Source organism: Ptychodera flava, chromosome 5 (genome assembly GCF_041260155.1).
Source record: "Ptychodera flava strain L36383 chromosome 5, AS_Pfla_20210202, whole genome shotgun sequence".
Taxonomy (NCBI): Eukaryota; Metazoa; Hemichordata; class Enteropneusta; family Ptychoderidae; genus Ptychodera; species Ptychodera flava.
This window is the reverse complement of record NC_091932.1, coordinates 14,519,437-14,663,615: the sequence shown is the minus strand read 5'-3', so window position 1 is coordinate 14,663,615 and position 144,179 is coordinate 14,519,437. Positions and strand designations below refer to the sequence as shown.

Here is a 144,179-nt window from a genome sequence, read left to right as displayed (position 1 = left end):
GGGCATAGGAACCTGTACCAGCGGTTGTTTAAAGACAGCTTCATATACAGTGTTGGTATTACTTACCAACTTATTTATATTTTAACTCCGAGAAACTGTTTCCTTCTCGGGCATTATACCATCTTACCATAGCTAATTTTGGACACTGGGGCTCTCATGTACTTGATTGGTGGAAAAGACGACACGAGCATAACGTGCTGTACGTGAAATACGAGGACATGAGGAAGGTGAGCTGGCAAATGTACATAATCGTGGATTCTATGTTCAGAATGCTAGATATTTTGATCCTGTAATGCACCACTAGTACTGACATACAGGCGCATTTGCATCTCTTTTCGTCAACCGAATCGTATTGCTTTAACTCCTTGGTTGACTGACGTGATCATAAAGTTTGGTCAAGCACACCGCCATATGCTGAAGCTATCTTGTCTTATATCAGTTGGGAAAACCTCATATTATACATGCTAAAAGTTGACTGAACCGCCGATGTCTTTCCGATAAGGTAGTGATGGATGAGCGCTAGGTTGACTTTTGATTGCTGTCATTGCAAATCAAAATTACGAAACAAAACATGTAGAATAAATAATATATGAATAGCGTGAGACATAACAATATACGATATCGATGAGAAGGACGATACATGTGCATTTGACACAAAAGACGATTCATCGTTTATTTTTCCTTCGAATTGAATATTTTCTTAAAGCACATCACAGCAACCTAATCAACAGATGGAGTGGACTACAGAGAGGTTGTATCTGCTCCATCCTCACCCCCCCCCCAAAGTTTAAATTTGAAAATTAATAATCCGCATTGTGACATGATGTGATGTGCCCTCGTAAATACCGTAGGGAACAGTCCTTACTTAAGATTTAACTTGCTCAATTCAGTATAATTGCCGATTTTAATGGTGTTGATACGGCGAAAATGCATTTCCCGTGATGCATTTACAGTCATGTGTCTTCAGTTTGTCGTTATAAGTTGCAACATTGCATTCTAGATGGTAAGTGGGGCCGACTTGTAGCAAATAAATATATGTATTCACCTGACTGCTTTCCATTATTCATTTTCATTGCATTTACAAACCGTTTCTGGTAACTGACAATCAACAACTTTACCATTTCATCTTTATGGAAGCTACCGTACCTTTTCGTTATTGTTACTAATAAAACCTCCTTGAATACAGGACATGTTATTAATACAGTCATACGAATTGACCAAAGTCATCAGTTTTCAATAACAAAAATAGTTACATCACTTCTCAGGACCTGAAAGCGGGAATTAAGAATATTGCTGAGTTCATCGGGAAAGGCTTGACACCCGAAGACGTCGACAAGATAGCACATCACTGTTCCTTCGAATACATGAAAAACGCTCCCCAAGGTGACACGTTTATGAAGGCAATGGGATGGAAAGAAAACCCTTTTGTCCGTCGAGGTTTGTCATCTTCTAAATTTCAAGTGATTGTGCCGTCATCTTTACACATTTAGAAATTTAGCATAATATCCTATTATCAGCCGAGATCTTCCGACCTAGTCGAGAAATCGCCCTGTAAGAGGAGAGTGCAGGCATACGATGTTGACTCACTAAGGCAGCTAGACCTACGGAAAATATCTGCATCTGATGTCACCCAACTTGTCGCCATCATAGGGGAAAGAAATCAGTCCCCCTGGGGTGGGAGGGAGGCTTTTTGTGCAACGGTTTACCTTATTTTATTTTATTAATTTTGACTGTGATATTTCAAATAAAGTTCAAGTCCGAACCGTCTGACTGCTTTCTTTATTAATACAAGTAATTTTTGTTAATTTTGACTGTGGTATTTCAAATACAGATTTCGACTCCACACCGTCTGACTGCTTTATATATTACCGACAAGTCCTTATCTCCTCTCCAACTTGTGTATACGCCACTGTAATTGCTCCGTAAACATTGCCAACTTGCTAATCCGCTGTCGGTATCAGCGGATTAAGTGATTGAGTCAACACCACAGCCGTCCCACACGCATATTATTTCACTACGTGTGGGACGGCTGTGGTGTTGACTTAATAAGCTAATCCGCTGATACGCTCAGTCATTAACAAGTTGGCAATGTTTGTGCAGCAATTAGAGTGGTATGTGTACTGGTTGAAGAGGAGATAAGGAATTGGAAACACAGTCAGACAGTTTGGAGTCGAAAGCTTTATTTGAAATATCACAGTCAAAATTAATAAAATCAAATATTAAAGGTAAACAGTTGCACAAAGAAAACCTCCTCTCCACAAGTTGGAGAGGAGATAAGGACTTGTCGGTAATATATAAAGCAGTCAGACAGTGTGGAGTCGAAATCTGTATTTGAAATACCACAGTCAAAATTAACAAAAATTACTTGTATTAATAAAGAAAGCAGTCAGACGGTTTGGACTTGAACTTTATTTGAAATATCTCAGTCAAAATTAATAAAATAAAATAAGGTAAACCGTTGCACAAAAAACCTCCCTCCGACCCAAGGGGACTGATTTCTTTCCCCTATGGTCGCCATTGATAAAAGAGTCCTACTTTAACTATTGAGTGTAAATGATACATAGAACTACCGCATGAATGGCTATTGAATGTTCATTTGCTACCAAAACGATGCAATCTTGTGGAGATCTTGTAGCGGTGACACAGACCTATGCACATACATATGTTGTAATCAGCCTTATATCGCCAGTTGTGCATTCCCCCATTTCTATTCACAAACATTGCACACTCCCGACTCACATCGTCACCGATCTTAATCAGTGGATTGCCCTCGCAACCAAGTGGGAGCAGGTTTTGACATAAGTCCTATCTTTCAATTTTGTACATGCGTCCAACGATCTAGCTCTTGCGAACGTGTTTGTGTCCAATAACCGAGTCAACAAAGCCCTGTTTACGTGTATTGACTCCAAAATTTGAACTATCAAATGAAGATGTAACCTATTTACGCTGCCTAACGAGACATCTTAGCCGAAGCATACAAACGGCTGTTTTGGACCCACAGCTTGCACATACTATAGTGCCCTGGCCCAACGGAATACATGACTTTGCCAGTTTAATGGTCGGCATCGTTCACGATCGGATAAAGGCGAAAAATACGAAGAACTAAACAGCAACTTTTTTCCACGGACACTTATCAAACTTCAAATACGTTGTGCTGCTTAAATTTTTTGAAAAAGAAGGCAACAATAAAATAAAAGTAATTTTATTCTGCGTTTCATTTCAGGAAAAGTTGGAGAGTGGAAAGAAACCTTCATTGTTGCACAAAACGAGATGATGGACAAGTACTGCGAACAGTGGTTGAAGGGAACGGGATTGGAGTTTGAAATGGGCCGGAGTAAATAACCTTGAGACAAGAGACCTTTTTGGGTTTACATTATGTTATTCATGAGAAAGTTTTATCTTTGATGGGAGTTTTGATCAGAATCTATTAACGGAGACTACAGAGTATATTTCTGTAACAGTACCAACGAATAGAGAAGGTACAGCTTCTCATTTTAAGATTTTTCGTGTATTAGTACTTAATCATGGTTTTTTATTCTCTTACAAAATGTTATTCATGTAATACAAAGAGTGCCTTCAGGTGGGACCTTCATCTATTGTCAAAAATTTTACTTTTATTTGTGAAATACCTTACTGTTTGTAATTCCCTTCCAAAACCACCTTTTCGAGAATGGCAAGTATTCAACTTTGCAACGAAAGTTTTATGTGTGGTGATGTAATTGCTGCGAATCGAAGTTTAGTCGGACTTGGATTTATTTGTCAACAATATCATCATACATTGTACACGGTGAACTTTGTTGGCAATGTTCATATAATTTGGATTCTTTTTATTTAGTAGGAAGACAAATAAGAAAATATGTTTGTTTTCAAGACAAATGTAACAACAATACTATTTTATCAAAAGCTTACGGATGTTGCTCCTTTCCAGGGAGACAAGTTCAATGAAATATTTACTGTTATCGTATTTAATACTCCGATTAAATGAATCTACAATCATCTACATTTGTGTGCTTAATTATTTTGAAATTTTTGATTTCAGAGATCGCAGAGAGTGGCTCGAGATCAACGCTCAAATTTAAAATTGCTTTTACATGTCTAAACAATGTCAAAAAGTCTATTTTTGTCATTAGGCCAGAGAAAAAATATAGAATGTACATGTATTTGACGTTGATGAACGTATATCGACGTCCAAACACAAGTAACTGCTATTTACGTGCAAATCAAATGCATATCTATAAGGCACTTGCTCAAGAGGAGACGGTATTCATAGTCTACGCATAAAATGTAAATACTTATGAAATGGATGTTACTAGTATAATCTAATTAGCCTTTTATAAACGTTGTCAGAGCTTCCTTTTTGGTTTGCAATGCTTGAAAAATCGCTAAACAGGTTCAACAGGGTTAAGTTTCCATTCCACTCTGCATTACATGGAAAATCACCAAACGGGTAGGAATTTCACTTGACACAGCTGTTAATCATGTTTTTGGCGAGTCCAATAATATATAATAGAATGGACACGCCATCAAATAGCTGTGTTAAGTGTTATCCACAGGCGTCCAGTGACTCTTCCATGTACTGCAGAGCAGAAAGGAAACTTTAACCTTTTTGACGTCGTCTAGTGGTTTCTCTACACCGATCAAACCTAACATCGATCAGAAACCAATCTATTTTTATGAAGAACATTTATATTTCATAACTTTTATATATTTAGCATAGATGACAAATGCATTCACCGCCCGTGAGTAGTATATTACTTCATTGCGTATCATTGCTGGTTTTAAAACTTCGGAAATGTTACAACAACTAACAATATGGGAACGTTTCAAAGAAAACAAAATTAATAGAAAAAGAACTTAGCTTACATGTTAAAATCTCTTTGGTATAGTACTTTTGTGAGAAAAAATGCACTGCAAAAGGCTTTTTTGCTAAGGAACCCTGTAAAACAAAGTCAGATAATTAAAAGGAAAAAACATGATGTCGACCTACCTACCTGTGTTTGAAGCAATGTCTCTCGTTGATCACTTTTTGGAAAGTGTTTTTTGATCAACAATTTCACAAAGGCTTAGTGTGAGGAAGCTTTACTTCTGAACTGACTGCTAGTACAAAACCAAAACCTTGTAACGGTAACTTCAAGATGTCCATTGGAAACAGGGTTGATAAAATTTTCGATGTCGATTCGGGTTTTAGAATGTTAGACAAGGGGAGGGTCACACTGAAGGGCACGAGGAGTGGAGGAGGGTCAATTTTCACAGTGCATGTGTGCACTGAATTCCCCTGCCCATCCTTAGTAATTACTGAAGGTTCCCTAATTACTTCTATATCTTCATAATAGTTTGTTTTTTACCTGTTCACCTAACATCTTACATCTGTGCAGACGGCTGGTGAATAATTCAAGGACATTAGGTGAAAATGTAGTGATGTCATTTTAGGCTGGTATCAGTCTTGACTCAAGCTTCCGACTACAATCACGATAACAGCCGTGCAAACTCGAGCAACATATAAATTTAGAATACACCCTTAGCTTTAAGCATACGAGTGACGTTAATTAACCCTACTCTGATATCAAATCCACCGACGGATCTGGCGGTCAGACCGAGTTGCACAGGAGTACACTGTTAGTGACCTTTACAATTGTGTCAAAGGTCAGACCACTGTTTCAAACACAGGGCATATTACTTTAACCTGTTCTTCTAGAGAAGAACATAATCGACCGCAGATCTGCACATTCGTGTTTGAAAGCACTGACATGGAACACTCTACGAAGCCAGGAAATCCGAGACTTGTCCGGTTTCCATACGGCAAGGTGAAGACGATGGAAATCCGACACGACGACCTCTTTCTGATTTCCTATCCCAAATCAGGTGAGAATCGAGTGTCAGGCGTCAACCTCGTAAGGGGGTCAGTTAAGGACGCGGCCCGCTGTGCAAGGACGCGAATCGCATCCTTCAAACAGCTACAATGGGGACTCCGAGATGCAATCATGCACGTGATCATGCTATTATACCCACCAGCTGAGACGAAGATTCCAATGTGATGATCATAGAGCAAAGATCGCGTGGTGGTCATAGTAATCATGCACGTGATCATGCTATTATACCCACCAGCTGAGACGAAGATTCCAATGTGATGATCATAGAGCAAAGATCGCGTGGTGGTCATAGAACATGATCTCGTATACATTTGTATGTACTGACCAAACCGAGTATCGTATGGAGCATTCAGAAATGATGATCAGTTCAGTTTTGCTGTAATGAAAGGAGCATTCATGATTGCTGTACCGGGTGGCATGTGATCGGCTTCGATTATCCTGCAATCTCTGAACTGCTTCACTCAGATTGTAAGTCCTAATCCAGCTCCGAATCATACAAAACCTATATTGCTCGGCGCATTTCTTGCAAGAATGCTATTCGTCGATTTTACATTGGAATTGCATTGCATTGCATTTACGGCAAATGCACAGTGGTGATGCAAATTATCTGAAAAAATAAAAATATTTGGATATGCCCTTGTCAGGTTTTTATAAATGAGACCTTTTTCGAGTACGACGAAGAGAGCAGAACTGAGCGAACATCTTTTCCTTGGGAGTCCCTATCAATATTTTTTTAGCTCATAAACAAAAAGGAGCCTATCTAAAACAAGTAAAGAAGTATGAGAGAAGGGACGAGTGACTGGTAAGCACATGTAGATATAAATTAACACAGGGGATGAATATCTTGTTTAAGGTGATAATACAATGTAACGTTTCAATACGAATTAAGCATGAAAGTATCGATCATTGTAAGGCATTTTATCAGTATGATAATCTTTGCAGCAGTTACAGAACGTCTGAATGCTTTGTACACGCATGGCGAATCAAAAGTTACACAATTATGACCACTAGTTATGTAGTGTATTACAAATCTTTTTACTTTTACACTAAGGGAGCATTAATAACTCTTATTCGATTGAATATATCGTCGACACGAAAAATTTCACAAAAATAGTCATTTCAGGTATTTACATTGAATTTCTACAGTCGTATTGATAGGTTGACAGTGTCATCACTTTTAATATGAATTTAATTTTGTACTGTGACAGCAACGAACACAAACCTAGTATACATTTATTTTTTGTTTTGCTCATTTTAGAAAATCCATGAAATTCGGATCGTGAAAATCGATTGTTACTCCATTTTACTGAAAAAATACATTTTTGGGGCACGTACAAAATTGTCATTCTCGGTCATGTAGGTATATTCCACTGCTAAGAGTTATCAATTCACAAAAAAAAGGTTTCACGGTAAGGTAAGCGATAACGTACGCATGGAACAAACAACGGCAGTGATGTGTCTTGAACGTAATTAAGATTACTTAATACACAAGTTACATACAGGGTAACATCCACTGCGTTTAATAGACAGTTGTTTGGCGTGTGAGATCGAAAGAAAATATACAGACTTATGTGAATGTTTTCTTTGGGTTATCTGAGTCTCAATTATGACTGAACGAACCTTTATGATTTATTTATTACCCCAACTAATGTTTGCATAGTCAGTGAGTATTTACTCTGCATTTGACCTAATTTTAGACATTTTTCAGTGTCTGTGTTTGTCTTTTTTGATCTGTAGCGTGTCGATTCTGATCTTTGCCCTGTGTTATCGCTGAGCGTGCATGAAGTACAGATAAATCATGTTGTTGGTTTGACTCAACCATAGTTGAAAACCTAATAGAGTACAACATGGCCCACCATCTTGGTACTCTTCGTGCCACATGGTGTGGACATGGGTACTAATATGAGTCTGAAGGTTTACGCGTATGATGACATTCATCGTCAAATTAAACCGGTATACACACATTTCACAGCTTGACAATTATCCACGATACACTATAAGATTTATGTGGGTACCCCACCAATTTGAACTCAAACCACGGTCAGAGATGGCGGAACACCCATATATAACCGAATGTTTCAATTCAAGTCCACAGCCATCTTTAATCACAGCTTCGCCATAGACAAGACACGTCTGAAAACCTAACATAATTTATATTTATTTTGTCGTTCAATTTTGGTCCTTTTCCTCAGGGACTCATTGGCTGATAAGAATCATTACGTCAATCTTGAAAGGCTCTGACATTGATGCCACTGGCAGGCGTGCGTCAGCCGCCCCTTTCGTGGAGATGCTGCTTACTCAAGAAGAAGATGATCCGAGGCTGCTAATGGCCAAGAAAAATCACGGACTTCCAGTGGATTTTAACCCGAGTAGCATGGAATCACCTCGTTTTCTGAACACTCATACGCCTTACGATCTTCTACCCGCTCAGTTTCATGAAAAAAGACCAAAGGTGTGTATTCTGAGTGTATTTCATTAAAACAGACATCTGCTGCTTGCATTCTAATGTCCACGCTCAATTTAAACATTGGTCTTGTTTATGAATCGATCACAACCTTAAGCGTCAAAAAGGCTATCCATCAAATCCAGTTTCTGAAGATCATATGTTCGTGTTTGTCACATATACTGATATACCATGTGAAGCTAGTTGGGAGGGACGGGCGACTTCAAGTTCGGTGTTTAAGTCAATATCACCCGCCCAACTTCCCAAGTGGCAGGCGACAAATGTAAGAACTTATATGTCACTTTGGAAATATTGAGCTGTTAGGTATGGTATGGACACCCGGTACCAAGGCTTTATATGAATATGAAATCTGACACCAACTTACGACGTCCAGACCACAGGTACCGGTAGAGTTGTTTTATCATGGCGTGGGACTTCACATAATTCGTGCTGTCATTTTATCAAAGATATCCTATTTGTAAATTTACAAGCAATGTCGGAGCTTAATTCACAACACAGTAACTGACAATTTCGCCTTCCAATGCAATTGAGCGTCCCGTGTTTAAGCACTACGGAATCTCACTCACGTTTGTCTCGAGACAGTGCTACCGTCTCAGCCGATTTTGCCATGTACTCAAAAAGTTATTGAACGTTAAAATATACCAGATGTTCAGAAGAAACAAATGTAAACTCTTTTGGATTTCATATAAGGTTCCAGGGCTGTATGAGTGCACCGATGATTCTTTTACCGGAAAATCAACCAAAATATTTACACAGTGCCAAAAGCAATTAATGACACTATTTCACTATTCTAAGAGCGCGGAAAAGTCAGTGTTCATATTATATTCTTTGGCGAACAGATGAGTCTGCAATTTACGCTGGTAGCTATTCACATTAGATACTTGGCGAATGTCACATGGTAAGGAATTCTAAAGCTGTGGCGCCACACATGAGAGAGTCCTACGTATGTTTTCAGTCCATGCTGAAATGTATGCACAACTGATTTTTACTATTTTAGTTTAGGGCGCATACACGACCAGGTTTCTCCGGCTCAAATATCTTGAACGCAGACCGGGCTTAACCATTGCGAACTTTCCAAGTTAACAACAAACTTTAAAGGCTTCCTGATTGTCAATTTACAACTTGCTTTAGTTCTTAAGTAAACTCACAAACTCCCGATGCCTTAGCTGCTTTGATCTCTATTTGAAGCGCTTTGGCACTGGAACAGCTCTCTGTAACTTAGTCAAAGAAGGGCTACCGTTTCTACCATAATATAGTAGTTTAACCAAATGTACAAAGTATGAGCATTGTTTACTGGGCTGAACTGCGTAGGCCACAGAAAATGTTACATCAGCATTGTGTACAAGCTTAAATATAAAAAGACAAAACTAACCTCGAAAATGAAGATATCGTTTTAACAGGATGCAGATTATTCTTTACGGACAATGTGCTTGATACATGTATGTTGGCACAAAAAAGTGATATGAATAAAGGTACGATTGTAAGACGTCCAATTCCAAAATTATGCTCAGATAAAGCCATGGACCTTGTGGCAATTTCACAAGGTCAGCACACAATTGCTTGCTTTAAATAAAAATGTACTGAAAACTTTAAGTAGGACTGGTATTTTTCTCTAGGACAGAGACATTTGAAATTTGTGTATTCAAAGTTAACAACTTCCTAAACCCCATCCCAGAAAAACAACGACAAAAAGCATAAAATTTTGTCATTTATTGTGCTTTCAGTAATTAAGGTAATGATGACATTGATTGTGATAAACAGAAATGATCAGTAACATACCATTGACTCACAGCGGTGCATTTTCGTGATGGTAGTGATGATGATGATGATGATGATGATGATGATGATGATGATAATGATGATGATGGTTGTGATGATGATGATGATTATAGTTATGACGATGACGGCGACGACGATGATGGTGATAATAATGGTGTTAATAATGAGGACGATGACAATGACGATGAGGACAGTGATGATGATGATGATGATGATAATGATGGTGATGATGATGGTGATGATGGTGGTGGTGACGATGACGATGTAAAGCAGATAATGAGATCAATTCGTATTTGTGTGAAAGTGTGTGAAGCCTGGTGTTAAAATATCGTTCTGCAAAAGTTAGACTGTTATCCCTGTGAAAGCTCCCCTACCTTTGTTAAGCCATTCTTGTTCACAACTTGTCGCTGTCATGACAAACATCTTCCATATTCCATAACGGTTAAATAACCAAAATCAAAATCATTAATTCAGCCTCCTATTATCTCACTGCAGCTTATTTACTTAGCCCGTAATCCAAAAGACCTTGTGGTGTCTGCTTTCATACATCACTCGATGCCGCCATGCCACATATATGACGAATTTTCTGAACTTTTAGAGGAATTCCTTGCCGGCCAGGCAATTGGTAAGTCTTTTGATTATGTAAACTTTCCTTAATTGAACAAAAAATAGAATAAATACTACGTCTTTGTTGTAATTTAGAAACTGTAAAGACCAATTACATGTACAACGGAATTTGATATACAATGCAAGAATAGTGAAACACCTGTATGTTTGCCATTTCCCTCACCCACGTGGCATGGTCAATAAATTTTACCACAAAAGGTTTGACTTTTAGGCAACTGCACAATGCGGCCTAAATCAAAATATTTAACGGTTAGGAGCTTACATTGTCAACCTTCACTAAAGAAATAGCGGTTTCCATCACGGCAGAGAAACAAAAGTTTGTTTGCCTTATAATAACGAAAATATCTCTCAAAGAGACAATTCTGTAAATAATCAGCAAGGCTTGCTTGATATTCTTAAACAGTGTAGTTGAGATGCTAACATGTTTTCCGTGCATAGGAACCTGTGCCAGCGGTTGTAAAAGACAGCTTTATATTCATTATTTGTATTAATTACCAAATGGTTTATAATTTCCTTCTCGGGCGTACGCCACTTTGCCGTAGCTAATTTCGGACACTGGGGCTCTCATGTACTTGACTGGTGGAAAAGACGACACGAGAATAATGTGCTGTACGTGAAATACGAAGATATGAGGAAGGTAAGCTGACAAATGTTCATGATCGGTGATTCTATGTTCATAATGTTTGGTATTTTTCCTGTAATGCACCACTCGTATTGACTGACTCAGGGAGTTTGAGTCACAGCATCTCTCTTTACGTGACCGAATCATATTACATCAAATCCTTGGTTGATTGACGTGATCACAAAGCTCCGTCGAGCACACCGCCATACGATGACATTGTTTCAGTCTTGATACAGTCTTACAAAGTGATCAAAGTCACCTGTTTTCAATTGAAAAATGTTCTTCACCACATTTCTCAGGACCTGAAAGCGGGAATTATGAATATTGCTGAGTTCATTGGAAAAGACTTGACAACCGAAGACATCGACAAGATAGCACATCACTGTTCCTTCGATTACATGAAAAAAGCTTTCCAAGATGACGCGTTTATGAAGGCAATGGGATGGAAAGAAAACCCCTTCGTCCGTCGAGGTTTGACATCTTCTAAATTTCAAGTGATCGTACCGTCATCTTTTTTCACATTCTTTAGAAATTTAGTATGATATCCTATTACCAGCAGATATCTCCGCACCTATAGTCAAGATATCGTCGTGTTGGAGGATAATGCAGACAGAACCAGGAATATGTACCGGGTAAACCTGTATATAAGTAAACCCACAAACAATTTCTGCATCTGATGTTACCTAACTTGTCACCATGGAAAAAAAGAGTCCAACTTAAAGTATCAAAGGGCCATTAAGCTTGATGCTAACTTTTGATGATTTTGTTATCAGTTTTATTATTGTATATCAATTGCAACTTCTTTTTCTATTCATACTTACATCTGCGTAACAGTAACAGTGCGGCTTTCACGCGTAGGCGCTTAGTCGAATAGCTGAACACTATGTATATCAACATGCCTTGGGGAGTAGAACAAGGAAGTATGGTTGGCATTCAATAAAAATGATGAAAAAATTATCAAAGGCTAGCATTACTTGCTTTTTTAAGCGCAAATGATACATAGAAGAAACGCATGAATGGCTATTGGATATCCATTCGCTACCAAAAAACGACCTTTCTTGTAGCGTTGATACAGACCTATGCGCACATAATTGGCATTAAATCGGCAGTTGCGCATGCCCTTTATACTATTCACAAACATCGAACTTCATGATTCACATCGCCATCGTGATCAGTGGATTTCCCCCAGAGCCAGGGTGGCAAATTTTGACCTGAGTTCTATCTTTTAATTTTGGTATAATGCGTCGAACGATCTAGTTCTTGCGACCGTGTTTGTGTCCAATAACTGAGACAAGTAAGCTTGTTTGTGTGTATGAACACAAAAATTTGAGCTGTTAAATGGAGAAGTAACTTACATTGCCTACCGAGACATCCTACCCGAAGCAATCAAACGGTTGTTTTTAGACTCACATCTTGCACATAGTAGTCATAGTAGTCCAAAGATAGATTTGCCAATTTACTAATCGACATCCCTAACGATCGAACAAAGGCGAAAAATACAAAGAACTATGCAACGTTTTTACGGACAGTTTTGCAAATTCGATATATGTTGTGCTGCTTAACTTTTGAAACTTAAGGTGAAAAATCAAAATAAAACTTAACTATTTGTTCTCTGTTTCATTTAAGGAAAAGTTGGAGGTTGGAAAGAAACGTTCACTGTTGCACAAAACGAGATGATGGACAAATACTGCGAACAGTGGTTGAAGGGAACGGGATTGGAGTTTAAAATGGAGTAAATCACCTTGTGAAACGATACCTTTTAATACTAAAATAATCTTGTTTAATTGATGAAAAACTTTTTTTCTTCGACGGAAGCTTTCATCAGAATCTATTACAGTACCAACGAATACAGAAAGTAAAGTTTTCTCATGATTGTTCTATTCTTTTACAAAATGTTAGTCATGTACAAAAAACCCGCCGCCAGCTGTGACCTTCATGTCTTGTCGGGAATTTTAGTTTTATTTGTGAAATAGCGTACGGTTTTAAATTCCCTCCCAAGAACACCCGTTCGAGAAATGACAGGTATTCAGCTTGTCAACGAAGGTCGTGTATGTGTGACATCAAATACGATTGCTGCAAACCGAAGTTTAGTCGGACTAGAATTCATTTGTCAACAATATCATTGCACATTGCACAAGTTGAATTGTATTGGCAAGATTCATAATTTGTTTTGTTTTTGTTTTTATTTTAAGACAACTACTTAGAGAATCTGTTTGTTTTCAAGAACAATGTAACAGCAATGTTATTATCAAAACGTTACAGCTATGTCCCTTTCTGTGCAAGTGTGACATGTTCGATGAAATATTTATGGAACTTTGACCTACTACTGCTGCTAAATAAATCTACGTGTACATTAGAGTTCCTTATTATTTTATAATTTGTGATGGGAGAGATCACGGAGAATGATTTGAGATCAGATCTGCAGAGCAAAAAAGGAAAATTTAATCTTGTTGAATTCGTAAACAGATTTTTCAACGCCATCAAATACAATGTGATTTACTAATAATATTCATATTCCATGACTATCATATGTTTTGCTTTGCAGATAAACGCATTCTGCGTCCGTGACACCGTAGTGAAATAATAGTCACTTAAAATGTGTACACTTGCAACATTCGAAATTTGTCCTTTGGACATGGAGGATAAAATATCCGAAGTCAAGTGTGATAAGGGGAAACATCCAATTTTATGACGACATTAGATGATAATTTAAGTCAAAGAGGAGGAGAAAAGTGCAAATGTCTTTGATACGGCACCCCTGAAATAAGTTTGTGCTAATAAATCAACATCCTAACGTAGAGGCGTACAATTTTCTCTTTGCAATAGTGACTGCGCGCATTGAGCTCAATTCATCAGTCTGCACGCTTGCTAATATGATATTTCAAGAAGTTAGCAAATCACGCAACAAACTTGCATTGGCATCCCGCTTCGTTGTTTCACTTGTTCGTATTTCTTCTTATCAAAGTCCCGAGTCCTATTTTCTGAAACCTAGTTCGTGTTGACGCTTGTCTACATACATCACACAGACACCTTAATCAGGCAAACTTGTCTAAACTTACAAAATATTAAATTGTCACATTTAGTCTATTGCATGGCAATCTGTCGATTTTACATCTCATCCTGCTACACCGACCCCGATAACTGAGTACGGTAGTCAAGTGAAAGTAGCGAATATGACAATTGCATTGTTTTAAGATTAATCTTAAAGTTTTAAGATCAATGAAGCTTCTATGACAGTTAGCAATATTGAACTTGTATTTCACAAATTAGGTCTTGGATGTCTGCAAATTTCCTTTGTTTGAATGATGATAAAACTGAATTTGTAACTTTCTCTGCATCTTCCAGTAATGCTTCGGATGATAGAATACAGGGGATACGGATCGGTACCACCTTGATTCCTGTTCAAAGTCAGGCAGAGAGTCTTGGGGTTATCCTGGATTCTGGTCTTACGATGTACCCTCATGTCAACAATATCTGCCGCTCAGCTATTTTCCACTTACGACGCATTACAAATATTCGCAATATCTTTCTAAGTCAGACACGGAACACTTGATTCACGCTTTTGTGACAGCTCGCATCGATTCATGTAATTCGCTTCTTTATGGTCTTCCGAAATACTCAGTTAATCGCATTCAACGTATCCAGAATATAGCTGCTAGAATTATAACTCGCTCAAGAGTTACGAGCATACCACTCCATTTTGTTTCAGTTGCATTGGCTTCCTGTTTCTCAACGTATTGTTTTTAAGATTCTTATATTCACCTATAAATGTATCCATTCACTCGGTCCAAGTTATCTTTCTAGCATGGTTAATTTTTACGTCCCATCCCGTAATCTGAGGCCAGCTGACCAATTTAAACTGTGTCAAAGCAGGTCGCGTACAAAGAAAATGTGGGGACCTTGCCTTCAGTATTGCCGGTCACTTGTTTATGGAACAACCTTCCGATTCAGGTTCGTCGCTCCCTAAGCCTGTCAAGTTTTAAATCAAGTCTTAAAACACTTCTTTTTAATTATGCTTTAAACTGAACTCATCCGTTGTATCGATGTTTTTGTTTTGTTTTTAATTCCTGTTACCTTTTTTAATGTTGATTGTATTTTACCCATCGTCTCTGATCACACTTTTTGTGTGGATTTAGTCGCTTTATAAATCAATAAATTATTATTAGTAGTATTAGTATTAGTATTAGTATTATTTTCAATTTCAAGCAAGTTGCAATGATAGGATAAGTCACTTCCGTTTTAACGCATTTTCTGATTATTTTCTTCGAATGAGAAATATCGCTTGGTAGAGCCTGGCCACCATACTGCATTTATTTTGAAGACATTTTTCAGGGAACCAATTAAGAAACGTTCTCATATGTCGAGAACGCCTCTTACAAACATTATGAAACTCCAACGCCCCGTCCGCACGGCTTTGTTAGGTCGGGGGGATGCTTTTAGGATGAGTCGCTGCTCGAATAAAACACTATTTGTCAGCGAAGTTGGATGAAACTCGTGACATTAAAGGCTTAACGTCAATGGTAAGCATGGTTATCTGAACTAAATCACTGACCGCAATTTTGCATATGATATGATTAGTTTTTGAAAAGGGCGGGAAGTCTAAAATGATGTTAAAATGTTTGAATTTACATACTACTTTCGACACATATGACAGTGTTATACACTTTTTCATTTTCAGTCTTTAATGGGTCTTATTCAAAGAAAACTCTTGGAAAAATGAGGATAATTTGAGATTGGTTTATTACACACTCGCAGCTATTTGGGCTTTAATTTTACACAGTGAATATGTAGCCCCATTCATGTTCTTCATTCATGTTCATGTTTACTCGTCGGCAGTGAGACGGTTATTTATTTGCAGTAGGAAAAATATATCATTGACCATGGTATGGTATGGACGTCCATGAAGTCACATCCCTTTTGGGAGTATATAGAGGAAGGTGATACTGACGTCACATTTTGAATATGTTGCATGTGTTATTCGGTCCATTATTTCGATTCTTATTCTATTTACTTTGCTCATATATCTATCTATTTATTTAACTATTTATTTATATATTTTGGATTTTTTGTTTATTTATTTGTTTTTATATATCTTTTTTGATTGTTTGTTTTGTTTTGGTTGGTGTTTTCTTTGTAATATTTGTTTGTTTTGTTTATTTATTTGTTTGCTTGCTTGATAGTTATTTTATGTTTGATTGTTTGTCAGTGGGTTCGCTTGATAGTTTGTTTGTTTATCCTGACTTACCTGTATTCTATCTACAGGCAAAGACATGACAGCGTTGGAACCATGCACCACCCCGTGCAAATACCATAAAATTTTGTATGGTGTACGACCTATGCCCCTCGGCAACCAGACAATGAAATGTAGACATAACCTAGTTTCGCAAAGACGTGGCCTATTATTACCTTACTTGGAATTCGGAATATATAATCTACCAAACTTAATAATTCAAAATGAATTCATAAAGATTATCTTCTTATTCTTATTCATATCCTCGGGACGTATCCTCTCACTAATACCACCGATTGACTTACCCTGTGATCTGTCCTAATATGCGAATAAGCTGGCTGTAAAAACGATCAACCTACCCCTACAACATATCGTTGAGTCCTCACCACATAACTGCTTGCCCTATCGACTTCATATTGTCGCATTCGACCAACCTCTCGTCCTAACAACTTAAATTTGTATCCTTAAAGCTAGAATTCGCTGGACCCATCCTCTCATTCCAGGAGTCTACATTTTTATTTCGGAGACGGATTGCACTCGATACCAATTCCGCTTAAGGTAAGACAGCGTCGTATTTCCCGGAGGCATGTTCTAGTTAGTAAATTTGTTTATATCCACATTTCAAGCAATAACATTTACCCCTGTCATAACCTGTCAAAATGTAGTTATTACCATATTTAAAGGCTGACTACGTACGATATTTGTAACACAAAATGATGTCGATAAATATGTTTCTGCATGGTCGATATAGTTATATTGTGTCGACAAAAATTCTGGACTAAAGATTTCGTGTGAACTATTCAAACATTGGCTTTTTATTATGCATTCGGAAAAGGTGGTTCTATGAAACGTATTTCTCCAACGCTGCGATATGCTTCACCCTTCTTGAGCGAAACTTACAGGTTACACAAAGCTCACAAGTACCTCACATAAGTACAGGCTACTGCTAACCGATGAAGTAGACCGAAAGAACGATGAACTATTGAACTTATCTGACATGATCTGACCAACATTGTATTAATACTTCAAGGTAGTATACTCCTCGAAAATGAAAGACGTAAACTTTTGCTCAAAGTTTCCTCGAGGAATCTTTCAACTATTCTCTTTCAAAATGAAAATAAAAATCGAGGGTCGCAGTGCAAGTTTTGTAACTGGCGAAACGAATTCCCCAAGGTTTACCAATGTTTGAAATTCAAAATGGCCGCCATCCCTGTGCTAACTCAGTGAAGAAAAGTGAAATTTTCGATTATTAGAAAACAAAGGAGGTTAAATTTTTTCTCACACCAAGAGCCTTAAAATAAACCCCTACAAGTGGTATAACAGATAAACATTGTTGAAGTTTGAAAGTCCAAAAATCTGTCCCCGGAACTGTGCCGAAACGTATTCTACCTTAACTCAGTTGCAACTAATGTGACCTTTCTACAGCAATTCATGTGTAGTAGTTGAGATTAAGTAGATTGAGCGTAGCCAGTGCCTTGGGTGACATTTTACCAAGATTAAAAGCTACTATGTATTTGTTAAAGGTAGCTGTAAATACCAGACATTATAGTTGACCCGTCTACCTCGTAAAACCATAAATTGTGGGGTAGAAACGACGCTAACTATTTTTAGGTGTTTTGAATTTCTAAGCATACTGATAATTTGTGTTTTCTGTTTTGGGAAATCTTAAACCTTTGGTATATGTGATCATATCATATCGTGCTACCATGCGCCATTCTTATCGGACAAGAGCTCATGACGCCGATGCTCAAATACTGTTTTAGCGGTGCTAAAGTGGGCCCCTTAACCGGAGGGTTGATGCGGAAACCAATCAAGTGGAGGGCATTTAGCTTGCAGGGAAATTTTGGGGGTGATAAACAAATAAAATAAGTAAATAAATGGTTGATTTAATAATATTAGTAGTTTGAAAACAGTGGTATAGCCTTTTTCATCCTCTTTTTAGAAATGCCTCACGGTACTTTAAGCACTTTGCTATACTTGCACTGTCATTTTTAGCTCACGTGTGTAAACACGTGGGCTAATGTCATAGCGATGTCTGTCTGTCTGTCCGTGTGTGTGTGTGTGTGTGTTAGTGTGTGTGTGTGTGTCTGTCTGTCTGTCTGTTTACACGATAACTCAAAAACGCCTGAACGGATTCAAGTCAGATTTAGTATACAGGTACCATATGCTACTAGCAAGAACTGATTAGATTTTGGTTAGTCTGGCTTGCATATTAATGAAGTTATGCGATATCGTTTTTTTCCGTACAATGGTTTCCCTATGGAGACGGCAATGACAGTATAGACATACATCAAGAAATACTGCACAAAATTTCATGAAATTTTTCACAGATGACAATCTAAGAACATTAAAACGATACTGTGAGTGTCATGTCAATTATCTTCTCATTTGCATATTTAATGAACTTTTGTTATTAGTGAGATAACTCTGAAATTCCTGCACCAAACTTGATGATACTTGCAACAAATATTGATCTGATATATATCTAATTATACTTAGAAGCATCGCCAGTGTCAATTTAATAAATAGCTCATTTGCATATTTTATGAAAGTTTGTAATTAGTCATATAACTCCGATATAACTTCACCAAATGTGATGAAATTTGCTGCAGATACTGATACGACAGATATCTAACTGTAGTGTAAAGCATTTAGTAGTGTGAAATTAATTTAGGGTTCATTTGCATATTTAATGAACTTTGTAATTAGGTATATAACTCTGATAAATATCTAATTGTACTGAGAAGCATTTGGCAGTGTCAAGTTAACAAATAGGTCATTTGCATATTTTATAAAGTTTTGTAATCAGTAATATAACTCCAAAATAACTGCACCAAATGTGATGAAATCTGCTGAAGATACTGATCCGACAGATATCTAATTGGGGTGTAGAGCATTTAGTTGTGTGAAGTTAATTAAGGGTTCATTTGCATATTTAACGAACTTTGTAATCAGTGATATTACTCCAAAATTACAGCGTTAAATTAGATGAAACTTGCTACATATGTTGATCTGATAAATATCCAATTGTACTGAGAAGCATTGAGCAGTGTCAAGTTAATAATAAGCTCATTTGCATATTTCATGAAGTCTTATAATTAGTCATATAACTCCAAAATAACTGCATCAAATGTGATGAAAACTGCTGCACATACTTATACGACAGATATCTAACTGTATTGTAAAGCATTTAGCAGTGTAAAGTTAATCAAGGGTTCATTTGCATATTTAATAAACTTTGTAATTAGATATATAACTCTGACATTTCGGCACCAAAATTTTGTGAAACGTGCTACAGATATTGATTTGATAAATATTTAATTGTGCTATGAATCATTGAACAGTGTCAAGTTAATTTAGGGTTTATTTGCATATTTAATGAACTTTGTAATTAGTGACATTACTCTAAAATTACAGCATTAAATTAAGTAAAATGTGCTACAAATGTTTATCTGATGGATATCTAATTGTCCCATAAAGCGTTAAGCAGTGTCGAGTTAATGAACAGCTCATTTGCATATTAAATAAAGTTTTGTAATTAGTGATTAAACTCTGAGAGTACTGTGCGAAGTTGAAAAAAAACCTGCTACATATAGTGATAACATATATCTCATTGTTCTGTGAAGCGCACTACTATTAATGAACCTGTTGTAAAACACGTGAGCATATTCAGTTCATATCTGGTTATCATCTGTTTCACTGGAAATCAACCATGGCCGAATGCACTTCTGAGCTTGCAGAGAAAGATGTATATTTCCGAAATGAAATGCAGCCTATTTGCCACTTTTGCCGAGGAAGACCTGGACAAAATTGAACTTTTAAAGGACGAGACAGTGGCTATAGGTTAATATTAAAACTGTGTCAGAATGTCTAATTTGAATACGGCAAGTGTTCGGGAGTTGAGACGAATATATCTTCAGGCACATTGTCAAAGACAAGCTTAGTATGCGTAACGGAAGCTAATAGTATGACAAGCGTGTTCAGGAGAAACGGCCGTTGTACATGGGTTCAGAAACCCACAATGTCCCGAACTTTGTCTATAGAAATGTGAGCACCCATGTCTAGACTGGATCGGCTGATTAACATTAGATCAGCTGAGAAATATTAGTGTCAATTTTACATGACAGCTTTTTGTGTTGCCAGCTATTATCTTTGTAAATACCCACTTCCTTTTTGTAACGTATGAACCCCTGTGACATTGGTGTGGATTTCTTTTAGAGCTCTGTCGATAGCTGTCATTTAATAACATTTTCCGTTAACTTTATTTTCGTTAAACAAATGCTTTCCTTATGCTTTAAATTACGATGGCTTTGCTCATATCGTTTACATGCGAAATGTTATTTCCTAGGAATAGATTCTCGTCCTGACCAAAATTCCAATGACCTTCCAAAGACAACATTGCGTTTGCACAAGTGTTCCACATGGGGCATTTCAAATGATTTTAAGAGTAGAATGAGACGCTGTGCTCTAGACAGAATGATCAAGATTCTGGAAGGTGCATACGTAGTTATTGATGATGGGGCTCTTCTTATACTAGGTATGAAACGGGCTGCTGTGGATTAACATATTTCTATTTGAATATCCTCAGTCATAGACATGGAAAAGGTAAAGCCAGGTGGTCATCAGGGAAAGAAGACACCTATGAACTTTCCGGTTGAGAAGGTGAAATCAATTGAAGTGCGTACTGACGATGTGTTTCTGATTTCCTTCCATAAATCGGGTGAGATGTTTTAGGTAAACAATGTTTATCAGGGCGTCCACGATTTCAACCTATGAATCTTCTCCTGCGATCATTTTATGTTCCTTAAAATAAGGAGAAACGGTGCATTTCATCTTCTGAATAAAAGCGACTCTAGCGAATACATGCCGATGATTGATATTTGATTTAGGTGTGCACCCTTATTCTTTGATAATTGAGACCGAAAATCTCAGTGGAACATCAAGATCAATTTATAACTTCACTTTATTTAAATAGACTGTTCTTCAGCAAATATCAGTAGACAACCTGAAAGGAATAGTTTTTACTATTTCTTTTACGACAAGAAAGGACAACATCAGTCAGGTGTTTTGTGGACACGTGTTGGCTTATAAACTGTTACTTGTGACGCATGGGGCCGCCAGGCGTTGAGTTTTTAATGGCTCGAGTCCTCACTCGGACAGAGACATGAAGTGTAGGTAAGAGTGCAGCACGACTGAACCAGATATATGACTGTGTTCTTTTGCGGAGGGAAAACCCGTCCTGGCCGCATTTTCTCTTGGTGCACTCTCTTGCATGAGATAGGATATAATACATCGGCATAAATCATGACACTTACTTTGTTAATACATTGGCCAAACCCATTAAAATCGTATCAAGGTCCGGTAAATTCCTTAAAGATCTCTGTAACAAATGTGTTTCACGTCATTATAAAAAGGGTTGCGCAAAATCCGCCAAATGTCTACAGTATTTACTGATATACGTACAAATTGCTGACAAAATAATATCATTAAGTTTCATGCAAGCCCTCACTGTAGTACAATTTTTATTAAAAAAATTTGCCTGTAATTCTTGAAGATCGACAAAATGATATTCAAATCATAGCCTGTACTAATAAGCTTTGATAAATTATTTTGAAAATATAATGACAATGACCCAATATCGATAGTGGATATTCAGAAACATATCGAGTTTGTGTACTCTATGCGACGTTGCAGTTTAGCATTGTAGTAAGAAAGAAATTGCCTACCTAAAATTATCACCCTCCAATAGCGTACAATAAGCAAGATGTACTTTGACAACCAAGTAAATGTCTACAAGTTCTGCTGTACAACGATTTTGACTGGACATCGGGGTCAGGACCTCACTATCAATCGAATAACTTATACTTGCCTTTCTCTTTTCCAAGGAACTCACTGGCTTAAGAAAGTTGTACAACTTATCTTCAACGGCGGTGACAACGATATCAGGGGCACACCGGCTTCTGAATCCCCATTCCTGGAAATGCTCCTGGCGGGAGAGGGCGATGACCCGAGAGTTCAACAAATGAAGATGGGTTACGGGGTTCCTTTGGATTTTGACGTCAAAGACATGGAGTCTCCTCGCTTGTTGTGCACACACGTAAATTACGATCTTTTACCCCCACAGCTACACGAAAAGAAAGCAAAGGTATTTATATATTATGAAGTTAAAAAAGAAGTGGGATAAAAGGCACCAACTCAAAGCCATGATGCTCTCCGACAACGGAATATCATTGGTGCAGTTAATTGATTTGAAGAAATAGCTAAGTTTGGATCCCCTGTGAATAACACGGTCGGGTTGTTCATTGATCTTCGCGTATACTATGAACGAAGCTGTCGATGATGAATGACATTCGATTGTTAAACAACGAAATACTTATCCTATCAGAAGGATAACGGCACATATGTTGGACAATATGGTGTCGCTTTTTGCGAGATCTCTTCCTCTCTTTCCGTATTCAAAACTTAGCGATAGCGCACTTTCTCCAACGTGCATGTGAGCTTGTATCATTTAAGAACCATTTGTTCTTACTCGAGCTGTATATTTAACGATGGCACCACTAATCTTTGTCGTGACGAACTTGAACCTTAGGATATTACAGCAATCTATTAAAGAAATTGTATTATTTTCCTGCGTTCTGTTGTCTGATTATAGGTGATATATTTAGCCCGCAATCCAAAGGACGTCGCGGCATCGGCATTCAACCACTTTTCAAGGCCACCAATTAGCTTATTCGAAGACTTCCAATCATATTTGGAGATATTTCTCGACGAAAAAGGAAAAGGTGGGTCTTGACTTGCTTTGTTATCAGAGTTTGTATTACAAAAATTATTGAAAATTAAAAAAAAAAAATATTTTAGCGAGTAATAGAATTACGTACAGTGGGGGTTATGTGTACGGCCTTATAGCGCAAAGTGTAATTTTGTGAAAAGTCCGCAGAATTACCGTAAACTAATTATTTCATAATTCTCCAGAGCGCTTTGCGCAATTGAAATATGTGGCGATGACCTCGTAAAGTCTCTCTACATATGAATTTTCCTTTGCAAGGCAGCATGCAGCTGTAAACATCAAAATTCTTGATTTTGAAAGAGAATGGTTGAAAGATTCCTAAAGGCAAGCGTGAGCAAAAACTTAAGTCTTTCACTTTCGAGGCGCTTACTACCTTGAAGTCCTAATACAATGTAGGTCAGGTCATGTCAGATAAGTTCGATGATTTCAATAATAGTTCTGTTCGTCGTTCTTTCCGTCTACTTCATCGGTTACCAGTCTGCTGTGCTTGTGTGGGGTACTTGCGAGCTTTGTGTAACCTGTTAAGTTTGGCTCAAGAATAGTGAAACATATCTCGTAACGTTGGTGAAAGGCGTTCAACAAAACCACTTTTACCGAATGCATAATGAAGAGCCAACGTGTCTCGAACTCTTAAGTCCAACATTTTGCCAACACAATATACTATCAATCAGAAACATATTTCCCGGCATCAATTTGTGTCAGAAATATCGAACGTAGTCACGGACAGTCTTTAAATGTGGTAATAACTGTATTTTGACAGGTTATGGATGGGATGAATGTTATTTATTGAAATGCTTATGTAAACACATCTAGTAAACATGCAATCTAATAAATGCGACGTTTTAGCCGACAGTATTCAGATGTCTTACCTTTAGCTCAATAGATATCGAGTGCAGTCTGTCTCTTATAGGCTCTTGGAATTATGGGATGGGTCAGTAGTAGGGACAATAGCTGTAACATTTGATGATACACAGTATTCAGCTTGTCAGTTTAGCCTATATATAAATACTTAATTGGCATCGCTGACACTCGTGGTCCCGACTAAAATTCGAATAAATATCAAGAACATGAAACTGTAGTTGGCATTAGAAACAAAATAGTGTAAAATCGTGAATTGAACAGCTGCTGGGTACGTATAGGCATGTTTTCTAACTTTAACTATGATGATAATCAACCACACATCTTTTGCCGAGCGGGTTTGACATCTTCGCTAGGTGACTGGGTGCCGTAAGTTGTGGGTTCGAACGCAATTGAAAACTTATTGTATTTCCTGTTGCCTGGTATACTGTTCAAGTTGAATGGTAAATGTAGTTCAAACATACATCTCCATGATTCAGTGTGTCTGCTTATGATTACAATTCGCAATTTCGGATACATTTATAAGCGAAGTTACTTTTGTCGATGAACGCTTGTAAGAAATACACGTAATGTGTAGCTCTCTTTAGTGTGTGCAGTATTGTGACAAAGGCTGCGACTTACGGTAGAATGCGCCTCGTGGACATATATATTTGGACTCTCAAACTTTCAAATTCTTTTTTGTTTTACTACTTGTTGAGGTCTATTTTAACGCTCTTGGTGTACGAAAATATTTGCAGTCTTGGTTTTTCCATAGACATTATAGTTTTCCGAAATTGAAAATTTTGTTCTTTTCCATAGAGTCAACATAGGGAATATCGGTAAATCTTGGGTAATTTGTTTCTCAAGTAACAAAATTTGCACGGTGACCCCCGATTTTTTTATTTTGGAAGAGAATTGTTGAAAAATTCCTGGAGGAAAGTTTGAGCAAAGTTTAAATCCTTCACTTTCTAGAAGCATACTACCTTATAACCTACTTTAAAAATACGGATGATAATGCGGCACTTTTGACATATGGGCATACGATCAGGACCAACGACATCAGCTTCCCTTGATACCCAACGTATGATTTTAGTTCGACACCTTGTCTTGTCCCACGTCTCCTGGCTTTTCTCTGCAGCTGAGTTCCTGGCTGGCCGAGGCGTTCACCCAATGACCTACGAAACAGCCTGCAACTTAGCTCGACGGTCTGCTGATGTTTAGTCCTCGAATTTATAATATATTTTGATACCTATATACACACAGACTTTGAGAAAGTCTATTCCACTCCTTACAAAATACGGTTTTACTACAGGTATTTTCTCTCAATGGGGACCTCATGTACTTGAATGGTGGCACAGGCGACACGAGAATAACGTGCTGTACGTGAAATACGAAGATATGAAGAAGGTAAGCAGACAATATTACTTTTGAATTCCAACATGCTTATTTCAAAAACAACGATGATAAATATAATGTAAAGTAACATCTACTGTCCCTTTACATTGTCCCTCAACATTACTAATGTCTTATTCATATATAAAAAGGTGGCATTATATGAATGTCCTTACAGCTAGAGTTGGGTTTGTTTCATTCTGCACCAGGATCCAACGGTGGGTGTTAGAACTATTGCAGAGTTCATCGGAAAAGACCTTAGTCCTGAAATAATTGACAAAATTGCCAATTACTGCTCGATAGAGAAGATGAAAGTGGACGCCATGGATGATCCGACGGTCAAGGTCTTTGGGTGGAAGGACAACCCTTTCATCAGAAAAGGTTAGAAGTCCGATGGATGACAATTCTTGTACTCTAAAGTTGTGCATTATAATGCGATAGTTGTGTCCTTCCTGCCCTGCGTCAACTTTACCACGCGACATTATGCAGAACCGAAACAGGCAGGATCCTGTTAGATTCGAGACAATATCGACGAGTATAACACGCACATTTAGTGTTTTAGTATCTCGGGATTTGACATAAGTCATTCATCTGTTATCTGCATGCACAGCATTTCAAGCAGAGTGAATCTAAGCATTTTATTTTTTACTCTACACAATTGACATTTCGTAGTCCAACATATAGAGCAACCTCTACAATATATATATCACTGAGTTGCACATTTCGCTATTTAGGTGACACCGTTTTAAAAATATCTACACACCAGCGTTAGATGTAAGGTTTTATGTTTTAGATTCAGATATCTATATCTACGGACAACTTCAAAGGTCTTGCGTGTTATTCACAATAGACATATAGGGTCTAAACAGTTTCCATATGCATGATTGTTTACTCTACTCGCATGGCCTTTAGAGGGTTCGTAGAATTAAGTATATGCCAAAAATGTTAGACATGTTAGACAATACATTAAGAAATCGCTCCAGTAACTCGATGAAAGGGAAACATGGCGCGTATAAAGTGGCATGTATGAAAATAGAAAACGCCTGTGATGGCTTTGTAATAATACATTTTCACGCTTATCAACAAAATAGGACTAAGATACGGAATATGAGAGACTAAATCATCGTATGGTTCATTCGTTTAGTTTTTTATCGTGTCTGGGGACGGTTGGGCTCGCGCATGCGTACGTTCATCAATTTAAATTACTACAGTTGTTAATGCGTATCAAAAGTTTAAAATTCCAAATTTCACACTAAAGACCTGGACAATAGCGCAATGTCCTAAGTGGGACTACATGTGCAGAAAATCTGACATACAAGACTGCTCAGTGAATATGAACAGAACTTTGATCCTAATTGTATTGATTCCGATTTCCCTTATTAAAAACATACTTAAACATTCTTATGGGCGTGACGATTGTATCCACTGTATTCATGACCTGCATTTTATTTTATCTTTAACGAAAAATATATTTATGCGCCTTTTGAGCTTGATCGTCCAATTTTGATCACAAACGTGAGGCGAACCTAGATTTACTTCGTCTATATGTGCAGGGAAAACATTCAATTTGCTGTTTACGATTTCCCTCACACGTTGAATATTTGTCCTGCGTTACTGTAGAGAAATCTAAACTGTTACCTCGTAAAATATTAAATATTAGCAAACAAAATTGTTTGTTTGTCATTTTTTATCATATTTGCTATATTAAACTTTTATTGCAAGCATTCCTGTTCCATACAGTAGTTTTTTATTCTTGTTTCGTCAGGACAAGTTGGCGGATGGAAGGAAACTTTCACTGTTGCACAGAGTGAATTACTGGACAAACGCTACAAAGAATGGTTGAAGGGATCAGGACTGGAGTTCCAGTTTGAGTAACTTGTGGTGCTGCAAGGTCAGATCTAGATGTGCATGAAGTCGGATATCGTCAAAACTCGTTATTCATAACTGGATATGTTTTCATTGACTTGATCTGTGACCTGTGAACTCCATTTCAACTCATTAACTTTGCGGAATTTCTCACCTCTTTGTACTTTGATTTCAAACATTTAAAAAAGGTAAACGGAAAACACTCAAAATTTTCAGAGAGAAATATAATGAAGGTCAGTTCGGGAGAAGTAATGGGAAAGCCAGGCAAAGATACTGACCAATGAGTAAACATTGTAAAATTTGTGGCGAGAACGTTTAAGTAAGTTTCAATTGTACAATTTCCCCAAGTTATATATAAGTTTATTTTACGCTATATTCTGTCTTCCTTTCCAAACGAGAGAAATGATATACTTCGCTGTCTGGTTAATTTAATACATTTATTTCAGTTTATTATGCAATGGTATTAAAAGAGAGGCAAACGTACATTATATTAACATGCCTTGTCCGTCGCATTCTAATTGGTCGAGCTGAATCAAGTGATCACAAATACACAGCAATGGTTGGTTTACTTGCCCATGAATATGAAAAATGATATTGAAAACTCACAGTATCGTAAACATCGTAACTTTACAGCTACAAAGAAATTGTGAGTTGTATACAAAGATCATAATGAATCAAAAAATAAAATGGAGCATCTGCGGGCCGAGTTTAGACACTTTTTCCAAAGAACCTCCGGATTTGCAAAAAATACAGCGCGGGTGACAGTGCGTCGCGTATTACACAAGTTCTGACTCACCGTTGTCTTTCGCGTGTTAAATTGTCGTACATTTGACTGTTTTCTTGGGTTTGTTGATAATATAATTGAAATAAGAGACTCTGCCCTTGTTTCTATAATAATTTCCCAAAATAATGTATAATCGTGAATCAAATTAATTACATTAGATATGATTCTTTACAACCGCTAACCAGATTTATTCCACAACGCAAATACTCGGATGAGCCTCGTAAATGAAATGAAATTTTGTCTTCTTTTCTTTAGCATACATAGTAAATTAATTGTAAGATCGTTCGGCTTATTGTGACCGTGAAGTTCTTGTCATACTAGTGTATGAAAATTTTGTGTTAAAAGTTCTCACTGCAGCGACCTTATTTGCCGGTGTAAAATACTAGTAATAATCACTTTTATCCGCATTGTCTGCCCTAACCTCAAAATGACCTAACCGTACCCTTGCATTCAGATGACCATGTTGTTGTGCATTATTGACATATAAAGAATAGTGCAGATGATTTTTTTTCATTTCTACTAAAGAAATAGTATGCATTGCCCTCTTTGGAACATTTCATTCTCTTGGCTATGAGTTTACCGGAAAAGCTTCGCATGGTTTTTGGTATCTTGCCACCACAGATATATTGACAACCTAATTAGAATTATTAAAAGTTGAGTAGAAAAACCTCTACGTATTTCTCAAATTGTTGTGCCCAAAGGTATAATGTTACAATTACTATCATACACAACGTTTACTTTACACAAACATTTGAAAAATTCGTTGAAATGGAATTTACCTTTAAAAATATATGTGATCATTTAAAGTAAAATATCTATAAATTGTCTTTATCTAATCGTGTACCACGCTGACAAAATATCTGTGTGGAAAGTAACTTATTACAGCGTCGATGATTAAAATTATACTCCATGATATGGTGACATGATCTTTACCTAAACTCTAAACATGTTACACAAATTTTAAGACATCATTCACAATTTAGTTTGGTTGAAATTTTCTCATTTTGTGATATAAAGCATTATGTTTGTCAAAATAATTTAAATCACTTCTCTCTTTGTGCCACCAGAAATATAGATAGCAAGCATTAGATACAAAACCATATTGTATTGCTTAGATCTTAGAAGACCCTTAGATAAGAGAGCTATCATATTTTGAGAGAGAGAGAGAGAGAGAGAGAGAGACAGAGAGACATAGACAGAGAGACAGAGACAGAGAGAGAGAGAGAGAGAGAGAGAGAGAGAGAGAGAGAGAGAGAGAGAGAGAGAGGTGGAAATGAGAAAGTGACTTACAACTGGTATGTCCAAAGCTTTCTGGTATCTCGACTATTGACTATGCCCTATGAGGGTTTCATGTACACCAATGCCAATTGTGTTATTTAACAAACGTAAGGCACATTATGATATTTTTACCTCACATTATGTCAGGTTGACATGGTCTACCTTTGAAAAATTCGACCCACAATGCTTTTCAAAACCAATACAATAGATCAATATAAAAGCCTTTTTTTTGCTTTCCCCCTCATGCCCTATTCACTAATTTTGATACAAGTAAAGCCATTTTGCAGATTGAATAACAGCGCCACCCAAGGTCTGCTACGTTATGTTAAATGCATGAAATCATGTTTTGGCAGACAGTGTTTAGGTAAACTTTCTTATAGCGCCGCCACAGGAACCGTTTGGTGTGTGATAGCACTTGTGCAGACCGTCAGAACACAGCGCCGCCTCTGCTTGGATGTGCCTTTTATCCTGTTATGGAAATTGATAAGGTAAGGCAAAATTGCACTACTGACGATGACACTGCGTTTTCTAAATTATCGTTGTCCAATGGATAATCAATCTATCGTGAAAAGTGTGCGGTGTGTAACACTTCGGCTTAGGATAACGGTGGACTCATAGAGTGGCTGCCGGCACGAGACTGTTAGATACCCTACATCTGATTGCGGGCTTGGGACTGGTATTCACATTACGTGTAATGTTCGGAGAAAGACTGCATATTTCTAAGCGCTTCTATGTCAGTATAAAAAGCATACGAGGCAAAATATAGAAGAAAGCATGATTTAGCGTCGTCATTTCTAACAAATCCAATTCAGTTAATGTCCAGGGAAGTATACTCTCATAGAAAGAGACACCGTACTGATGACGTAATCAGTCGCCTTGAACATATGTAACAGGTGCTTTTGTTAAACGATAAAGCCGTCGTGCAAACTTTAGTTACATTTAGCATTACAAACACTCAAACGGCGGATAGCGAAAACAATCGACGTGAACCTTATGACAAAAGTATGACAGAGGGTGACTCTTAGATTTTACTTTATTGTCATAAAACGTGCAAAATACATTTACACTACATATCGCAATAGTTGCAATATTTTCCATTTTCCTATTTCTATCAGCATATCACACGACGTTACGTAGATGGCACAAAGGTGAAACCCAATTGGAAACTAACTTCCCATCCTTCTCCTCACTTCTTCAGGATACTTACATTACTTTCTTAGCAAAGTCACGATATATTGTTTCTCGTAGAATATTACTTTTAGTCAGAACAGTGTTAAATATTGTTGGTTTTGTAACGATAGGAGCCCCTCCCCCGGGGGAATAGGAGCGTACAAGTACTTACATGCTTGTGTGGACTTTGCTAAGCGGGACTCGTTTAGTGTTTGTTTTCCCAGGTAATCGTATTCCGCTAACACGTTATACAGACTGTGGTCAAATCAAATACAGTAATTGACTTTCTCTTCCGCTATAGGATGCGATAATAGTGTGTTGTTACAGGTAGTTTATAAAGCTACTGCCCAATCTCTCACCCGCCTTTTCAATTTTTTGAGTTATATCGATCCCGAAATATGGGTGATATAAGGTGTCCATCACCAAATCTTAATACGATCTTATATCTAGGGTGTGGTTGTATTGACAGACTTATCTTCTGAACGTGAACTTTATATCGTTTCTCTGTTGTCTCGCAGTGAGAGATCCCGCTGGCCGGGTCTGGCTGTTTAAATTGGGTGTTTGACTGTTATACATCACCACGTATATTTGTGCTTGTACCTAGTACCGTCATAAATATGGATAATTCCAAGGCAGGAGACCAAAAGGGAAGGCCATCCCAGCCGAAATTTCCATTGGAGAAGATGAAAGCGACTGAGGTCCGTAGTGATGATATATTTCTAATAACATACCCGAAATCAGGTGAGTGACTTGGGTTGAACAGCTTGTTTCGCCAATTTCACAATTTTTGTAGATTTCCAATAGATGAGGCGTTTCTCACAAACACGAGAGCCAGCTGTTAACTTTTCTATAGCACGCCCGTGTTGGTAACCTACGCTTACTCTGATAATAACTTTGTTGATTTCTTGCTTCGTTTCAAATCGAACCTTTTAAACAAACTCTTAAACTGTATGATTGATCCCCGTTTTACAGTAGCAAAATTACATTGACTGCTCGTGTTGACGGCCAAGAAATTTACACTTCTTTTCAAAGCTAAAGTCCATGAATGCTGGTGGTGTCTCATTCCGTCCTTTGGTAAACAAGTCATTGTCAATGACATAGTCCCCACTTGGTTATTGAATTTTGGAAACCATTGAGGGAAAATATGGTAAAGTGATATCGGTCAACAGATATCTGGAACATTGTGGAGTAGGCGTTGTTTTGATGTGTATGTGGAGTTGATGTCTAATGTGTGAATGGAATTACTCAGTTAAATTTGAGATATAGTTGGATGTGTGATCAATGGTTGCAATGTGGTTAAATGAGATCTGAGAGTTGGTTTGTGATGAAGATGGACATGGGCGGAAAGATGTAGAAGTCCCTGAGACGGAATATGTCTGTAGTTATTGTAATTTTTTTCTAAATTGTCGACCAGGCAATGTATGAAGCGCAGTTTTACAAACACAAGTCTGTAAAACGTGACCTGACTTGAAAGTGCTGGGCACAAAGAGAAATACACGGCAGAGAAATTTCATTAAAACCTTCCAGAGCTGACATTCGTTCTTGCGGTCGATTTTTATTCGATACAACAATAACAACAAACATACATAAATACATACATTGACAGACCATGTTTTGCCTGGAACAGGCCTGACATATTATTGTAGCTCATTTATGTTCAGGGCTGTCTGGCAGCCATAGGGATCATAATGCTAAAATAATTTACGTCCAAATGTAAGTTACAGTGCATTGTCAGTTTGAAAGACATATTTCAAAACCTGTCTGAGTATTGGCTGTCGACACCAAATACAGGAAACAAAATGACCGTCACGTATAGCCATGTTGGATCGTATTACAATACAAATCGACCTGCACATGTGTAACATAAGGATTAATCCTTGTACCAAGTTTTAAAGAAATCGTTCCAGTCGTCTCTGAGAAACGGAGGTACTGAAGTACTCACGAACACACTCACTGACGATAGGGCACGACCAAATCTGCATCAAGCCCCCCCCCCCCCCCGCCGTGTATTTAAACCAACTTTTAAGAAAACGTAAGAAAGTACTCGTACAGCTTTATTGATGCAAATAAGTCTCAAATGGTAGGCTCACCTTTATAATAAAGTCACTGGGATCTTAATACTACTGTCGGCTTGAAGTTATGCATTAAATAAGTCAAAGCGGGGAGGCAAAGCATCCTGGGTAATCTCTCAAATAGGTGATATGCAGTCCACGAAGAATTTTTAAATTATAAAACATGCCATCGGGATTACTGAGCTCCGTTTTAGCTAATTAAACAGAGTTACTGTTGTGGTGTGGAGGATAATTTATATTTGCTTATAGCCTCAGCAGCATTAGCCAGGTTTGTGACTTTATGTTTTTATGATGATGTATTCCCTTGTCGTAACAAATCACTGATTATGCAAATTGGAAACTAACCTTCCATTTATTCGGGACCCATTCCTTACAAGTTAAAGGATACAGTCACCAGTAATCTAAATATGCCCATATATGGTCAAAGAGGTAATCCTTGGTATTCAAAATGCCCATATGAGGGCGCTGTTTTTAAAAAGCGGCCACCCGCTTAAAATCTGTGATTGGTTCGATTTTTTCTTTCTATGGTAACTGTGGCAGAATTGGAACAGCTGACATTATACCTTTAACCTCAATGCGACTTATCTGTGTACCTGCAACGATGATGATGATCGGTAACCATACTGACATATGTAAATCAGAGTTCATACACCCTAGGCAGACATTACGAAAACCCGAAAACACCAGATATGAACTGTAAATGCTCACGTGTTTCATTATATATTGCAGTTACATGTATGTGTAAATTTTAACCTTTGCCACATGCTTGCAACTTCATTGAAAGTATTATGATCAACATAATGAACATAATTCACCACAGATTAACTCTATAGGTCGTTAAGTATTGAAATATGTAATTAGCTGAAAAAAATATTAATTTCTTTGACTGCTGTCATTGTATCACCAATTTATTACTTTATATAGCAAGTGTAATTGCCTTTGGTCAAGTCCTTCACACTATATATTTCAAACTTTGAAAGCTCATTAGATATGCAAACTATAAATTAGCTGACATGAAAACTTAAATGCGAAATGACTTCCAATATTGATATAACCTGGTATAATCATCAATGTACATAGCATATTATGCCAGTTTTGATCAAATAAATCCAACTATATATCCCTAATTAGGAAAGTTCATTAAATACACAAATTAGGAATTGGCTGAAGCAAAAATGCTTAATGCCTTTCGATAAAGTTAGCTACATAATAGTATCTTTAATGTACATAGCAAGTTTCGTCAATTTTGGTCATGTAAATTCAAATATATATCCCTAATTTCAAAAATTCATTAAATATGCAAATTAGGAGCTGCATGAGGTAAAAATGCTTAATGACTTTCAATAATGTCGTATCATAGTATCTTTAATGTACATAGCAAGTTTCGTCAACTTTGGTCTTGTCAATACAGACAAATATCCCTGATTATGAAAGTTCATTAAATATGCAAATAAGGAATTGGCTAAATTTAAAATGCTTAATGACTTTCAATAATGTTCTATTATAGTATCTTTAATGTACATAGCCAGTTTCATCAACTTTGGTCTCGTCAATTCAGATAAATACCCCTAATTAGGAAAGTTCATAAAATATGCAAATTAGGAATTGGCTGTTGTAAAAATGCTTAATGACATTTAATCATATTCTATCATAGTATCTTTAATGTACAAAGCAAGTTTCATCAATTTTGGTCATGTAACTTCAAATATATAGCCTTAATTTCAAAAGGTCATTAAATATGCAAATTAGGATTTCGATGAAGTAACTAATCAGTTCTTGCCATTTGCAAACTGAATCTATGTATTAGATTTGATTCTGATCTGATGAGCCGTTTTTGAGATATTGAGTACACAGACAGACAGACAGACAGACAGACAGACAGACACATAGACAGACAGACAGACAGACAGACAGACAGACATCGCTGCGACATATGCCCACGTGTGTCAACACGTGAGCAAAAAACGGTGGAATCAAAACAAATTTCAAATCATATTAAGTCAATGTATAAGTTAAAACAGCGACAAAATAAACAAACATGACAGACAAGAGATTTAGAATAAACATTCAAAATAGACATGTAAACTGTTTCCCATTTTCCTAGGAACTCATTGGTTTTTGAAAGTTATAAAACTCATCTTAAACGGCTGTGACACCGATGCGAAAGGTACACCAGCGTCTGAGGCCCCACTTCTAGAGATGTTGGTTTCCGGAGTGGAAGATGACCCGAGAGTTCAGCTAATCAAGAAAAGTCATGGAATTGCAATGGACTTCCACGTGAATAGCATGGAATCCCCTCGTCTTCTGTGCACTCACATGAATTATGACCGTCTACCAACCGAGTTATATGAAAAGAAGCCAAAGGTACGCCAATACGATAAAATTGTAGGATAAAAAGGGAATGAAACCACCGTTTATACTGAGCAGTGCTTCAAAAGCAGAGCGAGTCACACATCACTAAAGAGTTAGGCCCTGCACGGACAGCTTTTTGAATATTTTGAATATTTGTGAATCCCTTGATGATGCAAACTACCTTTTTGAAACTGAAACTGAAATTAATTAGTAACATTAAAAAACTATCAGTCTTTAAGTATAGACCCTAAACGAAAGATATTCTTAGCGAACAAACAAGGACGTAGATCATATCTTTAAGTTCATCCGCTAAGTTTGAAAGGCAGCCGACAAATCTACAGTATCATGTCTCGCCACATTCTGACTTTGGCACCTCCTAATTCTATTTATGCCTACTCATATCTTTTGTACATTATTGAATAGTAACAAGTTGTCCTTAGATGGGTATTTATGTATTTATCATTCCTCCGATAATGAACACAATTGATGAAAGTCTGAGTTTATATCACATACTTCCCATCAAGCATTCATGACGTCGACATCAAAGAAGTTCTAATGTTGTAAACGTCACATTTCTTCTCTCGGTTGCAGGTGATATATTTAGCTCGTAATCCAAAGGACGTGGCTGTATCCGCATTCAATCACTTCAGCAAGCCACCATTGGGTCTCTACGACGATTTTCCGTCATTTTTGGCTGATTTTACCGACGGCGCTAAGGAAATTGGTAAGAGACAAGACATTAAGTAGCTAAAATATTTACTGTATTTATATGCATATCATAACAAAAACTTTACATACTGTAAAATATAGTATATGGTTATGCATAATCCCATTCTGTGTATTTTAAATCTTTAACATACTATAGGTAATTTCGTAAGCTGGGGCTCTCACGTATTGGACTGGTGGAAGAGACGGAACGAGAACAACGTATTGTATTTAAAGTACGAAGATATGAAGAAGGTGAGCTGACAACTACAGCGCTTACAGGCAAGCCTTGCCACTTCGATGCCTGGTATGCATGTTTTTTACACACACTAAATGTTTTCATATCATTAACAGGAAGGAACCTGATGACTGGATTGTTTGTAATAGTGTGCCTGACGTCACATTGGATGTGTGTGAGTCGATAGCCATTTGGTCGTAAATACATTAATTTGCACCCCAGACTGGTGATAGTAATCTGTCTCAAGGCTTACATGTCAGATATATTTCGGTGTCGGGTTTTCTGTTGTTTATCCAAACAATCCAGTCATTAGGTTCCTTCCTGTTAATGATATGAAAACGTTCAGTGTGTGTAAAAAAACATGCATACCAAGCATCGAAGTGGCAAAGCTTGCCTGTATGAATGTATATTATAGCGGATTTACAGTTTAAACTCGATTGTTTTTTAAAAAAAAACAAACCAATGAATGTTAATGGTTGTGTCAGTTGTTAACGCGTATTTTACCTCCACTGTTATGATTTTGAAAAAATCATGTTTTTTTGACGTATGGATTACATTTGCAGCTGTATGTGATTACGTATACGCAATACGCACGTAGCTGCGAGAGTATGTGTTAAATATTTTACCCTGCCGCCTACCGTTTCCTCTTCAACCGACTCCATGCAAAGCAATATCCTTACTTCTCTCTCTTCCATTTCAAAACTCCCCAGTACCGGTACCCTCACTGTTTCCTGTAAGGTTGATATCTTGGAAGCATAAACGCTACAGTAGTACACACTGTCCGTCAAACAGGATGTTTTTTACTTCTGAGCAAAGACATTATATGTCTGTCAGTCTGACATTGTCTGTTTATCTCTCTCTCTCTCTCTCTCTCTCTCTCTCTCTCTCTCTCTCTCTCTCTCTCAGATTAACAAATTACCCGGCCATTCAATATCAAATCTGCCGATACAAGAAAACGTCCGCCGAGAAATCAATTGCAAATGTATTTTTCTTTTTAAAAAATGTATTTAAAGTGACTCAGATTAGATTTTTGTAACTATGATTATATATATATATATATATATATATATATATATATATATATATATATATATATATATATAAAATGAATAGATATAGATAGATAGATATACATATACATATTCTCTCGTTACCTTCTGCACTAGGATCTACAATCGGGTATCAAATCCATGGCTGAGTTCATTGGGAAAGATCTGAGCCCTGATACAATTGAAAAAATAGCCTACCATTGCTCGATAGAGAAGATGAAACAGCACGCCATGGATGACCCGATGGTAAAGGCCATGGGATGGAAGGAAAGTCCAACCATAAGAAAAGGTTAGGTTATTTTACACGTGTGAACACTCTGTAGACGAATGTAGTAATGGGTGTTTCGGGAGAGTATGAAATAAGAGAAAGCCTCTCATAGAAAATCCCCATAGGACTGCAGTCTCAAATTTCACTGCGTAAAAAGTGTCATGTAAAGTAACTCCAAATTGCATCAAAAAACAGGCCATCACCGCCCAAACTCATCTCAATACAGTTGTGCACACGTTAAGTACATCACATCAGTCGTACGGCGTAAGTTGCACGGACTTACTGATCGAGCGATGCGGATTACGCTGCATTCACTTCAACAGCTATCTCAAATGAGCCGTACTTGAAGAATATATATCTGTATGTTAACTATTTCCGTGCCAATAGACGCTTTTCTCATATGTATTACACTATTTCTGTTCTTACCTTTGCAGGACAAGTCGGCGGATGGAAGACCACTTTTACTGTCGCACAGAGTGAATTACTGGACAAATGCTACGATGAATGGTTGAAGGGATCAGGACTGGAGTTCCAGTTTGAGTGACTTCCTGTACTCACTTCAGATTTGCATGAAGTCGAATTTCATCAAACGTTGTAATAAAAACTATTTCTCTGCTTATTTGACCTGAACAGCTTCGACTGATCATTCGGCAGAAATTCTCTGCCTTTTCCCCCGCACTTTGAGTAGGTTCCCATAACACCATTTTATAATACTTGTATGTGTCATTTATTTTCGATTCGATTTCACTTCCTTTCCAAACAAGCCTTGAAAGAGGGATGCTTAGTTGCCTTTTCGAGTTGTAAAATTTAAAACATTTTCAATAATAGTATAGCTCGCACCTAAAGTAATTGAATCAGCTTTATATTTACATTGGTCTGAAATTAAATTTTTAGGGGTTATTACACGAAGTTTGGGCGATACCGCGTCGTATTCGAGTGATGTGTCCGTATTTTGAAGAGTTGCGCAGCAACGAGTCAAAATACGGACACATCACCTTGCTTCCTTCAGGCTGTACTTATAAAAAGTTGGTTGCTAACGAGTGATGACAACCGTATCACTTCTTGATATTATTCCGCTATTGGGCCATTCCACTTCAAAGAAGGGTTTATGGAGCACTTTTGAAGCGAACAATTTAAATATTACGATGTCGACACAGGTTTTCACAATTTGAAGAAGATTTATCTGTAGTTTGAAATGACGGTGGATGTAAAACATAGGCGTGAGTTTGTAAAATGGGTGTGTTTTCGTGTTTTGATACATAACCTCATCCCTGCGTGAAAGTTATGAGGCCGCGAAAATCGGGTCAAAATACTCGCGCCACGCTCAAACTTAATCGAGTATGAACAGCTGACAGCACAGAGCAAGCAGCTCTGCGACATCTATGAATACACATACAGTGGATATAATACCCGTACCAGTCACTTTATCTCGAAGAATTATACATGTCCCCAGACGTCAAATATGCCGAATTTACCATCTTAGTAAGCGGATTAGGGAAAACATGAAGTGAGTACACTGTATGTATCACCCCAATATGTAATAATTAACCCAATATGTAATACTAACCCAATATGTAAGAACGCTTAACCCAATATGTAATACTAACCCAATATGTAATACTTAACCCAATATGTAATACTAACCCAATATGTAATAACCACTGAAGTTGAACTTGAGGCAATTGATGAAGAAAGTCTGGCAAACTTCCAAAATATAGCGTCAAAGAATCGTAGTGTCTTACACAGTCTCTCCACTCTGGAGTACAGACTGCACTGACACGCAGATTACAGCCGCTGTGTCTCTCCGTGCCTAATCGGCTCTATACACAAGACAGTGAAACAGAAAATACACACTACTATACATTTAACGCAAAACCACCAATATATGAACGATGTGTGGAGTTGCTTTCCCTTTACTAACTATGACTCGTACTTGTTCCTGCTCTGCAGGTTTAAGTCGAAAGCTTACATACACGAGAATACCTTTTTAGGTATCCATCGTCATATACATACAAGCGTAACACTAACTGTCCCAACAATCACGTACGAATTAGGCAATACACAGCTCAATCCATAGAAAATAATAACATCAATTTCTGCAGATCAAAACCCAATAACGCTAATTTGAAACACTAGATTCTGAAATCACAAAAAAATACACTGATCAGAATACACAAATAACAGCCAATTACAGTGCTCAGTTAACAACCAATAAAATGCGACTCGAAAGAAAACTAACCAATCAATATGAAGGCGGAAACAAGAGCAAATAACACCCTCCATACAAACAAGATAAAAAACGTAACGGTTAATAGTATTTCATGTTAAGATACACCAACGGTAACCGCAGTCTCCCTCCCACAACGAATAGAACATATGACTACACGAAGACGAACAGTAAAAGACCTGCACTGGAGATGGAAGACGTCCTGAACATAGGTGAGTGCACGGTCACCGGTGGTCTGTTCCGCTCTGCCATGGATGTGTGCACATATGCCTGAGAAGAAGACGGACATAGGTGCACACGTCTATCGGGCGCATAGACGCGGAGCGGAGTAGACCTCATGTGACTGTAGTGAGCGAAAATCAGCGAGACAAGATCCTAGGCCGTACAATGAATCGACAAGAAACAACACAACATTCAAGCAACAGTTAACGTTGTGAACAACGTACATAACTGGATACAGCACGGGCCAAACAGGGATCACAATACCAAAGGGCCTTTTTAAAGGTTAACACAAACTAAAAAGGGAGAGTTACCGTATCAACACTGTGCCATGCCTCAACACCAAAAATGTACACTAAAATTACACATAAAATTACAAAATAAAGACGGGCCGTAACAGTATAAGCCGGCACAGAAACTGAGAACAAAATAGTGCACATAAGGGACTGGACATAAATTACAGGGGGGGGGGTGGGCCGGTGTTTTTCGAAAAACCACCGCGTAAAAAATAGTGACCCTTCAAAAGTTCATGCACAAAAATTAGTGACCCTCCTCCTTATCCGTGCATGAAAATAAGTGACCCTCCCCTGTTACTCAATACCCCCCAAAAAAACCTGCAATGTGTTAAAGACCCCCTTCTGACTTGCTATACTTTTTAAGTCGCCCTCCCGAAAGGAAGGCAAAATGTGGCCGATATAACGCGTTGTCCAAAAATATCAAATCATATGTGTGTGATAATTCATGTAAATGTACTTTGCTTGAAGTGGCAGGTAAAAAGTGCATGCCTGTACAAAAAATGTAATTTTTAGATTTTATCGATAATGTTGATTCACTATACATGTAGTCGACTATAAGAAAACTACGAACGTGTATTTTCCAGTATAAAACTAGCTATATCTGTTCATATACAGATGTTTAATAACTGATATAGATATACTTGATTAGCATGGGTTGTTTACAAGTGCACATGTGAACAAGATATTTGATTTTGGAATTTCTGTCAAAATGTTGATCCACTATACATGGGAGTCTATGACAAAACTATACATGGGAGTCTATGACAAAACTGTCAAAAAATTTTCAGAATTAAAAATTTGCACTATTTGTGCATATATGGACCCTGAATAATTGACATAATTGTGCGTGATTAGAAGAGGGTGGTAAAATATGCATCTGTGTACAATAACTTTGTGTTTGGAATTTCGCATAAAATGTTGATCCACTATACATGGGAGTCTATGACAAAACTGTAAAAAAAATTTCAGAATGAAAAATATGCACTATTTGTGTATATATGACCCTGGATAATTGACATAATTGTGCTTGATTAGAAGAGGGTGGTAACACGTGCATCTGTGTACAATAACTTTGTTTTTGGAATTTCGCATGAAATGTGGATCTATTATACATTGTAGTCTATGAAGAAACTATGAATAATTTTTTTTAAATACAAAACTTGGCAAATCTGTGTATTTATGTATGTTTGATTATTGATATTTATGTTCTTGATTAGACTAGAGTGGTTACAAGTCCATGTGTGTGCAAGAAATTTGATTTTGGAATTTCACCGAAATGTTGATTCACTATACATGGCAGTCTATGATGAAACTATGAATAATTTTTTTCCAATACAAAAATAGGAAAATCTGTGCATTTATGTACACTTGATTATTGGTATTAATGTTCATGATTAGACTAGAGTAGTTTCAAGTCAATGGGTGTGCAAGAAATTTGATTTTGGAATTTCACTGAAATGTCCATTCACTATACATGGCAGTCTATGATGAAACTATGAATAATTTTTTTCCAATACAAAACTTGGTAAACCTGTGCATTTATGTACACCTAATTATTAGTATTAATATTCATGATTAGACTAGAGTGGTTTCAAGTCAATGGGTGTGCAAGAAATTTGATTTTGGAATTTCACTGAAATGTCCATTCACTATACATGGCAGTCTATGATGAAACTATGAATAATTTTTTTCCAATACAAAACTTGGTAAACCTGTGCATTTATGTACACCTAGTTATTAGTATTAATATTCATGATTAGACTAGAGTGGTTTCAAGTCAATGGTTGAGCAAGAAATTTGATTTTGGAATTTCACCGAAATGTTGATTCACTATACATTGTAGGCTATGAGGAAACTACAAATAACTCATAGGTTATCTGATCCTAAATTGTTATTCAAAAGTTGTTCGACCTGAAGCTTCCAGTTGTTATTGATGACACTATGCACTATTCTGAACAGTTTGTATTCTGTCAATGTCCTCAAAAAATTAAAAAATGTACATACAGCGACATGAACATTTGACACCGACCTATACCCAATGTATTGTCAATGGGAGAATGATATCAAATAAGTAATCTCCCAAATTGTTATTGAAAGAGTCATTATAGGGGACAGTTATGCACAATAGTGTTAAATAAGTAGAAATCATGACAACTTAAATCAATGTGGCTGCTTGGATCATCAATACATTGTTTATTATACCTGAAATTTGCGCCCGAAGGGCGCGCCGAAAATGGTAATGGCAGAAAATGAAAGTGCCAGGAGGTATTTTTTCTTTTTTCAGTATTCCATAACGTGCACATGCAATTTCAGCTTTGATGCATGAAAAAAGGTGACCCTCCCCCATAGGCTTGCACAAAATTTTATGACCCTTCAAAAATGCTTGCGCGAAAAATGGCGACCCACCCCCAAAAAACACCGGCCCACCCCCCCCCCTGTCATTTGTGTCCAGTCCCTAACATCAACAAATATGTCGCATTGCACGAGCACAAACCAAAATGAACAACGATACACATAGCAGCCTCGAATTCATCTCAATATCCCCTTCCAAAACACAGAATAGAACACATCTCATGTCGAAGGCATGTCATGAAGAACACTATCAGAAAACGGTGAGATACCAATCAAACCGTTAGATAAGGGAATTGGAATGACATTGTACACACTAATGATTACATAATAAGGAAGCGTCAAAAATAACTCGTCAACCAATGATTTCAAACAAAGTTTACAACTGACAACTTATAACACAGAAAAAATACAACATTTGACAGCACAACATTAAACATGTTGACGACCACATATATCTATCTATTTCTCAATCTGGTAAACACAATACGAACACGACCTTGAACACAACTGAACAAAATTAGACATCCTAGCTTCCAGAATAAAAAGAACGTACTTCCAGTGGGACAATATAGGAATACATACAATCTTCCAATATACACACATTTTATCCACTGAAGATGAACTTGAGGCGACTGATGAAGAAAGTCTGGCAAACTTTCGAAACATAGCGTTAAAGGATCGCAGTGTCGTACGCAGTCTCTCCACTCTGGAGTACATTCTGCACTGACACGCAGATTACAGCTGTGTTTCGCCGTGCCTAATCGGTTCTATACACAAGACAGTGAAACAAAAAAATACACACTACTATACCTTAAACGCAAATCACTAATATATGAACGATGTGTGGAGTTGCTTTCCCTTTACTAACTATATCTCCCTCTCTGTAACACCATGGTACCTAGTCAGCAGGCGAAACTTCAGTTTCCTAGATCATATTCCTTTGCAGTGCCTGAATTCAGTTGCAACCACCTTTCCTAAGTCTGATTTCATTAATACTGCTTTTCCATTGAAGAGGAGCTGTTGCTCTCCCTGTATGTCTTTGATACGAAACTTATGTTTATTTCTCCAAAATCGCACACATGCTGCTTTCTGTTGTGCGGTCCTGTCGGCGACAGGAACGTCAAATTCTCCCATTGTAAGCTTAAACAAGGTATCGTAGACGGCATCGTCCTCCGCCGACATTTGAGTTTGTCGCTTTCAACCAGTAGCAGCATATATGCAGAGAACTAGAATCAACAGGCGCAGCATATTTGTTGCTTCAGTTGTTGTCTTTCGAACTTCTTGACGATCAGATCAGTAAACACCCTGCTGTTTAAATACACTGCTACCAAACAATAACGACCTGGTAAAATTGTATCTATTAAATTATACTTGCCACTTGACCAGAAAACTACAGACTCAGGATCACGTTTTGAAGTTGTACGTGTCAAAACGGTCTCTCTACAAGACCGGCCGGCGTGTGCACTGTGTGTCAAACACGACCCAGTATCAGTAATCAAAACTCAAATAGTGGTAACTTAGTCAATCACCGATCTCTAAAAGGATTTTTTCCTTCTTGCAAACACAAACAATAGCAGACGCTGTAGTTTTAATTGACTTGTGAATGTGATGTTACAGCTATTTGAATTTTAGTGTATCGAAAAACAAATGAGGACATCTGTAAAATCGATGTGGTTCACGATTTCCTAATTTCATTTCATGAAGAAAGCAGCTGAGAAAGACTGCATTGCATTAGACTTGAAGTGATCACCATGCATGATACAGATGACAAAGTGTTTACGTAAAACACTACAGAGTCTGGCGGATGACTGGCCACTGGATTTTTTATCGATGGAATGAAACCAAGTTTACTTGGTTTACAATAAAGTTTTGAAGTTGCACTAACTGTTGCAAATGTTACAGCTCTTCAAATGTTATATAAAAATTAAACTCAACAAATAAAATGGAAATATAAAAGCTTCCATTTTTATTATTGCCACTAGTACTCTATGTTCATTGGTTATTCTATGTTCTGCAGAACGTTTCTTTTTGTCGTATTGTACTCATTGTTTGCAGACACATTTGTTGGCTTTCGCATGCCAAAATTATTGTAGTCTCTCAGGCGCGAAACAGCTAGAATTAAGCTTACCACAGTTATCTTCGGTATATCAACTTCACGGTCTCTATCGATTCCATAGTACCTCATTAATTAATGTTATGTACTTTGAAAACATAGTCCATTGCTATGTCACAAGCACTTGAAGGTTGAGAATTTAATTTGAAGATAATGAAGAAATGTCCCGAGGATTGGATGTTAGAAGTGATTTTGTATGCGAATGTATGTATTGGGCTAAATGTTATTACGTATTGGGTTAGGATTATATATTGGTTAGAATGTTATTACATATTCGTTTAGTATTACAAAATTGGGTCGAACATTATTACTTAGTAGGTGAAATGTTCTTACATATTGGGTTAGCATTACATATTGGGTAAAAAAAACTCGAAAAACCTTTGAAAAATTATCAAATTTTAGAAATGCTGCAGGTTGTGAAGGGGCTTGATCATGGTTGCTATGCATATTTTAGTCTTATTTTGGTCAGTATTATATCTCAAATTCATTTTTATTACATATAGGGTTAAGTGTTATTACATATTGGGTTAGTATTACATATTGGGTTAAGTGTTATTACATATTGGGTTAGTATTACATATTGGGTTAAAAGTTATTACATATTGGGTTAGTATTACATATTGGGTTAAGTGTTATTACATATTGGGTTAGTATTACATATGCATGTGAAGGAGTAAGCATTCCGTCGATATCCGGAACAACAACCGAAAAGTCCGGTGTGATAATGCAAATACACTTTGCCCATATCGCTTAAATAGTTAAAAGGTTTCACGATAGCGGTTTTAACAACGGGGAAACTGAATATTTTTTGTCTCCATTTTATACCACTTTATCGTATAAAACCAAGATGCAATCTGTCATCGAATCGGTACTACAATCAACCAAACTGAAAAGATTGCTGAGCAATACAGGAAACATCATCTGGCAAAGAAAATCAAAATCTGAGAGAGCTGCCATATAAGTAATGAAAGTTGGCGGCATGAATTTAATAAACCAATACTCTCCTCAGACCAAACCGATTTCAAAGGCCGTTTACAGCAAATATTGTTAACAAAACCATGAAACCTGGGAATGGCTAAACACAGAGAAACAAGATTTATTTCTCGAAACAGCCCTTCACAATATGCTTTTCAAACACCGGAAAGCAGGCACCAATATCGACCCGAAATCTATTACAAAGTCCACGAAAAATTGACACAAAACTAAAAGTAGTTCGGATGCCTAAAACAAACTAATCGTTGACAGATTAGTACAACATTTACTGTTAACATAACGAGCACTAGCAACGCTCAAAATATGCCCTAAAACAAAAATCCTTATAAGCGTCCAGAAACTCCGGTCGATGCTGGGTCATGTTAATTATAATATGACACCACACACCGGATCGATCACTATAGAGTCAGTCAATAGTGGCTAACTCTCTCAATAACGAATCTGGCTTCTCCTCCTCGAGGACGAGGATGACTTCATTACACAACCAAGCGGATGGGATACAAAACAAGAGAGCGACTGATGAAGGAACCCCATTTTTGGTTCCGAAACACCGTTAAGACGAATCACCCAATCAACAAACCGGTTTACCGGGGACCCAGATCACATGACTAGGGTCAAAGCACTATCGAGTCACCGGTGTCTCGCCATGTATTCCATACAAAATAAATGCAATGATCCTTTTATTCACCATAACGTAATAATAAACAATCTTGGTAGAGCCGATGTGTGGAGTTGCCCTCATTTTCCTTTATATCTTACATATTGGGTTAGCATTATATATTGGGTAAAAAAAAATCGAAAAACCTTTGAAAAATTATCAAATTTTAGAAATGCTGCAGGTTGTGAAGGGGCTTGATCATGGTTTCTATGCATATTTTAGTCTTATTTTGGTCAGTATTATATCTCAAATTCATTTTTATTACATATTGGGTTAAATGTTATTACATATTGGGTTAGTATTACATATTGGGTTAAGTGTTATTACATATTGGGTTAGTATTACATATTTGGTTAAAAGTTATTACATATTGGGTTAGCATTACATATTGGGTTAAGTGTTATTACATATTGGGTTAATTATTACATATTGGGGTGATACACTGTAAGCTGTAGTGTCGTAACTCGTTCGTTATTTTGTTGCAGTACGGAATAAAACATTTCAAAGGTATTTCCGTCGTCTGCTCGTATATTTTCGTTCCTGGCTTGCCTAAATAGAACTAAACTAAACCTAAGCGAAAGTTTGACTTTCCCTAGATCTTACATTGTATCTGAAACCCGCACCGCATCGGTGCCACCAGACACGATCATGACCTGTACACTGACAGACACAAATCGGGAATATAATGTGCACCTTCAACCTTGCCTATCGCGAGTATTTTCAGTGCGGTTGGATTTTCGTGGCTCATTTACGGCTGTAAACGATGTAATTCACCGCCCAGATACTTTAAGCTCATCAACAGGAAACTTGTCGTAAAGCTGTTCTATCATGATGCTCTGTCAACCGATATCTATACATCCATGGTGTAATCTTCAGCAGCGTAGACGACACGAAAACACTGGACCGTGCACCGCCACGGGACCGGCCGTGAATTGACAGGTGTCGGCAAATTATACAAATTTTCAATACGTTTGTTTGTATGTTTTTGGTACAACTGTACTTGTGCCTAAGTTCAATGCCCATGAAATCACTGCAAACAACAGAATTTTGACCATAATCATAATGACGTTTGGGATTGTCATTTGTCTTATTCGCTCAGCTTTTTTATATGTTCATATAACAATGAAGGTCATGCATACCAGCGAAGGTCACGCGTACGCGTCGCTGTAAGTAGTTCGGTTACAGTGAAAATATAATTCGTATTTTCACTAGTTAAAATATGGGTTCATATCAGTACCGTCTGAACAATAGAAGAATGGCAATACAGACATAGCATGTATGATAATAGTACATAAAATTTATAATTATCCACCTTGTGTTGCCCAAATATCGGCGAAAATCTTGGAACCATAAGGCCTTCGGTATGTATGACATGGAATAAATCAAACTAAAGCACTCTCATTGATGCAGGTTTGCAGATTTTTTGTGATGAACTTGAACACGGGTCGAGGGCAACCGCGGGATGCACAAAATACTCCTGCGTAGAGAGAAATGAACCGTTACGGTGTATGTGCTTACTCCTTGAAAATATGATGGCGTGTTTCAATATCAAGGCCACTCTTTTAAAATGACTTTGAACGGTTGGGAACAACAAATTAATCTTAATCAGTTTACGTAGTGAGTTTCATTCCTAGTTTCCCTTTTCCCCTCCAAATATGAATGTGTTGAAGATAGCGTAATACCTATACATTGACATGCAAAACCATCTCGGGCAACATGCATGTTTGAGCCGACCGGCATAAATTAATATCGCTTTGATCTCGACACAGATTAAGTCACGGTTCTTGAGGGGCCATGATTAAATTCATGAATTGGGACACACTACAAGGAGCCCAAAATAAACAGAATACATGTATAAATATCAGTGAAACAAGAGAGAATAATAAAAAAATTAAAGTTACTTGACCAATTTTATTCTTTTGGTATTTTGTAATTCTTTATTTGTTTCGGGTTTTTTGTGAACAAAGAACATTTTACTATATTTTATATGTCTGCATGGCTTAGGATTAGCTATCTATGCGTCAAGCTGTATATCCGTTGTCTCTTTGACCTACATTGACATATATCGTAGGATTTGTACGCTCTCAACGGCGAGCTTTAGATATTCCTGTACGTATAGCGATATTTGGCAAATATGGGCGTACCCTGACTGTACATACCAGCATAGTACAGCCAAAGTAAAACTGACAAAGATACAAAGCTTGACACATCGATAGTCAAACCTATGGCATAAAGACGCACGGACACAAAAAAAAATGGAAAAGTGTTCATTCACGAAAAAGTCAGGCTGAAAAGAAAAGCGAAACAGAAAAAGAAGAATACACAGGAAAAAAATAAAATTGTTCAAATAAAGTTATATTGTATATTCTCTCTTGTTTTATTAGTATTTCTATATGTGTTCTAATTATTTATGAATACCTGTGGGCATACGGGAAATGTGTCGTTTCAATGACTATCGTGCGAGACACTACCGTGGTTAAATGATCCGACAAAAAAGAAATCATGATCGTTTATTCCGCAGCAACTTTGACTAACTTACCTTACTCTCACTCGTTGTAATGATTTCTGGGCAATTTTCCCCCAAGTCTGTGCATTTTAATGTATTTTCACAATAAGTGGCCTCTGGTGCGTTACATGAACATTACATTATCAGTAACCTCGTTCTCGGAAATTTTGGCATTGAGATTCTTCCCGCCGTTCTATGTTCGTGTCTTAAGACATCGTAATGTTCGTATCTCAAGCGATCTAAGTTCTCGTAAAAAGTGAAAAAGACTATGTTGAGAAGAACATAATCTTGAAATACATTGAATGTTCCTCCTCCCCCCCCCCTCCCGATGGGCAAACGACAACTCGCTCTCTGGTTCCCAGTTCATGTACCCAAGCAACATGCTGACATCGTACGGTATAGATAGAGCCAACCATCATGACCAATGTCCTGTGGTAGGGTTTTTTGCTTATTACCTAACGCACAAATTGACTTGTGCGTGTCGGCATACTCGCTATCGTGTTCACCCATTCTTCCAAAGTTCAGTGACCCTACATGTCCGCAATACAGAATCAGGTTTGGACTTTGACTCTTTCCGTAGGCCTTAGCGAGTACATTTAGTAAATCCTCGCATGGCGGGTTGCATTCAATATTTGCGTGGGTAATCTTAGGTTGATTTTGTATGGCACATGATGGAGCGTTTCTGAATGGAAATTTTCACGAAGTAGAGTTACAATCGCAGTAAATGTAAAGAGCCTTGGGAAAGTACCCAAACACTCAATATATTCATTAGACAAGCATGTTATACTATGTTAAACTTGGAATCAATACTGCTTGGTCTTCATCGAGCAGAAGATTTCAGCACTACTCAAATTTTGAATTTTCTTGTGGCTTTTTCAGAGACTTGCTGGTCAAGATGGCATGCCATTAATGTCATTACCATATTCTTGTCCTCCCTTTGAACCTATCGACTGTGCCCGATTTGGCTGATCCCCCAACGAGATTGTTGGAAAGATTAGGCAATCACGCATGATTTCTACTTCACCAGGCATAATAGTCGCCATGATCCCTGAACAATCCAAACATCTACTTTGAAATAAATCGAAGCAAACAAGAAGAAATGCACACCATTTGGGAAATGTATTTGTACAAAACAAAGTTGATGTAACCTAGATTACATGACGCAGATGTTTTAAAACAATGCTTGTCCTTTTACACATTGTTGAATATATATATATATATATATATATATATATATATATATATATATATATATATATATATATATATATATATATGTATGTATATATATACATATATATATTTATATATTATATCATATCATATCATATCATATCATATCATATCATATTATATTATATTATATTATATATTATATTATATATTATATTAAATTATATTATATTATATTATATTATATTATATTATATTATATTATATTACATTATATTATATTATATTTATTCACAACTCAATTAATAACATGAGTGATTATCTGACTGAAATATTGAATAATTCTTTGTTATAAACAATTACAATGAATTACCTCAACGTATCAGGGATAATACTGTACGTCGACGAGGCGGATGGTATCGACTGAAGCCCTTCTAAGGACAATGACCTAGCTGTAAGTTGTCGAAAAATACCAAAATTTAGAGGCTTGCACTAGAGTTGTCTGTTTTGAAAGTGGAATATGCCTTTCTATTCTCGGCCAGCGTGACTGTACTGAGCAGTGCAATGGGTGGACATTTTGGTGGTTTGCTATTTATATACAGTGCATTAAAACTGCAAGCTCTTCATCCAAACGAGTCAAAAGACTGCGATGACTTTGCAAATTTAAAGAAACGTGAGTTATGTAATAATTTGTTTAGTGCGAGTGCATGTACAGAGAGCTTCGCCGTTTAATATTTGAACTATTAACTTCCCAGCCGACGCTTGACATTGGCAAAGGGTTGTGGCGGCCGGTCAACTCCATCCTGATATTCTTGTCCTAAAGTGTGGTTTTAGCACCATTTCAATACACACCATGGAAACTCCTCAACCAGGACAGCAGCAGAAGGGGATGCCTTCAATGAAATTGCCACTAGAAAAGATAAAGAACCTTGAAGTACGCCAGGATGACGTGTTTCTGCTGACATACCCTAAATCAGGCAAGTATTAAAACACTCTAAAGCTCGTCAACGCCAAGGTCTTGTTAATATTTCCTCTGACGGCCAACCTATATAACTCGGTCCCACATACTAAAGCGTACGCGGATTTATTTGAAGCACTCAAAAATGTCTTACAAGCGTGACCGTGTTTGACAATAGTCCTGCCTTCGTTAATACGTGAGCAGGCCTGCCAATAAACATGGACTTCACCCGTTAGATAGTTCGTTCAACCTTTTCAGGCCCGACCGCAGACGCCTGGAGTGTTCAATGTGAATGTAAAAATGCCAGGCAATTTTGACAAACGTGCGCCAGTGGGCCCGACTTGATTTCGAGCAAAATTAGTCATCTGGTATATTTCGGCAGCCGGTGGCTAGTGGCAGCCATTGGAGGTAGCCTTGGTGAACTGTATTTTACTTTACTCTTTTGTACTCTTTTCATGGCGTCCTTAGGATATTGTCATTCATCCGTGTGCACCTCAACTGTGCCCGAAGAGCATGCCGGTATGCATGTATTGTGGTCAAGGTTGAAAAAAACCTGTGTGATGAAATAAAGACGGGACAAAATACTTCGATTGACAGTGAGGTTTTAAATTCGCTAATCTATCAGATGTTTCTTTGAAACAGAAGAGTTCTATAAAACTTGACAATGCAGAAAATAGCAAATACATGAGTGAAACACATGAAAATACATGAGTGAAACACCGTACAATGACAAGCGACTCAGACTTACCATAAAGACAGGGAGATTGAATGGCCAACGCTTACATGAAAATGAATATATACTAGTGTGAAGGAAACGTATGCCACAAGTTCACTTGATAAAGAAGTGATCTCTACCACGATAAATTGAATAATTCCCAGCATCTACGTGTCTCCATCTCTTTAAAATTCGTGCGTTTTTTTGACATTGATATTTTGGGGAATGTTCGCTGTGACATGTATTATTTGTGATATAATCGCATATACAGGAACTCACTGGCTTATGGAAATGTTGCCACGCATTGTGAATGGCGGCGACACTAGTTCGACCATCTCCTTCGAAAGACAAGTTCTCCCCATAGAGTTCATCATCGCTGGAGAAGGGGACAACCCTATGTTACTCCACATCAAGAGCAAGTACGGAGTTCCGGATGGCTTCAGTTTCGAGAAAATGGAATCACCGAGACTGTTTTGCAGTCACGTCAACTATCAGTCTTTACCGGCACAACTACACGAAAAGAAACCAAAGGTATATTTAATAGCCAAAGTACAAAATTTGCCTTTTTTTCTAATTTGATTTGTATCTATCTGAGGTGCACTTTCTATTTTTTTCCAATGTTACCACTTCGTTTGACGAACAGACTGTTATTAAGATCCTATAAACATCCGTACCTCACCACTGTTAGCTAGCATTCATCGCCAAGGACTGGTCGTGAGTTTGAACTTGAACTTCATTGTTTTCTTAAGACGAAACTTGACCAAATCCTGGGTGATAATTTTAAGCTATAACTTCATCCAAATCAGCCGACTCTGCTGTTGATCTAGCATTGCTTTTCTTCATATGGATAAGCTGTTTCATCATTTTCCTTCACATTCGTTGACATATTGTTGGGGGGAGGGGATTTTCCATTTCCCTCGTGGAGGCAAGGTATTATGTCGGCATGACTTGCCAGGCACAGTTAGAGCCTACTCAATCCATCCGCACGATACAGAGCGCCACCTGCCGTTGACCCCGGATTACACTTTCACTCTTGCTCTACACAGGTCATATATCTTGCACGAAATGCCAAAGATGTTGCCGTATCCCAACTCAACCAGATGTCCAAACCACCGATGAACATCCCAGACGACATGTCTGTGTTTCTCGAAAACATGTTCGTCACTGGGGCAGCAATGGGTGAGATTGTAGATCTTGTTTTAGTTTTCCCCTGGTTTCCTCTACAGAGATATTGAAACATATTTCCATCTACAATTTTAACAAAATTTGCAATTTTTGCTCGGGAGAAGAAAAACACTTTCAATTTATCTGAAAGTGTCCTATTTACTGCTTTTTGGGATGTTCAACACCTAGCTCTTACAATGTATTTTGCAAAAAAAGTAATGATTATATTTGATATTCACTTATATCAAAGGCATGGGAAAAATACTTGATATACGACAATATGTACAATACTTTAAGTATACGAGTACGTATACTTCTAAAATGCAGAAGTACAGTGTACACTTGGCGAGCAAAGATCTGCATTGTGTATGCTCTTGATCTTCATAGATATACCCTACGTATATCAACGTATTGAAATGTTCGATATACAAAGATATACGTTACGTATACAGTCAATTAATATTGTGTTCCATATACGTCAATATAAGTAAATATACTGAACGTATATATCAAGCATTTTGTCCAGCAGTAGTCATGGTTTTACTGTGTCATAGGTGGTATGGGTCACTGGGGAACACATGTCTTAGAATGGTGGAACAAGAAAGAAGAAGACAATGTTCTCTATCTGAAGTACGAAGATTTGAAGAAGGTCAGCCAATACACTTTTCATCCACATGACAACATTTCGTACTTAACCCTTTGAGTGCTGTAATTTTGCCCTCCAAAATATAATTGCAACATTTTACCAATTTTCATGATTTTTCGGTCATATTTTTGATAATTTTGGACCAAGTAGACATGACGTTTCATTGGCTACAGTTTTTTATCAAATCTTTGGCAAAAATATGAAAGAAATGACAGGTACATTTTATAAAGGAACAAAATTTACTTTGGCGCTCAAAGAATAATGCATCACAATGAAATAATGAATGCGGTCAAACTTCAAATAAGAACAATTAACAATAGTAAAAAAAATCTATCGTGTCACTCGGTTGCAGATGAACATTCTCATCATGCATTGCTACTCTGCACTTTGTTTCTGTGTCGGCTTTAACTCTTATTGAAGATTAAAACAGTCACGTATCATTAAGGAAGACGAAAATGCAACTAAAACAGACTCATGCCAAGGTCAATGTCCTTTCTATTTATTATGGCACAGTTGTTTTTTTCCTACATTTCACAGGACCTTAAAACAGGAGTTCAACAAATCGCTAAATTCATCGGCAAGGACTTGTCGGCCGAGGCCGTCGACAAAATCGTGCACCATTGCACCATCGACAACATGAAAAAGGTTGTGAAAGATGACCCATTTCAGAAGGCCATGGGGTGGAAGGAGAACCCATTTGTCCGAAAAGGTTAGATGTCGTCTGCTTATATGTAATTATATCATTACATTGACCTCTCAGCAACGATAAGGTAAACATTTGATTTCCTACCATAAACTGAGTAGGAGATCTCAACCGCCTACTTCGAAATTCGGGCTTTCAAATTTTATTAATTCTCTTCTGATCTACCTCTTGTGGGGGCTCATCATAAAGCTCTCGATGAAAAAAAGTGTTCACCGTCCTAGTTTTTCGAAAATCGAAAATTTTATTTTCTCAATAGAGTTAACACAGGGATGGCGGCTATTTTTGATGTCAAATATCGGGAAATCTTAGGTACTTTGTCTCTCTATCACCGAATTTGCAAGGTAACCCTTAGTTTTTATTCTCGCTTTGGTAAGATAATTTTCTAAAGTTTCATCATAGGAAAGTTTGAGCAAAAGTTTAAGTCTTTAACTTTCGAGGCGCATACTACCTTAATACTCTGGCCAAGTGCGATCGGCAGAATTAAGATTCTGTTATGCTATTCTTATGCGACAAAGACACAGCGTAATCAGATTGGGAATATTTCTCTTTTCCAGGAAAAACGGGAGGTTGGAAAGAAAAGTTGACTGTGGCACAAAGCGAGATGATGGACAAACATTGCGAAGAGTGGCTGAAAGGCTCAGGATTAAAGTTTGATATGGAATAATCAATCCTCAGTTTTAAAATTATGGAATTATGGAATGGTTATATTTGTGCTGAGGTAAATTCAACACAACAAGTCAACAAAATGTGATACAGTCTTATGTCAGGGGTCAGGTACAGAGTTGCTGTAGTTAAACACTAATGAGATCAGCTCGATTCAAGTATCTTTACCCAATATTTTGCAGTATAATAAGAAAACGGTTTTCAAATATTATTATATAATCTCCTTCCGCCCTGATAGATAGGCGACATATCAATGAAATAAAATTCGTGTAAGTCTAGAAAATCGAAGTTTGATTATTTGTGTGACGTATGTACTAGAATGGATGAGCCTGAATCTTGACAGTCTATAATCAAGCGGTGTAAATAGTTACGTTTTCAAGATTTGACCCTTAGTAGCATAATAAAGCTCGATCGCCGATCTCTATGTTGCTCGTGTCATTGGTGTAACAAGGCGTATTTGAGAGAGAGAGAGAGAGAGAGAGAGAGAGAGAGAGAGAGAGAGAGAGAGAGAGAGAGAGAGAGAGAGAGAGAGAGAGAGAGAGAGAGAGAGAGAGAATCATTGTTGAAGGAAGACCAAAGGAGGAGACAGAAGAAAAGTTATTTCGGCTTTGCCGAACTCACTGCTATTATTCTTGAAAAAACAACAACATTTTAACTTGTAGTTATTATTGTGTCTGCAAATTTTAGTACCTGTGCGGGAATACAGCCTTAAATTATCTTGTTTCTCAATTTCTTATATGGAGTAAAACCAAGTTATATCAAAGAGTGTAACTCCGAAACACTTTATCCAAATATACCATGGCAGCTCCAGACAACCGTAACGAAGTTGCGTCATCAAAAGAAGATGATTACCAATTGCAGTTTCATGAAACGGTTGCCAAAACTTTCCTTTCACTCAAAGTGTCAATTTCCCTCACCTTTTGCAGCAGAAATAAAATCATGTAAACTCTTTCAAAATCGCAAACTTCCGTTTCATTCGCCGGTTACCCATGGCAGCGAGAACTCTACGAAATCAAACTTGTGTGACAAAATATTCAACGGTTTGTCCCAAATTTGGATCCTATTGCGCGACAGTACAAAAGGTTAGCCTCGAAGGGCAGACGTATATGCATTTTGGCAAACCATTCCCTCGCAATTAGCGTTGATCCATGTTTCATTAAAGATGGAGAAAAGAATCCAGCTTTTCAAAAATCTTTCCTTAGTATAAAGTGTTGAGCTCTAGTTTTTGTGTTGCTATGGCGTGTGTGGAATTTGCAAATTGAATCTATATATTAGATTTAATTCTGATCTGATGAGCCGTTTTTGAGATATTGAGCACACAGACAGACAGACACACAGACAGACAGACAGACAGACAGACAGACAGACAGACAGACAGACGGACAGACAGACAGACAGACAGACAGAAAGACAGACAGACACACAGACAGACAGACATCGCTGCGACATATGCTCACGTGTGTCAACACGTGAGCAAAAAAATATGGTACTAGTTTAGTTCTAAAACGGCCCTGACCTAGATTACGTCACATTTTAGTGGAATAATTGCTTGTCAATGAGTAACTAGATATTTCTAATGACGCCAAAAGACCGGGCACGGAATCGGGTTGGGGGATGGGGGAATGAATACATGATCTTACGTGTCGCCTGTAGCATTACGACTCCCACCCCAGGTATGACAATGGAAATATCCTGACTATTTTTAGGGAGTTTACATGGAAACACGAGGAAAGCAGTACCTTTATCTCGGCATAAGTACAGAGCACATAGTAGGCTGCACAGCGACTCAGTCTAGACTGATAAAAATCTGCGGAGTTTGCAAGGGGCAAAACCGTATATGATATAAGTGATGGCTCTTTTCGTGCATACTGATGGAATAAAATTATTGCCCTACCTGCAACCTAACAACCAACAAAACCTTTTACACGAACAACTTCTTTGGCTGCCTTTGTGAACGTCAACCAGCAGTCACTATATGCCAACATATAAGGGACCGTTCATTTTTACGGCCAGGGGAGGGGCAAAATCCAGGGGGGGTCATCGTAAGTTTGGAATCCGCAAAGGGGGGGGGTCATCGCTTTTTTACTGCTAGGAAAGGGGGGGTCACCACATTTTCAAAAACATAATACCTACGATAAAGTTCAATGTATGCCATGGCCATGATCGACCCTCTTTACCGACGGCCGCCTTCGGCGGCCCTCTACAAGAAATTGACTTTATGTAATGGCCCATGACCCTCTTAACGGGCAGATGCCTTTGGCGGCCCACCCCATTTAGGTTTACCTCATGCAATGGCCATGATCGACCCTCTTTACCGGCGGCCGCCTTCGGCGGCCCTCTACAATAAATTGACTTTATGTAATGGCCCATGACCCTCTTAACGGGCAGATGCCTTTGGCGGCCCACCCCATTTAGGTTTACCTCATGCAATGGCCATGATCGACCCTCTTTACCGGCGGGCCGCCTTCGGCGGCCCACTACATTAAATTGACTTTATGTAATAGCCCATGACCCTCTTAACGGGATGACGCCTCTTTACCGGCCCATGACATTCTTAACCGGAGGGCTGCCTTTGGCTGCCTTTGGCGAACCACTCCAATAAAGTTCACTTTATACAATGTCCATGGACATAAGTTGTCTATGTAAATGAAGTTAAAATTGCCTTACAGTTGTCGTAACAGACGTTTGCATGGTTGTGGCTGGGAAGTTTGTGCACTGGCATCAATGCTACACGAATAAAGTGCGCCGCGTACCGGAGTTCAAATCCAAACCGTGCGGGTAAATTTGACATATGGGTTTTGGGTTTTTTTCAGCCGTGGGGGGGGGGGGGGTCATCAACTTTTTTTTTGTTACAAAGGGGGGGGGGGTCATCTTTTTTTCACGAAAAATGCAGGGGGGTCTACATTTTTTTGAACACCGGCGACAAGATTTTGCCGCCCCTCCCCCCAGGCCGTAAAAATTGAACGGTCCCTAATGTAATCCTACCGTCACGCCCTCAACAGACCATATGACGTATACTTGACCTTTTCTGTGTCCTCGACAGCGCATACAGTAGAGGTACAGGCACGGTGTCCGTAAACAACGCCAACGTTGAATTTAAAGCCGTAGATGCGAAGCACTGGGTATGGAGAGCCGCAATGAAGCCAAACCAGACGATATACCGCCAATAAGATGGCCGCTTGAACGAGTAAAACAGTTTGAAATTCGGCAAGACGACTTATTCCTCCTGACATATCCGAAATCAGGTAAGGTTTGGGTTAGTCTTTATCGAGCAAAGGTGAACAGTGGAAGATTATAATACGGAAATCGTTTGGCATTGATCACCTTTGATATACACGAGGGTAGGGATAGAGCTTTAGCTAGATATCCCTAGCAACACTAAGACCGTTCATATTTTAAAACATTTGTGTCAACTTTCATCCTGACTCGAGCCCGTAGTCGTAGTACGTAAAAACACACGCACTCCACGGGTCTTAGCTATCCCCACACGCACTCCACGGGTCTTAGCTATCCCACGGAGGTAATCCCCGGTCAATGACTGCATTCAATTATGCATGTCTGCAGTTGATTCGTCTAATGTGTACAAATTGGAGCCACATGCGAAGCGTCTAGCCGAGGGGTCTCTCCAATGGGAGAATGGTACACGTCAAGATAGACGCTATTTGTGGAGAATGTCACAATCTTCTGACCTGATTTAACGTTTAAAGCCCTTTGGCTCATCGTCGGGGTATCCCCTTTTCAGCGGACTGACAATTAAATGTCAGCGTACACTCGTTTAGACAAACGTGCTCACTTTAAATGTGTCATTTTCCTTCACGTTACCTACGTATTGACACATGCTGACGAGGTAGATCATATAAGGTCAGTCGTACCAAGCCGATTAAAAGTTCCTCTCAGCCTATTGATGTCCTTCCTTTGTACATGACACTCTGCATGAGTGAAATAACAAAGGAACTTAGGGAGCACTGTTTGTTTCTGCAGGCTATTTCTCATGCACAGTGGCACAAAAGACCACCGACTAAACAGCGTTACTAGGGAGCCTTCAGTAATTATAAGGGTTGGGCCGGGGGAATTGGGGTATAGTCACCTTTGTATAAGCCTATCTAGGGGGAGGGTAACATTTGACAGAAGTTGATTTAACAGCCTAACCTTCGATTGTCCATGTGATATTTCCTGAATAGGACATTATCCACTGGCTCCACAGTCAAGCAAGGACGATGCAGTGGTATTTTACATTAAACAGCTTAAACAGTGAAATCTTATGATAGACAAGAGACAAAAACATATGGGACAGGTGGTAAAGTGTATATCAATTATCAAAAGTCTAAATGCACAGATATTGTTAGTTTTATATTGTAAAAAAATGTTCGCATTTCTCTCATAATTTCGGTGAGATTCCAGCAAATGCATGAAATATCAAGCCCCTCCAAAAATGCTCGAGTGATGAATTGCAAGCAACCCTCCTTCTCAAAAAACTAGTCCTCTCCCTATAATTTCTGTCAATCGTTATGTAAATTAGCTGATACTGTTTCAGAAATTCCTGCTGAGAATACGTACTTCAGTTGTTGGGGAAAGGGTTAAGTTTTAGATGTTGGACAGGGAGGAGGGTCACACTTTAGACACAAGGATAGGTGGGAGGGAGGGTCACAATTTACAGTACAGGTGTGCACTGAATTCGCCTGTCCCACCCCCTGTAATTACTGAAGGTTTCTCAAGCTTTCAATGTGAGTAGCTTCAATGTGAGTGCCTTTGCAAGAACTATGATGGACTGATGATGATGATGGACTGATTAAAAAAATTTAGATGATGGACTGATTAAACTACGACGTTCAAGGGCTTACATGGCGGCAGCGTGCAAAGCTGAGTTTTTCAAGTGACTTACAAGTATTTCAAACGATTATTGGTCTGTATATATGCGTTGTTTTTTATAGATCTTATGCAAACATTATATTTCAGTAAAGCGATAGAGCTCGTTTCATATAAGACCATATCTTTATATGTATCAACTCTTTTCTAACGGTCGTTTGGACTATACCGTGTTTTCATTCAGGGTTCGAACCCTAAACATATCACATCCAGTCATCTAGCGGAGAAGCAACAGACGGAACCGCTCGGCCAAATATCAACTCTCAATCTCCGAGCTAAGTTGTTACATTTTGGACGTTTAGCTTATGCAGGGTTTCATGGACCTACGACCCTAGAGGCAAAAAGACTGAGTACAAACCCCACGACATAAAGCCCAAATAACGACGGTTCTCGAACAATGTCTTCTATAACTTTTAGGAACCCATTGGCTGATGGAAATTATTCCACTCGTTCTGAATGGTAGAGACACCGAGGCCGCCATTCCCTTGGAGAAGAAAGGCCTTCTTCTTGAGATGGTACTGGCCAAAGATGGGGATGACCCCAGGGTTTTGTTCCTAAAGAAGAATCACGGCATACCCGATGACTTTGACGTCAGCCAAATAGAATCGCCAAGATTTCTTGCGAGTCATATCAAGTACGACAACTTACCAAAACAGCTCTTTGAAAAGAAAACAAAGGTAAAATATCGATAATAACAATTAGTAACATAAAACTACATAAAAGTATGGAAAAGTTACAAGCACAGTCAGGTTTTCGTGGTACTCACTCTTGTGAAACTGCTTTAAACAGGCTTGTTGATATCTGGGTAAATAACATGGACAATGGTAAACTTAACGGAATTGTGTTTTTGGATTTGAGAAAAGCATTTGACATGATCGATCATATTATCCTTTTAGACAAGCTCAAGTATTACAAATGTAACAATTTTGCTATCAAATGGTTTAGTTCATATCTACAAGACAGAAAACAGTTTGTTTCCATTAAGGGAACATGCTCTAAAGTCAGTGACATTGTAAATGGAGTTCCTCAAGGCAGTATTCTCGGACCCCTTTTATTTATTTTATTTATGAACGATTTACCATTATCCATCGAATCAAATATAGACATGTTCGCCGATGATGCCACTATTAGTGAATCAGATAATAATATTTCGGAATTAGAAACCAAATTAACAGTTGCTATGAACGGGATCAAGTTATGGTGTGAACAAAACAAAATGGTTGTAAACGTAGGAAAAACCAAAGCAATGCTCATTACAACGAAGCAAAAACTTTCTAGGCTCTCAAATCCAATCTTGACATCTATTTTGACAATAGTTTACTGACATCAGTTACATCTGATCAACTTCTTGGTATCATTATCGACCAACACTTGACCTGGAAAGACCACATTCGAAAAATTGCTGGCACTGTTGGTAGAAATCTAGCACTGTTGCGTAGATTACGTTGTTTTCTGCCAACCGAAACACGTGTTCTTTTTTATAAAGCTTTTATACAACCCCACTTTGATTACTGTAGTACAATTTGGGGTGGCACGAGTCATATTAAACGCCTTCAGATTCTTCAAAATATGGCTCTCAGATTAATTACGAATGCCCCTAGAGCAACTCCATCTGCACCACTTTATGAAATATGTAAAATAATGCCGATAAAAAATCGTGTCGAATACAGAACAAGTTGTTTCGTGTATAAAGCCGTCAATAATATGTTGCCCCAATATATTACAAATTTGTTCACTAAAATAACCAGTGTATCATCTCGCAGTACGAGATTCAGCAATCAAACCGATATTCTGTATGTCCCTAGGGCGAGACTTGTCGTAACGTCACAATCTCTTAGACACCATGGTGCCGTCACTTTCAATTCACTGTCAGAGAGTGTTCGATCATCACCTTCGTTGAACACCTTCAAAACAAATTACATCAGGACATATTTGACGTCAAGTAATGTTTAAATGTTTTCGTCTTTAAGCTTTTAAGAACATTGCATTGTTTGTACTGATCATTTTACTGCCCTTTGTTTGCTGTTTTTAGTGTATGTTTTTTCTGCTTTGTAATTTTATTTCTTTATGTACTTTGTATGTCATAGAGGGCCCTGGGGAAGATTAGCATTTACGCTAACCAGGTTTCCTGTTAAGGATGTTTACCCTCTTTAAATAAAGTTTAAATAAAAAAAAATAAAATAAAAAACTGTCGATTCAATCATATTTTAATCGGCTTTCAAACGTCACAGCAACCTATATAGGAATAATAGTCGTGGACTCGATGTATGTTTGATATATATATATATATATATATATATATATATATATATATATATATATATATATATATATATATATATATATATATATTGATATATATATATATATTGATATATTGATATGTATATATTCACATACATACGTACATACATACATACATACATACATACATACATACATACATACATACATACATACATACATACATACATACATACATGCATGCATGCATGCATGCATGCATGCATGCATGCATGCATGCATGCATATCTACCTACCTACCAACCTACCTACCTACCTACCTACATGCACGCATGCATGCATACATACATACATACACTACATACATACATACATACATACATACATACATACATACATACATACATACATACATACATACATACATACATACATACATACATACATACATACATACATACATACATACATACATACATACATACATACATACATACATACATACATTGTAAGTATGCAAGTAAATATGCCTTACTAGTGTTGAGTTTTAAATGACGACATTGCACATAAACACGAGATAGTATTGAAAGAAATGTAAAAAACAAAAATATCGTCACGGTATGATATTTGTGTATCAATGAATTATATATAAAGTGATAAACAGATATTTTTATTCTCAACATGTCTCTAACGGTATATCCGAACAATGTTTTCGTTACATATGGCGCGTTGGTTTCAATGACGATTGTATGATTTTATTGCACTACACAGTATATGATAACTGACACTTTTACACCATCTTGCATGTCAATTAATACAATATCTTAAAAATTCATAACTTTCCTATTCCAGGTTATTTACCTCGCAAGAAATCCTAAAGACGTAGCTGTATCGTTACTCAATCAAATTGCAAGACCGCCAATTAACGCACCTGATGATCTTTCCTTATTTCTTACAACTTCGTTCTTCACTGACAAAGACAAAGGTAAAATTTAACATAAGGCTTTTCAGAATTTCTTATTAGCAATAGCAAGGTTATCCGAATTAATTACAGCATGTCAATGGATTATTGTTAGATCAACCTTAGCACTTTTCTTTGAAAATTCTTGAATAATGACTGTATTGGATAACACAAATCTGTTGAATAGACATTGGACAAATTGATACCTTTACCAGGTGGTTCAGGCGAATGGGGCGTCCATGTATCAAAATGGTGGAAACAAAAAGATGAAGATCATGTACTCTTCTTGAAATATGAAGATTTGAGAAAGGTGAGATTTGTAATTTACTGCGTCATTATCTCGAACGCTGTCTTCAATATACCAGTGTCGCAAATACTTGCACTCTTTGATGAGGGGTCGTGGAACATTCAAACATGCCACAGGGAAGTGTATTGCACAATAGGGATGCAGTTGCTAATAGCTCTCTTTCTATCATTGCGCGCCTTTCCACCAATCTATTCCAACGTAACACCGCCAGAATATGCTAGATACATAATCATCATGTAGATCCTGTTTGGAAATATTTTTTGTAGGCAGATCAAATACCCAACGACCTATTTTGGCTATCGTGTCGGGAGAAACTGTAAAATTTAAATTGAATAGACGGATTTTCGTACTTTGAAAATTTTCTTATTCGGTTCTTTTGTTTGTTATTTGCTTTGTTAAAACGATAGTCAATTAAGACTATCGTTTTTCATGCACCTTTTAAACTGTAAATGACCGTTAAGTGATCAACAGATAGAGACCTTGGTTGAAAGAAAAGAAGGACATAGGAAGAGCAAAAAATGCTCTGAAATTCCACCATGCTTCTTTTGAAGAAAGGATTACTCCCAAATTGACTTGAAATTAAAAATGTAGACTTCAGAATAAAAGTGTAAGATTCAAGAAACGAATTGTATAATATTTACGAGATTTGAAATTCAAAGGCACCGTTATACCCTGTATTAACGCCATTGGAAAAGATAAAATTCTAGGTTTGGACAATTCATGATTGCACAAATTTCATGAGTTTTAAAATGAATCCATTAAAGTGGCAATTAAGCCAACTATAAGTTTTTTGAAATTTGAGTGTCAAACAATATGGTTCAAGCCGGAAGGGCGATTTATCCCTCAGGGCAAACCCGTAAAGTTTGATTTGTATACAAGCTGTATGACGACATACAGGATCACCCAAAACTTTAGCCACATTTAAGAAGGGGTCTAAACTCAGTGGTCTGAGTGACAGGAATATTCCACTAGTCATCTCCTACCAGATGTTTTTTTTTGAGATAGCATCTGACTTGTACTTACAGGATATGAAGACCGGAATACAAGCAATTGCAAAGTTCCTGGGAAAGGACTTATCCTTTGAAACTGTAACGAAGATTGCTGACCACTGCACTATTGACAACATGAAAGAAATATCCAAGGATGATCCGGTATTGAAGGCCATGGGATGGAAGGACAATCCATTTGTTCGAAAAGGTAATATATATATATATATATATATATATATAATATATATATATATATATATATATATATATATATATATATATTATATATATATATATATATATATATATATATATATATATATATATATATATATATATATATATATATGTGTCCAAGGGCAATTTTCCCTCAGGGCATCCCTTATAGTTTTTATTTAATTCTTTTATTCTTTATTCTTCATAAGTTATTTATATCCAACAATCGCTTCGATGGCACATTTCTTTTTCATAGTTAATTTTCAAGTATATCTTTGCCTCAGAAAATTAAGCAATCAAAAAACAGATACACGTTACATTGTAATCTATCGCTTTAGCGGTATTTATAAATGGTGTACAAACGTACTACAATATGAAATCATATGCGTTTTTCTGTACATGTTATCTTTTAACAAACGTCGCCAAAGTGCAAACATTTTCTCCCTAAAGTATAAACACTTTGAGGCTAAGAAGGGGTTGATCATAAGTTGGAACAACCGGCCGTTGAAAGAGGAAAACGACATTACTGGTGCTATAAGCAGTGGAAAGGCATAAATGTAATCTGTATACTTGACTAGAAGGCAAGAGGCTTTCAAGTGTTAATAAGGAAATACAAAGTATAGAACAAAATCGTCAGGTGTTTATTTGTAAGAAAACATACCAAGGGGTTCTTGTCGTGGCCGCAGACGGATCTGATTCACTATTGCCAGAACACAGGGTGCCAGTTAATGACCCCTCATGAGTATTATATATCAACAGACAGAAGCTTGACCGCTGTCTTTTCTAAGACAAGAAAGACTATGGTGTTTTTCTGACCAGTGATTAAATGAAACTTCAACTACAATGTCTGGCTTATGGGCACAATTCTGTGTGTACTTTAGAAGAGAACGTGTGTGATGAACATTGAATTGTTCACAGCCAAGCTGAAAGACCTGTACTTCAACCGGACACTGACATGATGGCTTTCGATAATCTCAGCTTTAAGAGAAATCTATCTATCTTTTCTTCTTTCAGGAAAAGTCGGAGGTTGGAAAGAAAGGTTCACTGTAGCACAGAGCGAGATGATGGACAAATATTGCGAAAAGTGGTTGACAGGGACAGGGCTGGAGTTTGACTTGCAATGATTTCATTCCGAACGAACTGCAATGAAAATAAACACACTTTTACCATTAAATGTGTGTGTTTTCAACATTCTCTATACTAACACAAATGAGCAACCCTTTTGTCCTGATCTGAATGGTCAGCATTGTTTGTCCTTCGCTAGGAAAGGTCACTCAAATGCTGAACGCTGAGTGATAAAATAGGCCATTTAAAGATTGGCACACAAATGTTCCTTAATTACACTGGTCCAATAGAGATTAAAATGGCTTTGCTTATAGAAGTAGTGATTGCTCTGAAATTAAACGCCCTCAACTTTCGTTCAAATTTTCCTGAAGGAAACTTTTGACCATTGCCCTTCATTATCGAAAATAAATTATATAGTCACCGTATAGACTTAGTTCAACTCGGTGAATTTTCAAAAAATAAAATCATTTATAATAGTTGCTCTTGTGTCTCAAACCTATTCGGAATTTGGTAGCGAAGGCCAGGTTTTCGCAGCGATCGAATGCGTTACCTTTGAGTCTGCGCAGTATAGGGAGTTTCTTTTCTGCGGATTCCGAGTGAAACTCTCTTGTATAGCGTTCACCCGACTCGTCGCGTCCGCCACTCCACTCACGCGCGCGTTTCACATGAAAGCAAAATACAAATCATTGCGTTCACTCCACTCAAACATTCACAAATCACAGACTTGAACCAAGTCTAGTCACCGTACAAATTTCCAACTTTTGTAATACGGAAACGCATAACCTATAATTTACCATACTTGAAATATGAAATGGTCGCCATCGCTATGATAACTTTAAAGGGCGAACTGAAATTTAGGTATTCACAAAAATATGACTCTGATAATTTTATTTGCTCCATGGCCTTCGAAATGAGTCTACGCAATAAGCGCTAGATAAGAAACGTTTTGTAAAAATGAGTATCCGAATATTTGTCCCCTAGGCGTATTTTATCTTACCATTCACGCTGTAAACAACAACAACAAACAAATGTAAGCCGTCTGGATGGTCATGATTACTATCACCGTCAGCATCATCATCACCATCATCATCAGTAGCAGCAGCAGCTGCTGCATCGCCGCCGCAGCTGATATGATCAGAGTCATCATCGTACATCAAGAACCTTACAGTAAGACGACGTAGTTTCGGACCACTGCAAACGAGATGCCCTCAAAACAAGTGAAAGAAATCACTTTGTCAAGAGAGAAGGAAAGCAATTCATCATATCTTGGATAGACAAGAAACTTGGGGTCACACATACTTTCAATGAGGGATGGGAAAAGTTGATAGTCGTGTCGTCATTTTTATGATCAAAACGCATCGTGAAGAGTAGCTATCGATATAACGACCCCGCTCAAGAGATACAGGATTACCACGGTAAATTGGGAGTTAGCTTGGAAGCCTATTATCAGCAATATAATTGTTCTATCGGCGATAAACGCCCATTTAATTCTAATATGTTAAAATTTGCAGAAAACATAATTAGGCCATCGAAGTTTATTTATCTTAATTGAAAAAAGTACATGTTACATAAAATGGCAATATAGAGTATTTACATGTAAATGTTCCAGCAATCTTTGATGCATTACGTATCCAGTGTTGCAGCAAAGACGCGCCCTTGCGACAATGTCCCCAAAATCGAACCCGTTGTCCTTCATTCTCACATACTACGGGTCTCCCTCCTTAGGAGCACTCATGAGTCGACTGTGTTGGGTGTAGTCTGCAGGTAATATCTGATACTGACAGTGACCTTTTGTTTTGCATGATTAGTTTGAGGCTTATATTTACGTACTTTCTGATAGAGCTGTGATTAGAAGTAATTAAATCGCTGCACTTGATAAAACTTGCTTGTAGTCCGACTTGGCTTTGTGATTGGAGGTAGATACGATACAATAGCAACTAATTACTTTCCTGAAATTCAAGCATAGCGAAGCGGTCCCGGTAGCTTGAATTCTGTTTTATGAAACTAATATTCCAAAATCTGATTAACAACCAATGCATTTTGTCCCAAAATGTGCAAAATGTCACAAAAATAAAAGGTAGGGGAACAGTACGTCCCAAGCTTTACAATTTCTGGCTGCAACACTGCGTATCTACTAATGTACCCAGGTACGTACGTACGTACGTCAGTACATACGTATATACATAGATACATGTACGCATGAATGCATGCATGCATCCATCCATCCCTTCCTCCCTCCCTCCCTCCCTCCCTCCCTCCATACATACATACATACATACATACATACATACATACATACATACATACATACATACATACATACATAGAGGCGTCTATGTTAGCGCGCGTATGCCAATTTTGACGTCATCACTAATTTACTATGCCACTTCTACGTCATTGCAAAATACTTTACAAAACAGGCCGACAGGCCTCGTGTCACGGTCCGAACAAATATATTGAGTTGCCTTTCATCAATTTTGAGCAAACTATGCACTTTACAACTCAATATTGCTGCCACATCGAGAAGCTAACGGAGAGTTATTGCAAAATAGCTGACTCACAACGCATAACGCTCGGGTAAGTGCCCATTTTACCACAGGGTGTTGTCTAAATGTCCGTTCCCAGGGGTGGGTAGGTGTTTCGTTGTATTGCTAATAAAGATATATTCTACCAACCTTTGGTGTTTTGGTCTTAAACTTAGCACTGCCCTTGACAATCTTGCGTTAACGTTTTATCAACATGCTGTATCTATTATCTGATGAGTTTGAGTGCCTAATTGGCCAAAGTAAGCAAGGGTAAATTACTAAGCTGTGGACGCTGTCACCAGATTATCACCTTAAATTTGACAAAGTCAACAACGAACGCGCCAGTAAGGTATAATACCTTACTGGCGCGTTCGTTGTGGACTTTGTCAAATTTAATCCGGTGATAATCTGGTGACAGCGTCCACAGCTTAGTAATTTACCCTTGCTTACCTTGGCCAATTAGGCACTCAAACTCATCAGATAATAGATACAGCATGTTGATAAAACGTTAACGCAAGATTGTCAAGGGCAGTGCTAAGTTTAAGACCAAAACACCAAAGGTTGGTAGAATATATCTTTATTAGCAATACAACGAAACACCTACTCACCCCTGGGGACGGACATTTAGACAACACCCTGTGATTTTACTTAACTTGAGGAGTCTGAAGTATCAATACATCGGTACAGAGTACTAGAACCTCGCCGTCGCTCGCTAAGTCGACACCAGCATATAGTTTATGTTCAGCTGAGCCAAAAAATTGGTGGAAATTCTCCTTGCCGCTAGTCAAATCTACAGATACTGAAACTAGAAGCTAGGTCTTAAACTTCAGCCATGGAGAATGTATCACCGGCAGACAAGGCAATGGGCAGTATCCTTCCAAATTTTCCCAAGGAAGAGGTGAAACAGATGGCCGTGCGGCACGACGACTTATTTCTGCTGACGTATCCAAAATCCGGTAAGATAAGGAGGTTATCTTTTGGTATGTTAAATTGGATGAACGGGGAATGTTTGACAACAAAGAACAGTACAACAATATCATAAGCTTTCATTGTTTTTCTCGAGCAGTCCTCTTTCCAGTTAAAAGATACAGAATCGGATATGAAAGTTTGCTTGGGTCTTGGGTCCAAGACTTCATTTAGCGGCAGGCGGGTATCTGCTACCTGTGTGGAGAAAGGGCAGGGGTGTTCGGCCTCACGCATAATCCTGTACCCAATTTTAGACCTGAAGTCTCGGTATTTTAGGACCACATTTTAGACCTCTGTGATCTTTGAACGTGGTTAAAAGTCGTGTCGTGAACATTGCAAGGAGTTGTGGGACGAAAACTAAGCACTTGCGCGGCCGACCGGGGTGGGGGGGGGCACAAACAGAGATTACTACGAACTTGGCCAAGCCATGATTTGCCGAAAACATTACAGGAATACTACAAATATATGGATGAAGAACGTATGTTTTACTAAATTTTGGGTGTATAAAATCATATTCCACTTTGCATCAAAATGTTTTACCCGCATGTTGTACGACGTGACTGGAAACCACACCCAAAGGTGCGCCACGTATACCTACATGTATTGGCGAGTTGCAGTCACTCACGTGACGGGATTCAAGTATATGTGACTGTAAATTTACTTTAGCCTCAATACCCTCATCAGTACTACTATAGTGATAAAAATATTGACGTTCCTTCCAGTCACGTGAAAATTGCACATGAAAGCAACACTGTTTTTGATTTACCTTGTTGCAGTAAAGGGTAGGCCCATTGATATCCTGCGGGGTTTGGAAGATTTCGGAAGAAACAAAGCTTCCATAGAGGTTGCTTTTGAAAAACAAATCCTGCCAAGGGTGACAGGAAGAATCTAAAATATTGTAAGCAGACAAGAAGCAAAACACAATAATGCGCCGACATGTTTCTTTCTAATCTTTGTGTCGTTACTATTATTTCCGGCGTGCTCATCCACTCGGGCTTCCTACCTTTACCTTGTACTTCATTAGTAATATTGCTCAGAAGTGAAGGAGGAAGAAAATACTAATGCTACCCAGTGCATCTTCTAGATCCCTTCAGAATATATGGTAGTCTACCCCTTAGCCTTGAAACTATTACTTTGTGGTATTGAGGGTTATCCAAATTACTTTCTCAATCCTGCTTCTATGTAAAGCCATGATGTGGTGACGTAACACTGCTACCTCAATGACACTAAACTGACTCTCCGGAATAAAGACATCAAATCGACCGCACATTAGGAAAGTATAATAGCATGTTAAAGTGCCATCTTTGGGACTTAACTGTTTGTTACATTTTCAAATAAACTTCCACAGCTTTCAAGTAAGTTTTAAAATATCGCAGCCGTCTAAACGACGATGTTCGATAATATGTATATTTATACTGGCTCTGCAGGAACTCACTGGTTGAGCGAGGTAATTCCACTCATCCTGAACGGTGGCGATACAAAGTCGGTCATTCCGATGGAAAAGAGAGCTATGACCGTAGAGGTGCTCCTGGCCAAACAAGGGGATGACCCTAAAGTGCTGTACCTGAAGACGAACCACGGCGTCGCTGCTGACTTCGACCCTGATGATATGGAGTCACCACGCTTTCTTTCCAGCCATTTTAAGTATGAGGATTTACCGACGCAGCTGTTGGAAAAGAAACCCAAGGTGACAGATATCTGAAATTGATTTATTAGAATTTTGAAAATTAAGGGTGATCGAACCACTTGATTAAGTCGTTGGACTAATAATGCGATTAACAGGGAAAGTAGGAAGTATGCATGCGTATATACTGTAAACATCTAGAATTAGAAAACGTCCTTTGTCGTTTCTATGACGTGGTTCTGTGTTTATTTCCCTAAACAGACGAGGCACAGCATGGTTGGTTTTTGATTTATGTACGACGGAGTGCATGTAAAAGGTTTATATGAAAAAATTATTATAATACAACGATGACTTGGAGTATTAAATAATGAGTTCACATCTGTCGATAGAGCACTTGAGTCCCTGTTCATCAACCAAAATAACCAAAAATCTGGAAATAAATGCTCACGTTTCAATATACGACCAGAAAACTATTCTGGTGGCCTTTGTCGTTTCATGTGATGTTAATTTATCTTGCAATGACAGAAATATAAAAGAAAATCGTAAGATAAAAATAGTATACCGATCAGAATTAAACACAGAACAAATATCACAATGTATTTGTCTGAATATATATATATATATATATATATATATATATATATATATATATATATATATATATATATATATATATATGTAATTGTTTCGGGAAAAAATACCGACGTGAATTTACTTCAGTATGTTATCAAGTAAAAAAAAATTAATTTTAAACGACACTGTAATCATAACGAAGGATCAATACGACAGCATACAACAACAACAACAACAACAACAACCACAACAATAACAACAATAACAATAATCATAATCATAATAACAACAACAAATGAACTTTTCCTCCTGCTAAGTAACTTTGAGAAAATCAGTAATAAATGATAACATGAAAACATTACACTTTACTCTTTATTTATATAATTGGAGTCATTATCCATGATACATTCACAGGTTATTTACCTGGCACGCAACCCGAAAGATGTAGCTGTGTCCATGCTGAATCAGATAACAAGGCCACCGTTTGATGTTGATATGAGTTTTGATGTGTTTCTGGAACTGTTACTCACGGGAAAGGTAGGTAAGAACATCGATCTAATGTTCGTCACATATATGAAAACACATGTTATCTGGATCACAGACAAAGAGAAAGACTGTCTTTCCATTTGTCTGTGCCTGGATACATCGTGAGGCAGTGGTTGGGATACTTTCGGAAGATAGTGAGCTCGAAACTCTAGAATTATGCTGTTAAACTGAGTAAGGCTCTTTACTCCGCCATACTTCATTCTGTAGTGGGTCACGTGGGTACCTCATTCTGTGATTGGCCTTTCTGCCTGTTGGACAAGGGGGATTGAATAGTATTAAAAAACTAATGGTATCTTTCCCGCCTCTTTCTTTTGTCAATAGTTTATGTAGATAATGCAGAGATTTGCAAAATAAAGATTGATCAGTACCTACAGAAACTATGTAGAAATACAGGATGAAAGCATGATGGACTTTGTAACATTGAGCACAAATAATATGTCAATACATTGCTAGTTCTTCTTGTGTGCCTCTTGAATATAACGAATATAGACATGTATAGCTGGCATTGCAATGATTAGTAAACACATTCTGTCATGAATTTTGCCAAATCTACATGTTATATGTTATTTACGTGCGTAGAGATAATTGAATCAATGACAGTAATATCCCCCGACTTACTAGTCAATAAACCTCTCTAGCGCCCGGACAATGGGGACCTCACGTTTTGGATTGGTGGGAGAAGAAAGATGAAGATCACGTTCTTTTCCTGAAGTATGAAGACCTGAAGAAGGTAAAAGTACTAGACTTGAATAAGTACACATAATGACGGTTACCTTGTAACACATGGCTCTTCATTCTTGTTACAGCTGAGTTACCAGTACTTAGAGTATCTCTTTGGCTGCGAAATACCCTTAATACTTAAACACTGTATGTCATGGGAATATTTGAATCACAGTATATACGCTTATAGGACGCTTTGGGTGGCTTGCAGTAATGAGATGAGACGAGATGGCATTGGACGGGATACATTTATTTGGAACCTAAAGCGTTAAAATGAGTCAATCGTTTACAAATGAGCAAATCGTCAGATTTGAATTAATTCCAAGAAATGTTTGGAGTCTATCTTTTTGTCCCATATGTCGACCAAATAATAATATGAAAAGACTTAATCTTTGAAAAATAGAGAGCAGATACGCATTTCTGTTTTAAGTCATGGGACAGAAAAATGTTTGAACACTTTTCACTGGACGACAGGGGAGATATTAAAGCAATTTGCTCGCGTATTAGATATAATTGACGACTGTTTCACGTGATCAGATCCAAAGTCTGCCATCCTTGAACTAAATTGGTATGATCTTGAATTTCAGTCGGCGATGCCCGTTCTTCAGTACGCATAGTCTGATACCTTCTTTGTTTTGAAATAAACAGAAAATGAGCTGGCGGTAACTAATCTCATCACCTTGTTAGCCTTTTAAGTCTGGTAGTTGGCAATTCACCTGAAAAAATCAGGGCGAATTTTTTCCCGACCAGTCATGGGCGTGTCTTACTCCAGAAGTGTACTGCTTGCGTGATCAGTTCAGATTGCGCGGTAGTTGGATAATCTTCTAAAAATCACCCAATGTCCTACACAGCATGATTTATGCGCAGCGGTAGCTAAAACTAGCGAGCTCGGCCATTTGATGGCGCACTTCTTAATTAGATGACAATTTTAAATGATGAAGTACGAAGTCTTTTTTAGTCCGCGGGTACTTATAGATTGGGTCCCGTCCGTCCGTCCGTCCTCGGCCGTTTCTCAGACACTGCTGAACCAATTTTGTTCAAACTTGGCACAAAGGCATAGCACTATGACCTTCAGATGCACATCGATTTATTTTGCGATACGATTCAATATGGCCGCAAGGTGGCCATATTTTTGCAATTTTCATGTCTTTGAACTATAACTCAAACATCCTTTAACAGATTCTATTCAAACTTGGCACAAAGGCATAACACTATAGTCTACATATACATGTAGAATTATGTTGCAATACGATCCAATATGGGCGTGAGGCGGTCATTTGTTTGCAATTTTTCGTGTCTTCGAACCATAACTCAAACATCCTTGAACCGATTCTGTTTAAACTTGGCACAAAGGCATAGCACTATGACTTACAGATGCACATCGATTTATATTGCAATACGATCCAATATGGCCGCAAGGTGGCCATATTTTTGCGATTTTTCATGTCTTTGAACCATAACTCAAACATCCTTGAACAGATTCTGTTCAAACTTGGCACAAAGGCATAGCACTATGACGTACAGATGCACATCGATTTATATTGCGATACAATCCAATATGGCCGCAAGGTGGCCATATTTTTGCGATTTTTCGTGTCTTTGAACCATAACTCAAACATCCTTGAACAGATTCCGAGGCTGTTCAAACTTGGCACAAAGGCAGAACACTATGGCGTACATATGCATGTGGAATTATATTGCGATTCGATCCAATATGGGCGTGAGGCGGCCATTTTGCTGCAATTTTTTCATGTCTTTGAACCATAACTCAAACATCCTTGAATCGATTTTGTTCAAACATGGCACAAAGGCAAAGCACTATGGCCTACATATGCATGTATCAATTGACCTTGCGATAGGAGCCAATATGGCTGCAGAACTGCCATTTTGTTGGAATTTTTCATGTCTTTGAAGCTTAATTCAAAGGTCATTACACCGATTTTGTCCAAACTTGGCGCAAAGATCATGCCCTATGGCATACATATACATGTCAATGTACTTCGTGACATGTTCCAATATGGTTGCCAGATTGTCATTGTTCCAAATATCGCTGCCAGATGGTCATTTTTGGATTTCTTCATGTCTTTTAGGCTTAATCATATGCAAATATTCCTTATCCAATGTTGTTGAGACTTGGTACAAAGATAAAGTACTATGGCATACATATGCATGTCTACTAATTTTGTGCGATGATCTATATGGTCAATAGACAGCCATTTGATTTCAATTTTGGTGTGATTTTTTTATGTCTTTGAAACATAAACATTGGTCACTGTCCTTCGATGGACTGATTTTTTTTAAACGTGATATGGCTGCAAATTTATTTGTTTCATTATATGATCCGAAATGGCTGATTACAACAACATACCCGATCCCATACAATTTCTAAAATTCCACCAAACCATGTGTATAGTATTGCCATCATGAAACTAGAGGCAGTAAGGGCATCGTTATGTGTGATGTAATCAAGAGTTCCTTCAGTGGTCATTACCGGCAGAGATGGGTCAATTTTATTGAACGTTCCTCAGATTACTTTATTATGCAAGTCACAGGCCTGATGCACCCGTTGCATCAATGTCATTCCACAGCTACCTAGACCACAGGTACCTTGACACCAAAGATTACAACAAAATGGACAAGCGGGGACTGTGTCATCAACGATGACTTGTTTTATTTATTTATTTATTTTTATTTTTTATTTATTTATTCATTCTGACATCCAACAGGCATAGCCCAATAACTGGATGCAAACAGAGAAAAATTAAAACATGAAAAAGACAAATTACAACATGCAGAAACTAATTAAAAAAAAGGCACTAAACAAGTAACAACAGAGACTGACAAACATCAAAAACTCTCGGTAGTAAAATGACTATCAGCAAGAGATAATAAAACAGATGACACTTGTGTTTTAAAAGCACTAAGACTGGTAAACAAATCAATATCAAAACGATAGACACTATTTAAAAGTTACATTGCCCGAGACGAAAAACAATATTTAGACAGGTTAACGCGGTGATTTGGAATCCGGAAAAGGTCAGAAGACCTGAGACGCCTTGGGGGCACAAAGAAAGTGAAGGAGCTATTAATATCTGGACAATCGGTAATGAAATTGACACACTTGTGAATAAAACAAAGATCTAAAACTTGACGACGAATAAAAAGAGCCGAAAGTTTAAAATAAGAACATAATGTAAAATAATTATCAACATTGTACTCCATACCCTCCTTAAAACAAAGAAATTTAATAAATTTCTTCTGAACTCGTTCAATTTTGTCAATGTACGACTTCTTTCAAAAGGGCGCGTTGAATTGTGTTGACTTCCAAATTCTCTCTGTTTTTGAAAGATCTTAAATCAGGAGTTAAGAAGATTGCAGTGTTTATCGAGAAAGACTTAACAGCTGAAACCATAGCAAAGATAGCTGACCATTGTACCATCGACAATATGAAAAAAGCCGCCAAGGATGATCCCGTTATGAAGGCTCTTGGATGGAAGGATAATCCATTTATTCGAAAAGGTAAGCATTATAGCGTTCTCTGTTTTGCGTAAAGGAGATACGAACATGACACAGTGGTTCTCCGTTTTTCGCTTTTACAACGTTATCCAAGTGAAGAAAATCACAAAAGAATTTTCTGCGCTCTGTGTATTATTTTACTGTCTACACCTTACATGGATGTATACCCCATTCTCATTTGCTAAATAACCAATGATATAAGTTATCTCAACCAAGGAACTTAAAAAAGTTTTTGTACTAGTCCTCTTAAAATTCAAAAATCATACGAAATGACAATGAAAATCATTAATAAATGTTTTGATAGGCTTATAACATTATAATCGATTAATGCACAAAGAAGACTCGACGGAAGTTGTAAGCTCTCTATGTTTATACATGGTCATCTTCCTTTGTCGGATATATCTATAATACTGCCCTCATTTCAAGTCACGGCAAAGTACCAATGTAGGACGCTTCTTTTTTACAGGAATAGTCGGAGGATGGAAGGAAAAGTACACTGTTGCACAAAGTGAATTGGTGGATAAATACTACAAGGAATGGCTTGAAGGAACAGGATTAGAATTTGAGTTCGAATAGTTTCCGCGAAATTTACGTACCAAGACGTACATAAGTAAAAATAAATAAATGAATAAACAACCATATATATATATATATATATATATATATATATATATATATATATATATATATATATATATATATATATATATATATATATATATATATATATATATATATATATATATATATATATACGGGATGTCATGCTAGCGCCAGTGGTTGCATTATTACATATGTGTAATGGTATAACTAATTATTAGATTCAGAAAATGATAAATATTAATATTTTGAAAATTATTCCACTGTGCCTTATAAGTGTAACCTTTGATGTTCACATACATTGCAGATTTGTTCCAGCGGGGAGCGAGTTGTATCCATGGGATTTCCTGATCCTAATCACGCCAAAGTATGTCATCTTAGATTTAAGCATGATGTTCGCAGAAAATATTGGATTAAAATAGACCCAAAAGTTACTGAATAAAGACAAAGAAAAAAACACATATGCACACACACACACACACACACACACACACACACACACACATATATATATATATATATATATATATATATATTATATATATATATATATATTTATATATCCGTCTATACATACGTTGGTTTTCATCTTGTCTATCTAAGAAATGTTCTAAAATAACGTTTATGCAGTACAGTATCAGTGTGTCTACAAAGGGAATCATTGTGTACCCTATTTTCCATCTCTTCTTACTGGAAATAAAATGCTAGTTTTTCGTTATAAGACTTGCTTAATTGTAATAATCGTATTATACACAGTGTATCGATCATAGGCATCCTTAGTTTTCATTATATTATAGGGAGGATTCATGGCATAATAATCGTGACCTGCACACACAAATTTTCATGTAGGATGTTCACGTCATGTCGCAATTAAGAGCGATGATAGCACGGGCGTATACCGACAGGTGCCTCTTATATGACGTAGTCAACGGCCTGTCTGTTACCCAGTACCAGCATTCGTGATCTGGTACTATACATAGTTGCATGACTTCATTTGATACAGTACGATTTATTTCACTGTATAAACAAAAAACGACACTTAATTACATAATTCTCGGTCAGGTAGGAAAATATCGACACCAACAACATCATGGACAGGTTTCCTTGAAGTTCACATATCATTATGCATCGACAGGGTGCCCCTAAAATGAGCAATACTTTTATAAAAAGAGCAAGGAAGAATATTTTGACCTCGCGGTCTGAATGATGTAATCGAGTCATCTTTCGACGACGTTCAACATACTGCTTTACTGGACTTTACACTTGTAGATTGCTACCTTATCTTATCGAGAAGATTTCAAAAATCAAACTGATATTAGGTAGCAAGATAGCCGGTTTACAAGCGGGAGTCATCATTTCATATATCTTTAGGAGTCTAAAGTATCAATACATTGTGAGCTGCGCCGTAAGGAACCTACCCTGGAACCCCCAGAGTCGCTCGGTTCATTGACGTCGACATACATTCTTGTGTCAGTTGACAACAAAGCGGCGCAAATTCTGCTTGTCCTTGTCAACTCTTCAAATACTGAAACTTGAGGCTCGATCTTAAACTGCAGCCATGGAAAATGCACCACCAACAGACAAGGCAAAAGGCAATATCCTTCCAGATTTTCCGAAGGAAAAGGTCAAACAGATTGAAGTTCGGCACGACGATTTATTTCTGCTGACATATCCAAAATCCGGTAAGATAATATTATATGTATTGTAAAGTAGACATTGAGTTGGGAATATTTGACAACAAAGAAACAACCAATTCTATAAAGCTTTGTTTTCCCCTAGCAGTCTTCGTTCCCATGAATAGATACACAATCGGGCATGACTGTTTGATTATGCCAGGTCTAGGTTCCGAGGCTTTGCGTCGGATGGGGTGCGGGGATAAGCCTAATCGGAGAATCAAGAATCTAAGAATCAAACATGAAAGAATCATGCTCAAAATAGCCTGAGATTCATATTCGGGTGAAAATCACTTCGCATACTAACAGTCGTTATGAATACTCAATCTGATTTAGCCTCTATTGTATCATGGTCATCATAATGTATATAATACATTGTGTTTGGAATTCGATCTTTGTATTGGTATTGACTGTTTTATTTGCAATAGAATTTTATGGTTTGGGAAAAAGTGTCATTCTTCGGAGATGCAATCCATGCAGGAATGGAGAATGATTGGTAGATAGATAAGGCTTGGTACAAGTTGACTGACGTTGATTATTAAAACACTAAATGTATTTCATAATTTTGCGAGGTAAAGCAGCGAAGCTGATGGATGTTGTAGTGAAACTACCGTCCCTGACCCAAGCGCGTGCGATAAGCCACAGCATCGATGTGTATTCACTGCAACGTGCATTTGAGCTGCCATTATAGGATCTAAAATGACACTACCTATGATAGTTGCATTTCAATAAACTTTTAGGAATTTCGAGAAAATTTTAAAATAAACTAGCCTCCTAATCGACGACCTTCGATAATTTGAATAGTAAGTATTCCGATACTGCAGGAACTCACTGGTTAAAGGAGATTGTTCCACTTATCCTGAATGGCGGGGATACAAAGGCTGACATTCCGATTGAAAAGAGGGCAATCATCATAGAGTTACTCTTGGCCAAACAAGGGGACGATCCTAAACTACTGTTCCTGAAGACAAACAACGGTTTCGCTGCTGACTTTGATCCTGACGGCATGGAGTCACCTCGCTTTCTGCCCAGCCATTTCAAGTATGAGGATTTACCGACGCAGTTGTTGGAAAAGAAACCCAAGGTGACAGATATCAAAGATTGATTTATTGCAATTTTGAAAATTAAGACTGATCGAGTAATTTGATATGCCATTAGATTTATAATGCCATCAACAGAGGTTGTTAGAAGTACGCATGAGCATATTTGATGGTGCTCTAAACATCTAGAGGAAATGAAAAGCGTCCGTTGTCATCTGTTTGCTCTAAGCTTATTAAATTTCCAGTAAGAAGCATTCATAAAGGGAAAGTGTGGGAGGTTGCAATGCATCATAGATACTCTATCTTCATTTAAAGGAAAACTGCTTACAAGTATTAGGGCACAGCTTGCTCAAGATTGCATAATGTATTTAGAATTTATTCCCAGCTCATAAAATAAATAAAGCGTAATAGTTAGTTATTCTCTTTAAAATGTATTTTGAAATGAATGATAGGTCAAAGTATTCTCATAAAACACGGATTAATGTTAATGTAATAATTATGATATGGCTAGGCTTTAACCATAACCAAAGTATAAATGGAGGATAATAAAACACCAACAATGAATTTTTAATAACGATGTTGTTAAATTACCTCAGCGAAAATCAGCAGAAAATGATGACAATGAAAACATTATATAAAATACGCTTAATCGTAATCATTATCCGTCATTCACCTACAGGTAATCTACTTGGCACGCAACCCGAAAGATGTGGCTGTGTCCATGCTGAACCAGGTAGCAAGACCACCGTTTAATGTGGACATGAGTTTTGGTGCGTTTTTGGAACTGTTCCTCGCGGGAAAGGTAGGTAAGAACATCGACCTAAAGTTCTTGTAAAGGACATGGTGTGAGAGGCAATAGTTAGTGCACCGGACATAATGTTGGAGGATTGCTAGCTCGAAACTCGAGCATTATGCTGTTCATTTGAGCGGGGCACTTTACTTCTCATGGTTTACCCCGGTAGTGGATGATCGGTACCTCATCCTGTAATTGGCTATTTCGCCTGTGGGACTGGAGGTCGAATAATGTTTGTTTTGTTTTTTCTAAAGCTGTATCTCTCCATTCTTTCATGGGTATGTGTACATTATGTAGATTATAGACTGATTCGCAAATATAAAAAATTAAAATAATCACAATCATACCCATTCAGAATCAAATAGCAATAGGTCAAACTTCATAATACATGGTCAGTTGTTAACACAGAAACAAAACGGCACAGAAGAGACAGCAAAGTACCGGTACAGACAACAAAGTCAAATCCGCGAAGGAAAGCTTTATGGACCTCAGGCAAAAAGACCAAGAAGTGATGTCAGGTGTTTCGAAAATAGTAAGCGCTCCTGCCCATCGGCAGCTTCAGAAACTAATAACACGATACAATTATAATGGCTATCGTCTGGTCGGGCACAAATAATATGTGAACACATTTTTAGTTCTATTTGCGTGTGAGTTCATGAATGTGGCTATATAGCTAGCAATGTATTTTTTTTTCTGAGCACATGTTGTTATAAATTACAACAAAGCCACACATCACGGTGTATGCCTATAAATAATTGTCCGCAAGAAAATGAAAAAGGATATCCTCGACTTCCTTGCAATTAACAACTTTAGTGTCAGGGCCATGGGGACCTCACGTCTTGGATTGGTGGAAGAGGAAAGATGAAGATCACGTTCTTTTCTTGAAGTATGAAGACTTGAAGAAGGTAAGCCGACCTTAATAAGGACACATACTAACGCTACCTTGTCATACATATATAGCTGTTCTTTTTTGTTTCTTCTGCGCTGCCTATACCTGAGTAGGCCGCGAAATAACCTCAATAGATATATTTTAACCGTTGCATACATTTATAGAAAGCTATCGATGGTTTCCAGTCTTAAGACAAGATGTAATTGCGTCGATTGGAAATATTTATTTGAAACCTGAGACATGAAAATTATTTAATCGTTTGCGGACGAACAAATCATCAAATTTGAATTAATCCCACTTAATGTTTTGAATCTTTGTTTCTCCGATAACTCGTCCGAATAATACATACTTAAATTGCATAATCATTGGAAGAAAAATATTGGTACGTAAATGTGTTGAAACGTGCATCCAGGGCTATATGTCGGTTGTGTATAAGCGACTGAAGGCCGCAAGGAATCTTGCTGTCACAGTGCCATATGTCCCGATGACTTTCCAATAATTAACAATTAAAAACTTAATCTCTGAGTTGGTGGATCAGTAAAATGACAGGGAATCGTGCACGCAGATCAGATATCAGAAGCAACTATCTGTCCCAGGTGCCTGTACATGTATTTGCTCAAAGTGGGAGCTAAAACATGCGAGCTTTGTCGGTGATGGCGGGCTTCATAATCAGACGACAATATTAGATGGTGAGGTCCAAAGCCTTTTTAAAAGAGGCCTTTGAATTGTTTTAACTTGCAGTGCTATTGTTTTCGAAAGATCTTAAATCAGGAGTTAAGAAGATAGCAGAGTTTATCGGGAAAGACTTGACAGCTGAAACCATAGCGAAGATAGCGGACCATTGTACCATCGACAATATGAAAAAAAGCCGCTAAGGATGATCCCGTTATGAAGGCTCTTGGATGGAAGGATAATCCATTTATTCGAAAAGGTAAGCATTATAGCGTTCTCTGTTTTGCGTAAAGGAGATACGAACATGACACAGTGGTTCTCCGTTTCTCGCGTTTACAACGTTATCCATATGAAGAAAATTCACAAACGAATTTTCAGCACTCTGTGTATTATTTTACTGTCTAAACCTTCCGTGGATAAACCTTCAATGCATAACAATTTCTAAATCTCAGTTGCGAAATAACCAATGATATAAGTTATCTCTTGGCCTATTCAGTATCTCCCAAATGACTCTGTGGACATAACACGTAGACTCAAGTAGATTAACGATGTAATATACCTATCCTCATTTCATTTAATAACTTTTACACAAGGGGTGCACTTTATATACTGAATTCGGCAACGGTGTCCTACGAAATAAGCACAGAGGCATATAGCCTGTTTTAAGCTTAAAAACGGTGCATCTCCTAGCGATCTACCGTAGCCAATCGACTACGCATGCTTCACAGATGCAACAGTTGCGTCACATGGCAAAAATCAGTGCCCGTCTATTCGACAGCTTAATCACAGCTATGAAGTTAACAGTACAAACATTTCAAACTGATAGATCGATCACTTCATGAATATTTTTAAAAATAATTTACCATACGTCAAGTTCATCATTGTCTTGTTTAAATAATGCTGTGAACATTACTTTCTCCGACAATCCGGAGAAGCAAATCGCCACCAGGAACTTGAAGAAGTTGCTGAACTAGTAATATCAAACTAAAATTATTATTGCAAATGGAAGGTTTAATCAACGCTTTGATAAAGCTTATAATACTAAAATAAGCATACCTTTCAATTCGTTAGTACATAATCAACACTCAACAGGAGCTGTTACATGCAGCCCTCAGTGTCTATCCATGGTCATCTTCCTTTGTCGGATATATCTACAATGCTCGCCTCATCTCAAGTCATGACAAAGTACCAATGTAGGACGCTTCTTTTTCAGGAATAGTCGGAGGATGGAAGCAAAAGTACACTGTTGCACAAAGTGAATTGGTGGATAAATACTACAAGGAATGGCTTGAAGGAACAGGACTAGAGTTTGAGTTCGAATAGTTTCCATTCGGTTTTCGGAATAAAACGTACACTAGTAATGGTTCTTATATATACATACATACATGAATATATATATAATATATATATATATATATATATATATATATATATATATATATATATATATATATATATATATATATATATATAAACAGGAGGTGTTAAGGTAGTGCGTGTGATACATGTGTGTATTGATGCTTTTAATTAATATATATTTAGAGAATGGTAAATATTGCTTCTTTTTGACGAATATTCGAAATAGGTCATTGTGTCTTTTATATGTTAAGATTGTTTTGTACACACATTGTAGACTTGCTCAACGTAGGGAGCAGGATTTACTTAAGTTCATGACTATAAGATTTATCATCTTAGAGGTTAGCTTTGTATCCAAAGGTACTAAGACATCCCGATGGACCATAAGCTTACATTTAGTAACAACGGTACCCGCACGTGTATTTTTGGTTTCATTATTTAGTTTTTGCTGATTCATGTAACGATTAATTGTGATTCAAAAAAATAACGTTGTAACTGTATATTTGCTTGACCTATTTGTGGTTGTTCCCCTTGCTGCAATATATGTTTTATTCTCGTCCTCTAATAGTCGAATTAGACTGTCATGACTCAACAAAAACTAAATGCGCTACGTTTGATACCACAGTCAATATTTTTTGTGTCAGAGCCCAACATCTTCTTCTTCGTCTTTCTAAATAAGGCATGTTGAAATATAAATTACAAGCTATGTTAACTCGATTCATATTGTACAATGTGCAATGTTTTTCTTGACATGGGAACTCTAGTCCGTCTGTTTTATCAAACTTTTTGAGACACACGTCCGGTTCTCGTGGAAGAAAGACGCCCCATATTGTGCACCTCGCAAGCGCATATCAGCTACTACGCATGTAACTTTTTTAACTCGGTCAAAAGAATCTCATTCACATCTCTGTGATAACCCCTCCCCACTATTTTACATTTTACCTGTCATTTTTTAGTCTGTTTACTCATTAGAACATTTAACACGATTGGAACTAATTTGGGAAAATTGGATGAGAGTAATTATTAGAAAAATGTAACGAAATCGAAATTTTTACAGCTGAAATTTTACAAAATGATAGAATAGTGTAAAATTTGAAATATTGTTCTCATCGGACAAAACAACGGAAACACAACGATTATTGCATACCTATTTCATCGGATTCATTTTTATGAAAATAAGTTCATTTTTGTGTAAATGTACTCAAGAAACGAGACAAAATGATTAAAATTTCTGTAATTGACGAATTTTGAGTCAGGGCACTTTTGAAATGCCCCTGACTTTTTCATGAATTTAAGGCTTCATAAACATAAAATTGAGTCAGGGCACATTTTAAAAGACCCTGACTGACTTTACTGTAAATCAATCGAAAAGCTTCATTTTGGTCGAGGAAAAATGACAAACTGACATTATTACTAATGTTTCAGTAATGAAGAAACTACAGACAAACTCTCATATTTTCATCCAAATGTGAATATCGTTCATATGTTTTGAACAATATTGCATTAGATACTATCATGCACTGATTCTTACTCATAAGATTTCAACAGCATCGTAAATTGTGTATAAAATTTTAAAGATGGTAAGCAAATATGGTGTAAAATTAGAGAAATTTCTAAAATTCTTGAGAAATCTGCCAATCCAATTATCCCAATTTAGTTCCAATCGTGTTATTTGTGTACATGTTGTAGTTGTTTATATCCTCCGGCGAAGTAAATGATATGCAGCTTTTTTATTAACCTATAGAAACATTTTTATTATATTATTTCTCTCGATATATGTCATCCTTCACCTCGTCTATCCACCTTAGAAAATGTAGGTTAAAACAGGCGATCTGCGGACCCGTTGTCTGGCTTAACATTAAAATACATATTCTACGTGAAGATGTATTTGTCACTGTCATATCTAACTTTATTGTAAAGCCAAATCCCCCGACAGTCTCGACGACGTTCGCGCAAAACGAGAAGTCCCGAGCATACAGAAAAAAATGGCAGAGGGGGGTAATAAGGGAAAGCTGCCTTCCTACGTCTGCCGTTATTATATAAAGTGTGTGGTGTAGACCTGGGGCACAACCTTCAAGCGACATACGGTATGTGACGCTGCGCACGTCGCAAGACTGTCCTGTACCTCAGATCGCTGCTGAGATGAAGTGAAAACAACTTCCGCCTTATTACCTTGGATTTCAAAGTGCTTCCCGCTCTAATGCATTACAGAAACAGGGCCCATTATAAATCGATTCCTGTTCTCGCACTGTCTGCAGACAAAGCGGCACTTTAATTGACACCTCAAGTTGCTCCTACGTAGAGGAGATTGCCTCTTGGATCATCTAGGAGTTGAGCCCCCGATTTCGCTTGGGTGACCATGGATGACATAACTAGCGAACGTAACTGGTGTTTTCTCTCTTTGTTTCCTGGCAACGTTTCGTTTAAATACGCGCGACTTGTTAATAGACAATAACTCTTGTACATTGTGTGCGATTTCTCAAACGAGGGTTCCCAGACAGTCGCGAACACGAGCGGTCGCCTGATGGCTGTATAACTAGCCTAGCACCTGTGTGTGAGCTTCTGCCGACTCGTTCCTACAGGATTGATCTCGCTCTGTGCGAGACCTGCTGTCTGTCTGCCATTTACGGGGCGTGTTCGCGAGACGTGCGCCGGTAGTATATCCACGTAATGCACTTTCCCAACAGCAGCAGATATGTACCGGAGAACATGAAGCGGGATCGAATGATGCTCATTCTCCTGACGGCAGTAGGACTCTGCTTCTTGATCTTCGTCATCTGCGTCATCGTCGTTGTGAACAACGTCCACTCCCGGCACTCCATGTCGCAAGACGACCAACATCGGCAACAGTCCTCGGAAACAACGGAAAACGAGCAAACTGTCGAGGTAGGTAGAGAAAGAGATGCCTCTATGCGCGAAATACGAGCTTGGCTAAGCGACAAAGTCGCCTGCTACGGCGTCGACCGAGACCCTAGCCGTTCCGTCTAAAGCTTGCACCACATAGCACGGGAAATAATGCTTCCTATTTGGATGAACTGCATGCCTTCCCTGCTCATTACAGCATCGCCTAACCTGTAGAGTAGCTTTATCAATACGTAATGTTCTGAGTCAAAGCCGGCTGACGTAATGAATTGACTTGCCTCAAGGAAAAACAGCTTTACCCGGGAATACAAAGCGTTTCAGGCAGACTGCTTCACTATTTCCACGGTGTGTGGCAAGCGGATGAGAGAGAAAGGTTTAATCTTTTGAGCGCTAAAGTCAATTTTTGTCACCCCTATAAAATATACCTAAGTCAATTTTTATTACATTTTTGCTAAAATTTTGATAAAAAACTGTGGCCAGTGAAATGTTAAGTTCATTTGGTCCGAAATTATCAGAAAAATTCATAAGAATAGGTAAAATGTGCCATTAAAATTTTGGTGGGAAAAAATACAGCACTTGAAGGGTTAAAGGGATCAACCACATCTGGTCGTGATTACTTTCTATTTTAGGGTTTGCAAATAGTTATCAATGATAATGTAATTGTTTTATTGTTTCCACGGTATGTATCATGTTGAGTCAACGTACGTTGTAAACCGAACACAAGAAATGGCTTGTTAGGAACAAATTAAGCAGGAGTTAACGAGACGTTCTTCAGGCGCGCTCTTTTAGCAATGACGCACATGTTAAGTCAAAAAAATCTGTGTTTCCAAACGATTCGCCACTTTCCCATTACAACTTGTCCCCACTAGTTTAACGATCTTTTCTCGAGAGCGTTCGAACAGCGTGTCATTACCATCCCATGCGATCGATACCCATTAAAATTGATGCAGATCGTATGGCGAACACAAAGTCTGTTTGCTCTTTACGTTTCCAATACAACCTGGTTAGATTTCGCATTGATTAACGGTAAGGAGTGTTTGTTAATATGTGGAGGAAAATATAATATTTGGCTATTTCTTGCTCCAGGACATACGTAATGGAAAGTAGCACATGTGCAAAAAAGCGCCATTTTGCAAGATCTTTCGTCAAAACAAAGGTAGTTCTCAGAAAATCACACTGAATCTACATATGGATGTGAAATACAATACAGTAGCATATATGGCATAGTCAGCAGAGAGTGCATAATCAGATGTGCATGAGAGAGAGGGAGATACAGACAGACAGACAGAAAGACAGACAGATAGCGAGACAGACAGACAGACACAGACAGAGAGACAGACAATCATCCGTCGAAATGGAAACATGGATACTTGGGCAGACGTGCCATTTTTCATTTGAATTTGTTACCTGCAAACAGTTAAACATTTAAACGTGGACAGGCGTCTTGTAAATACATTTCACTGTCATTGTTTAATGATGTTATACCTATTCGTGATGGAGACGCGAGACTGTAGATGCCTCGAACACATTGACGTCGTGTTTTGTTGCCCTGCCACATCCGCTGAATAGCATTGTCCATTAAGAAACGTCAACATGAGTTAATTCATCAACCAGTACAGAAATAAAGTCGGTAAACATGAAACACACGATTCACCATTCAAGCAACTTGCTTCGTGGCTGAAGGAGATGGCTGACATATTAAATTAATGAAAATACGTATCTTATATTTAATCATTCGTGATGTTTTACATTGAGTTTCGCCCCAAAGCGTAAATTAGCAGCTGAGTCGAATGTTCGTCAAGATTTCACGTACAAGAGCCCAAAAACAGAGCTCCGGACAAGTAAATCGCAGTTTCGAACGAAAGGAGAGACCGAAACATTGAGACTAAAAAATGAATCCCTGGACAAACAAAACAACGCCGGAGAAAACATGCTTCGCGTAATGTTCGGCTGCCGTCGCCCCATTTATCTATCGTATATCTCCATTTTATCTACATGTACCAGAGGAGATTGGTAAGTGTGCAATTGTATCAGAAGCAAAAATCTCCAAGAGTGCCTGGAGGAAAGGACGATATTAAATATCTGGATCTTCCCTAGATTTTAATAGGTTTTGAAGGCAGTATTAACGAGATATCAGCCATACTTTGCGAAGCGTCAATGGGTCAAATTCTTCCATGAACGTTGTACGCATGTACAACCATCGATAGCAGATGAATAGCTTGGCCATGCCAGTTTGATTGTAATATAATTTGAAGTTTCTCAATAACTGTCCTCAGTCTGCCTTTTCTGAATTCCATAAATCCACCGATTAGGAGTAGCAGAAAAGCCGAAACTTCTCGACAAATACTCATGTAAGTCCATAATAATTGCGTGTTTGAAAGTTGAAAGACGATAACAAGACTCTCAAATAACAAGTCGACATTATACTGCACCCTCAGCAAAAAAACATACAAGACTTAGTAATTCTTATCCCCAAGTCGTTCTGTACAAAAAGTCGCTTTTTGGACGCCTAATAAGTATGACTTTGTAAAATGAAGTCACGGGGTTTTCCGCCGGATGTCTTTTCAAATTCAGTTTGATCTCCTAATATTGCCTTTGTGTCGTGACACCCGCCTCAAGATGACTTCGATTCAAGAATTCACAAAAGCGCGCAGGAAAAAAAAAACAACCTTACCATGCATCATAGCATGTAGGCTGAATGTTGTACATGTACAGCACGGGTACTGAGAAGCTAATTGGTGGTGTTGAATAGTGCGACCTCGGTAGAGCTTCACGGGTTCGTGAGTAGGTGCCATCTCCTGAGAAGAATCATGTTGTGTCGAAGAAGGCGCTTGTTACATGATCTATTTCACCAGGGGTCAGTGGACATACAAGCAATCGACATGACTCATTATCGCAAATTTTATGCGTGACGCAAGACAACTTGAACCTTTCCATACAAAGTCCTTGAAATATCAGCAATGACGCTATCCGCCTAATTCATTTCTAAGAAGACGGTAGTTCTGAACGATTGGAAATTCACTTGATACTTACATACAGGTGGGTGCACAACCAAGAGATCCAAAGGGCCGCTGTATGAAGCTTCAGAGAAACTTCAATTTTCTGTCGTTAGAATGAAACTAGTAGGTCTGCATAGTTTGACATATGCTACCATGATTATCCTTGGCATACAAAGCACATTTGTTGAAAATCACAGACCTTACTGGAATACAAATGACCGTATAGTACATGGAAAGATTAAGTCGAGTTTGTGGTATGGTATATATCAACATAATAGTTAATTTGAAACAGTAAACTAATATTCTTTGTTTACTCCACATAATATTTTTAATATATACATGTATGACCTTCGGCTATGGTGAAGCTGGCCAAAATATCTCAGGTGAGGTTTTTCGATATTCGAATCTTGGGTACACTGCGAACATGTTTTTTCGACCATGACAGTACACAGCAGGGATCTAGGACTTGCCATCTGGTGCATCCATGCATAGATTGAACATGTTTTAACAAGCAAAATAATTGGCATCTCTCTAATCCGTTAGGATATCGATCATTTGTGTTTCAAAGTGCAAAACATTCCTTTCAAGTGCAGTCTGATACATTTTGTATTACGACCACTCTCAACGTCCGGGCTAACGTTCTTCGTGTTTTAGTACGAGAAGAAGAATGAAATTTTCATGTTAGAAAAGAGTATATACTTGAGTACTGTTGTAAAACTCTTAGATTTCGCACAATATTCTATAAATCCAAAACATATGTAACCAATAAGTAAATCTCTACCCAAATTATTTATTTTGACTTTGTTGGGGTAATGAAACACATTGCATTTGACCTCAGTGCACCGCCATCCCAACTCCCCAAAATGACAGTCTACATTTGCGAGAATCCGGTGACGAAATTAATATTTCAACATCCCCGAGACAAAATAAATTTCTGATATTATGTTGTTCGGAGTTTCAGATTGCTGACTTATCTTGTGAGCAACAAACACTTCAAAACAGGACCTGATGAATGGTGATTAAGTATAACCATATACAGTGTTTCCATAACGTGACCAGGGCGTAAAATTGAGGGAATTTAATTTGGCTAGGCTAATCAAAATGAAGCTATTCCAACTAATAAGTTTGATTGGTAACGCGTTCGTTGTCATTATCAACGGTGCTCAGTTTGCCTGAAAACCAATTACGTCACAACCAGTTATCAGGCTGTTGGAACTACATGAACTAAATGCGTCACTATGCTATCAGAGTTTGAGCTCTTCCGTAACGCAAATTAGCATCCCCACTCGAAATCCAAATTTGAAGAGCATGAAACAAGATGATGTTTCTGGGTTATCAGATCCTAAAGTAGACTCTGTAGATGCATGAATATAGAAAGTGGTAATATTTTACTCAAAACATTTGTGTTTTTGAAATGAGATGTGCTTTCTTATATGAACAATGTTTACAAACTACACGTTTATTGTGGGTACACTGCAAATTTTTCTGGTTTGCCGGCCAGCTAAATTCAAGCCAAAAATAAACCGGCTTGTTTGTCAGTAAACGGATTGTTTCGAGTTGTGAATTTTGGCGTATTTTTGGCTTTCTGGCATGCCAAGTCTGGTTTCTGTGCATGCCAGTTTTGTTTTTGATACGGCATATATACGCGCCAAGCAAAGATCACTTCAGCTTGCCAGTAAGCCAGTTAGTACTGAACAATGGTTTACAGGCAATCCACTCTTATATGAACTAGGCTTGCTAGCAAGCCATGTATAAGATACTGTGGCTTGCCCATATACCAGATAATACTGAACAGCCTGTGGCTTATTTGTAAACCAATACCACACTTCTCTGGCTCAACAGTAAGCCAATTCTGGTTCCATCTGGTTTGAAGATAAGCCAATATTACTGCAATGTGGCTTACAAACAAACCAATTTCTGACTAATTCTGGTTTACAAGCAAGCCACAATACGGATTCCTCTGGTTTACCAACAAGCCATTACAAGCTGGCTTGCAGACACCACTCAAGGGCTTTTGTATGGCTTGCTGACAAACCGGTTCAATATTAGCCATATTGCCGGGGGGCGGGGAGGGATAATTATTTATGACCATCCTTCAAATTTAAATTGGATGTCTTCAAATTTTGTAGACACAGAGGAGGATTATCATCCCATGGAATGGCCTATTGGGTCCTCTATGTGATGGAGCTACACAAAGCAGGACTGTAAAATATCTGAAACACAAACAACAGCTGAAATAGTTAGAAATCCTGCATGCAAGCTACATTAAAAAAACAACAACAACAATCATCAAAATTAATTTCACATTAACATGTATTGCAATTTACAGGAAATGAAACTGCAATTGTTGCAACATAATTAAATCTAATACTTACAAGGGTATACTCACTGAAAATGATATTCTTATGAACGCCTTGATGTTATAAAGTTTACCTCATGTATCTGATGCAAAATTGCTAGCTGTTTCACCGGGAAATCCCCTGTGCATTACAGACCACTCATAATTGTCAGCACATTTAGTTCACATCCCAGCTTTGTCAATCCAGAAAGTACTCTACAAATTGACAAGTTCCTTTCAGAATCTGATGTAGTTAAACGTTGAAACCCTAGATAACTGAGCAAACCCAGCATAACATAGTCTCTTTCCATGCTGCAGAATATTACACCTTCAAGAAACAACACAAACTGCTTGCTCCTTCATAGACGAGCATACCTAAACAGGGCTGCTGCTTTGCATCTCTTCCTCGGAGTTTTCCAGTATCCTGGAATATAAAAGATGTAAACATTTAAAATTTGAGGCACTAGATTAGATCATGGTAAAACACTCAGTGCCAAGCTACTAGTACAATGAAGGCAAGGCCTATCTACTGGTATATTTAGGGAATTTGTACAAGTATATTGGAATGTTCATTTGTAGCACTCTAAGTTACAGTCATGTTCTTAAACACATATTTAACTGCAGGTACACTATTATAAAGTCTTTCTTGTTGCACCAATAATCTGACATGACTACTCAGGGTAAAGTCTCTTAGCATGAAAAAGATAGCTCTTACAAGTTATTGTCAATGTCATAGGCCTTGCTGCATCACTGCACTGGCAAAAAATGTGTAAAACTATGGTTTGACTATCATGATAATGAATTTCAATCGAAGTGAATATATTACAAGGCAAGATATATTAGAGTCACAGTGCACTGTGCTTTTGAGACTTGCAAAGAAGTTGGAAAGACTTTGAGAAAGCATTTTATCACTCTGGCTATGCAACAGCCATCATAGTGAAAATACTCGTGACGTAATGACCGTGTCACCACTTGTCTTCGACTCGTGGTGACACGGTCATTACGTCACTTGTATTTTCCTTCGCTGAAAGAAGAGAAATATTAGGGAATAATATCTAATTATCTTGAAACAAATTGACAAATGCAGATTTGACATGGCCATGTCCTTGTACAACATCCTAGCACAGCTTTGACGAGCACTCTGTTTACCACCCATGTACCTGACAACACTGTAGCAGGGGTAATTTTATACACATCCCTGATATAGGAATGTGTGCTGTAGGTATGTGACGTGCCTAGCACTATATGCATGTACCAGAAGTGCTGATCACCTCCCTGTACCAGGACCTGTGTTCAGCATTTGAGGCACAGTGATGAACACATCCACATACCAGCTAGCCCTGTTGAAAATTTCAGCCCCGTTTTACCCTGGTCATATAAAAGCTTACCTCCCTGTACGAGCCTTATTGTAAACACACAATGCAATTGTGCCTATGCAGACATTCTGTACCAGTTATGTTGGAATTTCCCTATTACAAAACTGTACACATTGCTTGTACAAGGTTGATTTCGAAGCAAATTTTCAAGCTCATTTTTTCAAACCTATGTTACATGTACTATTTGCAAAACTATTGTACAGGACTGTTGACACACTAGGTACATGGATGTGAAATGCAGCTGTGCTACTTATTTTTCTGACTATACTAAACTGATGATATTATTTTAATAGCTGGTAGTCTCTGTAGCTTCTCAGAGCTGGTACAGGTATGTCCACATCCCTGAACCAGCCCTCAGAATGTAACAGGGCTGTGAGAGATTTCCAGTGTAGGGTTACACGGACTTCGTTGTACTAAATCAGACAGAAATTATAAATCCAGCATGATGAAAACTCCATCAGTTGTAGCCATTGGCAATTTCCAAGTAGTTTTGTTGTGTGTATATACTGCAGTTCTGAAGGCATGATGAATGTCTAACATACATTATCAATCCAGTCCATATGAGTATAGCATGGTTATTGTTAAAAATCTAATTTCAGTCTGGAATAGAATTCATTTGTCAACAATAACAATGGTTGTTAAGCATGTACACAGTACATTGTCAAGCAGAACACTGGTATTCAAGAGACTGTTATATAGCTATCAAAACTGCAGTTTGTACACACAACAATGAAGATTGAAAATTGCTAAAACTTACAGCTAATGTCAGAGCAAACTAGACAATGCACATTATGTGCCTTGACTAGTTTGTACTGAATCACAGTAACAAATTTTTTCAACAAGCAATACTTACATCACAATTGTTACCATTTTTCCCAACTGCAGTTTTTCCACCAAAGACACACTTGAGAACCAAAAATGTTTGATGCCTGTTTAAAAATAAGGAAAATGGCAAATTATGTTTTGATACAACAGACTAAGATTCAATATCATAAACTAGGTGCAAGCAAGTGGCTCCCCTCTTATGATTGATTATAACAATAAAAAGTTTAAACATGTCTGTCTGTTGTGTGACCACGACAAAGATAATATGTCACAGATATGAACATTGTAATAACAGCTGAAATTTAAACAAAACCCAAAGTGTTAGTGTAATATGTGGAAATATGAGGAATATTCATGCCTGATGTAATTATTATCACTGCACATAACGATACTTGATCACCTTTTATATATCCGTTCTTTGAATTCCATATCTGAGGGCAGTCTTCATTCTGCTTACACATTGTACTCAGAGAATCCATTGTTAATTTGTGGAGCTGAAGGCATTTTCTGTATCAAGTATATTATGTCCTGGGCAATCTGTTGAAAAAGAAACAAATAATTATCTATTACCGGTAAGTGGAAGTCAAAAGTCACATTTGTACAGGAACTTATTTGCTGAAAATGAATCACTTTAATATTTACTTGTTGTGAGTGACAAGATGGCTTACAAAATTTGTGTAAGCAATGTTGAAGGACCAAAGTTCAAATTATGCTGTGAAAACATAAATTTGCCTTGAATAACAGAATCAACCATTACATCATTTTGGCCAAAGGATTTGTGAGGTATGTGTCTGTATTAAATCATCTAAGTTGCCAGTTTGAGGTTATTATCAACATAAACAAGAAATATCATCCATGAAACAGTCTATGTTTGTTATTGAAAGAATGGCATGAGGATATCTGCAAATAAGCTGTGGCAAGTCAGTTTGCCTAAAAATCACACAGAAAGGTAGCGTGAAAAAAATGTGCAGTTTTACTCACATTTTCTGGTAAAATGGGCATCTCTTTACTGTGGCAACAGCTCTTGTTGCAGCTATTTGTTGGTGTCTCCGTCCTATACAATAATGACAAAGGGTTATTAAATTCAATTTTCCTGTGATCTGATGGATGACAAAATTTAAATAATTGCCATCTTTCCATTAAGGATGGACAATGGCAAGGGGTTATTAAATGTATAGCGGACTATGGACGACGTACACCGGACGACGCATCCATGATCCACCTCTCAGAATAACGCTGCCTACAGTGTGTTCCCGGCGTTATCCGCCACAGCCCTGCGACGGTCTATGGAGATAACTGGGGTCTCTGCGGTCCGGATGAGGACCGCAACGAAAACGCGGTCTGTTTGGCCAAAATTCAGCTCTATCGGGGCAAAATCCTTTCCCTGCCTACCTTTACCTCCTTACCGACCCGAGAAAAGATGCGATTAACATCTAACATCCAAAACCGCTCGTTTTCTGAAACATAACGTACTCGACAAGTTGTTTACCCACGGGGATCGCCATTTTGAATCTCGCTGCAACAACCCCAGTTATCTCCATAGACCGTTGCAGGGCTAGCTATTGGTGAAGGCCGTATAACGCCGGGAACACACAGACCTGTACTCAAGGCTACTCTTAGAAAAGCTCCTCGTCGCTGACCAGCTGACACAGTGGAAACGCATCTGATTATTCACCGTGCACGGACGATTTCGGGGAAACACATTCATTCGCGGTGGTGAAAAGCCATACAAACACGATGACATACAAAATGGACAAACACACATCAGTTCAGCCTGATAAAATGAAATTGAAGGCTAATTTGTTACATCCTTGGCAATGATCATTAATGAGCAGTGCTATCAATTTTCGCTGCTGTACCTGTCCATGGTCATGATGGTGTAGCAGTATGTCAAAGAAATTTTCAGTTTTTCCAACAATACTCAAACGCATGTATGTTACTTAAAAATGGTTCAAGCTAACCGATATGCTTTGAGGAAAAAACAAGCCCGGTTTAAATCAATGACTTTGCAAATCTTCCACGGAATATGCAAAAACAAGCTTACGTTGATTTGTGGCTGTGCATTCCAAGACGTCGGTTGCAAATTGCATCATGACCCGTGTATATGTGGTGGCGAATAGCTATCGTTGAGGTACATAACCAGTTCTTGCTTGCGAAGTAATTCTTCATCGCTGACGGAAGCCATTACTGTCGACTTGTGCCGGAGTACGGAATCGTAAGCGCTGATACGATCGTCAATAACCACAGGGAATTGAGTAATCTTGTTGTTGTTGTTGTTGTTGTTGTTGTTATTGTTGTTGTTGATGGTGATGATGATGATGATGATGACGATAATAAAAAAATATTTAAAAAACAATGTGTCATTCCTTGCTGTTGTTTGTCGATGTTGTAGATAATTGTAAAAGAAAACTGTAATCGTCACAAAAAAACGACATAGGTCGCCCAACGTCACTCCCGTCCTATTATACAACTATATATAAGGGATTGGGATTCCACTAGCCAGCGGTCCCTTTAAGATTACGATTAACCAACAAGTACTATAATTCTTACATATGTCACGGAGATATAATATCTATAACGAAGTTTAAACATTGGCTTGGTGAATCATTGTGTAAAGTTGAACTATTTTAAAGTGTAATATTACAAAGGGTTAAACGACGGTCAAAGGTTAAGGACTTCCTCCTTGTACGCTGTTTGGTAATTTGAACGACCATGGAGGTAGCAGAGACCGTCTGAATATCAGTTGCGTTTGCTATGGCTTATGTATATTTTTAGCGCATTCAGGGGCATAGAACACCCATTTCAAACATGTCCTTATTAATAAAATGCGTCGGACTTATCCCAGGATCAAGGCTGTGGCTTGGCAAAAAATTCAGGATATGCCTACAATCCGGACCTACAGAGAATAGCATTGATCTCGATTTTAGGTTTGTTACTACAGCACGCGCGCATTCGGCCAAAGTTTGTTGTTGCATGCGTGACTCACGGTTGTGGCTGAGCCATTAATTATTGTGGTTTTTACTTTCGTCGTTGTCTTGGGAAATGTTGACAATCCGACGTATAGGCCCTACATTTATTTTTGCATGTTAGGCCTAATGAAAGAAAAATGACGTCATTTGAGATCAACGTTTTTTATTGTCAATTAATTCCTTCAATTTGTTTTGATATTTATGTGCCCACAGACTTCAAGCAAGTCCATGTCTTTTGTTCAATTGAAAACTTCACAAAACTGTGTCGCCCAAAATTAAAGCTAATCAATCTGTTGCACTGAATGCGCATGGTCCTCCCTATCGTTGGAAAGGGCTATCAAGTCGTGAAGTGATGTCAAAAATTCTGGTTTAGAAATGAACCAGTGACTGATGATGACAATGGCTTGAAAACAGACCGATTAATTTCTTAAACTTGAATGGTTTAAACTCAAACCATGCCCACAAAGTTGCCACTTGTGGTTGGCTTAAAGATGAGCCAATGAATTTGTCGGTATATAAACAAACCAACGATGCCAGTGGCTCAAATTTAAACCGATAAATTATATTGTCACTGGCTTAAAAAGAAGCCATTCGGCTTAAATTTATACCATGACGGGCTTGATAATAAGCCACCAATGTATTTGTATAAATACACGCCATCCATACTCTTGACTTCAAATCATAAAAACCTTAGTGAATTTCGGGCAAACCGAAATATTTCAAACATATACACACTGGTTCACCCGCAAGCCACCTACAAACAAAGTGGTTATATTTCAAGCCAGAAGAATTTGCAGTGTAGGAAATTTTATAGTGCGTTTGATCACGAGCAGCCACCTCGCGAGAGTACTTGTAATCTATACGTCCAGGTATCGAGATATAAGTCTTTAAAGCTTCTTCTCGGCTACATTTTGGATATTTGTATCCCCGCTCATAATACGGTTCGTGACTCCCGGATAAGCTCTTGCCGTTGTATCTTAATTCTCTATTAAATATATTAAATAACATTAATGGAATCTCTGCGGCCATTCCAATCCGATGAGACCATCTAGGAAAGTGAGCGTGCCCGTCCCTGGGTGATTTGCAGAGGAAAAGCATCGACGTCTCCAGCAGTTATTCAAGGGATGAAGCTTTGCTGTGCGGAGTCAAATTAGCTAATGTAGATTTCACTGAGTATTTGAATTATATAATCTCAGCTTACAGCAAATTTTCAAAGCAGAACTGCCGCTGATGAATAAACCATCTAAGAAGATTAAAGATGAACGAATTTTCGTGTCTGGCATTTCAAACAATACTATACAGACAATATTTCCTCGTAAGCCTTTCATAATTCTTTCATGCGCATGAAATTTGTCCGATCAAACCTTGTTTGTCAGTTATTAAGAGGTAAAGCTAGTTTGAAACATTTAGATTTGCAGACCTTTATGTCAAAACTTCAATTAGTCCTATACATTCGCAATGGACTATGGGAGGAGACCAACGCTTGGTGCAGGCTTAATCTACATATTAATCCGTGTCCCGATGTCATAATTAGTGAGCAGATGACACCTTTGATTCTCCCTACTAATTCAGTTTACCAACTCTTCGATCGTCAATATGACGAGGCAAACCGGCAGCAGACGATACAGTTAAAGCTATTGTAATGTAAATGTACGGGACAGTAGGATAACACTTTCCTTGCAACGACGACGACTTCATGGGCTCAACGTTCTATGTGTGAAAATCGGGACAAATCTATTTGTATTAAGGGTTAAATGAGAAAACAATAAAAGTACGGGTAACTATCGCATTCAGCGTATGTGAGGGAAAGCGGAAAGAAGGACAGAGACAGACGAGAAGACACGTACATACATACATACATACATACATACATACATACATACATACATACATACATACATACATACATACATACATACGTACGTACGTACGTAAGTACGTACGTACGTACATACATACATACATACATACGTACATACATACATACATACATACATACATACATACATACATACATACTTGAGTTTATCGTATTTATTCATTCACCTTGCAAGATTAAGAGAGATACGCATGATGATACCATACGTATCGTTTGTTGAAATCTTGCTCCAATGTCTTCGATTGGCCACCAACACTGATGTGTTATCATTTTGCATATTATGACTGACCAGGTGCATATGATATTCAGATCAAGTGTTTCACCGCATTTCTCCCACCACTTTCCTACGCAATAACATATTCAATTTCAATGTAGGAGAGACAAAATTTTCTGTGACGACTGACGACTGAAGGGATGACATCTTTGTCCAGCTTATATTCAGTTACCTGACGGAAATCGTTCAGATCCTAGTGATGAAAACGGACGATGCAATGTCTCCATGGAAGAAAAATGCGGTATTCGCACATGCGCAGATCCATACAGAGGGAAACCACAGTCAGGTTTATTACGTTTGGTAAACGTGTATGATAGATTCCCCAAAGATTATAATAGTTTTGTGACTTTCTGCGTCCAGCATTCCGATTAAAATGAACACAATCTTTTTTTTTAACCGATAAAAATTAACGTTATACGATGATACGATTATTTGCATACGTCGCCATTTGCATATTTCACAGATAAGATAAATTGGCGCCTCGTATCGTGTTACTTTCTTTGACAGTCGGCAGACGGGTGGCTTACAATAGCCTCGGTGGATTACCGTTGGAATGGAAATGAACCGATTCGATTCGAATTTCTACATGCTGTAATGAACTTACAGAATCATTAGCAGTAGAAAATATATGCGATAGAAAATAATACTGGAGGAAGCAACGCATGACGCCTCAATCTAATGACCTAATTTGTGGTTTGAATATACCTGCACTCTCTTAAAGGGACAAATAAAGTCTCTGAGATATCTGCGTGAACACACGGACGCACGGACATGACAAAACCTATAAGTTCCCCCGGACGGTGTCCGTCGGGACTAAAAATCAACCTGGACATAGACTTTTGACTGATTAATAATATAATTTGTTTTTCTTCAACAAAGCTCAACAACAAAGTGTCTACAAGTGATGAAAAGCTATTCTTCCAAAATTACAATGATCCTTATTGTAGTGTGTTCTTATCGTGATGCAACACTATATGGTCAAAGATTTCGTACCATCGTGAGCCCTCAATTGACTCTCAAGGTATCATACTGAAACTTTTGCTCAAACTTTCTTCAGTGAAACTTTAAACCTTTCTCTTACGAAGACAAGAATAAAAATCACGGGTCACCGTCACATGAAAAGTTATGTACGCCATCTCTGTGTTACTGTAAGGGGAAAATTACATTTTCGATTTTCAAAAAACTAAGAAGGTAAAAATTATTTTACTCAAGGAGCTTTGAAATGATACCGTTCAAGTGGTAGGTCGGAAAAGAAATGTAAAAATTTGAGAGTCCGAATATCGGACCCGGATCGCATTCTACCTTAAAGAGAAAAATGCCGGCAAACATTTGCATATCACAATGACTTATCACGTGTACGTATTAAAAAAATCACCTCGTAAAAATCTTATTCAAAAGTACCAACAATCACAATGTATCACAGTTCACCGTTTCAATGCAATTCAAAAATACAGGATGGACACTGTTTACACACCCAGCGTGTGTTCCCGTGTGTCCTTGTACACCTGTTGGTTCCTTGCGATGACGTGTACTCAATCAACATGGAGTCCTCCACCCTCAAAGGTATTAACCTTCGTGTGATACATGTATTTAAAAAACAAGTCGTGGAGAAAATGAATTAAAACCCATGGAAACATTAGTGTACCATTTTTGACTTTTGAGACATCGCCGAGATTCACAAACTATTAATGTCTTGCAAAGGGCTGGCTAGCCAGTAGTGTGGGTATATCTTTTCCCTCACAGAAAGCAACAACGGTTTTCCAGGAGGCACATTTTGCCCACCGAAAGTTTCAGGTTTTCTCTTGAACTATGTAGCAGTCATGTGCCAAATTAGGGGGAACTTTGTATTTAAAAGGGAAGAAGACGCAGGCTCTGTTTGAGCTATTTTCATGAACTTTGTTTGATATGAAAAGTGCGCGTTGTTTGATTTCTCGAAACGATCCTATTTGAAATCTTGGTCCACCGTGCACAATCTGAGCTCTGCTCTCAGCCATACAAGATTAGACATTCAAAGAACATTTTCTGTCTGTACCAAAAAATCAATTTCCGTGTTACCATGTATGGATAAACATAAACCATTTAATACAGTTTCGATCGCGCTTTTGCAACGCTTGATTTTCAAGAAAAAACAGAAATTTAAAGGCTATTAATGTTTGCAGGGTATAGTTGAAAATTAACGGAAATTTTAGTTAGAGTTAATTTTACCCATGTCGTTTCGACTGTGGCTGTATCGAGGCTCGTCAATGCACTTTAATTAGCATAGATATTAAAATCATTAATTATCGGTGCATTGTATTCACTAATGTGGACATGTATGTTGAATGCACACCGCTGTTATTGTCATTGCCATCGCTTTTGTTAGTCCCTGTCAACATTTGGCCCGCGATTAGGTTTTAAAGAGCAATTAGCTTGCGATTACGTCCGCACGACAACAATAGTTTTGGAATGATTACTGTCATATTCGACAGCCGTTGGTCTTTAAAGCGCGCAGTCTGTCTCACACTAGCAATCATTTGCATACCGGGACATTGATGACAAGAAAAGTTAATCTCTCGAAAAAGGTTTTCTAATACAATGCGATTCGAATGAGATATATCGCTATTTTATCCTGGCAAGAAATACCACAGCTTCACATTGGTCAGAAAACAGCTGATTGAGTCAGAGTGAAAGAATGATATACTTAGGCAGACCTGTTGCAAGGGCTGGGGTGTCTGACATTATCACCAAAGGTGTGCAGGATAACATTTATCACCTTATAAAGGTTACATTTTGCACGCAGGGACACAACGTGACTGCTAGTAGAAAACGGCAAAAGTGTAAAGGGAAATAAGCGATATTTAATCAAGAAAATTGGGTTGTGCACAAATGACTACAGATACCTTTGTGAAAGAGTCATGAGCACAACGAGCAAATGACGTAGCAAATGACGTAGCCATGAGGGTTTTTTTTCTTTTAGATTGTTTGAAGTTTTTACGAAGGTATAGTATAGTATAGTATAGTATAGTATAGTATAGTATAGTATAGTATAGTATAGTATAGTATAGTATAGTATAGTATAGTATAGTATAGTATTGTATTGTATAGTATAGTATAGTATAGTATAATATAGTATAGTATTGTATTGTATTGTATAGTATAGTATAGTATAGTATAGTATAGTATAGTATAGTATAGTATAGTATAGTATAGTATAGTATAGTGTAGTATAGTATAGTATTTTATAGTATAGTATAGTATAGTAAAGTATAGTATAGTATATATAGTATAGTATAGTATAGTATAGTATAGTATAGTATAGTATAGTATAGTATAGTATAGTATAGTATAGTATAGTATAGTATGGTATGGTATGGTATAGTATAGTGCATAATATAATTTAGAATAGAATAGTGCAATGAGTATAGTACATGGCAGTATCGTATATTGTAAAATAGAATAGAATAGAATAGATCAGAACAGAATAGATACGATATGATACGATTTAATGTAAAATAATATAATATAATATAATATAATATAATATAATATAATATAATATAATATAATATAATATAATATAATATAATATAATATAATAAAATGTATAATACAACATAATATAATATGGCAATATCTAACATAATAGCAAATAACAGTGTATGATAGTGCAAAATTTGCATCGCATGCATTGGACGGTCATCATTCAGTGGAAGTCAAAATAGAATAAAATTGAGGGTATTTATGTGTGCCGGTCGCTGATTACCCGCGCCTTCGTCTTTAGAGCACGGGTCCTCACTGTGAAATTGAAGCTAATGAGACCAGAAATAGATGCCTGATTGTCTCCGCAGAATCTAGCGAGGAGAATCTTCCATTTCCTGTACGGAGACGCATCTAGCAAATCAAGTAGTGATTTGGAAAGCGGCAAATCACCCGTGGTATTAGGTAGCTCACAAAGGTGAAATTGGCTCAATTAACCTCCCTGTATGGCCTATTGCGCAACTAACACTCAAAAACGACGTTATCTAATCTCGAACGAGGTAAAATTAAAATCTACCGCAGTCTCTTTTTTGTCTTTTAGATACCTAATTACAAACCAGGAAACGGTGACGTCAATACCTGTATTAAATTATCGGGTCGGTTTATAAAGAAAAACGACATGTAAAATGTATGCATGTGTTCATAGTCAACCAGCACTCTTCCACGTCATCTCGCATTACAGTGAGAAACACATGGATCACTAGGTGGGGTTTTTTTTTAATTTCAGGACTCTTCAAAAGCGCTATTATTTAAAGTCTTTATATCTCCTTTCACAAATAATTATTCGGTCTCCTTCTTTCACGTTTGACCTAAACTGTTGTCCGACTTCAACTGCTTTACAAACAACATTTTCTATCTCTTCGACATGAGAATTGTAAAAACAATAACTTAAAGATCCCCTTATTATTTTTTTTCTGTTTTCAACGACTTTAAAGTTGTCACTTTCTTTCTCGTTTGTGCATGAGAAGTCTGCCGGTGATTATACCACAGGCAGATTTAGGCAAGTTAATTGTATGAATCTATACTTCGTCGAAACTGAGACTATAATCCCGATAATATTTGTTCTTCGCGGATACATCAGAATGCCTTTAATTAAGTAGGTACCCTTAAAAATTAGTTCCGAGCCGCTCACGCCATAAATATAAGATACACTACTTAATATATTCAACTTAACCAAGTTTTAGTATTTATGTCTGTCTGTCCGTCTGTCTTTTTGTCTTTTTGTCTGTATGTCCGTCTGTATGTATGTATGTATGTATGTATGTATGTATGTATGTATGTATGTATGTATGTATGTATGTATGTATGTATGTATGTATGTATGTATGTATGTATGTATGTATGTATGTATGTATTGTTATGTAGGTCATTTCTCCCCACACTCATCATGACCTGAGTTCAATTAGTCTAGAACATTCTCAAGGTCACTGCCCTTAATGACCTCACAACCTTGAATTCAATTAGTCATGTTTGGAATGTTCTGGAAAGTTAATTAGTTGTGTAAGAGAGATAATTTTAGAACAGTAATTAGCATGTCAATAAAAGTTCTAGATTGTTCTTATATGCCTTTATGTAAGCACATGGGTATAAAAGGGAGGTGCACAGCTTCCAGTAAGACTTTTGGGATCGTGTCTCTTGTGTGTTACTACAAGTGTTTGGAAACCCCACCTTCACTGCCAAGGCTGGATTTGTACTGTGGACTTTGTGCAACTTCAAGCCTGCAAGCCAAAGGACTGTTCATTCATCCGACTGACTGTTACAACTCTGAGACTGGAGCTTTGCCGTCCCAGCTGAGATAAGTAGTCTGTACACTTTTAAAGCTTGTACTCTATCCCTGACTTAGCAATTAGTTTTGTTTTCGTAATAAATTTTGTTTAAACGTTAACTGCTGAGTTCACCCTTTTGTTCGTTTTCTCTGCACGTAACAAAATTGGGGGCTCGTTTGGGATACGAATATTTTGAGCCATTTGACGACATTTTGCCTGCCTTTTCAAAACTACTGTACACTGTGAACTCAGCGAAATTTAATCATGGCGGAATTCAAACCAGACGAATTTATGGATGACCTTGATCAGGACGCATTTGATTCCCTCAAAAAAGACAACCTCATCGCACTGGCCGATTTTCTTAAAGTAGAAGTCAAGAGATCTATGCGCAAGAAGGAAATTCAGTTCAATATTGTCAAATATTTAGTCAGTGTAGGCAAATTTGAGGAATCTATCTTGCATGATTATGAGCCTGAGTCTTCCTTTGAACTTAGAAAATTGGAATTGGAAATACAGGCAGATTTCGAGCTTAAAAAATTGGCATTAGAAAAAGAAAAAGAATTACAAATGAAAGAAAAAGAATTACAAATGAAAGAAAAAGAATTGCAAATTGAAGAAAGACAGAAAGAAAAAGATTTGCGATTAGAAGAACAGCGATTACAGGTAGAAATAAAACGTTTAGAGCTTGGACAGTCAGGAAAATTCTTCCCTTCAGACAATTTTGACATCACTAAGCATTTCAGGTTAGTTTCCCCCTTTCCAAGAAAAGGATGTTGATAAATATTTCCTTCATTTTGAGAAAATTGCTCAGAGTCTGAATTGGCCTAAGGAGTCCTGGTCTATGCTTTTGCAGAGTGCTTTGGTGGGTAAAGCCAGAGAAATTTACATTCAGTTGTCAGTAGAGCAGGCTTCAAATTATGATTCTGTGAAGGAATTAATTCTCAAGGGCTATGAGTTGGTGCCTGAATCTTACCGTCAGAAATTTAGGGATTGTGAGAAGGTGAAAGATCAAACTTATGTTGAATTTGCTCGAACAAAAGAACAACTGTTTGATCGTTGGTGCTCTTCTGAAAAGGTCAGTCAGAATTATGAAAAATTACGACAGCTTGTTTTGATTCAGGAGTTTAAAAGGTGCATCCGGAGTGACATCAAGACGTTTATCAATGAACAAAAGGCAGATACATTGGAGGTTGCTGCACGTTTGGCCGATGATTATTCATTGACCCACAAATCTTCCTTTCTCAGCAAACCATCCCAGTCCTTTTCATACAGAAACAATGCAGGTAAATTTAACTCCTCCTTTTCATCCAAGAATTTCTCAAAGGAGAGTAGAAAACCAAATGACAACAGTTCACAAAATCCAAGTAACACTCCCACATCATCAGATCCCAAGTCTCAATCTCCTTCTGACAAACAGTTTGGTACACTTTCTTGTAATTATTGTAAGAAAAACGGCCATTTACTGTAAGATTGTTTCAAATTGAAAAGAAAACGTGAAGGTCAAAGTGGTTCTAAGCCCATCGGCTATATTTCTTCATCAACTCAATTAGAGTCTAATAATGTGTGCAACACATTTTCTGAGGTTAAACCCCTCTCATCCCCAATTAATGAGGTCAAGGTCAATTCTTCTCAAGATAGCATTATGGGTATTTCGAACCATTTATTCATGATGGTTTTATATCACTTTCTAGTGATTTTTCTTCCGCTACCCCTGTCAAAACTTTAAGAGATACCGGGGCTTCCCAGTCTCTTTTGTTGGCAGATACCCTGCCGTTTTCTGAAAAGTCATTTTCAGGTTCTAAAGTTCTTATTAAGGGGGTAGATTGCAATGACTACATTCATGTTCCTCTCCATAATGTCTATTTGTCTTCGGACTTTGTTTCTGGACCTGTGGCTTTAGGTATTAGGCCTTTTTTGCCTTTTGAAGGGATTAACCTTCTTCTTGGAAACGACCTTGCCGGGGACAAGGTCATCACTAATCCACTTGTGACTGATAATCCTAGTTTAGATCAGAATCCAGAGCCAATCGAGGAAGAAATTCCCTTCATGTGCAATTACTCGAGCCATGTCAAAGAAAACTTCCGAGAATCAAAATACTCTCAAAAATAATGTCACAGATGTTGACTTAAATGACACCTTTCTCATTCAGGTGTTTGACACGGATCATTCCGTTATTCCTCGTGGATTTGAAACTTCCAGTAAAACTTCTGCTGACCAAAGTCAGACATTTTCTAGATCAAATCTCATTGCAGAAAAACACAAAGACCCAGATATTTTGTCTTTGTTTGACAGGGTAGATGATGAAGGTAAAACTTCAGATAGCTCTGTGTCCTATTATACAAAATCTGGTATTCTCATGCGTAAATGGATACCTCCAGATGTTTTGGTTGATGACGATTGGGCTATAAAACATCAAATTGTGGTTCCAAAGCCCTATCGTGCTGAAATATTGCTCCTGACCTATGAAACGCCCTGGGCTGGTCATTTTGGAGTAAGGAAAACTTATCATAAAATTCTCAGTCACTTTTATTGGCCTAATCTCAGGCAGGATGTAGCACATTTCTGTAAAACTTGTCACACATGTCAAATGGTAGGAAAGCCGAATCAGACCATTCCAAAGGCCCCTTTACAGCCAATTCCTGCATTTCAAGAACCATTTAGTACGATTCTAATAGACTGTGTTGGGCCCCTACCAAAAACAAGATCAGGAAATGAGTATATGCTGACAATAATGTGTACATCAACTCGGTTCCTCGAAGCCATACCACTGAGAAATATAAAGGCAAAGACTATAGTGAAAGCTTTAGTCAAATTTTTCACTTTATTCGGCCTCCCTAAATGTGTCCAGTCCGATCAAGGCTCCAACTTTATGTCTGGTATTTTTCAACAAGTAATGGATCAGCTAGGCATTAAACAGTATAGGTCATCCGCCTATCTTCCAGAAAGTCAGGGTGCTCTTGAGCGATTTCATCAAACTTTGAAAAACATGATTAGGACCTACTGTTTTGACACAGAGAAGCAGTGGGATGAAGGAATTCATTTTTTGCTCTTTGCTGTTAGAGAGTCAATTCAGGAGTCTCTTGGTTTTAGCCCATTTGAGCTTGTATTTGGACATACAGTCCGTGGCCCACTTAAGCTCGTTAAAGAGAAATTCCTATCAGACGATGATGATTGTCTGAATATTTTGCAATATGTGTCAGATTTTCGTACAAAACTCTCTAAAGCATGTGAATTAGCCAGAGAAAATCTTGAGTCATCTCAGCAGTCAATGAAAACCAAATATGATAAAAACACCTCAAAACGGAAGTTTGAACCAGGTCAAAAAGTTCTTGTTCTACTTCAATTCCTGGCAAACCACTCCATGCTCGTTACTTTGGGCCATACCTAATTGATAAAAAATTGAGCTGATTTAAATACATCATAATAACACCTGACAGGCGAAAACAAATACAGCTATGTCACATAAATATGCTTAAGCCATATTTGGATAGGGATAATCCTACTATAACTCAGCCTGTCAGTACCGTCAGTTCTGGCCATTATGAAGATAGTGATACTGAAACTGACTTGAGTGAAAATACTCTAAACTCAAAGCTGGGCTCGGTCAAGCTTCAGAACTCAGAAATCCTGGAGAAGCTGGAGTCTACAAAGTTGGCACACCTCCAGCCAGAACAACAACAACAGGTGAAAGAACTGCTCGACGAATATAAACACCTGTTTCAAGATGTTCCAACGAGGTCAAACGTCATCTATCGCGACGTTGATGTTGGGGACAGTAAGCCTGTAAAACAACATCCATACAGACTGAATCCAACAAAAGCGAAATATCTCCAGGAAGAAGTCAAATACCTGCTGGACAATGACTTTATTGAACCCAGTAAAAGTAACTGGAGTTCGCCGTGCATACTTGTTCCCAAATCAGACCACAGTTATCGTATGTGCACGGACTTTAGGAAAGTCAACACTTTAACAAAGACAGGCACTTTCCCAATCCCGAGGATTGATGACTGCATCGACCGAGTGGGAAAAGTCAAGTATGTGACGAAATTTGACCTACTGAAGGGATTTTGGCAAGTCCCTCTGACGGATCGTGCTCGTGAAATATCCGCCTTTGTTACACCAGACGGATTGTTCCAGTACAAGGTGATGCCATTCGCAATGAAGAACTCTCCAGCAACGTTCCAACGGATGATCAACGACGTCATATCCGGGCTAGACGGATGTACAGCTTATGTTGACGACGTCGTCCTGTATAGTGACACCTGGGAGGAAAACATCAAGCTCATGCAGAAGTTCTTTGAGAGACTGAGCAAAGCACTGTTGACTGTCAACCTTGCCAAATCTGAGTTTGGTTGGGCGAGGGTGACTTACCTCGGACATACTGTAGGACAGGGTGAGGTAAAACCTGTTGATGCCAAAATCAGTGCCATTTCAAGTTTTCCCATACCAAACTGCAAACGACAACTGATGCGCTATATCGGTATGGCTGGTTACTACAAAAAATTCTGTCCAAATTTCTCCACAATTACTGAGCCTTTGACTAACTTACTTAAAAAGAAAGTAAAGTTTGTTTGGTCAGAGCAATGCCAACAGGCATTTGATACACTTACAGCCATACTGCAAAGTGCTCCAGTGTTGTCTGCACCAGATTTCACTTTGCCATTCAAATTAGCTGTAGATGCTAGTGATACGGCTGCTGGTGCTGTTTTATTGCAAGAGGATAGTCATGGTATAGATCATCCTGTTTGCTATTTTTCACGCAAATTTAACAAATCCCAGAGAAACTACTCTACAATTGAAAAAGAGTGTTTATCTTTGATATTAGCTTTACAGCATTTTGAAGTCTATGTTACTTCTTCAAATCAGCCAATAGTGGTTTATATTGATCACAACCCTCTTGTTTTTCTGCAGAAATTTAAAGGCAAAAATCAGAGATTGCTAAGATGGAGTTTAATGTTACAGGAGTTTAATCTTGACATTAGACATATCAAAGGCAGAGACAATTTAATTGCAGACTGTCTCTCTCGTATTTAGAGTTTATTGTTGTTCACTTTCAAGAAGTTTTACTTTAGAGTAAAAAAAAAATTTGAGTACTTAAACCTTTTTCGAGATTACATTTGCAAAAGAAAGATTTTTCTTTGAAAAATTTTCTTTTTTGAAGAGGGGGTGTGTTATGTAGGTCATTTCCCCCCACACTCATCATGACCTGAGTTCAATTAGTCTAGAACATTCTCAAGGTCACTGCCCTTAATGACCTCACAACCTTGAATTCAATTAGTCATGTTTGGAATGTTCTGGAAAGTTAATTAGTTGTGTAAGAGAGATAATTTTAGAACAGTAATTAGCATGTCAATAAAAGTTCTAGATTGTTCTTATATGCCTTCATGTAAGCACATGGGTATAAAAGGGAGGTGCACAGCTTCCAGTCAGACTTTTGGGATCGTGTCTCTTGTGTGTTACTACAAGTGTTTGGAAACCCCACCTTCACTGCCAAGGCTGGATTTATACTGTGGACTTTGTGCAACTTCAAGCCTGCAAGCCAAAGGACTGTTCATTCATCCGACTGACTGTTACAACTCTGAGACTGGAGCTTTGCCGTCCCAGCTGAGATAAGTAATCTGTACACTTTTAAAGCTTGTACTCTATCCCTGACTTAGCAATTAGTTTTGTTTTCGTAATAAATTTTGTTTAAACGTTAACTGCTGAGTTCACCCTTTTGTTTGTTTTCTCTGCACGTAACAGTATGTATGTATGTATGTATGTATGTATGTATGTATGTATGTATAGTATGTATGTATGTAATATGTGTGTATGTATACGTTTTATGCATCTCTATGTATGCATTTAAGACTAAAAGTACATGCTGGTGCGCGTTTATACTTGGCTTTTTGCTTCGACGGTGAAACCTTTCAGGTTTGCTACGTCCAATCTTAAGGGACTTTGATAACTACACAAACAATATTGCTCTTGTGTGTAATTTGTGTCGCTACGACGTTTACTTAAAGCTTGTAAACGCCGACAACGACCCTTTTACACTTACAGGAATGAAGTCAATTCCCCAGAGCTATTGACCTTCGATATCTAGAACTGGCAGCATTAACGAATTGCTTGATAAAGGCTACTGAAAGTGTTATATATCTGATATATTCTGCCGCTTTCGTGAAATAGCAGCACTTCAATCTCGTTTAAATCAATACTATAGAAAAAAGGGATATAATAGATTCCCCTAAATTGATGCTGAGTACAAGCCATAATGTAATCACTTGTACATCCAGGGAGTATAACTCGTAATTTGTTGAAAATATTTTGAAGTAACGCAGTTGGTATCGAATGCGTAGCATCCCATTTCTGATGACTGCGTATCTTGCTCTCTCAGTGTGATACAGTTTGTCCATTGTGACGGGGAACATCAATTCAAGCCGAGCACAAGCTATGATGCAATCACCTGTACATCAAGAGAGAACAACTCGCAATTTGTTGGAAATATTTCACAGTAACGCAGTTGATGATTACCCGATGCTTAGCATTCCTATTTCTGATGGCTACGTGGCAGGGCACATAACGGTGTGAAACATTTGGTGAAAAGACAAACAAGCTTTATCCCTCTTCAACGAATAACAATGCATGGAAGAAGGGATTCTGTGAAAGTTGAATTTACTCAGATAACGACCTCTTTTTAGATGTTCTTATATTTACGATGGCCGAGAGAGTTCTTTGAATGCAAAATGCAAAATTCAAAATGCAAAATACAAAATGCAAAATTCAAAATGCAAAATGCAAACCGCAAAATTCAAAATGCAAAATGCGAAATGCAAACTTCAATACTTGGAAACGAGGCTTGACAGACGCCATCTTGTTCGGATACTTATGATGGCTAGATTTTCATAACTATTTTGAGTTCTTCATCAAATATTGCTTTCTCATTTCATAGTTTCGATCTAAAGTATTTGTTTGTGATCTGGGCCGTGAAAAGTATCAATCTGGCGACCACATAATCACAGCGGCATGGTTGATTTTCTGATGATATGACAACAAACAGACAGTTTTTTTTGGGTTGCCTATAATGGGTAAAATACTTCCTTTCAGTCAATATTACGGTCTTCTCGAAATGCAAGTGATAGGGATACGACTAGCCGTCGTAACCCTAACAGAAAAATAGTGGTATTTTTACATTTGACCTTGTTGACCATGTTGACCTAATATTGTATATGTAAACCTAATATTCATAGAGCTTGTTATTAAAGGGATATAAGCTGTAACTTGTGACACGGTTTTCAGTTTACTAGTACTCTGCTTCTGTTTATCACCTACTGTGTCTGAGCCTAATCCTTTGTCATGCTAAAATTTCGAGTATCCTTTTTGTCAACAAAGCTTGTATGTGTGAAGCGATCATTGTTTATTGTTTACAAATGAATTCTAATCCGGACTTGAATACAATTTTCAACAATTACAATGGAGATTATACTCATATAGGTTATGTTGATATGCTAAATACTTGGCATTAAATGACTGTCTAGGGATTCAATGCAGAAAGTGAAGGAAAACCACAAAACAAAATTTCTGAAAAAAACAGCCAAAAGATTCTGCTTAGGGAGCTTTAAACAAGTAATATTATATAGCAAGTAATTTACACTGCCGGCATTCTTCTAATTTCTGCAAAATCGTGAGTGGTCGACAATTGAACGTCAATTCTAATGATGAATGCAGCAAAATTCATAAAATATAATAATGCCTAGAGTTCGAAAATTAATTTAACAGCACATTCAATTTGCATTTCTTTTCCAAAAACCAAAGAATACGAAATAGTTGAGCTCGATATCTTTTTTTATTTGTTTATAACATGTAATGAAGGGGGTATTTACACGCCATGCCTAGTCGAATATCGTATTTCTTGTGTTTTTGGTCTCAGTATAGACCACAAAAGTTAAAATAGACCATGCTTATACCCTATTACAGCACAAAGCCCCTTTATTTAATACTCTTAATGCTGGGCATGTGTTCATACTATAGGATCAGAATGGAAATATTATGTTCATACACAGAACAAAGCTACTAAATGTAGTCGGAGTTACTGGGCCTTTAATTCAATAGTATTACCTATAAGCCTAAGGTATGTATTAAGTATATAAGTCCTCGTTTCCAAGTATTGAATTTTGAATTTTGCACTGCAAAATGCAAAATGCAAAATTCAATACTTGGAAACGAGGCTTAATTATACATCCCTTAGGCTTATAGGTAATACTATTGAATTAAAGGCACAGTAACTCCGACTGTTTCATTCCTTTTGTTCTGAGTATCAACACAGCATATCCATTTTGACCCTAAAGTATGAACACATGCCCAGCATTAAGAATTACAACATAGCCTGTTTATGACTAATGGCCATTGTTATGCTGAAAACATTAATTCAAGTGAGGACTAGAATTTATGCCCAACAATAATATTGCTGATTGTACCCATGACAGCTGTGTTGAGAAGCCAATTTCATTTCGATTTCAGGCCAACTGAATTTTAATGTCGAAATCGAAGAAGTAATAATATCATCATATTTCTTTCCGTGATTGTCGTTTTAGAGTTGGCATATCCAACATCGCATTTGACATGTAACGCCGTGCATTACATTGCCAGCTTATATATATATATGATGATATTGGAGAACTAAACGCATATTGGTTTGAAATCCACTACCTATGCATTGTTCGCATGAAATAAGTGAAAAGATGCAAAGACCATCGCTTTACAATATGCTTGGAATAAATCGAATATCGACATTTGGTGTAGAACAGGGAGTTTTATTTGTCAATTTTTCATTTCTAATGCTGACCTTGACCTAACGTCATAAATCGGACGGTTATGCCAAAAATAATAAGCTGTACATTAAATGAACTTTTCAGTCAGACATATTTAATTAGAAAACGAGTTACTCTGCTTTGTTTCCGAAATAAAGACGATACATGGTCACCATGCCCCATCCCATCCCAATAGAGCTGCTATGGAGTTGCGTGTGACAGAATGGACAAAGTTTCAGGGTACCTACTTTTCGGCTAGATGCCTTCCTTATTCAGAATAAAATAATTAATTGATTGGGGTTGATAAACACGTAATTGATTTGCAGTTCTCTATAGCTTAATGTCGTTTCTTACTTTCTTTTTCACTTTTCCCGGGATCAAGAAGTGCCTTTATGTAACTATCATCGACTGACAGCTGTTCTAGATCCATAGCTGTCCTTGTGCCAGACTTTCAGATCAGCCTCAGGCCGAGTAAACAGCGTCTCAGCATAGACACTATCGTTTTATCAGAAAGTATCACCACGGCAGGAAGAAGTGCCTTTTTAGGCGTCAGCTATTAAAAAAACTGTCAACAGTATAGGCGCGGGCGGATGTTTTGTCTAAAATGTATTATAGTCTGAGTGAGACGGGATCATCACTAAAACTATAAACATGGTCGGGTCAAAACCAATATGGAAAATGGCATATCCCAAATAAGGGGCTGTGTATCAAATTGCAATATTCGATTTTGTTGCTCGCATAAGACAGAACACGACGCACAAGAGCAACTATTTCATGCGCAATATTGGTAGTCAACACTCGTAAACATCAATTTAAAGCTGATTCCACACAAATATTTTTCTCTTTCAAAACTAGAAAAATGCCTGGCCGCAAAATGTATCGCGCACAATCCGCGCACCTCGAGCAATTTAATTTTCGAATTCATTCACAAATTTGCACCGATTTATATAAAAATTGCTTGAAAACGTCATTTCCTTAGGTCTGAAATCCGTAACAAAATGCAATTAAGACATAATTTATCGTGTCTTTCTGTGATTTCCACATTGAAATATCGTTTGCCTAAAAATGCCATGGATTAATAATGTGGTTGCCAGATTAATACCTTTCATGGCCCAGATCACAAATAAATGCTTGAGATCGAAACTATGAAATGAGAAAGCAATCTTTGATGAAGAACTCGAAATAGTTATGAAAATCTAGCCATCATAAATATCCGACCAAGATGGCACCTGTCAAGCCTCGTTTCCAAGTATTGAATTTTGCATTTTGCATTTGCATTTTGCATTTTGCATTTTGAATTTTGCAGTTTGCATTTTGAATTTTGCATTTTGCATTTTGCATTTTGAATTTTGAATTGGAAGAACTCTCTCGGCCATCGTATATATTAGCTCCATGGTTATTTAAATGTTTCGCAACCCATATTGAATATTTCTAAATATTTACTATAAAGACGACAGTGAATAGTGTGTAGTGTCAGCAGTCATTAACATCTGGAATTTTTATATACCGTCCCTGTGATATGCCACACCGTATCAGCGTTGCCGCTGCCTTCATCACTATACGTAGACTTCCTCTGGTGATCAGTGCCAGTCCTTCACATGGAATAACCTCACAAAGAAACAGGAAATAGTGGAATCAAAGACCAAACTCACAAGGGAAAATACGGATTTGCTTCATGCAGGAAATATTTGTATTCCGACGTTATGAAGCTTTTCGAGGATATGTTAAGTCATCTGTGTATGTGTCAAGGGTCAAAGGTTAACGCGTTGAGGGGATTTGAAAGAAAGAATAGTATATTACTTTCAACGCTTGACAATAAAAAGATAAGACGCTCAGTTCAGTCGGTACTTTTTATCTCTTTTTTCCCATTGATCACGCAAGCTCCGTCACTTTCCGTCGGATCGATGTGCGAGTAAATGAAGCCGTGACTGCCTCGTACTTTCTTAACGCCGTGATGCCAATAATAAGCTTTGACAACTGACATTTTCCGTTTGTAATTTGCCATTATTTGTAATGGAATTACGGGTCTTCGGGAGTTTAAGATACTCCATACCTTGTCGCTGGACATTAAATTACTTCTAGAGTATATATTTTATTAACTTTGTCCCTTTCATTGAATGTAAAGATTTTATCATCGTTACCCCAATTACCTTAAGATGTTCCTAAATAATCGATTTTATAAGCTTTCGTTTGAGTTGCATCACATGCAGTCTCCTTCTGTTGACTTATGGCCCCAAGCGCTGCATCGCAAACTGATGAGTCAGCTATCGAAGTATATAGAAAAGGCTTTTCTTCGCCCATACTGTCGCCGATCGATCTTGGTTCTTGTTCACTAAAAGCAGCCATTTGGTTTCTCTGTTTCTTTTATGGTACTATTATAGCCACCACTGCTTTGTTCATTTTCACAAGTCAGTCAAAAACACAATACCAGAAATGAATTTGGTAATTCCTTAGAAAAAAGCATATGCCAGGACATTTTACCATAAAGTGTGCACCAGATGCACAATTGTGGGAAAACATACAGTAAAATGCCATACAAATCGATTGTGGAAACCAGTTCAAACGTGAGTTCAAGCTAGACAGAAAATGCATTTGAACACGCAAACTGTTCATTCGTAAAGAGAATCTGCCCCTTTTTTATGATTTATTCATGTCCCGTCGTGAGTGAAAGAGTCAGATGCAGTTATTCAGAAACATCCATTTTCCAACTCCATTTCCAATAAGTAGGAATAAACACTTTATTTATATGGAATAAATTACTACTGTAAATTATTACTATTAACTGCATTTAACAGGAAATAGAAAACTAGGAAACTAGGTTTCCTGGTTTTATTAATGCTATGTCATGTGGTAAACTTGTCATACTTTTCCTTTGGTATCTAAAAACGATCGTTATGCACCACGCTGGGTACCATTTACATATGGTGAACACGATCATGTATAGCCTCGCAAATCGATGTAAACATATCATGGGACCTGAAAACACGCAGAAACACAAACGCTGAGAGAGCAAATGTGAATGTACGTAAAGTTGTACGTCTATACATCTTTGTGTCCCTATATCAAATAATTAGACGCCTATGTGACGTCCGAAATGGAAGAGATAATTCACATATTACAAAACTGAAGGCAAACGAATATTCACCATAGATAACGTTCTATTTATGGTTGATTTATATTCTTAAACATTGCTCATTAGTGAATCTATTTATTAAGGAAATTGAACATTGGAATATACAGGACAGCACAAGCAGAGCCAACCGCCCTGAAGCTAAATGAAGTGAAAGCTTAATATGTTTACAGTTTAAATATGTTTTAATTATTGTTCAGTGAGTAGATAGACATGCAGAAGGGCAGACAGACAGTTAGACTGATAGACAAGCCGACAGAAGACAGAGTCTGAGAGAGAGTTATTTGAGAATGTAAATAGACGCAAGATTTAGGTAGATAAGCAGAACAGGTTGACGGATGAATGGATTAACAAGTAGACAAACAAATACATGTTAGTAGATCGATAGATCGATAGATCGATAGATCGATAGATCGATAGATAGATAGATAGATAGATAGATAGATAGATAGATAGATGAAGAGAGATAGACAGACAGACAGGCAGATAGACAGGCAGACAGACAGACGGATAGACCGACATACAGCTAGAAAGACAGATTGACACAAATACAGAATATAAGGCAAATGAATGGATTGTTAATCTTCTGTACAAAGTTTGCATGATGTTTGCATTATCTTGCAACCAACGTTTTGCATTTTTTGCTGCACTGAACTCAGAAATGAGAAGATTGGTCGCGTTAATGAAAGATAGCATCCCTGTACAGCCGTCAGTTGATTAATCCAACGAAGTCATGATCTGTCAATGCATTCAAAATGAAAGATATTCAAATTCCAACAATAACATTTAACCATGTCAGCTTTAAGACGACAACGTTGTTTGCGAGATAGTAGTATAATATGAATGCTATCAACAAGCCGTTTTTATTGTCTCCACAGTTCTGAAATGTTGTCGTGATGTTTCGATGGAGACAAGAAATGCTACTCTCTTAGGAAAGGAAATATGCCATCAAGGCCTTTACCTCTTCAACCGCAATATGATGTTATGATATGATATGAAATGATATGATGATATGATGTGATGTGATGTGATATGACATGACATGACATGACATAATATAATAAAATATAATATAATAAAATATAATATAATATAATATAATATAATATAATATAATATAATATAATATAATATAATATAATATAATATAATATAATATAACATAATATAATATAATATAATATAATATAATATAATATAATATAATATAATATAATACAATATAATGTGATATAATACAATACAATACAATACAATACAATACAATACAATACAATACAATATAATATAATATAACATAATATAATATAATGTAATATAATATAATATAATATTACGTGAACAAATCAGAGCTAAACATGGCGACAACATAATACAGTAGATCATATACCATGTTGTTGTGCAATACTCCTCTTAATTCAATTATTTTATTGCTTCTACTAGATATATATTGAGTGCAAATGATAGGAAGACCAAGTTCATTCAAGTGCCAATGCGGAGGATATAAATCAGACGTGATCAACAATACTGTCTGGCATGAATGTTGAACTTAACCCCTTCCGTCTGGTGTGAGTGACAGAATCATTGAAACATCTGTCACAGCTGTGCCCTGTATCATATGCATCATCGATCTCTGCCAAACAGTAATGGCATCAACCCATAGATTTTTTTAATGGAATACCCTCGCAGTAATCGCTCTCGGAAGCTAAATACCAGCCAGTACATTAGAATACATTACTTACAGCATGTGGTCGTGATGGCTAGATTTAAAAATCGGCTTCTTGGCAACTCCTGCTGAGTAATAATAGGCTTGTTTATCAGTGAATGTGTTGTGAAATGTTATGAAAAACTAATTCTGACGCGAAGAGATAGATTCCCAGCCAAGTATGGTGATTATGCCAGGAATGAGAGTTTGGCATATGATTTGATTGCTTTAAATTATCTAAATCTTATTACTTTTTATTTTCATTACACAAAACAATGCAAATGAAATGGCAGAAATGCTTACGCTAACAATGTATAGGGACGATCATATGCACAAGATTAACCGTATACGTAGAACCAATTTTTTTTTGCTCCACTTTTTGAATCAGCACAATAATTTATCAAATACAAGAAGATTCGAATGAACAGATACATGTACAACTGTAGAATTCTCTCCAACGTTCGCGAAGATATGTGGAAATGCCACCCGTGCAACAAGAATATGTGTTAATCACAGCAAGAATATATAAATGGATTGGTATATTTCAGGCTGTTAATGCTTAGGGTAATTTCTAGTTTTCGAGTGAGCGAAAGTGGCAGTTTCCAATCCATTAGATCGCTACTGAAGCCTCTCTCGTCAGATTTCCGAAGTGCATTTAGAAATGCGTAATTTTTTTTCTCTCTTCCATGCTAGGAGACATTGCCGAGCAACCAGAAGCTAATCGGCTCTGAAAATAAGATCCTTATTTCCACTGGTGATGTCACGACCAAATGCCCGCCTGGAGGTTGTTCACTCGTGAAACCATAGCAACGGGTAAGTCTCCGGCTATGAATAGTCTACCCTTTTTTTCAGATTTTCCATATGGCAAATTTGTGTGTTTCGGAGACCCTGGACTTTAACAAATGCATCAAATACGCTCATCAATTTTTCCTGTCTCGTCAGCAATGATTTTGTATCAGCCCTGAGGAAATGCATATTTGAAAGAGTTTACCCCGCAGACCAGAGTATTGTACTCCTCCTTTCCTTTATCCACTCTCTGTACTGCAGCCCTGGATCTGGCGACTTGGGATTTGCGAATTACAGTCTAGGTTTAAGTCGAGACACTCATTTCGTATAAACACATCATCAACCAGGTTCCGACAATAAAATGGCTGCGACCTAATACCCTTCATTTTAATATATCCTAGCAGACACCTATTAGCATATGATGATGTATTCTTGCAAATGCAGTTCGGTTGTATCGGTGTAAATTGTTTTCGCTACTCAAAAGAGTACGTAGTGCAATCACCTAATTTTCCTACCCTTCTGATATGCAGTGGCCTGACGACTGTCCCAAAATCGATTATTATTACTTTTCAGCGTTCCTAAATTATATGGATCATGAGTTGCCATTTGCATACACTGGGAATATACTCTCGCATTTGTATATAAACAAAATATTAGCGTATAAAAATAAACCAAAATTCATGTTACTGCAAACCATGTATATTTATGTACCAAGAGTTCCCTTATAACTACATGTTTATTTTATGTTCGTCTTTGGTCTATCTGCAGATTGTCAGCATGTATTAGCTTAAGATAAATTAGAATGGGCCTAGAGAGTGAACAATCTGGCGTCTCATTCTCTTATAATGCATCTTGCCGGTTGATATCAACTTAAGATGGCACTTCGTTATTTAGATGACGTCAGCTATAATTGCATTTTGATATGTCATCAGTGTAGAATAAGAAACCATATATCGTCATGTCTTCGGCACGGAAGAAACGAAATGAGACAGGAATTTAAACTGCGTAGAGGTTCACCGTATGCGTTCATCTCTTGCGATGGATTGCGCAATCAGAATGTCATTCAATGAAGTTCATTGTACAATTAAAGCTAGATTTGTAAAGTATGAAAATTCAAAGAAAATTATTTATATTTAGTTTTATGTTTGTAAGGGGTTACGTATTAGATCTACAAGCATTAAGTAAAACATATCGGAAGACGATGATGCGTTGAACACACAAGAGATTTAAGCTTTGCTATGGAGATCCCAGCGATAGTTTTAATTTAGGGGAAATTAGGCGTCTGTGTCGGGAGGCTCTATTCAATATATAGATCAAATTTCACCGCTTTTAAATCTTGAAAGACCTGAATTTTGCCGCAATTTAATACCGTTGATGGATGAGTGATAGATTGGCTGTGAATGAAGGCGGCAATCAAACATTTCTCAGTGCCATTGCCCGGTAATGGAGTAACAGTCAGGTCTTAGTTTTACGCTAGAGTAGATCAGACCTAACGTCGTCGGTAATGCTGAGCGTTGAATTAAAACCATGCTACACGTGCTTTTCCATGTGTTAACCAACGGAGCGGCGCACACGTTTCAATGCCAGCTACAACATTGAGAGAGGATAAACTCAGAGTATCAATTCGTCGACTCCAGGCGATCGGCGTTCAATTTTCACTCACAGGCTTCACACTAAATTGCATCTGATAGATTAAAAGGCGGTGTTTGCCTCCGCCATGTATTGGGTTCCTTTTAATCAGGGTCATCTTATAAATTAATTTATGAAATGAACATGCGACCTGACTAAGCTAAAGTTTAAAAGTGAATTTTTAAATTAATACTATTTGCAAACGCTTATTAAAAATTACTATGAAGAAATAAACCGTCTTGAGCTTCCTTTTTAACACTGTTATTTAAAAGTCTTCTTCAAAAATTCGTATCGAGTGGTATTTCAGCCACCCCTTTAATGATAATGGTGCTTTGTCTGTCTGTCTGTCTGTCTGTCTGTCTGTCTGTCTGTCTGTCTCTCCCCTCTCTCCCCTCTCTCTCTCTCTCTCTCTCTCTCTCTCTCTCTCCTCTCTCCTCTCTCCTCTCTCTCTCTCTCTCTCTCTCTCTCTCTCTCTCTCTCCTCTCTCTCTCTCTCTCTCTCTCTCTCTCTCTCTCTCTCTCTCTCTCTCTCTCTCTCTCTCTCTCTCTCTCTCTCCCACCCTCACAAGCAACCCTTATCTTAAACAAATACGTTAGTAATTTTCAAAAACTTGGAGAAACATTTTACAAATCTGGATATGTACCCTAATATTTCAACTAAAAACATGGCGTCGTCCATGAAAGTAATGCTACTTCATTGGAGCAGCTATGTATCAGTATTACTATCAACAGTTGCCTTTTTACCTAACATAAAAATTTACTTTTGAATAGGTGAAAATAAATATAGCTTCTCTGTCAATTCCGAATTGCTGATAATCATGAAGTGCAAAATGTGGAAGTCACAACGAAACAATCTCATTTCCAGTGTGAAAATGGTAATTCACGTTTGCTGTAGGCTTTCCCGTGTCAGCGAAAGCTAAAACCATCGATCACTGCTTCTCTGCGGCATTAAGGAGCATGCTCTACCCATAAACATGTCTGTCATCCATTGCACGTAAAAGCCTCTACGGAACAATTATTGATACGTAAAGATTGTCCCAAATCCTGACATTTAAATGAGGTTCTGATATTACGAGGACTGAAACATTAGACAAAAGTAGAGATGCCCCACACTGATATAGATTTAACGAGTCGACCTTAGCAAATCCATGTTTGTAATTAATATCATACTATGTCTGTATTGGATGTTCTCCTGAGTAACAGTACGTCGTTGATACACCAAAAACATTCACCTTCAAATCAAGATGCAGTGTTTTCGTTTTGCTGACGTGTTTGCCAAATGCAATTTTACTCCTGTCTCTCGCCCATTTGATACCCCATGCATTTAAAAGAGCCTAATGTTGAACGGCCGGATTTGAACCGTTCTTATCAGCGGCAGCGAGATGTGAACTCTGTCAATCTTCACGTGACCTGTGTGATGTAAATATTTCTCTGTATGGCACTCCGACTGAGCTTTCCAAGATGGCGTAGGCGGCTATCCGATGCTCCACGATGACATGAAACTCACTTCTGCGTTGTTAAGACACTAAGTGGCTTCATTTTGGCCTTCCTAACTTCTGAGATTGAAAACGAACGAAAATGAGTCCCTCGGTGAGGTAGGCTTTACTGAGATTGAACAAGATACAGATTTCTTAAACAAAGCCGGCCCTACATCCAGAGTTTCGACTAGGGCGATAATGCGTCCTGGACACGATTTCCATCTGACTAGATTCTTGTTACAGTGATACAGTACAGAAATTTGTACCAACATTTCTTTCGTTCTCGTTAACGATTAGACTACGGCGAAGTGCTCTTTTTATGTCAGCTAGACGAAAACTTTTCCAAAAGGAACAATAAGAGCTGCATTTTGGGAGAAATTGCACGCTTTGATGAGGTTAATTTTCTTTCCGTGACTTTCTATGCAGAGTCAGAGTAAATATCGCATTGACACATTTCATAAACATGTTCATTTTAAGGTAGTATGCGCCTCTAAAGTGAAAGACTTAAACTTTTGCTCAAAAACTTTCCCTAAGGCAGCCATTCTCTTTTAAAATCTAGGATAAAATAGTTCTAGAGAAACATATTACCCAGGCGTTTTTCGATATTTGAAATTCAAACTGGCCGCCATTCCTGTGTTAACTCTACTATGGCGGAAAATTAAATTTTGGATTTTCGAAAAACTAACCGGTAAAATTTTTCTTTCTCCAAGAGCAGCTGCTTCAAAATGAGCCCCCACAAGTGGTAGATCAGAAAAGAATTGTAAAAGTTTGAGAGTCCAAATAATTATCTGTTCCCGAGGCGCGATCTACCTTACGATAATCTCAGTCATTTCAACCGTTAACGATACAGCAATATGTATGCAACTTACAAGCAGAGTGCAAATATTCAATGACCAGCTCGATATAAAATGGTGGTCTTCGTACTCTGTCAAGAACCAACGAACAACGAGGGGAAATTCCCTGCATTTGCTCCATCACAGCACGGATTAAACATTGACTAATTCGGATCACTCTTGCTACGAGAGCCTACTGTGAAGCAGTAATGTCTCAGATTGACCTGAGTTGACCTTTTAACTCGAGACTCGCTCACATAAACAAAGAGAATGCGACTGATGGGGTAAGAAGGTCACGTATACATGATTATTCTTGCTCCTTGAAAAAGGTACATGTGGTTTGCAATAAATGGCAAATAGACCCATTTACTCAGACCAACATTATGATCGTTGACGTTTTGTAAGTTGGAGAGAGAGAGAGAGAGAGAGAGAGACAGACAGACAGACAGACAGACAGACAGACAGACAGACAGACAGAGAGGGAGAAAGAGATACAGAGAGCAGAGAGACAGAGAAACAGAGAAAGACAAACAGAGAGAGATTAAATTTTGAAGATCACGTTATCAGGGAGTTATGTACTATATTATGGGTAGGAAGGTTGGTGTGAGGGCAAGCGTGTTGGAGAATGCGGTTCGCCTAACATCTAGACGTTGCATGCCGACACTACACACTCAGTAGCAGTGTTACATCATATAGTGGTTACCATGACGCCCGCAGATGTAAGTGAGTGTCTTTCTCGATCTCAATATTTACAGAATATGCTTAAGTATGTCGTTATATTTGCCGACAGTTCTATCAAGTGTATGCAACCTGCTGTTGCCAATGAGTACACGCGTTTGCAGCGGACTTGAATACGACTTCTTGCGAGTATTGTTGTGATGTTGCAATAAGAGAAAGCTACGCTGTAACGGGTATAACGACCAAGGTACTCTTTTGCACGTTTACCACCGTGTACGTAAAATATTGAACAAGTAAATAATTTCAATTTATTGAAGATGTGCCTTAACAGCGTTCAATACCCTTTCATGGAGCTGAAAAAGTGCTATACAAGTAATATTATACTTAATTGAGACGCATATCAATATGTCCATCCATCAGATCTACGTAATGGAAATATTTATTCATTTAGTCGGCATCTGATTGGGAATCTTGACAGCATCATGTTGTTCTATGTTTAGCCTTTTACAGAGGTTGAAATTAATAAAGGGCAGACACTGATGCGGAAATAAGATTAGAATCTTGTTTTTCCTTTTCTTTTAAAGCTGGCGGTAATATAAACAGCCTTGTCTACAATTCAGAGAGGCCGTTTCCGCTTCGTCGTGCATCTTCATCAGCATACATGCATCAAAGTGAAAAGCTTCTTCGAGAACGACAACATCTTACTTGTTGATCTAAGTGTAAAACTGTTCACTCGACCAGCAACTTGAAAGTCTGCTTTGCATGTTCGGATATGCTTGAACACCTTCTAAATATTGCAATCGCTTGAATAAATGTGAATCAAGCCTGTTGTCCCTATAAACCTGGCCTCGTTGTTCGGTGAAATTTTAAGTTTCAAGCAATCGTTTCAGCCTTTACATCTATAGTTAGTATCACAAAGCACGTCTTTATTTCCGTTTTCTCTTCCTCTATTAAGCACATTTTGTCGGCCATTTTTGAGAATATTCTTGATTTCTGACAAATATAACACACAATAAAAATTGACACATAAATCTAGTCGGACAGTCGATGTATCCTGTACAGATTATCCAAGTCCTTTTACCATCTTTTATGCTTTTTTTTGATAGAAATTTAGAGTCCATTCATGAGCTCCATTCGTGAGGTCCCATGTATACATGTATGTCCACCGCTGGCAGGCAGAGCAGACGAAGTGGTTCGCTACGATAGAAGATAAACTGTCAACATGTGAAAGAGCTTTCTGAAATCTTTTGTCAAGAATTTAACCGAAAGACGATGTGCATGAAATAAACGAGATCTTGTAACGTCATTGGATATCATAACGTATTATGACATATATTATTGTGTTTTTTTCTCCTTTGGTTGAAAATTGCTGGCACGAAACTTCTGGGAATATTTCGCTTAGCGCAGGTTTACGTAAAAAAGCGAGCGCCGCTTTGATGTGATTAGTCACAATTCCTTTGGTTCAACTTCCCGCCAACAGTAGAACCGACTTCAATTCTGATTCCTCGAACTCAACGTGACAGTGCTCGGAATGGAAAGTTCCTGAACTCCAAATATGCCTACTAGTACACATTTCATTTAATGAATAATATATAGCTTTGATACGTTTGTGTTCAGAAGTCTGGCACCAGGCATTACAGTCGGAGTTTTAATATATCCTTTTTAGAAGGCTTTTGCCGAGAAAATGTCGACCTTGCTAACCTGGCCTTTGACCCCGTTCCTTTATTTCTCTTTCGCTCTCTCTCACAGAAGGTTATTCATTCCTTTATGAAGCTAATTTCGAGCAATTGAGGACTTTGGCTTTCTTTTGATCCCCCGGTCTTTTTTTCTTCATGTAATAATGGATTCTCATGAGAGTTGATAGTATCAAAGATATTACTTTTGGCGGCGAATATCGGAAACGAGCCTTTCTGGATTTTCGAACGAATTCCGTGTGCCGATTAATTCCAGACTTCGTATACATGTACGAATTGCAGGATTTCCCATTATTACATCGGTTTATCTTGTATCTCTCATCGCAGCGCGTCAACATGCACTTTGTTTGGCCTGTCAGACGTCCGTTTCTGGTAGCTGTTGTCCATCAAATTTATTCCATTGCTGGCTGATTGATTAGTTGATTGATTGATTGATTGATTGATTTATCTACTCATTCATTCATTCATATAGCCAGTCAAGAAGTTAGATATTAAGTAGAATACCCGCGCGAAGAAAATATGAGCCTGACAAACTTGAAAAACCCCATGTAACAAAACATTTCTAAAAAGAAGGAAACCAGACGAACAAGATGAATATCTAGAAACAAATCCTTTAAATGTTAAAAATAGAAATTTTCATTACATTGTACCACGCTCTTGGGGATAAGAGAATACTATCTGATCTTCAGCATACAGCAGGAGCTTTGAATAAAGGCGACACCCTGAGCCGTCAAAGTGGAGAGCAAAATGGCAATTGAAACGAAAGATAAGAAAATGGAATTTGCCATGTGAAATGGCAGACCCGAAACTTTCTGCCTAAGCGGAGAACCAAGATTGGAAGATGAACCCTAGTGAAATATCGACCATACCATGACTACGTCCATCTTGAAACATTTACAATAAAATCATGCAATGTCGATTTAATACACAGGCAACCTCGTCCAATGAACCTTTAAAATTAACTGAAAAATTAAGATTTCTATTGCGACGCCCAACGTTTGAGCTGGTTTTTTTTCACCATCTATATACACGACTAGGAATACGTGCTGCTATTCTTTTACCGAACTGCTTATTTACCAAATAACTACGCTTGCAGGCAATCTTGGCGTTACCGAGAACATGAAAGCGCCGAGCCCTCCTAGCTATGTCTCGCGTGCGCGAAGTAAAATGAATCTAGTCTTTCTACTCTTGCTTCGAAGCCTGTCCAAAAATATCTTGATTTAAAGCCTCAATGGAAATACACTCTCATCGCTTTGATGGAGACTTTTTTAAGATTGATAAGAAACAGGAGAAAAAATATCTGCTAATGGCATGATTTTGTTTGAGTAGACCGGGCTCATTCACCCGCCAGGCCGTTTCAAATGATTTATTTGTACTTGTTGTTCCATGCTGTCAACGTGAATCATCAGATGTTTGAAGTCGTTACTTTTACTCTTGTCCTCGAAGGCTTTCACTTAAATTGTCGTGCCCTTGTTTGTTCTTCTTGTCAGCGAGTCTGTCTATCAATTTTATGGAAGGTCGTTGCGAGACCGAAAGATTTCTCACGAACAGAAAGGTGTATCGCGCGCGAAAAGTACATGTATGGTCACGTGAGCCTTGTTGGCAACGCGTGCTCAATTTAATTCACGATTATGCACATGTATGCAGAAATGTAAACGTATGAAAATGAAGAAAAGTGTGCACTCCCTTGGGTATGTATTCAAACGTATATTATATTTGCTCTATTAATTGTATCAGTACACTCGCAGCGAATACCATTGCTGTTACAGGAAAGTTAAATAATTCACCCGTCAAGTATTTCTCGACGGGGAAGAATGTGGTTTAGAGCACGTAACTCAGTGGGAAAGGTTAACCCAGCGTTAGATCTTTCATCAAAATATTATTCCAGGGTGAAAACCCGCTGGGTCTGCATCGTTGATAATTAAGGAACTTTATCAAATTGAATGAACTGGGGTCAATGCGTGGTATGCTGTCGGGTATTAATATTCTGATCGCTGTCGTTGGATTACGTTGGTCTGTATGAGTCAAGGTATAGAACGTTGAGCTTTTCGCTCCTCACCGGGCATAACCCTAAACTTACTGAAGATGTGTGAAGATATTGCCTATAATTCATTCTCGAAGGCAGAAAGAGCGTACTAGAGTTTTGGTGTACATTCTTATACGTATTCGAGGTCGGAGGTATATTTAGTTACGTCCCCAATTCCGAGTGCGTAATAAAATGGAAGAAAGGCGGTGGTACTGTCGTATAATGAGCCATCCATTTTTCAAGGAGAAAATGATAAAACATTTCTGTGCTGACACTACCACGGTGGCAGCGACGTCGAGCTGTTTTTGGTGGGTATATCAAATATGATGATCGCCTGAAGGTTTAAGATCCCTTCCATCACACAGTAAGCAGGCAATGCATATGAAATTAGACAAAGAAATGTATTCTATTGCAGTGGTCCTCTCTGTCAGGCCACTTAGACATTATCGAATTATTTCAAGTGTACAAGCCTTTTTAAGTACACACATGGATTTCTTGACTGTAAAGATGTTTTGAAGTTAAACTATGTTCAGCTTTACAATTGAGTCTGTGCAACTACGCACTATATATTCCTAATGTTTAAAATATGAGAACCAAGAGAGAGCAAATATAAAGTTAGCGTACCCAAAAATTGATTTTCAGTTACCAAAGCGACGCGATACTTTCGGACAAAATATTTGCAAACAGAGGTCTAATATTCAGAAAACACACCCTTAAATTTATTTTAATTTTAGCGGCTTTTTACTGAAAAGGATTTGATTTGCAAATTTAATGATACCATTAAGACCTCTTTGACAAAACCACAGAGTACATAAATGAGCATTTCACACAAGAGAGAAAGTTAAGTAAGAAATCGTGTTTCATCTTCTTCAAATAGTCAATGATATCAAGAGAAGGACACTTGTTACCACATTAAATAGTTGCTTTTAAGCATTATTACAAGGACATTTAAAAAGTAAAGTTTGAGCTTTCATTTTATAACTAGAGGTTCTTTAATGTTTTCTTGGTAACAAGCGCCCATCTTAAAATCTATGCGACGCTTTTAGAGTGCTGTGTAAAAAAAAAAACAATAAAAAACAGTATTTAAGCCCAATACCGTCAATTCTTATCCTTTTCGGAATAGTCATATGATTCCTTAGCAACCAATTACAAAGAAACGCCCGCACTGTGGTTCAAAAATAGAAGTTACAAGCTCGGCACTTTACTCTGAATTATTTTTCTTGACGTTGGTAATACTTTTCCTTTAACCTTAAAGTTCGGTCTGGAGCTTCACGGCACTGATGATTGGCAAAAACGGTTGTACGATGGTTGACTCGTTACCTTTTTGAAACGTGGTTGGGAACAATGTGTATAAAATGCAAGATCCTAGGTACTTGAATATTATCAATTGATTAGCTCCGTATATGCATACTTATGCAAAACTCAATGAATAAACTTTGCATAAATGAATATCGATGTACCATATCAGTATTCATTTTAATATGCAAAGTGTTCTCGGATCTCCTTGTATACATCTTCCAAGTTATACTTCATCCTTAACTCATTAGCATACCCAGCGTTTTTCAATCCTTTCTCAATATTCTCGACAAAGCTTCGCCGGTACTAAGGTATAGAAAGCTAGGCCTAAACCAACGTTATACATGTAAAATGTGCAATCATACAAAAAAGATGGAAAATTCGACCGGATGGTGAACAATCGTGAAATTTCTATGTTTGTTCATCTAAGAGGAAGACCCTTGTGTGTATTCTACGGCGCGCCAAATGTTTCAAAAATATTTATCGATTCAGTGCAAAAATATACTGTCTTTCTCAATTGAAATAAAAATTCGGTCTCATTAGGAAGGAAATAAGTAAGAAAAGTATAATTAAAAAACAAAAGACAGAAATGTCATTTAATACTTCATTTTAACTTGAGAAAAAATCTTTAAAGCGTAATTAGGAAATAAACAATTTTCAACGATTTAAAAAAGTCATACATACACTTATCGACATATATACACGTATAATAGTTCGCGTAAAAGGTGCAATGAGTGCTGATTTTACAAAAAAAAGAAAGAAAAATATGTTATACAGTGGTACGTCCACAAAAATTCACAAGAAAATCACTAAAAATCACTACTACCACTCGGAAAGAATAGTACAAAAAATAAAAATGTGAACCACATACAGAAAATCATTATAAAAGAATCAGACAAAAAAAGTCATGCATACATAAAATTATTTATGTACTTAAGAAAATTAAAAAGCACTACGTCTCAATAAACGTATTATAGATAATCAAAATAAAATATGAATCACCAGTCGCTTTGACACTAAAGAGAGAAAATCGGAGAAAAAATTCGGCAGTGATGGCTCTAGACAAAAGTGGATCTCATCTACAAAAAATAAAATAAAATAAAATAACGAAAACGAAAAAAATTAGAAAACGCCATGAACAGAGATACAAAAAAACGCGTGGGCCTGTGGAAGAAAAAAACAAATGAGGACTCGCCACAGCAAAAAAAAAAAAAAAAGAAAAAAGAAAAAAAAAGAAAAAAAAACGAGCACTCGCCACAGAAAAAAAAACAACAAGCCCGAAATTACAATTATTTTATTCAAAAAACTCATGGTTCACGTTTCCTTCGATCGATGAATCCCCAACAGCGGGGAATCCGATCACCACATACTCCAATGTTTGACGAAATATTAATTGAGCATTTCAGTGATAACGTGACATTTTGAAACCTAGCTCTGTTTGGCTGGGCCCTGTTCTACTTGAAACCATACTTGATGAAATGAAGTGGGCAATATCACCTAAAGAACGTCCAAGTTAACAGTGAATAGTTCCAGAGATCACGAGCGAGACGTACAACCCATGACCCTCCATAGCAACACTGCGAACATATCGATGCCTAATTAGGCGCGGTATGGCAGGGAGCCCACTGCAGGCCTTCCACCGAGCCGCACTGTCATCGCCGTTTGGCCCACATGATTTCTACACAGTTTTATACGTGTGGTTCGATACATCGGGTTCAAATACCATGATAATAAACCACCTCGTTGTTTGGTAATTCCTCGTCTATCCTCAAAGATCACCCAAATCATGATAAAATGAATAGTTTTGAAGAAATCTGCCGCTTGTTGAGAGAACGTCCATCGTTTTCCGTGTTCGACAAGACGAGCAACGCAACTGTACAAGCCTTACGACTACGAGTATGGCGCGAGTGTCCGGCCTTCGCAACGCCAGACACTCTCACTATGTGATACTCGCAGGGCTAGACCGGCACATACACGACATGTCGATCCCATTGCAGAAATCTTTATATCCACACAGTCCAATATATGGAGCTACAATATTTGTGCAGTAGCCTATAGGCCTACATAGCTCTGTGTGGCAGGGCTGTGAGTTACCGGCGTTATACGGCCTGGCCGTATAACGCCGGTAACTCACAGCCTAGCCCTGCCACCCAGAGCTAAATTTAAACGGAGTGTTTCAGCCCGAGTATTTTTGCCTTTGCCACACTCCGTTTAAAGGCTAAACCCACGGGATATGTGTGTGGTTCGATACATAGCGGCCGCTGCTAGCTCTGCATGGCAGGGCTGTGTGTTACCGGCGTTATACGGGAGGCCCTGTCACGCCGGTCACACAGCCCTGCCATGCAGAACAAGGCCGCTGAGCGTTGCGTGGTATGCAATTTTACTATGCATACCCACACTGGGGCCGCTATGTATCGAACGACACGTAACCGTGGACTAGCGGCTAGCCATCGTTTTGTTGGGGTTTGGGCACAGTTGCGAGAGGCGGCCCTACACTTTACAGCGCGCAGCGAGGGGATCGCTGGTTGCCGGCGTGTAGGCCTACTGTATTAGCGACGGGACCGCCGGCCGCTGGCTTACCATCACGAGTGTACATTGGAGCGAGGTGACCGCTCGAAGCCGACGAACCACCACGAGTGTTTTGTCCACTTTTAACTAAAACTGGTAACTGTTTAATATAGAATGGGACGTGTCGGTAACTTGGACGTCCATGAGATGATACTGAAGACTAGAAGATAAGAGTTATCGCTGAAATACCCCAAATATCTTGTCCAACATCCGAGTGTGATAATCCAAAACCCTCTGGCATTAAACTGTAACAATCATGACGTTGACAATTATTCAATTTTCATGTTGGGCTTTTTCTGCGGGGTGTCCCACTCTGTTTTCTTTTCTCGAACGGGCCTCTTTTTTTTCTACTGAGTTTTTTTTTTTTGGTAACCTCTTTTTTTTTTTTTTTTTTTTGTAACCTCGCTTTGGTTTTTTTTCCCAAGCTGACCTCGTTTTGGTTTCTTTACAGCCTCAACGCCGGCGCGATCTCGGTCGACTTTTCAATTGTGATTCTCTTTCTTTTTTTAGGTGAGACCTGATGGTGATTCATTTTGTGTTTTGGTAGTAGTGCAAGTACTATTTGTGGTTTTGATTTTAATCATTTCAATATTTTTTGTGTGTGTGCTTAATTTTTTTTTCGTTTTCCCCTTATAATCAGCATTCATTGCACCATTATTTCAAATACACATGTATGTGTACGTCAATAAGTATGGGAGTGTGGTATTTCCAAATTTTTGAAAAGTTTATCTTCTCATTACGGTATCTTCTCATTACGGTTTAAAGAATATTTTACAATTAAGCATTACATAATATTCTGCCCTTTTTTGCAATAATACTTTTCTCATTTATTTTCTTCCGTAATTCCATCGAATTTTTGTTTCAATCAAGAAAGGCGGTTGCACGTCATCTTTATCTGTACAGACACATTCAAATATTTAATGACACGTATTTTCAAATGAATGCTATTTTTATGAAAAGGTACATTAATAAAATGCAATGATATGGACGAAAGAACTTTTTTCTTTATTATTCACACACGTTTAAGACTTTTTTTAGAAAGAAAATTTGACAGTTTATTTTTACTCAATGACGATAAATATTTTTGAAACATTTGGCGCGCCGTAGTATTCAGTTTAAATATTCAATTTCAGAATGAAAATATTTACACTATCTTAAATAATCCTCTCTAATGCTCGTGGTTATATTCCTCTTTGTAATATGGAAAAATAATCGATACCTACCAAAATCGTTAAATTGTGACACAGGTTGTTAATTATATGTAAGTAGGTAGGTAGACAGACAGATAGACAGACAGACAGACAGACAGACATCTGCAGCGCTACTGCTGTAATGTGTGATAACAAACCTATCGCACAGACATCAAGGGCTACCCTCAATTGAATGTACGAATCGACATTAGCGTTCGGATCGTGTAAAACAGAGCTTATCAGGCGGTGTGTCTACTTAGCAGCAGTCGCCGCGGCCTTTCAACGGAATTGAATAACACGATAATTGAGCGCAACGGGACAACGTCAATTTGCAAACACAACTTTTGATGGTACGTGGATCAAGTGGCCTAATCTGCTATGCTGCTTTCCGTTTGTTTTCCACAAAACTCAGTGGAACTACAAGCAGAACAAACTAGCCAGCAAAATAGGAACTCGTGTTTGCCTTTCAGTCTGTTTATCGGCAGACGATATCTTTATCCACGCTTATTCTACTTTCATAAATAGGGTATTTGGTTATTGGAAACAGCAACAACTCTCTGTATATAATGCAACATTCGGGGCAGATGAATATTCCACATTGATAAAGAACCATAAGCATAAAATTTCAAAACCGAAACAATGCTCATTAATATAATTTGCATAAATTAATACTAATCGGCCCCGTATCTTGCACTAATAGCAACTCTCTTGTGTTCATTATTGCTTGTTAAGATGAAAACCAATCCACGATGAAGACGAAATGTTATAAGGCACCGACAAATGGACGTTTTCACATTGAGGATATAAGAGTAAGGTTCTGTACATTGAAGATATAAGAGTAAGATTCGGCTGAGAATTTCTATGGGATGTCGTCTTCCAGACAAGTCTACGTATGCAGGGTCGTCGTTGTATATTAGGTTATTGATTGCTTGGGATTCAAGCAATAAGCTGACCAGATCCCATGATAGTTGATAAGATTGGATGACCAATTACGGGTGTAATACGTGAAGCTGATCCGAGATTCCATTTTCCAAATTGCGCGAGGGCATTGACTTGCGAAGTGCTGTCCCGCAATGTCAGACTTAATTGTGCGTGTACAAGACTAGTACATGCCTTAGACCTTGAACTATGTGCAGTGCGCATCACTTTAGTATTCTATCGAATAACTATACAGCGACTACATCGCCAGTGATACTACTGCAGTATACCCTCCGTCGCCTGACCTGCTTGAAGAGCATTTCGCCTGTTCTTTTTCATGCTACCATCGAGATAACTATCATGGGCGTAATAGTCCGTCTGAAATTATCACTCGAAGGAGACTGAAAATATGTAAAAGGAATTTCCAAGTGGTTGGCGATATCATAAGCTAGGCACTGAAGACATGCCGGGGCTTTTATCGATTTTTCTAAAAAGGCGTGCTAACGGATGAGACATCAGCCAGAGATCCATTTTTTGGCTCTCAAAGGAACGCGAAGATGCTCGGATCGATGTGAAAGTCGGACTGAAACCCGATTTCAAAGATCCTTCGGAAAAAGAGACAAAGAAGAGCAGTTGCTATATTCGTACATCTCATATTCTATTCCCCGTTGTTATTTCGATGTGAAATGGTGCGCTTTTTTTGCAAATAATCGACCTCTGCACTCGTCAGACTGTGCTGTAATGTAATCTCTATCGCAGTTCTGTATCTGAAACCTGTCTCTTCTCCACATCATCAAGGAAAAGCGCCATTATCGACAATCATTTCGAATAACTCAAAATGCGAACAGTCTCACCTTTACAGGATATATGGCATATGATAGCGATATGCAAGCACGTATGGCTGACATCGTAACGTTCAAACGAGTTTTATCGTGTGTGCATGATGGATTTAACAAAAGCCCTATTTATTAACTCCGTCGGCACTAGAATGTGTATTGATATGTGGATGACAGCATGACCACCATCTGACGCTCAAAACTGTCCGAGGCGCCGGCGTCATATTTTGATTCCTCGTGCAAATATCATGCAGTTAAATGAACGTAGTATATCTTTGATATCTTAACTGCTTAGTCAAAGGAAATTGAAGAATTATTGTACAAAGAAATTCTGTCTGTCTATTCACGCTTCGTTTCAGCAGATATTTATTGAATTCGTATTTCGTTTTGTGTATCAACCGATAACAATTTAATGGTATTATCGTGCCCTTAGCTTAGCTTTATTTTGACGGAAATGAGTCATTACGTGACGAATACGGCGACAACACGGCAGCAAGCTTACATCTCCATTCATGCCCATGAAACTCACTGGTACTTATCATGTATCTGTGTAAGCTTTGATGTGACGCCGTGCGCCATTCCCCTGACTGTAGGTTTTAGAATGGGGCTACGATCTGCCGAGTCTTTACTTGCCAAATTAATTCACAGCTGGGACAGACAATCTCGTCTGGTATTGACTTTGGACTGTATTGCAAGTATTCACTTCCCACTGCTCGCAAACATGTATTCTGTTAGTAAAATGAAGACAAATAAAACTGCCGAGATTTGCCAGGCTTTAAGTTAGCTATGCAGCCACTCTGCTTTGTCACCACTTAAAACATCTGGTCCCTAAAATGTTTTAACCGAGATCCAAATTTGGGTACGATAGTTACGATAGTATCCCCTGCATCGCTACGTTGCACCCTACCATGAATTATTACTTGGTATGGCTAAGGTCAACAACTCAAATGACATAAATGTCAGGGGCGTCCAACCTGCCCGATTGCGAGAAAATAAGTAATCATGGATGTTTGACATGTAAATGTACAAGAATTATTCTGAGGCATTTTGAACAAACCAAGCTTTTTTAGGGGAAAGCGAAAGCTGCTTGCCCCTGTTTCCAATTACAACTTGAAAATGTAACCCTCCCACCCTAAAGACAACCGTTCACCACCAACCCACCCCACCCCCGGGAAGAGGTAAAACTCCCCGCTTTCCGTAACCCGCCGCACTTGCTCTTAGGCCTACCATCCACAAACTCCCGATAATATCCAAGCGGTACTCCTCGCCCATTCCCGGCCTTTTCAATGTGGTCCTCTTAGAAGGGTGTTAAATTTTCCTGCTATCGGATAAACATTTCCAACCCGCCTTTCCTAGCTTCTACCAATACGAGAAAAATGCGCCCAAGCCCACAAAGAAAATATTCGCACATGTCCCGTCATCATGAACACATGTGTTGGCTGCCCCGAGTTGTCCCGCCAAAAAGCAGTGCAGATTTCAATACGACGGTCAGAAAAAAAGATAAGTTTCATTATTTTATCGTTATATAGCCACGATGAGAGGGAAAAGCTGCGGACTCCACAGTTTGTCACGAACCTAGTGGTTTAAATGTGCTCCTGTCTGCGTTTAAAATGTTACAAATACGATGTCACATCAAAGTGAACGTCGTCTGCTTCTGTAGCTCAAAGTGCGCGCGCATCATAAAATCGTCTTGAACATCCGGGAAGGTGATCCATTGCTGTGCTTGATTTGAGGAAGCAGATTGAGCCACAGAAAAAATGCATCAGCAAATTGGATCAGCAACCCTTGTAGGAGACGTCATATTTGATTATGACATAACAGCTATTCATTGTATCAAGTAGAGAACACACAACAAAGAGAATCATACATCTATTTATTGCCCCACCGTGACCAAAGACGATGTAATGCGCCACCGTACAAAGGGTTTCACATCGCGCGCTCTAAAATAAATTGTATCGATTCATGTAGCTTCTCAAAATCCTTATGTTTACAATGCTTATGCGACGTCAACTTTTGTGAAATGGAACAACACTCGGTGTAATATTTTTACTAACAATAATTTAAGTTAATCTAGACGGGCACGCTCGAAAATCGGGTTATGCAAATTTCTGGACACCCTGGTGATTCCATTGAAGCAGAAGAGTTCCACTGCTGTTAAGGTGGTATGCGCTTCGAAAGTGCAAGAGTTAAACTTTTGCTCAAACTTTCCTTCGTGAATCTTTCAACTGTTCTCTTTCAAAATCGATAATAAAATTCGGGGGTCACCGTGAAAATTTCGGTACTAGAGAAACAAGTAACCCAAGTTTTACCGATATTTGAAATTCAAAATGGCCGCCATCCCTGGATTAACTCTATGGAGAAAAAAATAAAATTTTCAATTTTCGAAAAACTAAGCCGGTGAAAGTTTTTCTTTCTCCAAGAGCTTCAAAAGGAGCCCCCGCAAGTGGTAGATCAGAAAAGAATTGTTAAAGTTTGAGAGTAATAGTCCTAATATCTGTCCCGAGACGCGATCTACCTTAATGTGGAACATATTGAGATACGGCAGAGTTTAAGGCGCTAGCGATTCTTGTGCCTGTGATTGAAGTGTTGCCCGGAAAAATAAAAATACCAATCCATCAAACTTAAAATGCCACTAGCGGTCTGATTTCGCGTCACAAGCGTTTGTATTCTCGAGCTGGTACAGCAATGAATGAATGGATTGGTGGGTGGATGGATGGTTGGATGGACGCTGTCAGAGAATATGAGCTTTACAAATCAAGAAGAGCGTCGTAAACCATGGTCTTGATTGATGAATGTAACATTACCACTGCCGCTTTAATATTGGATTTCAATGTAACTCTCAAATGTGTTGAGCATAACGGTTCGCGCTAATGTGTGATGTATTAAATTCTTAGTTTTTTCCAGTAGAGGGACTATACGTGGGTCTGTTGCGACATAATGGATGACTGTCTAAGAACTCATGTTATTGACTCTTATCGACACATCACTTCCGGCTTCTTTCCTCCAAATGCCAGTATCAGTAACAAATATACGTTGGCGTGTTCACAGGGGGAATATTACCACGCTCTTATAAGCGAGAATTAAATACTGTTATGGCCTGACAAAAATGGGCAATTAAAAATGTATCAAAGTCACAGTCAGATGGAGCAGTCAAAGACTTTCTCGATTATCCATGGATCGGACTATGCGGTATAATGGTGTTGTTATATAGCGTACTTTGTTCTAACAGGCAAGCATAGGTGTGAGATGAATATCCAAATTACAATTAAAATTAAGGTAGAATGCGCCTCGGGGACAGATTTTCGGGCTCTCTACTTTTACCATACGATCCTATTCTACCATTGAGGGGAGGGGGGCTCATTTTGAAGCTCATAGAGTTAATAATAAAGCTTTTACCAGCTTTTTTGTGAAAATAGAAAATTTTATTTCATTTTCCCCATTGATGTAATACGCGGTTGGCGGCCATTTTGAATTTCAAGTGTCAGTTAATATCAGATAATTTGTTTCCCTTGTACCAAATTTTTCACGGTCACCCCTGATTTTCATTCTTGATTTCGAAAAGGAATAGTATACAGTTTTCTTGAGGAGGGTTCGAGAAAAACGTCTTTCAATTTCGAGACGCGAACTTCCTTAAAACAAAGCTTCTTCATCCCAGTTAAAGCTTCAAAATCGACAGTACAAAATACGGCTGATAAATTGACCAAACAACTCGTCAAATTGGAGAAAACACAGCCGACTCATCGGAGGTAGTACCACCGAGGATTAATCTAGGTTTCGGGATCGTAACCTGCCATGGGTATACCAACAAGTTTTGTAAGAGAGTCAAAAGTACCGTGAATAAGGACAATGATCTCCATATACAGTGTGATGACATTAGCAAAAAGCAGTAGGGCCAAGCAAACGGGTTTTCAATGTTTCGTGTATACTATCGTTATCACGAGTTTCATCTTCTCCCTGCCTTTCTCAGAAGTCGGTCTCGCTGCCAGTAATGATGCTGTTCCCCAGCCTTACCGTTTGATGGTCGCCGACTCGTATTCAGACGCTATCTCCACGAGCTCCCTGATTTTTTTTCTCATTTCATGTCGTCACGTGTTCAGATAACCAGCACGCTGCGGCAAATATTTCAATCGCTCTTAAGTTGCCATACTTCATGCAGAACTAGGACCGGTATCAATTTTGCACACTTGTTTGCGTGCGTCAGCGTTTGCTTCGAATTTTATTGATCACCATGGTAACTTGCGAACACATTGAGAGAAAAAATGATTTTTAATCTACAGGCTGGGTATATTCTGACGCTCAAGCGCTTTACAGAAAAGCACATGAAGCTGTAGTATTCATTGGTCCCCCTGACACACATAGACCTGTTTTATATTAGTTCACTAGTTCGCTTTCTTTTGTTACTAATTTTTCAAAACATTAGCCAATTAAAAAGCGGACAATCTATACCCCTTTGCTCAATGTTATCGGCTGATGAATTTTACAATTATTACCATTTTAGGGTAACAGCCAAGATCATGCCATAGTTTCATTTGATATCTTTTGGAAGTATTTGAGATGAAATTTTTACAAAGACAAACGCTTCATTATCCATATGTTTCGAAATTGTAAACTATCTGTTTTTGACGCCTTTATAACATACATCGTGCGGGCGTAATGCGAGCGTGGTGAGTATTGCGTGTCGTGAGAGACGGAAAATGCGAGCGTTTATGATGTGACTGCAGTTAGTTTCCACGACGAACCAAATTTGCATCATTTTGGGGGAAATATTGCATCCATGTTCTGTTTCTCATAATCAACGGCAGATATATCACGCTAAGCGAAACGACATGACATGTAACCATGGTCACATGAGACGCACAAATCCCTGTAGATAGCAAGAGTGAGTCCCGTCAAGCGGAACGCTGACTGTAATGGCAAACTTAAATAAATAAGTTTTAGAAAGGTATATATCCGTCGCCAGAATCTAATCTATATTAGATCAGGAAATATTTGATATATTTTATTTATAGGCCCAGAGGATGGAAAAGCTGTACCTCCTTGCGCTGTTACACGGTGGAGCAGTCGCTTGATTCCATTTCCTTAATACCATTGGAGACAGTTCTTCCTTATAAATGTCGGTTCTGTTTGTGGTCTACGTATAAAAGGCGATCCGCTCGAAAGTATTAGAGTAGTACACTATGACATGATAGTTTGCCAATGTCCTGATGTTTAAATTACACGATTCATATGTCAGCTGCAGATCAAACTATCTTGGACTAACATGTCCTACTTGCCGTGTTTGATGTTCCCGCCTTTTTCCATTTATAGCTATGTAATAGAAAATGAAAGTACAATGCCCTTGAAGGTTATATACAAACAGGATTGTATAGGCAATTAAATGAACTCGATTCAGCTAAAACGATACCAACTCAAATTTTAATAATGCATTACTTACGTTTCATATATTTACCCCTACATATTTCTTCACACCTCTTAGAAGGTTGTTATAACCGGGATACTTACATATTTACACACGGGTCCTTCAGCTTGCATGACCACCCACCGAGATTCAAATTGGATAGTTTTCTACTCAGTTTATTCACTGTGCCGTGACAGCATGCTATTATATCCTTGATGAGAATAAACTGATGATTTTGGCCAGTATTTCTGATTAAAATCATAACGCATTGTACCTTCACATCATTAGGTAATTTTGATACCGAAAGTACAGAAGTACTCAAATGGGAATTCCGGTTTAAAGAAGAGTTCAAAGCTTTTTGATTTTATGGATTCTGTCATTCATTAAAGTTGACAGGTCTCTTATCAAGTGGAGCTAAATGCGATATAAGTTTGAAAGTATTAATTTGCATGCGATGAATATCCAATTCAAACGTTTGTTACAACGATGGAACAGCTTTCGCCTGTAATTCGAATTAAGCAAGCGTATCTACTGTTCGTTTAACTCTTGGTTTTATCCACTAGATTCTCTGTAGACAAGCCATAAAAATTCAAAATGGCCGTCTCCGGTATACTTGTAAGATTTTCTGCCTCTTTCATTTACTTTTATCATAATTTTAAACATTCAAAACAACTAATCTTGCCACTCATCGCCGGTTTAACATATCCAGCTTTCCTTTTTCAAAGCAATGGTGGACTCAAACTTGGCAGTCAGCTACCCGGTTTCAAAGAGAAGCACACGTCACGTTGATGTTTATGCGATATACAGTTGCAAAAACTGTGCAATTCAACACAGCAACAGAGATATAACAAATGTATAAGTTCATGAAACGTAAATATTTGCCAGGAATTAAACTCTCTACCAAATCAATAACGGTTACCATCGATTTGTGGAGCAGCTACTGAGCCAAAACGCTGTCAATGAAATCTTGCAACCGTCCATGATTCAACTGCCTTTATATATTTTCCTTTAAGCTATACACGTCCCCGCAAATGACTTTTTCATTAGGTATGAAACGATGCGAAAAACGAATCTTTCAGAGTGCCCACTTCAGCGCGTTCACTTATTGTGAGTCGACTAGTTGGCCTTAGGTAGTGCTGTCTTTAATCATTTTTTTCTTGAATTATTGGTCGCCTTATCATGAAAGCTGTACCAGTCAATTCTAGGAACACAGCAAGATCAGTTACGTTTTCATAGCATGAACTAGATGAAAAGTCGACTCGGTATTAACGTCAATGAGCATTTATATCAAACTCATGATCATACGTTCATTTATCTATCTATCTATCTATCTATCTATCTATCTATCTATCTATCTATCTATCTATCTATCTATCTATCTATCTATCTATCTCTTGTCTGTCCGTCCTGTCTGTCTGTCTGTCTGTCTGTCTGTCTGTCTGTCTGTCTGTATGTATGTATGTATGTATGTATGTATGTATGTATGTATGTATGTATGTATGTATGTATGTATGTATGTATGTAAATATGTATGTACGTACGTACGTACGCGTATACATATGCAATTATGTAAAATTGAGATTGTGTCGAGAGAAGCTAAGGGGTGAAAATAAAGGCTGTATGGCTATGATGATGTTAGTTGAGAACGTTGCACAACAGATACAGACTCTGGAACTTGTCGGTTAATCCGTGCATGTCTGGTATTTCGTTATGTTATGTCATAGACAGTGGCGTTGAATACTTCCACGGTTATGTAAACGATTAGAAGGGGAAGCTGTTGTCGTCACATGACATGTCCAGGCGAATTAGTTAACCAGACGTGATGTAATGTGGAATACCTTTACGTCACGCCATACCATGACATGTGTGATATGTAGCGAAGTGTCGTCCATAAATGTTAGCGTTTGTTATCTGACAAAATAACGTGTGGCAAATTTTGTGAGATATTAGTGCGAATGACATTTATAAACACGTTTCCACTCGGAGCTCTTTCGCTGTATTAACTTTCCCACTTTTCCATTTTTCGTCACAGAGCTCATTGAGGAAGTTGCAGACACTGTGGATCCGCGTGAATTTCCTCAGGACAACCACGGACAGTCTTTTTTCATCGTTGTCATGAGTAACAAACACGTGTGCGTCACTGCTTGATTCGGACGGCTACGCGTCGTGGTCGCTGGGGAACTGACGTTGATTGATACTCATCCCTTCGCAGAGAGCGGGGAAACAGTTACCATGGGGACACGGGAAATGATGTTAGAATTCATTTACTAATGATGGAGACATGTTAATGCGCGACTTTCAGATACAACACAAAGATACCACATACAATCCCCCAAAGGAACGCACTAACAAGAAGTCTTTTCTCTACTTGTAAATATTGCGAAAACAGTTTGTCCTTCGAGAGCTCTTGAAAAACACGTTTTATATTTGATTGATTTACCAACCATTGAAATACTTGAAGTAAAGGCTGGATTTTTTGAAAAGAAACTGCATCCTTCATTTTATCCCGGCAGTCTCGAAAAACGTTTACATCCGCTGCGAGAAGATGCCTTTTACGCAGAGCTGTTGGAAAAAATGGGGCTTATTTAACCCTTCAATTTAAGAAGTCAACGACCATGAAAGCGACGGATATTCCTTCAATTTACAGTCAATAAAGTCACCATGCTTGAAACCCAGTTAATGACGCTAAGTGATTAGTGTGCGTTTCTGTCAGAAACAGGTGTTTCAACGTTCTCTTGTTTCATCGAAATCGGCACAGTACGCATTTACATTAGTGGCGGAATCTTGATTTTAAACACACACGGGCATTTATCTCTTTTTTTCTCTGTCGACAGCTCGATGCTGTTCCAAGACACCATAATGTGCACATGTGAAGGTAATTGATGTTTTGACGACGTTTGTCGTCCAAAGTGTACCGTTGACGTGAATGGTAGACAGATCACACGCCTGAATCACGGAGTTATTTTGGTTCTCTTTCGACAACCTTTTCTTTTCCAATGACGCGCGCTCAGGAGTTCTCATGTCGGAACTATTTCACCACTCAAAATCAGTGTAAAATCTGGAATCTCTTTAGCGGAAGAAATAGACCCAAGAGGACAGCGCTCATCAGTCAAAGACAAACTGATCGGTTTGGTCAGTGGGCAGAGAATCCGGACTGAATTCGGGGGACGACAATTCAAATTCTATGGGTCATTTTTTTTAACCAGAAACTCAGTGTAGAGACGACGTATATATATATATATATATATATATATATATATATATATATATATATATATATATATATAACAATCCCATTGCTTGTATAATATATATATATATATATATATATATATATATATATATATATATATATATATATATATATATATATATATATATATACTTGCAATAGGATTGTCATAAAATTGTTAACAAAATGTTTTCGCTTTTAAGTCCCACAAAGTGCACATTATGCATGGTGTTTCGTATAGATATTCATCTACTTCAATTTGTGTATGACAATACTTCTTTCATGGTGTCCATATTATGTATGTATTGCTATGTCAGCGATACCTAAGATATCTTCACTTGGTAATACACAACACAACCAAAGATTTTATACACAACAGCTGGTTTGTTATATGCAAATAAAATAACGCTGATTGTTGATATGGAATTAAACATTTTCGGCTACTTGCGTTTCATTTGTACGAAGTGTCCACTCTCGAGTCTCAAATATCAAACTTTTAGGCCAAAAAAAAAAAAAAGAGAAATGTTTCTGGTCAGGCCTTTCTTTAAAAAATGGTGCGGCGACGCGGATTTTTTTTTTCTCCTCCTTTTTTTTTCTCCTCCTCAAGGGAGGGAGGAGGGTCAGTTAAAGCGCCAAAGCGTAGTGGCTAATTTGCATAATCATTTGCATCCCATTAATTTATATTTGCATATGGATGTAAGCTTGCACATGCATCCACACATACATGTACACTCACAACAAAATGCAATGGTAACACACAAGTGTACAGTTTCAACATCATGGAAACTCTTTATTACACTTAAATAAATCATCACAGTATTGTAATTACAATTGCAATTAAAACAGAAGATTCAGATTGAAACTTTGAGAGCAAGAAATGGTTCGTCTGATTGGAGTTTCATTAATACATATATTGCTAATAAATTGTCAAAACTTGCCAACAAAGAGGAAAATTCACAAGTTTAAACTTTACACAATTCAAATGTAATTGAGTTTTATATCATTTTTGAACGACAAACACCGTGAATAATTTTTGATCACGGGGATAGATTTCAACCAGGGCCCCCCCCCCCCCCCCCCCAACTTCTACTGCCACTGGACATCGTCGTTCGATTCTTGATTTTAAAAATACCAACAAGATGATCACAAGACATGAACTAAGTACGACTAGAATCCTTCGAAAATCAGGTGTAAAATCTTTCAGAGGACGTGTCGGAGTGGCACCACACGCGACGCCAGTATCAATGTCAACACGTTATAAACCCGTCGACCAACATGGCCGCCGCCATATTGAAATTTATGCAATGTGAACTCGATCGCGATCGTGATCGTACTAGGACAAAACTCATCATCATCATACAATCATAATCAACCTCACCAGTTAACTCTTGTTTCTTTTGCGATCCATTTCGTTGATCAAAGCATGGGAATGTGATCAAAGGCCCTGCTAGTGCTACACCGCCTACCTCTGTGAACACTTGTCCGCGATGTATACTGAGTTGGTCTTTGTTGGTCGTACGTAATAGTCGTTCTGGAATGAAAATTTGTGAACAACCCAGCCGATTCTTCTATTGTTTTAACGTTCCTCTCAACACTTACGGACAACTTATCCGATGCATACCATACTTCACACCTTCCACCAGGTTGAAAGTTGCAGTGAGCGCCAATGTGTAGACAATGCATGCATCAGCTGGTAGCTACGCAAAGCGTGTGAACTAAAGGATGGCGGGACTATTTGAAAGCGTAACGGGGAGAATCAATGCGTACGGGGAGAGGCGAAAGCGTAGCGGGACCGCTATAGTCTGGGGAGAACACTGAGTTTTACAGTTTTATCAATATAGTAACATTTAAATTGTTCATGCAGTCACTGATCATGTGCCCCAAAGAATTTTCTCTTTCTCTTCAGCCGTTTTGGATTGGTGTTATAGTAATCAGTATGTAGTTTGCCACAGCCGCGGCCGCCGGCCACAAACCAGGAAAAAAAAGGGTGACGCGCTGTTGTTCAAGTGACGCGCGCGCTGACCAGAAACATTTCTTTTTTTTTTTTTTTGGCCTTAAAGGTATACAGTCACCTGTAATCTAAATATGCCCATATATGGTCAAAGGGGCGTTCCTTGGTATTCAAAATGCCCAAGTGAGGGCGCTGTTTTAAAAAGCGGCCACCAGCTTAAAATCTGTGATTGGTTTGGCAAAATTGGAACAGGTGACAGTATACCTTTAAGTTATGGGTGACATTTCCTAGTCTGTTTGATGAAAATATGCAACCAATGAAA

At 37.9% G+C, this 144,179-nt stretch overlaps 9 protein-coding genes across 10 annotated transcripts in view; all 9 read left to right on the top strand.

Annotated features, from left to right (window-relative positions):
* Window positions 1-3,971, top strand: part of LOC139133099 (sulfotransferase 1B1-like) — a 10,233-nt gene extending 6,262 nt beyond the window's left edge. The window contains exons 4-6 of the mRNA XM_070699518.1: window positions 133-227; window positions 1,266-1,437; window positions 3,224-3,971. Of these exons, the coding sequence (XP_070555619.1) occupies window positions 133-227; window positions 1,266-1,437; window positions 3,224-3,342 (386 nt within the window). The 3' untranslated portion in view covers window positions 3,343-3,971. The remainder of the gene's footprint in view (window positions 1-132; window positions 228-1,265; window positions 1,438-3,223) is intronic.
* A 1,616-nt stretch (window positions 3,972-5,587) lies between these two features.
* Window positions 5,588-15,464, top strand: LOC139133097 (sulfotransferase 1 family member D1-like). Its single transcript, XM_070699517.1, has 6 exons — window positions 5,588-5,862; window positions 8,063-8,322; window positions 10,609-10,738; window positions 11,283-11,377; window positions 11,662-11,833; window positions 12,989-15,464. The coding sequence occupies exons 1-6, from the start codon at window positions 5,748-5,750 to the stop codon at window positions 13,096-13,098; spliced, it is 882 nt and encodes a 293-aa protein (XP_070555618.1). The 5' UTR covers window positions 5,588-5,747; the 3' UTR covers window positions 13,099-15,464.
* A 1,478-nt stretch (window positions 15,465-16,942) lies between these two features.
* On the top strand, window positions 16,943-27,724 carry LOC139133096 (sulfotransferase 1C4-like). Its single transcript, XM_070699516.1, has 7 exons — window positions 16,943-17,150; window positions 21,181-21,312; window positions 22,478-22,737; window positions 23,245-23,374; window positions 25,529-25,623; window positions 25,818-25,989; window positions 27,374-27,724. Exons 2-7 carry the CDS (start codon window positions 21,189-21,191, stop codon window positions 27,481-27,483), a joined length of 891 nt encoding a protein of 296 aa, XP_070555617.1. The 5' UTR covers window positions 16,943-17,150; window positions 21,181-21,188; the 3' UTR covers window positions 27,484-27,724.
* A 2,187-nt stretch (window positions 27,725-29,911) lies between these two features.
* Window positions 29,912-38,020, top strand: LOC139133094 (sulfotransferase 1B1-like). The gene is made up of 7 exons (XM_070699514.1): window positions 29,912-30,024; window positions 31,311-31,447; window positions 34,883-35,142; window positions 35,722-35,854; window positions 35,996-36,090; window positions 37,240-37,411; window positions 37,825-38,020. Exons 2-7 carry the CDS (start codon window positions 31,324-31,326, stop codon window positions 37,932-37,934), a joined length of 894 nt encoding a protein of 297 aa, XP_070555615.1. The 5' UTR covers window positions 29,912-30,024; window positions 31,311-31,323; the 3' UTR covers window positions 37,935-38,020.
* Window positions 38,021-50,612: 12,592 nt separating this feature from the next.
* On the top strand, window positions 50,613-55,194 carry LOC139133093 (sulfotransferase 1 family member D1-like). Its single transcript, XM_070699513.1, has 6 exons — window positions 50,613-50,904; window positions 51,872-52,131; window positions 52,647-52,779; window positions 53,319-53,413; window positions 53,948-54,119; window positions 54,668-55,194. The coding sequence occupies exons 1-6, from the start codon at window positions 50,781-50,783 to the stop codon at window positions 54,775-54,777; spliced, it is 894 nt and encodes a 297-aa protein (XP_070555614.1). The 5' UTR covers window positions 50,613-50,780; the 3' UTR covers window positions 54,778-55,194.
* Window positions 55,195-57,792: 2,598 nt separating this feature from the next.
* On the top strand, window positions 57,793-65,533 carry LOC139133092 (sulfotransferase 1B1-like). The gene is made up of 6 exons (XM_070699512.1): window positions 57,793-58,021; window positions 60,060-60,319; window positions 62,739-62,871; window positions 63,063-63,157; window positions 64,180-64,351; window positions 65,374-65,533. Exons 1-6 carry the CDS (start codon window positions 57,901-57,903, stop codon window positions 65,481-65,483), a joined length of 891 nt encoding a protein of 296 aa, XP_070555613.1. The 5' UTR covers window positions 57,793-57,900; the 3' UTR covers window positions 65,484-65,533.
* A 3,106-nt stretch (window positions 65,534-68,639) lies between these two features.
* LOC139133090 (sulfotransferase 1B1-like) lies at window positions 68,640-76,522 on the top strand. Its single transcript, XM_070699509.1, has 6 exons — window positions 68,640-68,905; window positions 70,343-70,602; window positions 71,527-71,653; window positions 72,297-72,389; window positions 75,727-75,897; window positions 76,361-76,522. The coding sequence occupies exons 1-6, from the start codon at window positions 68,782-68,784 to the stop codon at window positions 76,468-76,470; spliced, it is 885 nt and encodes a 294-aa protein (XP_070555610.1). The 5' UTR covers window positions 68,640-68,781; the 3' UTR covers window positions 76,471-76,522.
* A 920-nt stretch (window positions 76,523-77,442) lies between these two features.
* On the top strand, window positions 77,443-82,961 carry LOC139133091 (sulfotransferase 1C4-like). Its single transcript, XM_070699511.1, has 6 exons — window positions 77,443-78,176; window positions 78,992-79,251; window positions 79,887-80,013; window positions 80,814-80,906; window positions 81,649-81,820; window positions 82,775-82,961. Exons 1-5 carry the CDS (start codon window positions 78,053-78,055, stop codon window positions 81,762-81,764), a joined length of 720 nt encoding a protein of 239 aa, XP_070555612.1. The 5' UTR covers window positions 77,443-78,052; the 3' UTR covers window positions 81,765-81,820; window positions 82,775-82,961.
* Window positions 82,962-85,228: 2,267 nt separating this feature from the next.
* LOC139133089 (uncharacterized) lies at window positions 85,229-141,955 on the top strand. 2 transcript variants are annotated; one of them, XM_070699508.1, is made up of 3 exons: window positions 85,229-85,803; window positions 118,039-118,158; window positions 132,255-134,033. In XM_070699508.1, the coding sequence occupies exons 1-2, from the start codon at window positions 85,588-85,590 to the stop codon at window positions 118,150-118,152; spliced, it is 330 nt and encodes a 109-aa protein (XP_070555609.1). In that variant the 5' UTR covers window positions 85,229-85,587; the 3' UTR covers window positions 118,153-118,158; window positions 132,255-134,033. The 2 variants fall into 2 exon arrangements, with proteins under 2 accessions (XP_070555609.1, XP_070555608.1); XM_070699507.1 differs by lacking the exon at window positions 132,255-134,033 and adding an exon at window positions 140,707-141,955 and having other exon boundaries at window positions 85,234-85,803.
* The last annotated feature ends 2,224 nt before the right edge of the window (window positions 141,956-144,179 follow it).

Coding starts and splice junctions, on each gene's coding strand:
- LOC139133097 (XM_070699517.1), top strand. CDS start 5,748: ATGGAACACTCTACGAAGCCAGGAAATCCGAGACTTGTCCGGTTTCCA. Junction 8,323..10,608: donor TTCATGAAAAAAGACCAAAG/GTGTGTATTCTG, acceptor ATCTCACTGCAG/CTTATTTACTTAGCCCGTAA. Junction 10,739..11,282: donor CCTTGCCGGCCAGGCAATTG/GTAAGTCTTTTG, acceptor ACTTTGCCGTAG/CTAATTTCGGACACTGGGGC.
- LOC139133096 (XM_070699516.1), top strand. CDS start 21,189: ATGGAAAAGGTAAAGCCAGGTGGTCATCAGGGAAAGAAGACACCTATG. Junction 21,313..22,477: donor GATTTCCTTCCATAAATCGG/GTGAGATGTTTT, acceptor CTCTTTTCCAAG/GAACTCACTGGCTTAAGAAA. Junction 22,738..23,244: donor TACACGAAAAGAAAGCAAAG/GTATTTATATAT, acceptor GTCTGATTATAG/GTGATATATTTAGCCCGCAA.
- LOC139133094 (XM_070699514.1), top strand. CDS start 31,324: ATGGATAATTCCAAGGCAGGAGACCAAAAGGGAAGGCCATCCCAGCCG. Junction 35,143..35,721: donor TATATGAAAAGAAGCCAAAG/GTACGCCAATAC, acceptor TCTCGGTTGCAG/GTGATATATTTAGCTCGTAA. Junction 36,091..37,239: donor AGTACGAAGATATGAAGAAG/GTGAGCTGACAA, acceptor CTTCTGCACTAG/GATCTACAATCGGGTATCAA.
- LOC139133093 (XM_070699513.1), top strand. CDS start 50,781: ATGGAAACTCCTCAACCAGGACAGCAGCAGAAGGGGATGCCTTCAATG. Junction 50,905..51,871: donor GCTGACATACCCTAAATCAG/GCAAGTATTAAA, acceptor TCGCATATACAG/GAACTCACTGGCTTATGGAA. Junction 52,132..52,646: donor TACACGAAAAGAAACCAAAG/GTATATTTAATA, acceptor TGCTCTACACAG/GTCATATATCTTGCACGAAA.
- LOC139133092 (XM_070699512.1), top strand. CDS start 57,901: ATGGAGAGCCGCAATGAAGCCAAACCAGACGATATACCGCCAATAAGA. Junction 58,022..60,059: donor CCTGACATATCCGAAATCAG/GTAAGGTTTGGG, acceptor TATAACTTTTAG/GAACCCATTGGCTGATGGAA. Junction 60,320..62,738: donor TCTTTGAAAAGAAAACAAAG/GTAAAATATCGA, acceptor TTCCTATTCCAG/GTTATTTACCTCGCAAGAAA.
- LOC139133090 (XM_070699509.1), top strand. CDS start 68,782: ATGGAGAATGTATCACCGGCAGACAAGGCAATGGGCAGTATCCTTCCA. Junction 71,654..72,296: donor GTTACTCACGGGAAAGGTAG/GTAAGAACATCG, acceptor AAACCTCTCTAG/CGCCCGGACAATGGGGACCT. Junction 72,390..75,726: donor GTATGAAGACCTGAAGAAGG/TAAAAGTACTAG, acceptor TGTTTTTGAAAG/ATCTTAAATCAGGAGTTAAG.
- LOC139133091 (XM_070699511.1), top strand. CDS start 78,053: ATGGAAAATGCACCACCAACAGACAAGGCAAAAGGCAATATCCTTCCA. Junction 80,014..80,813: donor GTTCCTCGCGGGAAAGGTAG/GTAAGAACATCG, acceptor TAACAACTTTAG/TGTCAGGGCCATGGGGACCT. Junction 80,907..81,648: donor GTATGAAGACTTGAAGAAGG/TAAGCCGACCTT, acceptor TGTTTTCGAAAG/ATCTTAAATCAGGAGTTAAG.
- LOC139133089 (XM_070699507.1), top strand. CDS start 85,588: ATGCACTTTCCCAACAGCAGCAGATATGTACCGGAGAACATGAAGCGG. Junction 85,804..118,038: donor AAAACGAGCAAACTGTCGAG/GTAGGTAGAGAA, acceptor CTTCCATGCTAG/GAGACATTGCCGAGCAACCA.